This window comes from Coregonus clupeaformis, chromosome 5 (assembly GCF_020615455.1).
Source record: "Coregonus clupeaformis isolate EN_2021a chromosome 5, ASM2061545v1, whole genome shotgun sequence".
Classification (NCBI taxonomy): domain Eukaryota; kingdom Metazoa; phylum Chordata; class Actinopteri; order Salmoniformes; family Salmonidae; genus Coregonus; species Coregonus clupeaformis.
The window spans coordinates 24,204,899-24,321,752 of record NC_059196.1 but is presented as its reverse complement, the minus strand read 5'-3'; the positions used below and the strand labels follow the sequence as shown (position 1 = coordinate 24,321,752).

General features: G+C 43.4%; 4 protein-coding genes across 5 annotated transcripts; 1 reads left to right on the top strand and 3 right to left on the bottom strand.

Moving 5' to 3' along the window:
* The first annotated feature begins 1,403 nt into the window (after positions 1-1,403).
* On the top strand, positions 1,404-40,338 carry LOC121564213 (hypoxia-inducible factor 1-alpha). The gene is made up of 15 exons (XM_041875676.2): positions 1,404-1,604; positions 12,820-13,007; positions 13,194-13,348; positions 14,767-14,851; positions 15,038-15,153; positions 19,215-19,402; positions 23,865-23,971; positions 36,470-36,617; positions 36,987-37,210; positions 37,501-37,637; positions 37,756-37,848; positions 38,043-38,173; positions 38,501-38,612; positions 38,748-38,871; positions 39,059-40,338. The coding sequence occupies exons 1-15, from the start codon at positions 1,573-1,575 to the stop codon at positions 39,118-39,120; spliced, it is 1,902 nt and encodes a 633-aa protein (XP_041731610.1). The 5' UTR covers positions 1,404-1,572; the 3' UTR covers positions 39,121-40,338.
* Positions 40,339-45,215: 4,877 nt separating this feature from the next.
* LOC121567118 (sushi domain-containing protein 6-like) lies at positions 45,216-52,090 on the bottom strand. 2 transcript variants are annotated; one of them, XM_041877060.1, is made up of 5 exons: positions 51,889-52,090; positions 49,648-49,754; positions 48,818-49,024; positions 46,944-47,085; positions 45,216-46,492 (listed from the first exon to the last, which is right to left on the bottom strand). In XM_041877060.1, the coding sequence occupies exons 2-5, from the start codon at positions 49,739-49,741 to the stop codon at positions 46,168-46,170; spliced, it is 768 nt and encodes a 255-aa protein (XP_041732994.1). In that variant the 5' UTR covers positions 49,742-49,754; positions 51,889-52,090; the 3' UTR covers positions 45,216-46,167. The 2 variants fall into 2 exon arrangements, with proteins under 2 accessions (XP_041732994.1, XP_041732995.1); XM_041877061.1 differs by having other exon boundaries at positions 45,216-46,489.
* Positions 52,091-55,798: 3,708 nt separating this feature from the next.
* LOC121564220 (serine/threonine-protein kinase PAK 4-like) lies at positions 55,799-78,854 on the bottom strand. Its single transcript, XM_041875680.2, is given in 11 exon segments — positions 55,799-57,566; positions 57,697-57,831; positions 57,923-58,048; positions 60,292-60,418; positions 61,046-61,179; positions 61,515-61,786; positions 61,789-61,963; positions 62,116-62,542; positions 62,666-62,886; positions 63,430-63,651; positions 78,720-78,854. Coding segments are annotated over 10 exon segments (1,974 nt in total). The 5' UTR covers positions 63,631-63,651; positions 78,720-78,854; the 3' UTR covers positions 55,799-57,410.
* Positions 78,855-87,753: 8,899 nt separating this feature from the next.
* Positions 87,754-105,577, bottom strand: LOC121564233 (coiled-coil domain-containing protein 9-like). Its single transcript, XM_041875684.2, has 15 exons — positions 105,494-105,577; positions 104,897-105,035; positions 104,422-104,526; positions 103,856-104,017; positions 102,256-102,735; positions 101,856-101,939; positions 101,567-101,734; positions 101,190-101,374; positions 100,380-100,441; positions 100,041-100,161; positions 99,849-99,966; positions 99,045-99,555; positions 98,698-98,865; positions 93,041-93,157; positions 87,754-88,512 (listed from the first exon to the last, which is right to left on the bottom strand). The coding sequence occupies exons 2-15, from the start codon at positions 104,897-104,899 to the stop codon at positions 88,508-88,510; spliced, it is 2,289 nt and encodes a 762-aa protein (XP_041731618.1). The 5' UTR covers positions 104,900-105,035; positions 105,494-105,577; the 3' UTR covers positions 87,754-88,507.
* Positions 105,578-116,854: the final 11,277 nt, after the last annotated feature.

The window sequence follows — 116,854 nt, the reverse complement described above, 5'->3', positions numbered from 1 at the left end:
AACATCATATTTACCATTGAAGGTTTTTGCATTAATTAAAATAACTAGTATATCTTAGAAGTCGTGTTGACCTCTTTTGTTCCTAATACCAGATTTGAATTGACGCAACTTTGACAATATATTATATGTGTGTACATTGTACTATCAATTAGTGAGACTGAGAGCCTCGAAATATCACATTAAATTGTACCTATCCACTGTATAGCCTACATATGAGTCATGGCAAAGGTGGTTCCTGTTTCAGTCATGTCTTTGGTGCCATCAAACACAAACCCCATAATGACTGGTTGACAAATAGTGCCTCCCACTAGCCAGGCTAACTGCATGGTGCAGCCAGTGATAAGCAACTGCAGCGACTTGAAGGTGACTGCCTAAAAAACAGCATGACCTTTGATCACATGGGTTTTGCAAAGTTCATGCAGTCCACGTGTAGATGCAAATCAGAATTGTTTCTCCTCTAACGCACCACACTTTGAAAGGCGTGACCACCGACTTAGCGAAATTGATCCACTCCAACGCATCCATAGGAAGGATAATGGGCTCGTTCAAGTTTATCACTTTTGTCATGTCAGTCACCGGCTTTCAAAGTGTGTTGCATTATGGGGACAAAAATTGTCTGACTTGCAACTACATGTCAACTGCATGAACTTTACATAAATCATGTGATCACATTTCATGACGTTTTGACTGCAGTCAACTGTTCGTTTCTGCAGTTGTTCTTTACCAACTTCATCCTGCAGCCATGTCAACCAATCATTAGGGTGTTTTTGTTTGACCTACACGAACGTGACCAAAGACGTTACTGACACAGGAACCAACTTTCCTGCCATTCATTTATACAGTTGATATATACAAATTAATGTGATATTTGAGACTGTCACTAATTGATTGTACAATGTGCACACATTTTATTTCAGTTTGTGAGTGTGTTGGAGGCATGTTTATTTCGACATTATAAAGAAAAACATTGATTAACAATGACCCTACCATGTTGATCTGAGCCTTGCTGTTGGAAAACCATATTAGTGTCCGACTTTCGGCTGTCGCAAATGCACCTCACCCGACTTCACTCGTCGAATTTATTCTACAGTCTGTTGCTTCAGCCTTACCACTCAAACGAGCCCAATTGATCAAAGTCCGTTCAGTTCGATTGAACGTTTGCTACGTTGCGTGACGGTTTGTACTGAATGACACGTTTCCTCAAAACGTTCATCAACGTTCTTGAACAGACTTTGAGGTGCGTTTTCTCCGTTTGGTGGGCGTGGCTTGAAGCAATAAGTTACGTTTTTAAAGGAAAGGGGAGCGTTCCCCAACCCCCAACCCCTTTCCGTTTTTCAACTCGTCGTTCAGAACAGCAACATTTCCCTTTAATTTAACGTTGCAGTACTGTTTTTTCGTACTGAACGCAGCCCTGTTGTTCACATGCGAATATCCCCTTCATTGGCTAGAATGTCTGCAAAGGCGGAAGGCAGGCGGGATGAGGCGTTGTTGTTAGAGCTTTTTCGAGTCGAACAGTCTCAGTATAGAATAAAACAAATCCGAAGTCTTAGCCTTTAAGATTACGATCTGAATATGGATACGAAAGAAGAGCCTGTTGGAAAACGGTAAGACATTTATAAATGAGTTATACATGTGCGTTTTCCTTTTCAGTTAGACATCGTCGACGTATTCCAAGTGTTCTCGTAGCCTATTGTCTGCCGACTCCAAAATAACTTGGACATGCGCACCAATGTACACATCCGAAATATCAAAATGTCTAACAAAGTAAAATCTACTTTTTCCATTTTTCAAGTCTTGTCTCCCAGGGGCGTCATTCACCCCCAAAATCTGAGGGGGCACAAAGTACATGAGGATGGCTGGGGGGCGTCGGAAGGGGGTTAACCCATAAAATGGGGGATTTTTGCATTTTTCAAACACCTGAAACTGCTTTTTCCTGCTATGTAGGGCCAAAAATCTGGGTAAAGGAATATATCCTGAATGCTCCCGAGTGGCGCAGCCATCTAAGGCACTGCATCTCAGTGCTAGAGGCGTCACTACAGACCATGGTTAGATTCCAGGCTGTATCACAATCTGGCTGTGATTGGGAGTCCCATAGCGCAGCGCACAATTGGCCCAGTGTCGTCGGGGTTTGGCCAGGGAAGGCCGTCATTGTAAATAAGAATTTGTTCTTAACTCACTTGCCTAGTTAAATAAAGGTTAATAAAACAAAACAAATTGAAAAAATTATAAAAAATATATACAAATAATAAGAAAACAAATCTTATTCAGTACATGTAGTTAATGCTTGCATTTCTGAAGTCTACCAACCTTGCCACACAGGCATGTGTAGCCGATGGGGATGTGGGAAACTTACTCCTCAGCCTGAAGTGTCCCCACTTCAGCTATCTTTTCATGTGGCGTTGACTGGTAAGACGCTTCAGAAGGGTGGTCACTTATGCTAGCAAGGCAGAGGATCTGAGTTCGCGCCAGGTATAGTCCAAATCGGGAGGAAGTGGTACTCGCTAAGCAAGCAGCGTGACGTCCTTTACACATGCTAGCTAAGATAGTTAGACAAGCTAGCTACTCTAACTTGATTGATAGCCTGAAAAGGCATATTGGTAGCTAGTTATGAGGTTGGGAACCTATCTGGGCTAGCTAAACCCAACTTTATAAAATTGTGCCTAGTAGTATTACAGACAAATATTATTATACTTTAATTAGGTATTTTTTTACAGGACAACTCTGAGGGTGCATGTGCCCCTGTGCTCCCTATGGGCATGACGCCTATGTGCCACTGCATTTAGATCTTGGCTTTGTAAATTGTCCAACAACTATTAGACAACCGTATTTTATCTGTTATAGCACATATTGAGCATATTTAAGTATTTATTTTGAAATATAGTTTTGGTTGAGAGATTAACTATAGTTCAGGATAGGATTGAGGCTACCCAATTCACACATCTTAATATCATCAAATCATTTTGAGGCATGATTAAATGAAGAGCCTAATAAATCTGTAACAGAGTTGATGCCATCATTGACTTTATTCCAGGGTGGTAGAGAGGACATGTTCCATTGGAATTCATTCATGTTTCCCAGGTCAAATTGACACTTTGCCTACAGTCAGTCTTGCCCTTATCATGAATCCAATTGCAGTGCATTGCATTGGGTCATTCCATGTAGGCTACTTATATGCCAGGCGTGGGAAATGGTCTGACGCTGCTCAAATGCTCTATCTAAATGTTGATATGCCTCGCTTGTGATCTACGGTTTTGGAACCCTTTGGAAGCTAACTTTTATATCGAAGATAAATAATTTTTAAAAAATCAAAAGGTTAAAGAGCGAGGCTTAGTTCAGTCAAAATCTATATTTGAGTCAATTTACCATGAGTGGTCTGAACTGAATCCACAATAATATTTTTTGGGGGGGAAGTTTCAGCTTGCAGTGCAGTATTGCTAACATTGGTTTGGCTGTTTACATTCATGAAATTTGACGATGCTGGCTGTGGCAGGAGTAATAAATAGATTATTGTGGATACTGTCACCATGGACCTTCAGACACAACTCAAGGTCAGGGTAATTAGACCCAAATATAGATTTTGAATGAACTATACCTGAACGACACACCTTTATAGGACTCTATCCTGTTTCTGCAGAGGGCTAAAACAGGGTCACACAGTGTTTATTTGGTAGTCTTAAACAAACTTCACCTTTTCAAAAGTATACATCTCACACGGTTTTGGGCTTCAATTGAAGACACATATATCATGTCAAATACACATTTAAATGTATTGAAGTTTGAGTTTACATCCCAATATTACACTGAAATATAACAAAATGCCTTGTTTATTTATTGAGCTGTACATGAAGAGACTATTCAGAGATACTCAGTGGTTGCCTGGCTACCCAAACTCATTGCTCCAGCCAAACGCTACGCCACGCTCACGGACATTAGTTTCTTCTCCGCAATGAGTCTGGATCTGAGTACCTCCCCGGCGATTTCTAGAACACGAACACATTCTAACCGTTCTGATTAGTCCCAGAAACCGATGGGTTGGGCCAGAGCCAGAACACACGTGGATAAAATTAGTCATTGGCTTTGATACTCTGATTGGTTGGAGATGATCCAATTGCTGATGACTTTGTACAATACCCCTCATTTTGACGTTACCACAAACGACTTCAACGATGGTAGTCTCGGATTGAAGTATGTAGCGAACATAGAGCAGTGGAAGAATTCAGTTTGAGTCGTCAAGCAAGCTCAGTGGGTCAATATTCCACTTCAGTGATTCCCCAACATCTTGTCAACATTTGCACAAAACATTGAGCAGATATCTCATACCAATCTGTCTGTATAAATGTTTACCCATAACAAGGCCCAGGTGTTCTTATAGTTGTCAAAAATCTCTCAAATATCAAATTGTGTAAAATCTTTCCGTTCATTCCTGTAACTTATGACATTCCTTGATATAGACAATAATTTGTTCATGTTTTTATGAGTGTTTGAGTTAAGGTCAATATATGGCCAAAAACCTCTACAAACCTCTTTTATCATGTCAGAAGCTGATGAACAGGCTGGCAGAGAGGCTCCACCTCACTGAAATACCCCTCCCCCACTCCAGCATACCAGCCACTGAGCTATAAAGATCCCAGGAGTTAAAAGGATCTGGCTCCAATGAACTGACCAGTCAGGAGGCCTGGCAGGCAGTGCACTCTGACACCTTCAACACAACAACTGTTACTTCAACAGCAACAAGTGCAATATGGGACAGTATAAGTAGGCTGTATTATTGCTGTGAGATAGGAGTGTGACATCGGAGCCTCTACCAAGACCTAAGATAGAAACACAATCATCTATTGACAAACAAAATATTATTTTGCATGGTGTAGCATTTACTTTTAAATTGTTTGAATAATTGAATAACAATGAATCATGCAAAATGCGCGGCCAGTGTGTTTGAAAAAGGTCACTGCAAAATATAAAACATGTCTGCCCACACGTCTACAGAAATGTGATCTATTGGGCTTTATTTTAGAAACGAACATGGCCCCGTTCCAACATTTCCAAATCATACAGCAAATGAGGGCATTTTCGTTACCATAAAAGGTGAATGGAGGTCGTTTTCCAGGCGGGGTTGTAATGCTCGTTCACGAGCGCACAAATATAATATGGTTCTGATTTATCAATTAAAACATGCGTATATGTTGCGTGCAACAGTTTGATAAATCCCAATAATTTGTGGCGCATGAAAATCCTAGAATCTTCACATACGTCAGAATCTAGTAAGAAAGTTACGCAAGGTTGATATGAGGGGCCCTGGACCGGCTTTAATTTGGACCGGACCAAATCTGAACCAATCATAGATGTATATGTTTGGACAGCACAGTATAGTACGGTACATTAAAGAAAAGTAGAGTAATAATAATAATAATAATAATATGCCATTTAGCAGACGCTTTTATCCAAAGCGACTTACAGTCATGCGTGCATACATTTTTTTGTGTATGGGTGGTCCCGGGGATCGAACCCACTACCTTGGCGTTACAAGCGCCGTGCTCTACCAGCTGAGCTACAGAGTATAGTTTAGTCCTGTACTGTAAAGTAGAATGGTGGAGTAGAATTCAGTACAGTACACAGGAGAGTACACTAGAGTTGAGTACACTATAATGTACTGTACTGAACTTTAACGAGTCGGACGCGAAGGAATTTCTTCAGATACCGGACAACGTCCAAATCCCTGTCATTCGCATGAGAAAGAGACAGAGATATCGGGGACGTAGGTCGGGGTGCCTTGTAAGGATCCGACGGCAAGTGCGTAATCTGCCTCTACCATCAGTCCTATTAGCCAACATACAATCATTGGATAACAAAATAGACTAACTAAGATCACGGATATCCTACCAACGTGACATTAAATACTGTAATATCTTATGTTTCATACAGCTGGTGGGATATACGCTGGATCGGCAAGATAGAACAGCTGCCTCCGGTAAGACAGGGGTGGCGGTCTGTGTATATTTGTAAACAACAGCTGGTGCACAAAATCAATTATTAAGGAAGTCTCAAGGTTTTGCTTGCCTGAGGTAGAGTATATCATGATAAGCTGTAGACCACACTATTTATCAAGAGAGTTTTCATCTGTATTTTTTCGTAGCTGTCTATTTACCACCACAAACCGATGCTGGCACTAAGACCAAACTCAATGAGCTCTATAAGGCCATAAGCAAACAGGAAAACGCTCATCCAGAGGTGGCGCTCCTAGTGGCCGGGGACTTTAATGCAGGGAAACTTAAATCTGTTTTACTTAATTAAATGTGCAACCAGAGGGAAAAAAAACTCTAGACCACCTTTACTCCACACACAGAGATGCATACAAAGCTCTCCCTCGCCCTCCATTTGGCAAATCTGACCATAACTCTATCCTCCTGATTCCTGCTTATAAGCAAAAACTAAAGCAGGAAGCACCAGTGACTCGGTTAATAAAAAAGTGGTCAGATGACACAGATGCTAAGCTACAGGACTGTTTTGCTAGCACAGACTGGAATATGTTCCGGGATTCGTCCGATGGCATTGAGGAGTATTATCCCAGAAACCCTAGAAACCCCCTGTATATAGCCTCGCTACTGTTATTTTACTGCTGCTCTTTAATTCTTTTTCCTAAAACTAAAGAATGTCATTTGATGTACTTTACTGAACTATACTCTACTTGACTGTACTGTACTGTACTCTACTGTACTGTTCTGTGCTCTACTGTACTGTAGCGAGCAGCATTCTCGCATTGCATTCCGCTGGACCTGTGGGTCGCTACAGAGAGCATTGTGATGCGGTAGCATTTTTTCATGCTGGGAGCGGGCGGTCAGACGGACAACCTCAGGAAGAAAATATTTTTTTGTCCTGCAGATTCTTTTGAACGGTTGTCTTTCCGTTTTTTAAAATGTGTTATCTATTGTATTAAAGCACCTCTGTCGCACTATTCACAAACTCTCATAGGATAATTATTCTTCAAGTTCAGTAGCCTACCCCACCTCTTTTGTGTTGGGCGTGCAAGATCAAATGTGCCTATGCGTGGTCTCAATTCAATAACTGTAGGCCAGGGCTCTCCAACCCCTACCCTCCTCAATCCAACCCCAGTTGTAACTAACCTGATTCAGTTTATCAACCAGCTAATTATTAGAATCAGATACGCTAGATTAGGTTGGAGCTAAAACCTACAGGACGGTAGGTCTCCAGGAACAGGGTTGGAAAGCCTTGCTGTAGGCTATATGCATGGGCGGAGAATCACATGCAGTTGTCTTTCCATGGAAATTAACTTCCTAAATATGATAGGCCGGTGGTTCCCAACCGGTTGTCCGCAGCACACTGGCGTGCCTTGAGGAACTCTTAGGTGTGCCATGAAACCTTTCCTAATCTGGATAGTTTACTTTTTTAAACTTTTTTAAAAACTCATTTATAAACGTGACCTGTGGAATGCACATAGAATTTTGACTTGGGACTTGGAACTTGTCGGTCAGATAATACATTAAATGTCACATGGTTACATCTGTATCCTTGTTTCATGTCCAGTGCGCTCAGGCTGTTGTTACATTTGTATCATTTGAGGGGCATTGTCTTTTGAAAACCATTAGCACAGGCAAGTCTGATTAGGCTTAGCCAAAGTAATTTCTTTATGTACAGTGGGGAGAAAAAGTATTTGATACACTGCCGATTTTGCAGGTTTTCCTACTTACAAAGCATGTAGAGGTCTGTCATTTATATCATAGGTACACTTCAACTGTGAGAGACGGAATCTAAAACAAAAATCCAGAAAATCACATTGTATGATTTTTAAGTAATTAATTTGCATTGTATTGCATGACATAAGTATTTGATCACCTACCAACCAGTAAGAATTCCGGCTCTCACAGACCTGTTAGTTTTTCTTTAAGAAGCCCTCCTGTTCTCCACTCATTACCTGTATTAACTGCACCTGTTTGAACACGTTACCTGTATAACAGACACCTGTCCACACACTCAATCAAACAGACTCCAACCTCTCCACAATGGCCAAGACCAGAGAGCTGTGTAAGGACATCAGGGATAAAATTGTAGACCTGCACAAGGCTGGGATGGGCTACAGGACAATAGGCAAGCAGCTTGGTGACAAGGCAACAACTGTTGGCGCAATTATTAAAAAATGGAAGAAGTTCAGATGACGGTCAATCACCCTCGGTCTGGGGCTCCATGCAAGATCTCACCTCGTGGGGCATCAATGATCATGAGGAAGGTGAGGGATCAGCCAAGAACTACACGGCAGGACCTGGTCAATGACCTGAAGAGAGCTGGGACCACAGTCTCAAAGAAAAACATTAGTAACACACTACGCCATCATGGATTAAAATCCTGCAGCGCACGCAAGGTCCCCCTGCTCAAGCCAGCGCATGTCCAGGCCCGTCTGAAGTTTGCCAATGACCATCTGGATGATCCAGAGGAGGAATGGGAGAAGGTCATGTGGTCTGATGAGACAAAAATAGAGCTTTTTGGTCTAAACTCTACTCGCCGTGTTTGGAGGAAGAAGAAGGATGAGTACAACCCCAAGAACACCATCCCAACCGTGAAGCATGGAGGTGGAAACATCATTCTTTGGGGATGCTTTTCTGCAAAGGGGACAGGACGACTGCACCGTATTGAGGGGAGGATGGATGGGGCCATGTATCGCGAGATCTTGGCCAACAACCTCCTTCCCTCAGTAAGAGCATTGAAGATGGGTCGTGGCTGGGTCTTCCAGCATGACAACGACCGAAACACACAGCCAGGGCAACTAAGGAGTGGCTCCGTAAGAAGCATCTCAAGGTCCTGGAGTGGCCTAGCCAGTCTCCAGACCTGAACCCAATAGAAAATCTTTGGAGGGAGCTGAAAGTCCGTATTGCCCAGCGACAGCCCCGAAACCTGAAGGATCTGGAGAAGGTCTGTATGGAGGAGTGGGCCAAAATCCCTGCTGCAGTGTGTGCAAACCTGGTCAAGACCTACAGGAAACGTATGATCTCTGTAATTGCAAACAAAGGTTTCTGTACCAAATATTAAGTTCTGCTTTTCTGATGTATCAAATACTTATGTCATGCAATAAAATGCAAATTAATTACTTAAAAATCATACAATGTGATTTTCTGGATTTTTGTTTTAGATTCCGTCTCTCACAGTTGAAGTGTACCTATGATAAAAATTACAGACCTCTACATGCTTTGTAAGTAGGAAAACCTGCAAAATCGGCAGTGTATCAAATACTTGTTCTCCCCACTGTATGTAGCTATACCTCTGCCATAGAAACAAACAGAGCATGGCTTTGTGTCCCTGGTTGCACTTTAACAATGCAGAAAACCGCTCATCTGTAGCCCAAACCGTTCAAAACTGAAGACCAGGGCTACAAATCAAGCTGCTTTACATACACATAAAATAACTTTGTGGGACTGTGGTCGGATTCAGGACCAGTTCTTGCGGGAGCAGGTGGGAGTCGGACAAGACATCAGCGGGAGCGGGCGGGCGCAGTATGAAAAGCAGCGGGAGCGGGATGAAGAAATCAGTCCCTCACTGTACTATATTCTACTGTATTCTACTGTACTCTACTGTGCTGTACTTTGATGTCCAAACTTGTGAAACATAGACTTCTATGATGGTTCAGACTTTGTCCGGTCTGGACCAACCAAATGTGGTCTTGTTTTGGTAGTGGAGCGCATTAAAATAATAGCCAGTGTGTAGAATAATACCCAACTATGCAAAGGAGGATATTACATATTTCTACCTTTTTATGTACATATTTAGGATGCATCAACATGAAGAGAATGGCATATCTATAAATATGTATTTCTGTTACCAGGTGTAAATCCACTTTACTTACTGTAGTTCTGCACCTTTTGAATCTTAATTCGGAGCAGAATTTTGAAAAATGTGGTCACATAAAAAACTGAGGGAGATTTTACTGAAATTCTGTTACCAAACTTTGCATCTGCACAGTTCTTCCAGTAATGTTTATTTTTTTGGTAAAATGTTAATTGTAAATTGTTAAAAGTAGTACTTATATACAGTGGGGAGAACAAGTATTTGATACACTGTCGATTTTGCAGGTTTTCCTACTTACAAAGCATGTAGAGGTCTGTAATTTTTATCATAGGTACACTTCAACTGTGAGAGACGGAATCTAAAACAAAAATCCAGAAAATCACATTGTATGATTTTTAAATAATTAATTTGCATTTTATTGCATGACATAAGTATTTGATCACCTACCAACCAGTAAGAATTCCGGCTCTCACAGACCTGTTAGTTTTTCTTTGAGAAGCCCTCCTGTTCTCCACTCATTACCTGTATTAACTGCACCTGTTTGAACTCGTTACCTGTATAAAAGACACCTGTCCACACACTCAATCAAACAGACTCCAACCTCTCCACAATGGCCAAGACCAGAGAGCTGTGTAAGGACATCAGGGATAAAATTGTAGACCTGCACAAGGCTGGGATGGGCTACAGGATAATAGGCAAGCAGCTTGGTGAGAAGGCAACAACTGTTGGCGCAATTACTAGAAAATGGAAGAAGTTCAAGATGACGGTCAGGGTGAGGGATCAGCCCAGAACTACACGGCAGGACCTGGTCAATGACCTGAAGAGAGCTGGGACCACAGTCTCAAAGAAAACCATTAGTAACACACTACGCCGTCATGGATTAAAATCCTGCAGCGCACGCAAGGTCCCCCTGCTCAAGCCAGCGCATGTCCAGGCCCGTCTGAAGTTTGCCAATGACCATCTGGATGATCCAGAGGAGGAATGGGAGAAGGTCATGTGGTCTGATGAGACAAAAATAGAGCTTTTGGTCTAAACTCCACTCGCCGTGTTTGGAGGAAGAAGAAGGATGAGTACAACCCCAAGAACACCATCCCAACCGGGGAAGCATGGAGGTGGAAACATCATTCTTTGGGGATGCTTTTCTGCAAAGGGGACAGGACGACTGCACCGTATTGAGGGGAGGATGGATGGGGCCATGTATCGCGAGATCTTGGCCAACAACCTCCTTCCCTCAGTAAGAGCATTGAAGATGGGTCGTGGCTGGGTCTTCCAGCATGACAACGACCCAAAACACACAGCCAGGGCAACTAAGGAGTGGCTCCGTAAGAAGCATCTCAAGGTCCTGGAGTGGTCTAGCCAGTCTCCAGACCTGAACCCAATAGAACATCTTTGGAGGGAGCTGAAAGTCCGTATTGCCCAGCGACAGCCCCGAAACCTGAAGGATCTGGAGGAGTGGGCCAAAATCCCTGCTGCAGTGTGTGCAAACCTGGTCAAGACCTACAGGAAACGTATGATCTCTGTAATTGCAAACAAAGGTTTCTGTACCAAATATTAAGTTCTGCTTTTCTGATGTATCAAATACTTATGTCATGCAATAAAATGCAAATTAATTACTTAAAAATCATACAATGTGATTTTCTGGATTTTTGTTTTAGATTCCGTCTCTCACAGTTGAAGTGTACCTATGATAAAAAATTACAGACCTCTACATGCTTTGTAAGTAGGAAAACCTGCAAAATCGGCAGTGTATCAAATACTTGTTCTCCCCACTGTAAGTGTTCTCAAAGAATTAGCCAATCTGACCATATTAAAATCAAACCGAGCACATTCTGTCACACCCTGGCCAATGACGAAACTCATTACTCTCACTTCATATTACCTCAGCTGGTAAGGATCAGTTACAGTTATTAAATAATCAATTACATTTTATTTTGATAAACACAGATTGTGAGATGCTAAGGGACGGGGAGAACTTCTGAACCATTTCACCCAGCCTGGAGTCATACATGGAGATACACATCTGTTTAAACTTCCTGTGAAAAGCCCGGGGGGAAAGAAGAGCGGGCACAATCTCAGAAGCTCTCTGAGGCTATAGAGGACAGGGGGACAATGGAGGGCGAAGCGGAAGTGGGGGCCCGACTGTTGATTGCGGTCAGATGCCATAAACAGGTTAACAGAGCCTGCCTTTGTCCCCGTGGGGCGAGGGAGGAAGATGAGGGAAGGGAGGTAAGAGGAGATTAAGGGCTGTGGTTCAGGTAGGATTGTTTCCCTTCTCCCTCCCAGACACAGAGTGTGACTCAGTGAGCACTTAAACTACACGCTGCGGCTCCTACATGCTGAATCAAAGAGAAAACAATTTAGGAAATACATTTTGTTCCCTCTGTTTGTATGTGTGAGTTTGAATATTTAGATATTTGCTTGTTTGGTTATGGAGGTGTGATAGAGTAAAAAGAGGGTCAGAGAAGTTTGATAATGAAGTGAAATGTTTTAAATTAGAATTTTGTTTGTCTGAGAAGGAAGTGGATATTACACTGTAGATAGCAAGTGGATGTTAAATATCTGGTTGGCTTTGTGTACCCAATTATTATTTAACTAGGCAAGTCAGTTAAGAACAAATTCTTATTTACAATGACGGCCTACACCGGCCAAATCCGTACGACGCTGTGCCAATTGTGCGCCGCCCTATGGGACTCCCAATCACGGCCGGTTGTGATACAGCCTGGAATCGAACCAGGGGGTCTGTAGTGACGCCTCAAGCACTGAGATGCAGTGACTGACTTCACAGAAAAAATATATTGAAATGTGTGTTGAAAGGGTTTTAGGCGTTTGTGATTGGTTAGAATTTCACACATCGGAAAATTAGATTACATTTGTGAACGCAGGGATGTCAAGAAATCTCAAAGGATTTATCTTCCTGAATGAACACCTCCTCAGCCTTTCTCCTCCACTGCCTTGGTCTGTTCTTCTTCCTCTTCCTACCTTCTTCCTCACCACTCTTTTTTTTCTCTCCCTCTTCCCTCTGTCCAGGTCGAGTACGGATCAACGGAAGGTGCGTTCCCGGGATGCGGCGCGCTGCAGGCGGAGTCAGGAGACTGAGCTGTTCTACGAGCTGGCCCACACCCTGCCCCTCCCCCGCAGAGTCTCCGCCGACCTGGACAAGGCCGCCATCATGAGGGTGACGCTCAGCTTCCTTCGCATGCACCACCTCCGCTCAGGTGGGCTCCCATTGGCCAGATATGTCCATGTCCTGTACTGTGAATGGTTGAGAGAGCCAGGCCTACTTTCTTTATTACTTTCCAAGTAGTAACCAACTCCCAAGATGGTGTTAGTCTAGACCAAAAAGGTTCTGATATGACATTGGATGTGTGTTTTATAATGACGTGTGTTTTATGTCATTGCAGGGGATACGAGTGAGGAGCACGTCACAGATGGGGCTGAGGACACAATGGATGCGTTCTACCCCCAGGCGTTGGCAGGCTTCATCATGGTGATGACCGAGGAGGGGGATATGATCTACCTGGGTGACAGCGTCAGCAAACACCTGGGCATCCCACAGGTATGTACAGCCACACATGTTCCTGGCAACGTCAGGGTCATGTGTTCGATTCCCACTTGGGCGATCCATATGAAAATGTATGCACTCACTGTTGTCTCTTTGGATAAAAAGCATCTGCTTAATGGCATATAGTAGTACTATAGTAGTATACAATTCCACTGCCATTTGTTTACAGTCAGTCTGTGTCCACAAAGCTCTATTGCACTATTGAGTATAGTCAGGTAGAATGAATCCGTTATAGACTTACTAGAATGTCAACTGCAGACTAGTGGATACTCCCACTTAACGAATGGCAAAGAGTAATGTTAACAAAATTCAGTTTTTACTGCATGTTTTACAAAGTTTTTATTCATGGCCTTTGATGAACAGTTTGGTTGTCCAATTGCGTAGTTCTATGTTTCATTATGGATTTAACATTTTGAAATCATGAGGCTTTTTGGATATTTACACCGATCTCAACAAACCATTTCTGTATGGTCCTCGCTTTGTGCACGGGGGGCATTGTCATGCTGAAACAGGAAAGGGCCTTCTCCAAACTGTTGCCACAAAATTGGAAGTACAGGATCGTCTAGAATGCCATTTCTATGCTGTAGCAATAAGATTTCCTTTCACTCGAACTAAGGGGCCTAGCTCAAACCATGAAAAACAGCCCCAGATCATTAATTCTCCTCCACCAAACTTTACAGTTGGCACTATGCATTCGGGCAGGTAGCGTTCTCCAGGCATCCGCCAAATCCAGATTCGTCCGTCGGACTGCCAGATGGTGAAGCGTGATTTATCACTCCAGGGAACGCGTTTTCACTGCTCGAGAGTCCAATGGCGGCGAGCTTTAAACCACTCCAGGCGACGCTTGGCATTGCGCATGGTGATCTTAGGCTTGTGTGCGGCTGCTTGGCCATGGACACCCATTTCATTAATCTCCCGACGAACAGTTCTTGTGCTGACGTTGCTTCCAGAAGCAGTTTGGAACTCGGTAGTGAGTGTTGCAACCAAGGACAGACGATTTTCACACTTTACGACCTTCAGCACTCGGTGGTCCCGTTCTGTGAGCTTGTGTGGCCTACCACTTCGCGGCTGAGCCGTTGTTGCTCCTAGACGTTTCCACGTAGGCATGTAATACAATCAACAGCCATTACAAATAATCATCCCACAATAGTGAAGTGGGAGCTAAAAGTTCATGGTCCCATAGATGACCCTGCAGAACAAATGTAACAGTCTGGTTGGATTACCAAGAAAATGCAGACATCATCATGTTTGTAGAAGTTAGCAAATACAAGCTACAAGGCACCTGGTGTAATATTCTCGGACTTAGTATTTTGAGAGAACCTGCAGTGCAGTTTTTCTTAATCTGCAATTCATGGGAAAGGGGCCTGTGTGGCATTGTGTTGACATGGTTTTATTATTTTTGTGTTGTCTAGCTGGAGTTGCTGGGCCAGAGTGTGTATGACTTTGTCCACCCATGTGACCAAGAGGAGCTACGGGATCTCCTGGCGCCTAGGCCAGGTGAGACAAACCACACTGTTGTATGTTTGTGTGTGTGTTTGTGCATACGTACGTGTGTGAGCAACTGCATGCGTGTGTGTGTGTGTGTGTGTGTGTGTGTGTCGATGCACGTGTCTGTGTTCATCATGCATGCTCACACAGGTTCCAGGCTTTAGGCCTACAGCTCTATCTTTCTCTCCAACCCAGGTGTGTCCAAGAAGAAACCAGCGCAGCAACACACAGAGATTAACATCTTCCTTAGGATGAAGACCACTCTGACTAGTAGAGGGCGCACTGTCAACATAAAGTCTGCCACCTGGAAGGTACGTTTGCCCCCCACACAGCACTAATGAGCTACCAACACCCCAAGCCCCATACACCTGCGAATGCCACACCTGCATAGGGCGTTAGGCTTGGGCTGTATACCGTTCATACCGTATACAGGGGGTATTTTGAAATATTCAATACTATCAATACCGTTGAAACTATTTGTAGCTTGTTTTTTCATAAGTGTGAATATTTGTTATTTTTAAATAAATACAATGCATTCGGAATGTATTCAGACCCCTTGATTTATTTACACATTTTGTTACATTACAGCCTTATTCTAAAATTGATTAAATTGTTTTTTTTTACCCTCATCAATCTACACACAATACCCCATAATGACAAAGCAAAAACTGGTGTATACATTTTTGCAAATTTTTTAATAATAAAAAACGGAAATATCACATTTACGTAAGTAAGTATTCAGACCTTTTACTCAGTACCTTGTTGAAGCACCTTTGGCAGCGAGTACAGCCTGAAGTCTTCTTGGGTATGACGCTACAAGCTTGGAACACCTGTATTTGGGGAGTTTCTCCCATTCTTCTCTGCAGATCCTCTCAAGCTCTGTCAGGTTGGATAGGGAGCGTCGCTGCACAGCTATTATCAGGTCTTTTCAGAGATGTTCGATTGGGTTCAAGTCTGGGCTCAAGGACATTCAGAGACTTGTCCCGAAGCCACTCCTGCGTTGTCTTGGCTGTGTGCTTAGGGTCGTTGTCCTGTTGGAAGATTAACCTTCGCCCCAGTCTGAGGTCCTGAGCAGGTTTTCATTAAAGATCTCTCTGTACTTTGCTCCGTTCAGCATTCCCTTGATCCTGACTACATTTACATTTACATTTTAGTCATTTAGCAGACGCTCTTATCCAGAGCGACTTACAGTTAATGAGTGCATACATTATTTTTTGTATTTTTCATACTGGCCCCCCGTGGGAATCAAACCCACAACCCTGGCGTTGCAAACGCCATGCTCTACCAACTGAGCTACATCCCTTGAGTCTCCCAGTCCCTGCCACTGACTAGTCTCCCAGTCCCTGCCACTGAAAAACATCCCCACAGCATGATGCTGCCACCACAATGCTTCACCGTAGGGATGGTGCCAGGTTTCCTCCAGACGTGGCGCTTGAAATTCAGGCCAAAGAGTTCAATCTTGGTTTCATCAGACCAGAGAATCTTGTTTCTCATGGTCTGAGAGTCCTTTAGGTGCCTTTTGGCAAACTCCAAGCGGGCTGTCATGTGCCTTTTACTGAAGAGTGGCTTCCGTCTGGCCACTCTACCATGAAGGCCTGATTGGTGGAGTGCTGCAGAGATGGTTGTCCTTCTGCAAGGTTCTCCCATCTCCACAGAGGAACTCTGGAGCTCTGTCAGAGTGACCATCAGGTTCTTAGTCACCTCCCTGACCAAGGCCCTTCTCCCCCGATTGCTCAGTTTGGTCGGGCGGCCAGCTCTAGGCAGAGTCTTGGTGGGTCCAAACTTCTTCCATTTAAGAATGATGGAGGTCACTGTGTTCTTGGGGACCTTCAATGCTGCAAAACATTTTTGGTACCCTTCCTCAGATCTGTGCCTCGACACAATCCTGTCTCGGAGATCTACGGACAATTCCTTCAACCTCATGGCTTGGGTTTTGCTCTGACAGGCACTGTCAACTGTGGGACCTTATATAGACAGGTGTGTGCCTTTCCAAATCATGTCCAATCAATTGAATTTACCACCAGTGGACTCCAATCAAGTAGTAGAAACATCTCAAGGATGATCAATGGAAACAGGATGCACCTGAGCTCAATTTCGAGTCTCATAGCGAAGGGTCTGAATATTTATATAAATAAGGTATTTGTTTTTAATAAATGTGCAAAATGTTATATTATTGTGTGTAGATTGATGAGGAAAAAATTAATGTAATCAATTTTAGAATAAGGCTGTGAAAAAAGTAAAGGGGTCTAAATACTTTCCGAATGCACTGTACCTGCAGTCAACTTGTGCACTAGGTTAATAGATAATCTGATCGCATTCTTCATTTCGCGCGTTTCATTATGAAGTCGTTCCCCAAAACAGCTGATTGAGCCAGTCACATGGTATGTTGGTTTACAAATAGCACACAGAGCAAATGGAAGCTTCGTGACGTGCCAATCGATCCACAGAGAGGTGATCAAGTTACACTTGAAATTCACAACTGTTTGCTAGCTATATATCTTATAACTATACATTTTACTATCTAGGATGTGCCAAATAAATTCTCTCCAGCTCAAGGCGCCAGCTATGCATTTGGTTAGCTAACTTGCTCACTAGCTAAGTTGCTAGCTTGCAAGATTTACAGCAGAGACAATCAATCTCCTCCTTGATCAAGATCCCTGCTGTTAGGCTGGACAATGGAACGGGTCAAAATTCACCCAAGGCTGAAAAACGGCCAAAGAACGTTGGTTGAGCTGGAACACTAGCGCGAGGCCATAGCAAATGAATTGAAACAGCTTGCAAGATTTACAGCACAGACAACCAATCCCCTCCTTGATCAAGATCCCTGCTGTCTAATATTTGTTTTGTGTATGCAGAAAACTGTGAGTAGCCTTAACTTTATGAGCTGGGTTGTCTGTTCTTGTGATTAGTTTATGTCCGCTTGCGCTTGTTAGCATTTAGCTTGTGTCCGCTATGGCGAGAAATAGCGCCCCCTTGTGTGCGCTAACGGTAATAATGTATACCCCTGTATGGATACTGCCCAACCCTATTAGGGCCGTCTTTCATCATTCAGTGAGATTCATATGTAGCCCAAGTTGCTGTTACCAGTGACGTTGCTAGGACATTAGACAAACATCGGAGCAATAAGATGTTTTGATTCAGAAGGCCAGGACACTTGATCCAGCTGAAAGGTTAAGTATCTCTGGTAGGACAGGCTGGCTGGCCTAGATATCAGGGGGTTGTCTGTACCCTCTCCAACCCCCATTCTAATGATGAGACTTGGGGGAGTAACCATATCTCTCTGGTTTATGAGTCTGGTTCTCTACCAACTTAATCCAGCCTGCCACCCTGCCTTACTTTCTTTCCTATTGGTGCGACTATGGCTTGCCTAAATCATTGGTAACATAGATGGTGTCCCCCTCACCTTCATTTCGCTTCGCTCATTTCTGCTTGGCTCAGTGTACAGCATCGAGAGGTAGATCCAGGGGAATACACACACACACAGCTTTATTTTAGTAAAATGTCTGGACTTTTTTGGGAGTAAAAATGTTTTACCATTAAAAATCCGATTTTTCCTAACCCCTAACATTAACCCCTAAACCTAACCTTAACCCCCAAACTCTAAACCTAACCCTTAAGCTTAAAATAGCATTTGAAAAATTCAGGGCATGAAAAAAGTCCTGACTTTTCTAAAAAGTTATTGTTTTCCTACCTTGTCAGGACATTTGGGTGAATTGTTAGGATATTAGGGTCCTGATAAGGTAGGAAAATAAGTACACACACAAATGCGCACACACACACACATGGCAGGGGTCCATCAGTGACCATGACTGTCAGAAAGCCTTGACCCAGTTATGCTCTGGACTCCAGGAGAGGTGTGTGTAAACAGCATTTGTGTTATTGGGGAGTCTATGTTCTCACTCTTGGCCATGTTACAAGGGTGCCACATCCCATTTGGATACTGCCATTCCAGTACCTCTCCATCTCTACAGTTATTTGGTCTGCGCCAGAGCTCTGGTCTAAAGTAGTGCACTATATAGGGAATAGGGTGCCATTTGGGATGGGAGCCTTACTCTTGTATAGAAGAACCCTTTTCACTTTCTTCTAACACACCATGCTTCAAGTCCCACTGTGAATGTTCCTTAACATGGTCCGTCTGCCCTGAGTTGACTCTACAACAGAGATGGGTAACTGGCGGCAGCCTGCGGCCCCCCTTTTAAAGGCCCTCGTCTCAATTTCTACACAAAATAAAGCGAGCAACTGTGGCCCCCACCCCCATCAAAGTTGCCCATCCCTGCTCTACAACATTCACATGGGTCCTGTTGCCCATGCATGTGCCCTGTAAGTATATATGGATAGCAATTGTTATCTTACTGCACTCTGTGGCCCCCAGGTGCTGCACTGTACAGGCCAGATGCGTGTGTGCTGCAGTGATGAGGATTCATCACCCCCTGCAGGCAGCTTCATGACTGTGCTGTGTGAGCCCATCCCCCACCCGTCTAGTGTGGAGTTCCCCCTGGACCGGAGCACCTTCCTCACCCGACACAGCATGGACCTGCGCTTCACACACTGCGAGGGCAGGTGAGGCTGAGCACACACACACACACATGGGGTGTATTATTTTATGCCGGTTCTGTTGCAAAATGTTTCTTCAACGTGATGTAAAAGCTGTTGGGTTCTTAAACGGAAGTTGTAGTTTATTTAAATGTTATGGCTTTAAATGATCAATTCTTCCATGCTCTAAAGCAGGGTTTCCCAAACTCGGTCCTGCCGATAAATAAAATTGCCGCCGGCCAATTGTTCGGGAGAAGAAGAAGAAATCCCATTGCGAAATAATGCTTTTTTGCCTATTAATTGATGGAAATACCAGTCCATGGAAATACATTTGACTGGTCATGCTTATCGGTCTATAGGTTAATTTGCATAATTTAGTGGAATTGAATTGACTCTGGGGCCTTTCAAAACAGGTGTATATATACTGAGATCATGTGACAGATCATGTGACACTTAGATTGCACACAGGTGGACTTTATTTAACTAATTCGGTGACTTCTGAAGGGTAATTGGTTGCACCAGATCTTATTTAGGGGCTTCATAGGAAAGGGGGTGAATACATACAGTGGGGAGAACAACTATTTGATACACTGCCGATTTTGCAGGTTTTCCTACTTACAAAGCATATATAGGTCTGTACTTTTTATCATAGGTACACTTCAACTGTGAGAGACGGAATCTAAAACAAAAATCCAGAAAATCACATTGTATGATTTCTAAGTAATTAATGTGCATTTTATTGCATGACATAAGTATTTGATACATCAGAAAAGCAGAACTTAATATTTGGTACAGAAACCTTTGTTTGCAATTACAGAGATCATACGTTTCCTGTAGGTCTTGACCAGGTTTGCACACACTGCAGCAGGGATTTTGGCCCACTCCTCCATACGGTTTGCACACACTGCAGCAGGGATTTTGGCCCACTCCTCCATACAGACCTTCTCCAGATCCTTCAGGTTTCAGGGCTGTCGCTGGGCAATACGGACTTTCAGCTCCCTCCAAAGATTTTCTATTGGGTTCAGGTCTGGAGACTGACTAGGCCACTCCAGGACCTTGAGATGCTTCTTACGGAGCCACTCCTTAGTTGCCCTGGCTGTGTGTTTCGGGTCGTTGTCATGCTGGAAGACCCAGCCACGACCCATCTTCAATGCTCTTACTGAGGGAAGGAGGTTGTTGGCCAAGATCTCGCGATACATGGCCCCATCCATCCTCCCCTCAATACGGTGCAGTCATCCTGTCCCCTTTGCAGAAAAGCATCCCCAAAGAATGATGTTTCCGCCTCCATGCTTCACGGTTGGGATGGTGTTCTTGGGGTTGTACTCATCCTTCTTCTTCCTCCAAACACGGCGAGTGGAGTTTAGACCAAAAAGCTCTATTTTTGTCTCATCAGACCACATGACCTTCTCCCATTCCTCCTCTGGATCATCCAGATGGTCATTGGCAAACTTCAGACGGGCCTGGACATGCGCTGGCTTGAGCAGGGGGACCTTGCGTGCGCTGCAGGATTTTAATCCATGACTGCGTAGTGTGTTACTAATGGTTTTCTTTGAGACTGTGGTCCCAGCTCTCTTCAGGTCATTGACCAGGTCCTGCCATGTAGTTCTGGGCTGATCCCTCACCTTCCTCATGATCATTGATGCCCCACGAGGTGAGATCTTGCATGGAGCCCCAGACCGAGGGTGATTGACCGTCATCTTGAACTTCTTCCATTTTCTAGTAATTGCGCCAACAGTTGTTGCCTTCTCACCAAGCTGCTTGCCTATTGTCCTGTAGCCCATCCCAGCCTTGTGCAGGTCTACAATTTTATCCCTGATGTCCTTACACAGCTCTCTGGTCTTGGCCATTGTGGAGAGGTTGGAGTCTGTTTGATTGAGTGTGTGGACAGGTGTCTTTTACACAGGTAATGAGTTCAAACAGGTGCAGTTAATACAGGTAATGAGTGGAGAACAGGAGGGCTTCTTAAAGAAAAACTAACAGGTCTGTGAGAGCCGGAATTCTTACTGGTTGGTAGGTGATCAAATACTTATGTCATGCAATAAAATGCAAATTAATTACTTAAAAATCATACAATGTGATTTTCTGGATTTTTGTTTTAGATTCCTTCTCTCACAGTTGAAGTGTACCTATGATTAAAAAGTACAGACCTCTACATGCTTTGTAAGTAGGAAAACCTGCAAAATCGGCAGTGTATCAAATACTTGTTCTCCCCACTGTATGCACGCACCACTTTTCCGTAAATAATTTTTTTGCATTTTTTGAAACAAGTTATTTTTTGCATTTCACTTCACCAATTTGGACTATTTTGTGTATGTCCATTACATGAAATCCACATAAAAAATTAATTTAAATTACAGGTTGTAATGCAACAAAATAGGAAAGACGCCAAGGGGGATGAATACTTTTGCAAGGCATTGTAGCCTAAACTTTTCTACTATAGTAGATTAACATAGGCTAGGGATTTTGCTGTTCGTTACTCGTCTTGTTGACTGAGGAAAAGTAAATGTGGACAGTTATTCTAACATGTTGGAAGACCCATGGGGCGGCGCACAATTGGCCCAGCGTCGTCCAGGGTAGGGGAGGGAATGGCCGGCAGGGATGTAGCTTAGTTGGTAGAGCATGGTGTTTGCAACGCCAGGGTTGTGGGTTCGATTCCCACGGGGGGGGGCAGTATGAAAAATATAAAAATAATGTATGCACTCACTAACTGTAAGTCGCTCTGGATAAGAGCGTCTGCTAAATGACTAAAAATGTAAATGTTCAGAATTCAGTAAGAAGGACTGCACATCGTTGCATCCTCAACTTGCATGTTCTGTTAATATGAATTACCATATTCTAAAGGTGGTTTCTGTCATTCTGAGCACCGTGGGTGGACGCCCTAATCAGGTTACGCACCCAATGCATATGGGTCCGGTACATTTCTCAAATGTCTGGTAAATTAAAATGTTGCCGTTCAAATGTCCGGCGCCACATTTTCCTAACAGAAACCCTGATCACCCACACACACACACACACACACACACACACACACACACACACACACACACACACACACACACACACACACACACACTCTCTGTAAAGGGGTTTGTCAAGTGAATAAAAGCAGGGGTTGGAACCGGTTCAGGGAACAGCACTGAAAACCGGAAAAGAGTAACATTTTTCGAGGAACTGAAACAGAACCGTGATCTATTTCTAGTGATCCGGAACAGAACCGTTATTTTCAAATCTTGAGAACTGGTTAATAATGTTATTTTTTGTTTAAAAAATATGCATAATATCTAGTATATAATTCTGTAATTCAGTGAAGTTCTGATGCTAGTAATAGTCTAAACACATTCCAAGTCATGCCATGATGTTCAGGACTTCAAGCCCCCTACAAGTTCACCCCTTTCTCGCTCTCTCCCCACTCATGAAATTTCAGTCGTATCTCGCACCTGCATTTATATGACCAATCAAACATGTAAACAACTAGCTCACCCATTCCGTAGCAAGCTTCTCTATCCGCGCTAATTGGTGGAGTAAATTAATGAGATAAATGTAAAAACGATGTTGATTTCACGATTACATTTCTTACGAAATAAACTGTAACTTTTTTGGGGGGTTGACCCGGTTCAGAACTTTATTATACTGGTCAGAACACTGGAACGGAGCAAAACAAATAGGAGATCTGTTCAGAACAGAATGATTGGAAAATTATTTTGGTTGCAATCCCTGAAATAAAAGAGAAGAGCAGTTGCGGATATAGTCAATTATAAATAAATTAGGTTTAATACAAGTTGCAACAGGGAGACAACCTCCAGTAGAGAAAAAGTCTGCCTGGCCTCCTCGGAGAAGGCCCTTATATCCCCTATCAGCAGATAAATGTTAATAATAATAATAATAATAATAATAATACATGTTCTGTCAACAAGGTCACTGAATCTCCTCAGACTGCAACTAAGGCCACTGTCTGCACAGATTACAAGAAAGTATACCATCAGCACTTAAACAGGTCAAAGGTCTGTTTAAGAAGTAAAAGGATATCAGTAGTCAGTTACAACAAATAATTATAGACTAACAGAAGAAAACTACTTAACCAAACATGTTATTAACATGGGGATACATGGTTAATTCCAGTTTCACCTCCCAGGGGTATGCCTCCCTCCGCGGTTTTCCGCTTATACAACAATATTTATAACATATCATTAACAAATCAAATACAGGAAATCATTAATGAAATCATGTCCCACTACACACAAACAAACAAACAGACAGCTGGAGATGGCCATCCCCATACCTTGGGACTGTTTATAACCATTGTTTGTTGTCCACTCTCAGCAGAGCTCATAGAATTACAATAACTCATAACTAATTTACTCCAGCAGATTAAGATACCATTTTATACCATTCCGTCTTGCAAAACTACCATACTGCATCATCTCTGGTTGTTGACTCCAAGCTGACCTCTCACCCCTGACCTCTCCTTCTGTCTCCACTGTGTTGCCAGGGTGGCAGAGCTAGTGGGATACGAGCCAGAAGATCTGATTGGCAAATCTGCCTACGGATTCCATCATGCCCTGGACTCGGATCATGTGACCAAGAGCCTGCACATCCGTGAGTGTCTGAGAGCAGGGTGTGTGTGGATTGTAGGTGGAAGGGCCCATGCAAAAACATAGTTTTCACTGAACTAGGCTGCAGTCCAAAGTAGACAGCCCTCGGCCCTAAACCCTCAGCACTTGAAAGACATTTTACATCGTCACATCCGAGTGTACCTTAAATGTCCCTTGCCCAAGCGAGGGAGAGTGATGATCGGAGAGGCAATGTCCTTGGTGGAAATCTTGAACTTGAGTTTAAAAACAAGCTATTAATGTACCTAGCAAGCTAACGTAGCAAGCTAGCTAGCACTCCTGTCAGGTAGCTAGCTAGCTACAGCTGGCTAGCTAGTTTTATAGTTTGGTCATTTATCCCAATACATTTCAGAATTCCCCAAAATATGTTTATGAAGCTAGCTACGTTTTATAGGGTACTCATTATGAGACTAAGCCAATTTACCAACGCTGAAATCAGTGTCATCTACAGCACCAGTCAAAAGTTTGGACACCTACTCATTCAAGGGTTTTTCTTTATTTTTACTATTTTCTACATTGTAGGATAATAGTGAAGACATCAAAACTATGAAATAACACACACGGAATCATGTAGTAACCGAAAAAGTTTTAAACAAATCAAAATATATTTTATATTTGAGATTCTTCAAATAGCCACCCTTTGCCTTGATGACAGCTTTGCACACGCTTGGCATTCTCTCAACCATCTTAACCTGGAATGCTTTTCCAACAGTCTTGAAGGAGTTCCCACATATGCTGAGCACTTGTTGGCTGCTTTTCCTTCACTCTGCGGTCCAACTCATCCTAAACCATCTCAATTGGGTTGAGGTAGGGGAATGTGGAGGCCAGGTCATCTGATGCAGCACTCCATCACTCTCCTTCTTGGTAAAATAGCCCTTACACAGCCTGGAGGTGTGTTGGGTCATTGTCCTGTTGAAAAACAAATGATAGTCCCACTAAGCCCAAACCAGATGGGATGGCGTATAGCTGCAGAATGCTGTGGTAGCCATGCTGGTTAAGTGTGCCTTGAATTCTAAATAAACCACAGACCGTGTCACCAGCAAAGCACCCCCACACCATAACACCTCCTCATCCATGCTTTACGATGGGAACTACACATGCAGAGATCATCCGTTCACCCACACCGCGTCTCACAAAGACACAGCGGTTGGAACCAAAAATCTACAATTTGGACTCCAGACCAAAGGACACATTTCCACTGGTCTAATGTCCATTGCTCGTGTTTCTTGGCCCAAGCAGGTCTCTTCTTATTATTGGTGTCCTTTTGATTTCTTTGCAACAATTTGACCATGAAGGCCTGATTCACACAGTCCCCTCCGAACAGTTGATGTTGAGGTGTCTGTGACTTGAACTCTGTGAAGCATTTATTTGGGCTGCAATTTCTAAGGCTGGTAACTGTAATGAACTTATCCTCTGCAGCAGAGGTAACTCTGGGTCATCCATTCCTGTGGCGGTCCTAATGAGAGCCTGTTTCATCATAGCGCTTGATGGTTTTTGCGACTGTACTTGAAGAAACGTTCAAAGTTCTTGCATTTTTCCTTATTGTCTTAAAGTAATGATGGACTGTCGTTTCTCTTTGCTTATTTGAGCTGTTCTTGCCATAATATGGAATTGTTCTTTTACCAAATAGGGCTATCTTCTGTACAGTGGCTTGCGAAAGTATTCACCTACCTTGGCATTTTTCCTATTTTGTTGCCCTACAACCTGGAATTAAAATGGATTTTGGGGGGTTTTGTATCATTTGATTTACACAACATGCCTACCACTTTGAAGATGCAAAATATTTTTTGGGGTGAAACAAACAAGAAATAAGACAAAAAAAACGAACTTGAGCATGCATAAATATTCACCCCTCCCCCCAAAGTCAATACTTTGTAGAGACACCTTTTGTAGCAATTACAGCTGCAATTCTCTTGGGGTATGTCTCTATAAGCTTGGCACATCTAGCCACTGGGATTTTTGCCCATTCTTCAAGGCAAAACTGCTCCAGCTCCTTCAAGTTGGATGGGTTCCGCTGGTGTACAGCAATCTTTAAGCCATACCACAGATTCTCAATTGGATTGAGGTCTGGGCTTTGACTAGGCCATTCCACGACATTTAAATGTTTCCCCTTAAACCACTCAAGTGTTGCTTTAGCAGTATGCTTAGGGTCATTGTCCTGCTGGAAGGTGAACCGCCGTCCCAGTCTCAAATCTCTGGAAGACTGAAAATAGGTTTCCCTCAAGAATTTCGCTATATTTAGTGCCATCCATCATTCCTTCAATTCTGACCAGTTTCCCAGTCCCTGCCGATGAAAAACATCAAATCACATTTTATTTGTCACATACACGTGTTTAGCAGATGTTATAGCAGGTGTAGCGAAATGCTTGTGCTTCTAGCTCCGACAGTGCAGTAATTTCTAACAATTTCACAACATATACCCAATACACACAAAACTAGTAAGGAATGGGATTTAAGAATATATAGATATATGGACAAGCAATGACAGAGCGGCATGGACTAAGATACAGAATAATATTATAGAATAGAATGCAGTATATACATATGAGATGAGTAGTGCAAATATGTAAACATTATTAAAGTGACTAGTGTTCCATTTCTTAAAGTGGCCGGTGATTTCAATAGGCAGCAGCAGCCTCTAATGTGCTAGTGATGGCTATTTAACAGTCGTCTGGCATTGAGATGGAAGCTGTTTTTCATTCTCTCGGTCCCAGCTTTGATGCACCTGTACTGACCTTGCCTTCTGGATGATAGCGGGGTGAACAGGCAGTGGCTCGGGTGGTTGATGTCCTTGATGATGTTTTTGGCCTTCCTGTGACATCGGATGCTGTATGTGTCTTGGAGGGCGGGTAGTTTGCCCCCTGTAATGAGTTCGGCAGACCGCACCACCCTCTGGAGAGCCCTGTGGTTGTGAGCGGTGCAGTTGCTGTACCAGGCGGTGATACAGCCCGACAGGATGCTCTCAATTGTGCATCTGTAAAAGTTTGTGAGGGTTTTAGGTGATAAGCCACATTTCTTCAGCCTCCTGAGGTTGAAGAGGCTCTGTTGCGCCTTCTTCACCACACTGTCTGTGTGGGTGGACCATTTCTGTTTGTCGGTGATGTGTACGCCAAGGAACTTGAAGCTTCTCACCTTCTCCACTGCGGTCCCATCGATGTGTATTGGGGGGTGCACCCTCTGCTGTTTCCTGAAGTCCACGATCATCTCCTTTGTTTTGTTGATGTTGAGTGAGAGGTTATTTTCCTGGCACCACACTCCCAGAGCCCTCACCTCCTCCCTGTAGGCGGTCTCGTCATTGTTGGTAATCAAGCTTACTACTGTTGTGTCGTCTGCAAACTTGATGATTGAGTTGGAGGCGTGCTTGGCCACGCAGTCATGGGTGAACAGGGAGTACAGGAGGGGGCTGAGCACCCACCCTTGTGGGGCCCCAGTGTTGAGGATCAGCGAAGTGGAGATGTTGTTTCCTACCTTCACCACCTGGGGGCGGCCCATCAGGAAGTCCAGGACCCAGTTGCACAGGGCGGGGTTCAGACCCAGGGCCTCGAGCTTAATGATGAGCTTGGAGGGTACTATGGTGTTGAATGCTGAGCTATAGTCAATGAACAGCATTCTTACATAGGTATTCCTCTTGTCCAGATGGGATAGGGCACTGTGCAGTGTGATGGCAATTGCATCGTCTGTGGATCTATTGGGGCGGTAAGCAAATTGAAGTGGGTCTAGGGTGACAGGTAAGGTAGAGGTGATATGATCCTTGACTAGTCTCTCAAAGCACTTCATGATGACAGAGGTGAGTGCTACAGGGCGATACTCATTTAGTTCAGTTACCTTTGCTTTCTTGGGTACAGGAACTATGGTGGCCATCTTGAAGCATGTGGGAACAGTAGACTGGGAAAGTGAGAGATTGAATATGTCTATGAACACACCAGCCAGCTGGTCTGTGCATGCTCTGAGGACGCGGCTAGGGATGCCTTCTGTGCCGGCAGCCTTGTGGGGGTTAACATGCTTAAATGTCTTAATCACGTCGGCCATGGAGAAGGAGAGGCCACAGTCCTTGGTAGTGGGCCTCGTCAGTGGCACTGTGTTATCCTCAAAGCGGGCAAAGAAGGTGTTTAGCTTGTCTGGAAGCGAGACGTCGGTGTCGGCGACGTGGCTGGTTTTCTTTTTGTAGTCCGTGATTGTCTGTAGACCCTGCCACATACGTCTCGTGTCTGAGCCGTTGAATTGCGACTCCACTTTGTCTCTATACTGATGTTTTGCCAGTTTAATTGCCTTGCGGAGTGAGTAGCTACACTGTTTGTATTCTGCCATATTCCAAGTCACCTTGCCATGGTTGAATACGGTGGTTCGCGCTTTCAGATTTGCGCGAATGCTGCCGTCTATCCACGGTTTCTGGTTAGGGTAGGTTTTAATAGTCACAGTGGGCAGAATATGCATGATGCTGCCACCACCATGCTTCACTGTTGGGATAGTGTTCTTGGGGTGATGAGAGGTGTTGGGTTTGCGCCAGACATAGTGTTTTCCTTGATGGCCAGAAAGCTCAATTTTAGTCTCATCTGACCAGAGTACCTTCTTCCATATGTTTGGGGAGTCTCCCACATGCCTTTTGGTGAACACCAAACGTATTTGCTTTTTTTTTTTCTTTAAGCAATGGCTTTTGTCTGGCCACTCTTCGATAAAGCCCAGCTCTGGAGTGTACGGCGTAAAGTGGTCCTATGGACAGATACTCCAATCTCCGCTGTGGAGCTTTGCAGCTCCTTCAGGGTTATCTTTGGTATCTTTGTTGCCTCTCTGATTAATGCCCTCCTTGCCTGGTCCGTGAGTTTTTGTGGGTGGCCCACTCTTGGCAGGTTTGTTGTGGTGCCATATTCTTTCCATTTTTAATAATGGATTTAATGGTGCTCCGTGGGATGTTCAAAGTGTCTTATATTTTTTTATAACCCAACCTTGATCTGTACTTCTCCACAACTTTGTTCCTGACCTGTTTGGAGAGCTCCTTGGTCTTCATGGTGCCGTTTGCTTAGTGGTGCCCCTTGCTTAGTGGTGTTGCAGACTCTGGGGCCTTTCAAAACAGGTGTATATGTGTGTATATGTATATGTGTATATATATATATATATATATATATATATATATATATATATATATATATATATACTGAGATCATGTGACACTTAGATTGCACACAGGTGGACTTTATTTAACTAATTATGTGTCTTCTGAAGGTAATTGCTTGCACCAGATCTTATTTAAGGGCTTCATAGCAAAGGGGGTGAATACCACTTTTCCGTGATTAATATTTTAGACTTTTTTTAAACAAGTTATTTTTTTCATTTCACTTCACCAATTTGGACTATTTTGTGTATGTCCATTACATGAAATCCAAATTAAAATCAATTAAAATTACAGGTTGTAATGCAACAAAATAGGAAAAACGCCAAGGTGGATGAATACTTTTGCAAGGTACTGTATACCCCCCTACCTTGTCACAACACAACTGATTGGCTAAAACGCATTTAGAAGGAAAGAAATTCCACAAATTAACTTTTAAGAAGGCACACCTGTTAATTGAAATGCATTCCAGGTGACTACCTCATGAAGCTGGTTGAGAGAATGCCAAGAGTGTGCAAAGCTGTCATCAAGGCAAAGGGTGGCTATTTGAAGAATTTGTTTAACATATGTGTTATTTCATAGTTTTAATGTCTTCACTTTTATTCTACAATGTAGAAAATAGTAAAAATAAAGAAAAACCCTTGAATGAGTAGGTGTGTCCAAACTTTTGACTGGTAGTGTGTATATATATTTTTTAACAAGCTAGCTTCATAATTTTGTCTGACATGCCGAAAATGCAGCAGTGTTGATTAAATTTTACACTTCGCGGCCACCGGAGTATGACACTTGACTACAAGTTTGCATTGTGGGTCATATCAACCCCACAAGTGATCAAAGTTATTCACTTGCTCCCTTTAGCTAAATCAAGGGCCGAGGGGGCAACATTATGCCTTGATCACACCGATAGTGTTATTGCGCAAAATAGTACTCTGCATTATCTGGATATGTGTGCAACAAAAGTTCAACATTCACCTTCTGCTACCATTTCTGTCAAGCCGTCTACGCATACAGTTCGACGCATACGTTCGATAAATCCAACGTATGCACCACACAGAACACACTGCAACTTCTTCTGCAACGCAATGCTGCAAGGCAAACGCAGCATTCCATTGGAAATGAATGTACTTCTGGTGTACCAAAATGCAATGACGCTGGCAATCAAACAACATCCGGTTTCGACAGGGATTCCAAGGGAAAGTGGCTAGCGCAAGGGCTGAGGGGTAAAAATAACGTACCGTGAGAGTCAGTGTAACATGTTATGCCAGTGAGTTATACATAAGTAACATGACACTGTGTGAGTACTGGGGACGACGTGTTGTTGTGACAGCTGTTGTCGGGCAGACTTGATATGCTACTGCTCAGCCTTTCCACCTGGGTGTCTGTGGGAAGCAGACTGATCAGTGTGGACAGAGCCATGGACAAAGACATCAGAGCTACTGCTAGGCTCTGCTCGAATACATAGGGTGTTTCTCAATATGCATACTACCGTGCTCCACACTCATGCTCCGAGTGCATTTTCCGAGGACGTTTTCTTGAGTATGTTCTTGGGAGGACGAGAGTGTGGAGAATGCATAAAACATTACATTTGAGAAGCACTCCCCCTACTGTATTACCTCACGCTGCACCTCCCATTCACTGAACTTTCTTCCAGCCAGGACAAAGGCAACAAAAGAGATTAAACAAGATGTACACAAAGCAAACATTTTACTTCATAATTATCAGCTAAGCTATATGTGAATCGTAATAATCTAGCTAGCCAGCTAGTTAAACAGGCAAGGCATGACCTAAAACTAATGTTATGCAAGGTAGATGTCAATTCTTTGTGGGTAGCTAGCTAGCTAACAATTCTTCTTGGCTATCTGGCTAGCTAACCGTAGTAGCTAGCCAGTTAGACCTATTGACTTACGCCTTGATCACACCAATAGTGTTATTGCGCAAAATAGTACGCAGCATTATCTGGAGATGTGTGCAACAAAAGTTCAACATTGACCTTCCGCTACCATTTCTGTCAACCCGTCTACGCATACACATACAGTTTGACACATACGTTCGATAAATCCAACTTATGCACCACACAGAACACACTGCCTCTGCAACGCAATGCTGCAAGGCAAACGCAGCAAGGCAAACGCAGCGTTCCATTGGAAATGAATGTACTTCTGGTGTACCATAATGCAATGACACTGTCAGTGTGATCGAGGCGTTACTCTGGGCTTGCGATCTACGCACACTACACTGGGTATTGTAGGCAGGGTAACATCCCAAAATTAACAGAGCATGTATTTATTAATGTATCAAGATAAAATATTGTATTCTGGCAACATATGGGATGTGAATGGGCAACATTTCATTCAGAAGTCTGAATTTATTTTCTCTCGCTTCAGCTCAAATAATTTCAAGAAATGTGTGTAATTATTTTACGTGGTTGTGTCATTTCTGTGCATACTTTCCGTTGAAGCTTGTATCGATGCATGCTTCAAAATATGTACAAACGGAGGAAGCATTCGAGAAGTGCCATCCGTGCTCCGTTTCACATAAATTATGTAAATGTAAAAACTTTGATTTGGACTGACACGGTAGTATGCATTTTGAGAAACACCCATAGTCTATCATCAGACCACTGAGGCTTTGAGTAGCAACAATCATCAAAAGGTATAAAGGTCAAAAATAGAGTTTTGATAAATGTAACAGCTGCATAATGGAGCGAGATACTCAATGCTTTTTAAATAAAAAAATCCATCAAAAATTGACTGAATTATAGCAGAAACAATTGTATAATAAGAGAAAAAAGTCTGTAATCCACCAGTTTTTTGTGGGAATTCAGGTTTCAACTTTGTCATATCAAAAATGTTCTTTTGAGAAACAACCCATAGCTTTCACCATGGATTCCACTCATATTCATGGTTGTTTTTGTCAAATCCTCTTGCATATTCAACATAAAATCAAATCCATTTTTATTTGTCACATGCGCCGAATACAACAAGTGTAGATCTTATAGTGAAATGCTTACTTACACGCCCTTAACTAACAATGCAATTTTAAGAAAGAATACCCAAAAAAAATAAGAAATAAAAGTAACAAATAATTAAAGAGCAGCAGTAAAATAACAATAGTAAAATAACAATAGCAAATATGTACATGTAGGTAGAGTTATTAAAGTGACTATGTATAGATAATTAACAGAGAGTAGCAGCAGTGTAAAAGAGGGAGAAGCCATTTGATTAAATGTTCAGGAGTCTGATGGCTTGGGGGTAGAAGCTGTTTAGAAGCCTCTTGGACCTAGACTTGGCGCTCCGATACCGCTTTTCAATGCGGTTGCAAAGAGAACAGTCTATGACTAGGGTGGCTGGAGTCTTTGACAATTTTTAGGGCCTTCCTCTGACACCGCCTTTTATAGAGGTCCTGGATGGCAGGAAGCTTGGCCCCAGTGATGTACTGGGCCGTACACACTACCCTCTGTAGTGCCTTGCGGTCGGAGGCCGAGCAGTTGCCATACCAGGCAGTGATGCAACCAGTCAGGATGCTCTCGATGGTGCAGCTGTAGAGCCTTTTGAGGGTCTGAGGATCCATGGCAAATCTTTTCAGTCTCCTGAGGGGGAATAGGTTTTGTCGTGCCCTCTTCACGACTGTCTTGGTGTGCTTAGACCATGTTAGTTTGTTGGTGATGTGATAACCAAGGAACTTGAAGCTCTTAACCTGCTCCACCACAGCCCCGTCGATGAGAATGGGGGCGTGCTCGGTCCTCTTCTTTTTCCTGTAGTCCACAATCATCTCCTTTGTCTTGATCACGTTGAGGGAGAGGTTGTTGTCCTGGCACCACACGGCCAGGTCTCTGACCTCCTCCCTATAGGCTGTCTCGTCGGTGCATCAAAGCTGGGACCGAGAGAATGAAAAACAGCTTCTATCTCAAGGCCATCAGACTGTTAAATAGCCATCACTAGCACATTAGAGGCTGCTGCTGCCTATTGAAATCACTGGCCACTTTAAGAAATGGAACACTAGTCACTTTAATAATGTTTACATATCTTGCACTACTCATCTCATATGTATATACTGCATTATATTCTATAATATTCTACTGTATCTTAGTCCATGCCGCTCTGTCATTGCTTGTCCATATATGTACAGTGGGGGGAACAAGTATTTGATGCACTGCCGATTTTGCAGGTTTTCCTACTTACAAAGCATGTAGAGGTCTGTAATTTTTATCATAGGTACACTTCAACTGTGAGAGACGGAATCTAAAACAAAAATCCAGAAAATCACATTGTATGATTTCTAAGTAATTAATGTGCATTTTATTGCATGACATAGGTATATGATCACCTACCAACCATTAAGAATTCCGGCTCTCACAGACCTGTTAGTTTTTCTTTAAGAAGCCCTCCTGTTCTCCACTCATTACCTGTATTAACTGCACCTGTTTGAACTCGTTACCTGTATAAAAGACACCTGTCCACACACTCAATCAAACAGACTCCAACCTCTCCACAATGGCCAAGACCAGAGAGCTGTGTAAGGACATCAGGGATAAAATTGTACACCTGCACAAGGCTGGGATGGGCTACAGGACAATAGGCAAGCAGCTTGGTGAGAAGGCAACAACTGTTGGCGCAATTATTAGAAAATGGAAGAAGTTCAAGATGACGGTCAATCACCCTCGGTCTGGGGCGCCATGCAAGATCTCACCTCGTGGGGCATCAATGATCATGAGGAAGGTGAGGGATCAGCCCAGAACTACACAGCAGGACCTGGTCAATGACCTGAAGAGAGCTGGGACCACAGTCTTCAAAGAAAACCATTAGTAACACACTACGCCGTCATGGATTAAAATCCTGCAGCGCACGCAAGGTCCCTCTGCTCAAGCCAGTGCATGTCCAGGCCCATCTGAAGTTTGCCAATGACCATCTGGATGATCCAGAGGAGGAATGGGAGAAGGTCATGTGGTCTGATGAGACAAAAATAGAGCTTTTTGGTCTAAACTCCACTCGCCTTATTTGGAGGAAGAAGAAGGATGAGTACAACCCCAAGAACACCATCCCAACCGTGAAGCATGGAGGTGGAAACATCATTCTTTGGGGATGCTTTAATGCAAAGGGGACAGGACGACTGCACCGTATTGAGGGGAGGATGGATGGGGCCATGTATCGCGAGATCTTGGCCAACAACCTCCTTCCCTCAGTAAGAGCATTGAAGATGGGTCGTGGCTGGTCTTCCAGCATGACAACGACCCGAAACACACAGCCAGGGCAACTAATGAGTGGCTCTGTAAGAGGCATCTCAAGGTCCTGGAGTGGCCTAGCCAGTCTCCAGACCTGAACCCAATAGAAAATCTTTGGAGGGAGCTGAAAGTCCGTATTGCCCAGCGACAGCCCCGAAAACTGAAGGATCTGGAGAAGGTCTGTATGGAGGAGTGGGCCAAAATCCCTACTGCAGTGTGTGCAAACCTGGTCAAAACCTACAGGAAATGTATTATCTCTGTAATTGCAAACAAAGGTTTCTGTACCAAATATTAAGTTCTGCTTTTCTGATGTATCAAATACTTATGTCATGCAATAAAATGCAAATTAATTACTTAAAAATCATACAATGTGATTTTCTGGATTTTTGTTTTAGATTCCGTCCCTCACAGTTGAAGTGTACCTATGATAAATATTACAGACCTCTACATGCTTTGTAAGTAGGAAAACCTGCAAAATCGGCGGTGTATCAAATACTTGTTCTCCCCACTGTATATATTCTTAAATCCCATTCCTTACTAGTTTTGTGTGTATTGGGTATATGTTGTGAAATTGTTAGATATTACTGCACTGTCGGAGCTAGAAGCACGAGCATTTCGCTACACCTGCTATAACATCTGCTAAACATGTGTATGTGACAAATAACATTTGATTTGATTTAGTCTGTAATAGTTTGCAAGCCCTGCCACATCCGACGAGCGTCGGAGCCTGTGTAGTACGATTCGATCTTAGTCCTGTATTGACGCTTTGCCTGTTTGATGGTTCGTCGGAGGGCATAGCGGGATTTCTAATAAGCTTCCAGGTTAGAGTCCCGCTCCTTGAAAGCGGCAGATCTACCCTTTAGCTCAGTGCGGATGTTGCCTGTAATCCATGGCTTCTGGTTGGGGTATGTACATACGGTCACTGTGGGGACGACGTCATCGATGCACTTATTGATGAAGCCAGTGACTGATGTGGTGTACTCCTCAATGCCATCGGAAGAATCCCGGAACATATTCCAGTCTGTGCTAGCAAAACAGTCCTGTAGCTTAGCATCTGCTTCATCTGACCACTTTTTTATTGACCGAGTCACTGGTACTTCCTGCTTTAGTTTTTGCTTGTAAGCAGGAATCAGGAGGATAGAATTATGGTCAGATTTGCCAAATGGAGGGTGAGTGTTTTTCCCTCTGGTTGCACATTTAACATGCTGGTAGTAATTAGGTAAAACAGATTTAAGTTTCCCTGCATTAAAGTCCCCGGCCACTAGGAGCCCCGGCTCTGGATGAGCGTTTTCCTGTTTGCTTATGGCCGAATACAACTCATTGAGTGCGGTCTTAGTGCCAGCATCGGTTTGTGGTGGTAAATAGACAGCTACGAAGAATATTGATGAAAACTATATTGGTAGATAGTGTGGTCTACAGCTTATCATGAGATAATCTAACATTAGGTGGTGACTATGTTTAAGAAAATTATAACGCCCCGTTTTATGATCTAAATGCACTGCTCTAGAATTTACCAATACACAAATAGTTTACATTGTGTGGAAGATCAAAACCCATATTAATGATATTTGGCTGTTCCTTTTCGGGAGCGGCTTCCATTTCAAATGATTTAATCCTAACTTTTTTTTATTGGCCAAAAAAGGAACACTCACCTATGCAAAGATCGCTTTCTCCTCTGTCTTGTGGTATAAATATTGTCTTTGTGCGTTTAATCCCCGTCCAACCGTCGGCGTTGTAAAAGATGCAGATCAAAATCCACATGTGCCATTGTTGACATTTTGAAGGGGACCAGCATGTGTTTGAGCGGTCATAACAGACATTTGCGCGAACGTAAAATCTACGGGAAAATGTGCTTTGGACAAGCAAGGAATGGGAATTGATTTTCTTTTTAAATAAATCGACCCAGCTACAATTATGTGACATACATTTTACACCCCACAAAAACAGTGAAGTAATGGCTGGAAAGGGGAATCATGAGGTGGGCGGGGCATGCACTTTACTACTTTGAGCCCTGTTCAGCCTTTTAAGAGTGCTACAGTGAAGTGGTCAACTTGAAGTGTGCGTTTGTGCCTGTGGGTGTGTGCGCATGTTTGTCTGTGTACATTATGTGTAAAAAAATTTATTGTCATCCACTGACCTTTCCTCCCCCATCCCAGTTATGTCCAAAGGCCAGGTGTGCACCAGCCAATACCGTTTCCTGACTAAGAGTGGGGGCTTCGTGTGGGCAGAGACCCAGGCTACAGTCATCTACAACAACAAGACCTCCCAACCAGAGGCTGTGGTCTGTCTTAACTTTATCCTCAGGTAATGCCCCACCTCCTCTCTACTCTCAAAGGGGACATACGTTCACCCCTTTCCATTCTCCCTACCCTACATCTTCTCCATACTTATTTATCATGTCACTATCTGTCTGTCTTTCTGTGTCTCTCTTTCTGTCTCACGATCTATCTATTTCTCTCTCTCTCTCTCTCTCTCTCTCTCTCTCTCTCTCTCTCTCTCTCTCTCTCTCTCTCTCTCTCTCTCTCTCTCTCTCTCTCTCTCTCTCTCTCTCTCTCTCTCTCTCTCTCTCTCTCTCTCTCTCTCTCTCTCTCTCTCTCTCTCTCTCTCTCTCTCTCTCTCTCTCTCTCTCTCTCTCTCTCTCTCTCTCTCTCTCTCTCTCTCTCTCTCTCTCAGTGTGGTGGAGCAGGCAGATGTGGTGTTCTCAGTAGATCAGACTGGCTGTGGGCTGAAGAGTGATCCTGTCTCTGAGGCCTCAGAGGAGACCTTGTGTGACAGTGACAACAGGAAGAACAGTGACGACAGCAGCTGTGTTGAGCTCTTCCTCCAGCTGAAGGAGAACCCTGAGGACCTCCTCCAACTGGCCCCTGTCTCAGGAGACCCCATCGTACCCCTCACAGGTCATCCTCACACTTTAATTCACACCTTAGTACTATACCAACTTGTGGTTAGTCTCCCCTGAGATTGAAAGGTTGGGAGTTTGATCCCCGGTCGAATACCAAAAGATTCTGGGGCCTGAGGCCCTGCGACACACTAGTGTACTAGTAGATCAAGCTGCCTCATGCTACAGAAGCTATGGGCCATTCTGGCTCAGACAAGGCTTACTTACTACACATTAATTCACTGTCATAAGTGCTCACAAGGCTGTTTTATGTTTTGTGTCTTGACATGTGTGTCTGTGTTTCTGCAGACATTGCGGAGCTGTCGTTCAGCCTTCCATCAAGCCCTGACTCCGTACCAGATTTCCCTCAAGAGCTGTGCACCCCTGAGTTATGGACGCTCCTCTCACCCATATTCGGCAAGCTCACCTCATCATCACCAGCACTGGTAAGAACTTTGGTTGATTCTTAAATGTCAGTAAAGATACATCTCTCTAGAGTCTATAATATATGGACCCAATGTGTTCTCACTGATGAGGAATCCACTATATATCTGTCCTCGTCAGATCCCCATCGAGGAGCTGCCAATAGAGGATGAGGTGGAGAAGTTCTTTGCCGTTTGTCCAGATGAGAGCGTGCAGAAGGAAGACCAGCCTGAGGTACATATAGTATACAGCTGAACACTTAATAAGGTGCACAGTCACAACACAATGACCTAGCTAGACCACACACAACAGTGCTGGATTTCTAGTACTTTCTTATTTCTTCAATACCTCAAACTATTTTGAGAGAGGCAAATTAGTAAGAGGGAGGCCATACCTGTGATTGAGCACTCTGTCTCCTGTGCTGGTAGGACGTGGAAGTGATTGATCTGGACATGCTGGCGCCGTATATCTCCATGGATGATGATTTCCAGCTCAGCGTCCAGCTCCCTGAGACCTCTGAGAGCCCCTCCCCAGAGCCCCCCACTGCTACCAGGAAACGGTAACAATCTACTCTACTCTACTGACCCACTGCTGTCTGGGTCACACCAGTGAGAGAGACAAGATTGAGCGACAGTGGTGTTGGATGTTTTGGAGTGACATTGGTATGGGTTGTTTTGGAGTGACAGTGGTGTTGGATGTTTTGGAGTGACATTGGTATGGGTTGTTTTGGAGTGACAGTGGTGTTGGATGTTTTGGAGTGACATTGGTATGGGTTGTTTTGGAGTGACAGTGGTGTTGGATGTTTTGAAGTGACAGACAGTGGTGTTGGGTGTGTTGGAGTGACAGTGTTGCTGAATGTTAATGTTCCTCACTGTAACTTCCACAGGAGTCATGAGCAGGATGAAGACATGCCCTCCCAGCTGATGAGTCAGGACAAGAGACAGAGACACTCGGTGTCCCCCATCAAGCAGGAACTGCTTCTCCGCTACACCCTGCTGGTGAAAAGGGGGTTTAGGGTTGGGGGAGGAGGGGTTTTAGGGTTGGGGATAGTGTATAGAATCTGTTCAAGGCATCATTAAAATGACTTAATGCACAATGATGTGTTATTAAAGTTGAAACGGTGTGTGTTTCAGGACTGCCTGGAGGATGCAGACAGCCCAGAGATGGAGCTGGGGCCACGCCCCTGCAGGCGGAGCCAACTGCTGACGGACAGGGACCCCATCCTCGGGGAAGCCCAGGGACAATGTGACACTGCAGGTACAAACACACGTCATGGTACTACTGTATCTTGGGCAAATATTTAGGCTTCATGTTTGGTATTTGCATACTATGTCATATTGTACCTACCAAATTCACTCTTGCTAATATCTACCAAAATAGGTGATGATGACCAATCTACCTCAGATCTCCTCCTCTTCCCCTTCTCTCTCATGTTCTCCCACAGCCTTGATGAGGGACCTCTTCTTGTCCCGCCCACCTGACCCCCTGACCTCCTCTCTGACTTGAGGAAGCAGCTGCCAATCTTCCCCTGCCAGCTGGGGCGTGCTGAGATAACGGAGCCTCAACAGGATTCACACACTCCCCAACCAGACGCGTCATTCTCTCTGCCAGCACCTCCAACTCAGAGACTTCCTCACGCTTGCCAGCCATGTCAACAACAACAGCCTGCTATGGTTTTCCTCCTTTTCTCTCTGAACCACTCTTGCATGTCTCATGGAGTAGGTGGCAGTACTAGGTTCAGCCCCCCCCTCTTTTCTCATTCAGGGTTGATTTAAAGTGTTCTCCTCAGTTCTTGTGAATACTTGTAGACTTTAGTCTAAACACTACACTTGACCCAATGGTGCTTCCGAGGTCAGAACAGACTCAAAAAAACACACACACAAATCAAGCCTAAGACACATACGTCCAGTATGTCTGACAAAGTGGTGTTTTAGAAACAGTGATGGCCCTTCAGTTGGTCTACTGTTCTTTAGTACGTTATGTGGACCTGGCAGTCTGGACAGGACATTTACCTTTATTATTATGATATTATTATTTTGTAACAAACGCACAACGGTTATAGTATATTCCAATAATACCTCAGAATGATCGCCAGTGGCATATATGGGTCATTTTTATAAGAAAGGATCAAATTAATTACTAACAACACAAGCCTTTGCTATTAAGCAGTTGGACGCAGGACTCAGGCAGTTGTGTTACCTCAAAAGATAATCTGTATGTCACATACTCCTCGACTGTCATACAAGGGCTCTTTGACTGCCATCTTTTTACCTAGTCTTTTTATATACTTTACATGCTAGACTTTAGAAAAATATGATGTATTAAATGAATGTTTTGTATGCTCGCTTATGGAATACTATTCTATAAGCCGCAATGTTTTTGTTGCTTTTATCATGTATTTCTAGGTGGTGCAAGATGATCATCTTGTCATATTCAATCAGTAATTATTTCTTTTCGGTTTATGGTTGCTATTTTGCAAATCCAGTGGACACATAAGACTTATTTTAGTTGCATGATTATAAGATTATTGCATTTGCAATAATTGAATGATCCTATGGTGGCTTTTGTGGCATTAGATTAATCTCCATAGATTCATCGGAATGTATTAGTTCCATTTATAAATTTGCCTTTTATCATATAACTTTAATTTTCAAGGACTAGTGTTTGTCTGTACTGTTTTGCATTGTATGTATTATTGACTGAATAAACTGATATAGACATAAATGCACTTTTTATTCAAGAGGATTTAATGTAAAGAAATACTGCCATCTTGTGGTGTTTATGGTAGATTCATTTTTTCGTAGTGCAGGTTGCTGCCTGACTTCCGATTGCATCTTGTTGCTTTACTTGATATTCAATAATGCTCCTTTGTTTCCCAAAAATCCCCCTTTCTCTCTCTAAAGGGCAAGCTAATCTCGGAAACCCAGAACTAAAATCTCAGTTATGTTACATGTCTGTCCACGGGAGATTAGGGCACTTCTGACCTCGTTTTATTCAGTTAATGTCAAGTTTATGCAGGGGAAGTAGAACATTTTTTTGAGTAAAAAAAAAATATATATATATATATAGTACCAGTCAAAAGTTTGGACATACCTACTCATTCAAGGGTTTTTCTTTATGTTGACTATTTTTTACATTGGAGAATAATAGTGAAGACAAAACTATGAAATAACACATATGGAATCATGTAGTAACCAAAAAAGTGATAAACAAATCAAAATATATTGGAGATTCTTCAAATAGCCACCCATTGCCTTGATGATAGCTTTGCACACGCTTGGCATTCTCTCAACCAGCTTCATGAGGTAGTCACCTGGAATGCATTTCAATTAACAGGTGTGCCTTGTTAATTTGTGGAATTGCTTTCCTTCTTAATGTGTTTGAGCCAATCAGTTGTGTTGTGACAAGGTAGGGGGAGTATACAGAAGATAGCCCTATTTGTTAAAAGACCAAATCCATATTATGACAAGAACAGCTCAAATAAGCAAAGAGTCCATCTTTACTTTAAAACATGAAGGTCCGTCACTACGGAAAATTTCAAGAACTTTGAAAGTTTCTTCAAATGCAGTCGCAAAAACCAAAACCATCAATGATGAAACTGGCTCTCATGAGGACCGCCACAGGAATGGAAGACCCAGAATTACCTCTGCTGCAGAGGATAAGTTATTTAGAGTTACCAGCCTCAGAAATTGCAGCCCAAATAAATGCTTCACAGAGTTCAAGTCACAGACACATCTCAACATCAACTGTTCAGAGGGGACTGTGTGAATCAGGCCTTCATGGTCAAATTGTTGCAAAGAAATCACTACTAAAGGACACCAAAAAAGAAGAAGAGATCTGCTTGAGCCAAGAAACACAAGCAATGGACCGGTGGAAATGTGTCCTTTGGTCTGGAGTCCAAATTAGAGATTTTTGGTTCCAACCGCCGTGTCTTTGTGAGACCCAGTGTGGGTGAACAGATGATCTCCGCATGTGTAGTTAATATACCATTTAGCAGACGCTTTTATCCGAAGTGACTTACAGTCATGTGTGCAAAACATTTTACGTATGGGTGGTCCCGGGGATCGAACCCACTACCCTGGCGTTACAAGCGCCATGCTCTACCAATTGAGCTACAGAGGACCACACCGTAAAGCATGGAGGAGGAGGTGTTATGGTGTGGGGGTGCTTTGCTGGTGACACTGTCTGTGATTTATTTAGAATTAAAGGCACACTTAACCAGCATGGCTACCATAGCATTCTGCAGCTATACGCCATCCCATCTGGTTTGGGCTTAGTGGGACTATCATTTGTTTTTCAACAGGACAATGACCCAACACACCTCCAGGCGGTGTAAGGGCTATTTTACCAAGAAGGAGAGTGATGGAGTGCTGCATCAGATGACCTGGCCTCCACAATCCCCCGACCTCAACCCAATTGAGATGGTTTGGGATGAATCGGACGACAGAGTGAAGGAAAAGCAGCCAACAAGTGCTCAGCATATGTGGGAACTCCTTCAAGACTGTTGGAAAAGCATTCCAGGTGAAGCTGGTTGAGAGAATGCCAAGAGTGTGCAAAGCTGTCATCAAGGCAAAGGGTGGCTATTTGAAGAATCTCAAATATAAAATATATTTTGATTTGTTTAACACTTTTTTGGTTACTACATGATTCCGTATGTGTTATTTCATCGTTTTGATTTCACTATTATTCTACAATGTAGAAAATAGTAAAAAATAAAGAAAAACCATTGATGACCCTTGAATGAGTAGGTGTGTCTGGACACTTCTACTCATTCAAGGGTTTTTCTTTATTTTTACTATTTTCTACATGTTCTACTAAAACCTCAATCAGGGCTAAACACACAATCATTACTCAACTGATTCCAGTAAATAGGTCAGTATTTCTGCATTCCTCATAAGCGGTTTATGTACTTTCCATTTGAACACAGTCAGCAGGCTTGACAAATTAAAGTGAGTTTATATTTATTTTTTAAAGTCTACTCCACTTCCCTCACACTGCCATGCCCTGGCCATCCTGCTTGTCCAATGTTGTTAGAACTTTAGCTCAGGCAGGTTAAAGGGGCAATCAGCAGTTGCTACATCCATTGTTGGACTCATAAATAAATGATATGTACCTGTTGGTTCTTGAAGAATATAACTTATGAGTTTAGTTCAACTGTCATACCCCATCAGAACCCAAAATATAAGGGTCTCTATTCAATCTGTAAATTGAAACGTTACAGATTCCGCAATAGAAATATTAAGGTAATTTGCGATTGAGCCGACATATGCAGCATTTACCGTGAATGCAGTCTCTTCTTTTGCGGAATCTATAATGCTTCAGCTTTACAGATTGAATACAGCCCTAAACTTGTTTGGCTAAAACTATTCATCATTACCAAAAGTATGTGGACACCTGCTCGTCGAACATCTCATTCCAAAATCATGGGCATTAATATGGAGTTGGTCCCCCCTTTGCTGCTATAACAGCCTCCACTCTTCTGGGAAGGCTTTCCACAAGATGCTGGAACATTGCTGCAGGGACTTGCTTCCATTCAGCCACAAGAGCATTAGTGAGGTTGGGCACTGATGTTGGGCAATTGGGCCTGGCTCGCAGTTGGTGTTCCAATTCATCCCAAAGGTGTTCGATGGGGTTGAGGTCAGGGCTCTGTGCAGGCCAGTTAAGTTCTTCCACACCGATCTCTACAAACTATTTCTGTATGGACCTCGCTTTGTGCACAGGGGGCATTGTCATGCTGAAACAGGAAAGGGCCTTCCCCAAACTGTTGCCACAAAGTTGGAAGCACAGAATCGTCTAGAATGTCACTGTATACTGTAGCCTTAATATTTCCCTTCACTGGAACTAAGGGGCCTAGCCCGAACCATGAAAAACAGCCCCAGACCATTATTGCTCCTCCACCAAACTTTACAGTTCTTTACAGTCGTTACAGTCCCGTTATGTGAGCTTGTGTGGCCTACCACTTCGCGGCTGAGCCGTTGTTGCTCCTATACGTTTCCACTTCACAATAACAGCATTTACAGTTGATCGGGGCAGCTCTAGAAGGGCAGACATTTTACGAACTGACTTGTTGTAACGTTGGCATCCTACGACGGTGCCACGTTGAAAGTCACTGAGCTCTTCAGTAAGGCCATTCTACTGCCAATGTCTTTGTTTATGGAGATTGCATGGCTGTGTACTCGATTTTGTACACCTGTCAGCAACGGGTGTGGCTGAAATAGCCGAATTGACTAATCCACATACTTTTGTATATACAGTCGGACGTTTACATACACCTTAGCCAAATACATTTAAACTCAGTTTTTCACAATTCCTGACATTTAATCCTAGTAAAAATTCCCTGTCTTAGGTCAGTTAGGATCACCACTTTATTTTAAGAATGTGAAATGTCAGAATAATAGTAGAGAGAATGATTTATTTCAGCTTTTATTTCTTTCATCACATTCCCAGTGGGTGAGAAGTTTACATACACTCAATTAGTATTTTGTAGCATTGCCTTTAAATTGTTTAACTTGGGTTAAACGTTTCAGGTAGCCTTCCACAAGCTTCCCACAATAAGTTGGGTGAATTTTGGCCCATTCCTCCTGACAGAGCTGGTGTAACTGAGTCAGGTTTGTAGGCCTCCTTGCTCGCACACGCTTTTTCAGTTCTGCCCACAAATGTTCTATAGGATTGAGGTCAGGGCTTTGTGATGGCCACTCTAATACCTTGACTTTGTTGTCCTTAAGCCATTTTGCCACAACTTTGGAAGTATGCTTGGGGTCATTGTCCATTTGGAAGACCCATTTGCGACCAAGCTTTAACTTCCTGACTGATGTCTTGAGATGTTGGTTCAATATATCCACATAATTTTCCTTCCTCATGATGCCATCTATTTTGTGAAGTGCACCAGTCCCTCCTGCAGCAAAGCACCCCCACAGTATGATGCTGCCACCCCAGTGCTTCACAGTTGGGATGGTGTTCTTCGGCTTGCAAGCTGCCCCCCTTTTTCCTCCAAACATAACGATGGTCATTATGGCCAAACAGTTCTATTTTTGTTTCATCAGACCAGAGGACATTTCTCCAAAAAGTACGATCTTTGTCCGCATGTGCAGTTGCAAACCGTAGTCTGGCTTTTTTAAGGCGGTTTTGGAGCAGTGGCTTCTTCCTTGCTGAGTGGCCTTTCAGGTTATGTCGATTTACTGTGGATATAGATACTTTTGTACCTGTTTCCTCCAGCAACGTAAGTGTATGTAAACTTCCGACTTTAACTGTATAATGTATAATTTTTATATCATGGATGGTCAGTCCTTGCATCCATAGCTCTGTCTATGAATTTGAGAGTGGTTACATTTCTCCAGCCCCATCCCTCAGCTTTTTACCGAAATGGGGGTGGACTTTGTTATTGTTTCAACTGCTGATTGCCCCATAGAACTTTAACTTAATTATTCAACATGGAACAACAAGATCTGGTTATTAGACTAGCTCTGTCTGTACTGTGTCCCAAATGCCACCCTATTCCCTATATAGTACACTACTTTTGACTAGGGCCAATAGGGCTCTGGTCAAAAGTAGTGCACTTTATAGGCAATAGAGTGCCATTGGGGTGCAGACTCTGTCTCAGATCCACCATGTGATCTACTTTCCTTTGACAAATTAGTCCCATAACCGAGTAAGGCCAAGAGGTTTAACTGTTAGAAACAATGTTGACTTTTAATCTTCTGTGCAATACAATAATTGCAATATTATGTAAATCTTACATTACATACATCCATTTCATTTTTTCTATTGGAAAGAAAAAGAGAAACAACTACATTCAATGTCTATAACAAATAAGTACATCCCGGGGGTTTCTGCCCCCCACCCTCCCCATACTCTCGTCAATCATTCAAAGCAGATAGAGGAGAGGGGAAAGGTGGGAACATGGCGGTGGAGGAGAGAGGGGTTGGTGCATACTCGGCGTGGGGTACGCTTGGCATGGTGGACGGTGTCAAGTGCGTACGTGGTGGGTGTAGAAAGTGAAACTCTTCCATGTGGTCAGTCACCACTCCCAAAAATGGACTGGGTTGTAACTAGAGCTCAAAATATGTTTCAGGGTGAACACAGATTTTACTCCTAAACTGACCAGCACATGTGATCTCTGTGTACACTGTTCAGTCGCCTGCTGGTTTCCATAATCGACGCTACAACTCTGCCATCATCGCAAATCATAAACCAACAAGAAGGAAAGTAACCTCCATTTCCACTCTCTCCAGCTGGGTTTACCCACAGTGCACAATCAATCAGTCACAATAGAGACGCGCAGGTCCCTGTGATGTAACAGTAATGGCACTACCAAAGTCACCTCAACAAACGAGGCTCTGGTCCCATCACTGATGGGATATAAACCATGTCTCCATGGCAGGATACATCTCATAACATTACAAACAGCCAATCAGAACTGGTGTGCTATGTATAAGGTTGAAACCTGATAAGAAAGTGGATTCATGCTGGTAGGCTTGAATCTATATAAGTGCCTGAGCACATGATTTTACTAATCAGTACATCATTGGTAGGTGACACAAATACGCCAGTCACTCAAATGTCCTTGTCATCGGAAAGTGCAACTTGTAAGGCCCGCACGTCCCCCTCACTCTGAACCTCTCTGGGATGGGATTCGATCTCCTCGTAAGGGGGCGGAAGGATATCGGGGCTTTGATTGGATTGATGGATACGGTGACTGGAATCTGATTGGTTGTGAGCTAATGATGGACCTGGAGCCTCCTGGGCCAATAAGAGCTGGGTGGGCCCTCTGCAGGGGGGCAGGTGTTGCCCCCAGCTCCCATAGACAGCCTCCTCATAGGTGGGCAGAGACACAGGCAGGCCATCCACCACCAGATCCATCTGGTCAGAGGAGCGCCTGCTGAACAACAGTAGAGAGATAATCAGATGACTTCAGGGACACAGCACTCACACAGTGGGTGGAGTTATCTACAATCTAACAGACACTACAGCTATGAAACACCCACCATTGATGATAACAACATGACTATAAAATTCTTCCTCCTCCTCTTTCAGCTTTCACTCATCAGATTATAAAGGTGCTTTCATTACAGGATGTGATGCCTTTCCAAGCCTCTACTGTTCAAAGCCACTACAGCGCTGTAACCATCCCTACAGAGCAACACACCTGGTTCAACCAAACATCAAGACCTTGATTAGCTGAATCAGGTGCGTTAGTCCTGGAACAAAACCTACATACACTGTAACGCTCAAGGACCAGGGTTAGAAGTGACCACACTGCTATAGAGGATCCAGTCATATGAATATAGCTGTGTGAGTGACAGGGATAAGAGCCAGTCATATCCACTTACCCGTGTGAGTGACAGGGGAAAAGGCGGGACTTAATCACCAAGCAGGCCGTGGTGGTGAGGAGGAATATGGACACGCCCACCGCCGTCGTGGCAACATTGGGGAGTGAGTGGGCCACCTGTTCCTCATAGTTAACATTTCTGTCTGAGAGAAAATACAACACAAACAATCAACACACACACCCATCAACTACCTACAACACACTTAGCTCTGGTCCAGGGCGTTAGCACGCACTAACGCCCCCGAACGCGCACTAACGCCCTGGACCAGAGCTATAACACACTCAGCAAACACATTCAGTAAGTACACACATCATTTTGATGAAACACACTACTGACACTCATATTGACAGTATAATACAGGGTTTTGCATTTGTTGGTGTGGTTTCTTATATCCATGACGCAGTACATTTCCGTGAGGTTTATTACGGCAGAGGAAAGAGACTGGTTAGTTGGTGACTTTGTTCACTTCCCGTTTCTTGATGCTGGTTTCCTGCCTCGATGCAGCACAGGCCGAAAGAGGAAGCAAGAGGCTCGGCTCTATGACTCTAAAGTAGGATGTTAAGAATCTGCTGTCGGCTTTTGCATCTCACATACACCAAGTAGGTCATTGTTACCACAAAGTCACGACCGTCAAATGTTAGTAATTGTTAGGTGTCTGAGTTCATGCATTTACAAAGTCGGTGAGTCATTTAGTACAGGGCCTACCTTAAATCACACTGCAACCTTAAATACCTAACACTTATCTCATATCAGTCACTCATGGACATACTCCACACACACATGCTCTAGTCCAGGGATGGGCAACTGGCGACCCGCGCCTCCTTTTGTAGGACTGCGGATCCATTTCCCAAAATACAAATAAACACAAGGTCCAATTTCGTGCATCAGCAGTTTTTCTCTTGTTATGTCAGTCACTGATAGTCACTCAATTACCCCATGTCAGCTAAAATGTTTTAGAATGGTAAGTTAGTCTAGCAGCCAGCTATCTAAACTTCTAGTAATCATGGTAGAATTTCCAACCGGTGGGCCCCCATTGATTTTGTTAGTCACTCTCACTCAGATATCATTTTAAAAAATTCTAAATCTTCTCTCCGCCCCATGGCAAAACATGTAGAATTGCAGCAAACTTGCTTTAAAACTGCAACATTTTATCTGCGCCCCATGGCAAAATGTGTAGAATTGCAGGAAATGAACTCTAAAACTTCAATGTTTTCTCTCTGCTGTCAAGAGGGGGGCCACGAAAATGTTTTGCTGTCAAGGTGGGGGCTAGGTCCGGCTCTGACTGCATTTGTGGGTACCGGTACCCCCTAGATAATAGATACAGGATGACTCTGTACTGCTACCCCCTAAATAATAGATACAGGATGACTCTGTACCTGTACCCCCAAGATAATAGATACAGGATGACTCTGTATTGGTACCCCATAGATAATAGATACAGGATGACTCTGTATCGGTACCCCATAGATAATAGATACAGGATGACTCGGTACCGGTACCCCCTGTATATAGCTTCGTTATTGTTATTTTATTGTGTTACTTTTTATTTAGTTTTTTACTTTAGTTTATTTAGTAAATATTTTCTTAACTCTATTTCTTGAACTGCATTGTTGGTTAAGGGCTCGTCAGTAAGCATTTCACGGTAAGGTCTACACCTGTTGTATTCCGCGCATGTGACTAATTACATTTGATTTGATTTGATTTGGTATGCAGACCCGCGAGCCACTGCAGCTCTCATGATGAGTTCAGATGTTATTGTGGCCCCCACCCCCATCAAAGTTGCCCATCTCTGCTCTAGTCCATTACACTAGGGGCAAAGGTTTCCCCCTCCTCCCCCTTGGCCGTGGTGACTCAGTACAGTCCACTACACTCACCTCGCGTGGAGAGACAGGTGGGCATGCTGGGGATCCATTTGCCGTGGTGGCAGTGTAAGCTGCGCACCGTCTCTTTTGGGATGGCATAGCCGGGCTCACAGAAGTAGTAGATCAAGCTCTTCTGGGGGAAGCCTCGGCAGGGGGAGGGGTTGCAGCGGAAGCCCCCATGTTCTGGCACCAGAGGGTGGGTGCAGTTCCCTTGCCTGCCTGCGGATGAGGCATACAGTTCAGTTGTTAGACTTTATTGTTGAATCTAACCTGCAGTTAATGCATCTCAATGCTCTGTGATTCAGGTTTGGTATTTGCTATTTTATTAGGATCCCCATTAGTTGTTGCGAAAGCAGCAGCTACTCTTCCTGGGGTCCACACAAAACATGAAACATGAACATTAATAGACAAGAACAGCTCAAGGACAGAACTACATCAATTTTAAAATGGCACACGTAGCCTACATAGCAATACATACAAACTATCTAGGTCAAATAGGGGAGAGACGTTGTGCCGTGAGGTGTTGCTTTGAAGAGGGAAAAAGCTTTTGTTAGAGACTTTATTAATAGATACAGTAGTTTGGATGGAGTAAGGCAGGTGGAGTCTGGGAGGAGGAGTCTTACAGGTCAGGGGAGAGGGCTCAGTGTCAATGCAGCATGATGCAGGTTGTATGTCCAGATAGTTAACTAATTAGCTCTTACAGATATATTACAGCTTTGGGTGCAGTTGTGACTGTTTCAACAAGTGCATGATGGTGCAACTTGGATGCCTAGCAGAGGTGATGACCATGGGTGGGCAGTTGTGGGTGGTTGGGGTGGGTGGTTGGGGAGGGAGATGGGTACCTGTGGTGAGTTCTAGAAGGGTGACCAGGAGAAAGAGCCCGTAGCCCAGAGTGATGTGTCCACACAGCCATGGAGACACCCGCCGCACAGACATCAAAACAGTCTTCCTGCAGGCGCAAATAAACAGAGGACTCAGTGCCCTGCAGATAGTCATGCACACATATATGCACACACAAATATCTAATCATGCACATGGAAAGCATCCCCTTTTGCCGTAACAAAGGCAGGGGACAGCAGTTCACAACTGCAGCTACCATAAACACCCACAGCCTGACCCTGAATGAGTGAATCAATGCCTAACCCTGTAACCTTTCATTTCCCAAAACTGAAACTAAACTTGGGTTATTGTTTAACACCTGACATTTACCAACATTACTTAAATGACTGGTAGTGGCACGAACACAAATGCCATGGTGTGGTGAGTTTCAGAGTGCTTTCATATTGGGGGTAGTGCCAGTCATCTCTGCAGCAGGGGAGGTCCCTGCCAACACCATGTGTGCCTTTCTCACATAGCCTACATGTGTAGGATCTTAATTTGAGGCAGTTTGCTACAGCAGGAAGATAATCCTGCAGCAACATGGAATGTAAATTATTATGTGTATTATAATTTATGGACATTTTTGTAGGGGTTGATAGCATTTTCGAAAGGGAAAATCAAGTCCGAATGTTTTTTCCATGAATTACCAACTTCCAAAGCCTTTTTAAACCTCAAATACACTACGAATGTTACATTTCCTGTATTGCTGGAAGGTTCTCCTGCTACAGGGTGATCAAATTAAAATCCTACACCTGTATCTGCTGGCTCCCCTTCCTCTGCGGAAGCATAGTTCCCGCTCAGCCCAGTCAAAACTGTTCGCTGCTCTGGCACCCCAATGGTGGAACAAGCTCCCTCACGATGCCAGGACAGCGGAGTCACTCACCACCTTCCGGAGACATTTGAAACCCCACCTCTTTAAGGAATACCTGGGATAGGATAAAGTAATCCTTCTACCCCCCCCCCCCCCAAAAAAAAAAAATATTGTAAAGTGGTTATCCCACTGGCTATAGGGTGAATGCACCAATTTGTAAGTCGCTCTGGATAAGAGCATCTGCTAAATGACGTAAATGTAAATGTAAAATGTATCAGGCAGTGAGCTGTGACCACAATGGGTGGCATCTTACTCACCATCATATTAAAAGATAACTTCTGTTTTGCACAAGCTGTGAAGTATGCCATTATACATTTCTCCAGCTCCATTATAAAGCATTACCTTAAAATGCAACACTATAAAATGAAATGTAATAAGTATGTATCAATAAATTCACTAATTTGGACACAATAAATTGTCAACAAATCTAGTAAAAAATAATCGTATTTTTCCACTGTATGGATTTGGTAACAGTTTTATCTTCTGTGTGCCTGTAATGATTCCCATGTTTGATATGTTAGTTAGTCAGTAATAACCCGTGGGTTAAATGACTTCTGCTATGTGGTACTTTGCACTTTCTGCTCTGATTGTCAAACTACTCAGCTGCATCCCTTTGAGATGTTACTGTAAGTGTCATTCATGGTGGAGGACTGTGACACACAGTGACACTTTTCATGCCATCCCACTGATCCAAGAGGAATAGGCATGCCTTCTGTGGCTATACCCACATCACATCCCAGAACTGATATATGATATGACTCACACTACTTATGTCTTTGTGTTGTCATGGAAATTATGACATATAATCAATGGGGATGTTATGCGTCCTATCAAAACACATCCAATCACAAATTATAAGGAAGGACCTTGTAGCCTACGGCAGAATATAGTAAGCAAAAGCTATTGTGTTCATCAAAACCAGGTAGGTTCATAGAAATGAGGCTAGTGTTTGTGGAACGTTCATGAGAAACCAACTAAATAGCCTACTAGCACTCGCTGAACATAAATGCGCAACGGAGCTGAATGCACAGGTGCATACCCAGAAATCACCAGATCCCCCCAAATAAATAGAAATGCCAAAACTGACGCATGTATAACATATCCTGAATGCTATATCAAACCAGTCTAATTGAAAATCACAATTTTCTCTAGCCGACTAAACTCAAATCCCAATAATTCAACAAATATTCTTATAGCCTACATCAACACTCTGTCCTACAGGCTAGCCATATCCTACATCTCATATGTACTATTATTGGGGTTAAACTGTTTAAATCATGTTGGGGAAAAAAGACTTGCCTAAAGATAACATCTCACCAATAAAGCTACTCACCTGTATAATCTAGATATAGGAATATTCCGTCCAAGGATTAGTCCAAGATGGAATAAAGAAATACTTCCCCGTCTGTTTGATGTACGATCCGCTCGAGATTAATACCTACTTTTTTTTATTCGGCAAATGTCCTCTAGATGAATGGGGCATATAGCAACAAGTGGATCTATTTCACAGCCGCTGACAATTGAATCATCGCTCAGCTGTGTTTTTGACAGGAACTGAGAGACTTATCATAGGCTGCGTCCCAGACTACGCGCGCTGGTGACATTGGTCGAGTTAGTTTTGCATGGCCTGGTGCCCGGGGTAGGCGGAGTTGCTCATTTTAGACCATTCCATTGGTCCTTAAACGAAATCTCCAGCCCCCCGGGGCACCGGGCCATGCAAAACGGACACCACCACTGTAACCATTGCGTCTTCACACAAAATCCCCGCCCTGGAGCACGCGTCCGCTGGACCTTCATATTCTGGAAATTCAAGCTCCATTTCGCAAAGCTGTGAATATTGAACTTTCAGTTCACCGCAGTATAATGAGCGGTCATCATTTTGGACCACGCTTTTCAAAAATCCTCTGTTTACAACAAGACTGTCCCCACAATGGTCGCCTACTAAGATGAGTGAAGTGAACAAACACAAAAAGTATACAGTGCAAGGCCAGATGATACAGAATCACATCAGATAGAATGACTTGACGGAAGTGCTAAAGATATAGTGCCGAGTGTGCCAATGCAACATCATTTAGTTCCTTACGGAGATACATTAATATTGTATTATGCAATATTTGACCTTATCATATTTCTTAAATGTATCAGGTTGATAAACTATAAACGTCTGGCCGTACCTAAGACACAATATAACTTACTTATTAGCAGTCAACCACCTATAGTCCCAGCCCATACCTTCAAGTAGATGACGATTTAAAACCACATTCATAGCCAAATGATATCATTCATCAACATCATCATAATGATTCTCACACAGCCAAAGGCCAAGTCTAACATCATTCATCATGATATGTGCTACACTGAAAATAACTGGGATGCAACTATTAATGTGTCACTAAGACCATTAATAACCAACTGTAATGTCATGAAGTTACCCTGTCTTTCATTTCTTGTAAGGCAGCACAACTTCAAAACAAGTTAATTTCTGGTACCTCTCTGGCAGTGGCATGTACAAGCCATAGTCCAAACTCTACACAGTATCTGATGATAGTCATTGATATATCCCTCATTATATCCTTCCTCACCACCTGTTAGGGCTATGCCTGTATTGTTGTAACCCTATCTGTAGGATGTATTCCTTGTTGTCACCACACTGATGAAGCCATGTCGGGCAAAACTATCCTCATTAAAGATGGAATATGTTCTCATTTTTTCACTGCGAATACTGTGTGCGGACCTCATAAGGGGTTGGGTTAAACGCAGAAGACACATTTCGGTTGAATGCATTCAGTTGTGCAACTGACTAGGTATCCCCTTTCCCTTCCTTATGTTCCTTTTTGCAGTCACTGATAAAGCCACACCACTCTATTTACTATTATAGCATTTTTTTTTTTTTTAGCAATGAGCAAATGAGTACCATCTGAGGAGACAAAGGCTATTGCTGTAACAACTGTTGAAATGGTTGACATCATCAATCGTCACACAATACACAAATGATAAGGCATGACAAAAGTTACATTTTAGAAAAACTGTATTTGCAAAAGATATTGAAAATCTGCAAAGAATAGTTTTTTTTTTTTTTTGTTTTTTACAATAACCAGTGGAAATTCAAAAATCCAGGGGGGTTGGAACTCTTCAGAAAAACTGTAAACTATCACAAACTCAACAATACTGATGCATAAATGATTTAGCGTACAAGAAAGTGTGAAACATTATCATACAGACAAGTTGGAGAAATTCACACAAACATATTTCCAAGTAGGCCAGTCAGTAGTCATCACAGCTCCTAATTGGAATTTGAGCATTCTCTCAACAAACACAAACCAGCGAGAACAATGATGTGTTTACGCTGAGGCACTAGACTCCTGGAGATGAGTAAAATCATTATATACATTTGCAAATAACCGTAATTGTAAAGAAAGGGAATCATATTAATATTGTAATTTTTCTGAACGTTAAGGCATTAACACACAAAAAACGATAAAACTATGTTAAGCCGTTCTAACCTTGAAAGCCATTCATTTAAGTAGAAGCTACAGGAATGTCAAATACCAACTGAGAAATGTACGTGATTGGTTTCATTCCAGCCACTGCAAACTGTAGTAGACATGAGTGAAACCAATGGCGATTGAAATCTTATCTAACATGTGGGGGTTAATGAGATGCTTCAATTCTATAGTTTGAGGAATGAGAAGTCTATAGATTTATTTTGCATTCATCGTTATACAGTATTTGATAAAAAACACAAAATACCAAGTGTGTGCCATCACTTCATGGTACTTATTAGTTAAGTGATTTAGAAATATACATATGCAAATATGGATTTAATGAGTATCAAAATAGGATTTGTTTAGAAAATTAGTTTGTTGTCGTCAAAATGCTACACAATTATAGTTACAAAACTTTGTGAGCAATGAAAAGTGATCAGTTTAGAATATTGTTGCAAAAGCATTACTCCTACTAACTTTGATTGTCATTCTTTCAGCCCATCTTTTCACTCAGTTTTGCAAAACTAAACTGGAAGAAAAAAAATGTTTTACACAGGAAACAAAGATGGATCACAACTTATTCAGGCTTGCCAACCATCATGTCACTTTTAACAGACTTCCACTTGTCTTTTGGAAATATGGAGTAGTCTCACATTTAAATTCAACCAGACTACCCTTTGAGCATTAGTAAAAATAATTGAAATGGTTTAAGTGAGTGATGAATAAAATATGATTGTAAAACAATTAGTTAAATCTATATTAAAAATACTCAAATTTACTCCAAGCAAGTACATTTGAGACAATGTTAAAACAGTACACTAGCCTCTGCGCTGACACTTCAACTCTGCATCTAAATACAATACTTCACAATGCAGTGTTAGTGTCTACTTATGGAGAAGTCTATTCTGATTTCCCAACTGAAAATCCGAACAGACACATTGGCTACTCTTTGCTGTGCACTAAGGCCTCATGGTCTTTGGATGCTCTCTCTGGTGCACGGACATGTGCGACTTCATCTTGCTACTCTAGAATTGGAGGGGGAAGCTCAGAGTAAAATGGGAAGAAAATATGAATAGGGCCCTATAATATCTGTTAAGATTGTTTTTCCCAAAGGATCACACTTTTAAAATAGAAAAACAACAAAATGCTTAAACCACTTCAGGAGACCACTTTTGAGGTCTGGGAAAAATCTAAGACATTTCTATTTTTGGGTATAGATACCCTTTAATTCAAGTGTGCACCAGCCAAGAGACTTGTTTGGTTATATGTGTTTCTGTGGTGCACTTGATTGCAGAGTCTGCTAAACAATTATTTTTTAGAAAGCCTTTCCATCTACCAGATGACAGTTTTCATTAGCATCATTGCTAACAGCTACACAAAGTGGTAGACAAAAGTGCACACAGACAGGGACATTTCCATGCCTTTGCTTCTGAAAGTTGAAGGAAAATATGAATCATTGATGCAATTTGTTCATGTCTTATGATAATCTTGGCAAAATAATACATTTAGTTGATTTCCTAGTAAAGTTCAATACATTTTTGAATATTGTTGAATTTTGTTTTAATGTCTGGATTCGTGATTCCACCCGCATCGCAGACTTTTGTAGGACCCTGCATGAAGTGTGTGTGGGTAATTGTGGTGAGTGTTTACTACTTACATTTTAGTCATTTAGCAGAAGCTCTTATCCAGAGGGACTTACAGTTAGTGAGTGCATACATTTTCATACTGGCCCCCCGTGGGAAAACGAACCCACAACCCTGGCGTTGCAAGCACCATGCTCTACCAACTGAGCTACAGGGGACTTGTGTTCGCATCTGTGTGTCTGTGTTTTCTGCCATACAGTTCCTGTCATTGCTACATTGTGGACACAAGAGTTCAGTTCTAGCAGCTGTTGCACATTTAACTTTGCGAAGCAGGGATTTTCACCTTGTGTGTTTCCTGTTCTAATAACCCCTTAAAGCTGGAACCCTTAATGGTGAAACAGCCAAATCCATTTGCGAATATACCTTCAATATTACCATCAACAAAGTAACTGCAAACAACGAACAGTTTTTTCCCCCTCGGACATCTTTGCATGCGCGATAGAAGAGCACAATATGTACTGCATTTGTTTTTACCATGCTGCGTGACGCTCCTCAGCTCTGCAACAAAAACAACGGTGGTGGGGTGGTCAGTGGGGCCGTTTCCCCCTGCTGCAGATTCCATCTTTAAATGCCTGGTTGTGGCTCAGCACTACATTCACATAGTCCAGACCCATTGTCCAGACCAGCCAGGTCAGGCGATAAAGAAATGCATTATTAGGGAAAATGAAAGAAAAAAAACAGAAGGAGAAAGCTACTTATTTAGCCAATCTGGAGAATTCCTGTATATACACGTGTATATAGTGGTGGTGGGGGGGGGTGCTTTCATAAGGGTTGTCCTTACATTGACCTAGTGGTCACTACAATAGACTAACAGTTGAGGTCTACAGTAGCGGATCGAGGGGTTACAGGGAGCACAATCTACATGGCTAAATCCCTCAAGTAAAAATAAGCCTTTAGAAAAAAAACTGCTAAAACTACCTTGATGTTCACTTCACCATCATATTCTATTAAACACAGGTAAATTAAAAATAAACAAAATGATTCATCTTGTAATAAAAAATAATTAAACAACTATACGATATATTGGAATCAACCAGGTGTGCAGTTTCTATCTGAGAACAGTGCTTCAAATCATCTCACTGTAACCAAAAAAACAAAATAGAGAAAACAAAGCAGTATATATCTATGTTCATCATACATAAAGAAAATTATCTAAAAACCACACAACTCCAGTGTTGACCTTTTCTTAGTGTTTGTAACAGGAACCAAGTGTTTATTTTCAGACTTGTATGCATCATATCGTTAGAGAAAAGTATGGTCTTCCTCCAGTAGTAGTTTATGATGTCCTGTCTATTGCAGTAGCGTTGCGACTGGGCCATGTAGTGAGTAAGTCCTATAGTGTGGAAGCATAGTTTTCAGACCATTCAGCTAGGATGCTAACAGTGCTTTTTGTGAGTCTCCGCAGCAGGTAGCTTAAGGTCTAATGATCCAACAGCACTTTCCAAGCCTCATTCTTCACCAAACCGCTCAAGCTATAAATCCTTGTAGTGTCCAAATGTTTTTCCCCACAGGAAAAAAGGGACAGACAGAGTTCCTTTTCGTTTCTTTAGTTTCAAAAGGTGCGTTAAAAATATGCTTGACCAGTAAAAATGCTAATATGAGCTGGGCAGTGTTTCTCCGCTGCCCCGCCCCCTTGCTCCAGATCAGTGTGAGTCCGAGGTGTGAGCTTGGGGTTGAGGGTCCATGTGACTACTACCACTTAGTGGGGAAGAGGCCTCCGCTCGCTCTCATCTCATGCGGTTCTGCCTCATGAGAGGCACAATGCAGGAGGGCGGGCCAGCCTTGTTCAGGAAGGGGTGCTTGAGCAGCTCGTTGGCTGTGGCCCTCTGGGTGGGGTCTCGCACCAGCAATTTGTCCAGGAAGCCCTTGAGGAGAGGAGAAACCTGGGAACGGAGAGAAGGAAAAATAACGTCAAAGGATGAGTATCAACTTCAAAATGTTGAATAACAGGGACATAGTTAACCATGTTGGGGCCTTTTGTGAGAGATGGGCTCTTTCTAGTGTGCCAAGTACCTTGTGTAAGTTCTTGAGTTTGGGTGGTAGGTTGTCACGGATCATCTTCATAGCTTTGAGTGGGGGCTCATTGAAATAGGGGGGTTCTCCGTCCACCATCTCGATCACCATCACCCCCAAGGACCAGATGTCCACCTATGGGGTAGAATATTGTATATACACACAGTGATCAGCGATTGTTTAGAATGATAATGCACACACACAGACACAACTAACGGGACCTTACCTCAGGCCCATAGGGCAGTCGTGAGATGAGCTCCGGGGCCATCCAGTAGGGTGTGCCCACCAGGGACTTGCGCCGCTGGACCTCTTTAGACACCTGGGCGCAGAAGCCAAAGTCTGACAGCTTCACCTGTGGTGGTGGGGGGGGGGAGACACACACACACACACAGAGGAGAGGGTCAGAGCTACACTACAATTCACACATACAGGGCATTTTCGAAATAATGTCACCGCTGAGATTAAGACGACCTGAGTAACTGTTGATCAAATGCTTAGAAAATTAACATAATTATTTATGGGGGAAGAACATGCATTCTAAAAATACTGCTCTCTCTGCAAATTACTAAATTACAGACTTTTCAGCTGACATGGACGTTGTGTGTTATAGATTGACAGCCTCAACCCTTTGTGTACAAAGAACAATCCTCTATCGAGCAATGTCCTACTTTATAGTACTACAAATCAAATAGAACAACTCCCACACAGTTTTCTGAGAAAACCTTTGCAATGCCTGGGTGGATAAATATCCTGTCTGCCAATGGTGACCTCTGACAAACAGGGCTCAGTGACTGAAGCATGCTTTGAATTGGTAAGCGGAAATGAAACACGCCAGTGAATACACAAATAAATACACACATGCCGAGAAACAGATGAGGGCGACTGACTACACTTCCCCTTTGGTCAACCACAATAAGAGCTAAGCGCAGCCCTTAGCATGCTAACCATGACAGCTACAAGTGACTTCAGGGGGCTTGATGTTGGCACCTAGGCTCAATGAAAGATCTGCAAACTGTTGACGGGTAAAGTAAGAACTAAATTAACAGCGTGAGCTTCAAGCCCTCCATCACCTCTCATATATTACAATACCCTTGGGAACAAACATGACATTAACGTTCCTCTTTTCCCATATCTTCATTTTGACAGATGGTTTTAAAGCAGACTTCCGTTTTGATATGAAAATGAGAAAGCATGTTGTGACTAGGTGGTATGGGGAAGGCGATGTAGAGTTGGGCAGGGGTTAAAGGAGAAAACTAAATCCCATGACTGAAATTTAAGTCGATCTCAGATCAATTGTCTGGGGCCAAGTTAACCTCCCTTTCATGTAAGAAAGTCATGACCATCATGTTTGACCAATTCCTGTCCCCTTGCTTAGGGGGTCCTGGGTCCTGCCCGGGATCATTTTTATGTAGAAGGACTGAGAAGCTCAGTTCTGGTGACTTTTTGAAAGGACATTCTACTCCAAAATTAATGGAAATAACATGATGACACCATCTAAAATATAATTTCTACCTCCAGAAATGGGCCCAATAACATATTGGTATAAATTATGTTAATTATTTTAACATATTGGACCATGTGCATATAACCAATGCATGGTCTATATTATCAGATGTGCTATTATCAATAACCATTATCACCTGTAGCCCAAATGATGAAGCATAGTGGTTATAAAATGTACATAGGCTAAATCACGGGGTTTGTCCATCTGCATCTACCCCATTGGACACAACATCCTGATTGTTATTATTAATAATTATAATTATTACAAATATTAATATATACTTTATTATTCACTCGGGGAAAAAATCATTTTTTTGTTTCTATTACAAAGTATGTAATTGCCCTTTTAAGACGACAACACCCCTTTAAGTGCTGTTGTGGAGCTGCCCCTAAACCATGCTTGAAACGCCAATTGTAAAACTGCATTTGTAAAACGATGCCACGCACAATTGAAAGAGTACAGAAATAAACGTGGCAGCAACGTCAAAAACTGGGATCCCCTCTTAACAAAGGCCAAAACTGCTTTCAAAAGTGTTTTCCCGCGATTACATTAAGAATTGTTGTGCATTGACTGCTTGTCAGAATACGTTTCCCTCCTATGGCTCTCGCAACTTGAATGCGCCTTGAGAGGAATATTTATCTCACATAGAACACGCAACAAGCCGACTAGGTAACTAGGTAAACTATTCTACTATGAGCTTATCTGATTTTGTTTTAATAACAAAAATAGTAGCACTGGAAAGTTCCATCCTGAGTAATAAAGTAGAGGCTTTGAATGACTTTACCAGCAGCTACAGTAGGCTACACACCACTGTCTGAGTGGAGCTCTGTTATGGTGCACATTATGGACCATTTCATTCCCTTCATCTGAATATCGGAGTGTCATCAACAATCATACAGTACATGTCAGTTCAGTGCACAAAGCGTAACAGAGAAAATAAAATATTTGAGAATACATTTATTTGGGAATATATTTCGTAGAACAGACATGCTTCTGTCTGTATTAGGCTATGTCATTTCCAAACTCCCCAATATTACGGAAATCCATCGCAGTGATGGAGAACTTTAACCCCTGGAGTTAGGTGTACGTACTCTGCCATCGTGGGTGAGCAGGATGGAGTCACTCTTGATGTCTCTGTGGATGACACCCTGGGTGTGCAGCACTGACAGAGCCTTCAGCACAGACAGACACACTGTGGCTATCTGCTCCTCATTCATCCTGGACACACACACTCAGAGTTAACAGAGAAATAACATCTCACACAGTACAGGTTGCATTGCAGTGACATGAGGGTGTAGCCATGCGACACTACCACCTAGTGGTAAACAAATAACAAAAAAAAACGTTTTGGGTGGTTACCATTGCTTGTTTTGTAAAAACAGCTACGATATGAGCAGTTGAATACTATGTGACTAGTATGAAACACAGACAATCTTAAATCTTATCACCATAGCTCACGGCTGCCCAATCCTTCTTCCTGGAGATCTACCGTCCTGTAGGCTCACTCCAAATCTATTTAACACACCTGATTCTACTTATTAGCTGCTCACCAAGACCTTAACTAGCTGAATCAGGTATGTTAGGTTAGGGTTGGACTGAAAACCTACAGGATGGTATATCTCCAGGGTTGGGCAGCCCTACCATAGTCTATAGTCCTGCTGGTCAGTTGTCAGAGAAGCAGATCAATGGTCATTACTATCTGGGATCCTTAGTACGTCCAACTCTGACATCACCCCATTGAAGTTGAAATTTAAAAAGGTAAGGGTTAGGGTTTAGGGTAGGAACATCGCAAGGATTCCCAATAGCACTAACCACAGATTAACAGACCGATCAACAGACACCCACCTGGTGTGTGTGACGATGTCAGTCAAAGCCCCTCCCTCCAGGAATTCCATGACGACCCAGAGTTCATCTCCCACCAGGTAGCTGTTGTACATCTCCACCACGTTGTCATGGTGATAGTCCCGCATGATCACCACCTGGAGAGCATAGGAACCAGCGTTACTAAGGAGACCGTGGGAGATTACACGGCACATGACATCACTCATTACACCCATGCAAAGATATGCATGAACCGCTCCCTCCATGAAGGACAAATCTTTCAAACGTTAGCAAATCAGCTCTGTAATAGCCAATTCCACTATTAAAAGGTTATGGATCACACAACTAATAGCTTATAAATGAATGGCCTGTATTCCCTGAATATCCACAATCTTAAAGAACTGTATCATCTCTATTACATTCTGTTTAAGTCAATGACATGGTCAAAAACAAGACCCCCATCCAAGTCTATTACAGTGACCATAGTCCCCACCTCATTGAATAGCAGCTCCCGGCGCTGCTGCTTGCGCAGGTCCATCTTCTTGACGGCCACCAGTTTGCCGGTGCTCTTGACGGTGGCAATGCACACAATGCCGGTGGAGCCCTCTCCGATCTTGATGTAGTGGTCCAGGTAGGTGCGCGGGTCGCCTGGGTCCACCACCATCTGCAGCGCGGCGCGGAACTGCTCATGGGACACCCGCTGGGGCTCCCTCTGGGGCGAGAGGGCCTGCTGTGGTGGTAGTGCAGGGGCCGGGGGCGGGGAACAGGAGCCTTCTGCTGCTGGTGGCCATGGGGGGGCTCAGGGCCCAGGACAGGGTGGGAGGTGTGGTGGGGGTCCCCTCGTAGCTGGCCCTGCTGTGGTGCTTTGCCCCCGCCTCGGCTGGGGGCACGAGAGGGACCGTTGTGTGGCGGAGCGTCGTGTGGTCGGGCTGGCTTCAGCTCCTAGAAAATAGAGAAAATGATGACACTGTATGAACAACACTTTTATGTCTGAGATGTCTGTCAAAGACATACGATAGAACACTAGGTACACTGGTTTCCACTTTCTCCATATCTCCCAATGTCCTGGTGTTCTCCTAGCAGCCTGTCAGTACCTGGCTGGTGGGGCTCCTTCCTCCTTCACTGTCAGCGCGAGGGTAGGTGTTGAACGGCCTGCTGCTCTGCTGTGCCGTCTTGATCACCCCCTCTGTGACAGGCAGGTTAGGCATACGGATGTTGGGCCCAGAGAGAGGCCTCTTATCCCGGGGCGACTGGGGGCTGCCGTCCCTGCCCGTGTAGCTGGACTTGGGCCTCTTGTCGCTGGGCCCTTCCCTGCGGACTACCTGGTCATGGTGGTCCCGTGGGTCTATGTCTCTGGGCTTTGGCGGGGGCGGGTGTGGGCGCTCCCTCTCTCGGTGCCTGCTGCCTGGCTCCTGGCCCCGGGGCTGCTGCTGTGGCCGTCCGTCCTCTCTCTGAGAGCGGGGTACCTGCTGGGGCAGCCGGGGGTCTCCACCAGCTAACTGGTCCGGCCTGGGTCGCTCCCTAGTGCATCAGAGACACGGTAAACAGGTTATTTCGCTCTGGAGTGGTGGAAACATTTCCTCAGAGAGCCATTTTACAGCTGATATCTGAATACCCCTTGGCCCCCTTCTGCCAACACTGTACCTATCTCTGTCTCCATAGTGATCTGGGTGGGGGTGTGGCCGGTGGGCCAGGTCCCCGTTCTCATGGCCTCCTCCCCCCGAGGATCCTGAATCTCTGCGCGGCTGGATGGGGGAGCTGCCTCGCCTCAGGGAGTTGGAGCGGGTCACCGACATGGTGTCAAACTCATCCAGCAGCCATGTCAGTGAGCCATCCACAGCGATCTTACTACCCCGCACTATGGTCTACAGGAGGGAGAGACAGAGACACCAAGTAAGGAGGGGTGGAGATCAGATGAGTGAGGACAAGAGAGACTTCCTGGACTGTCACGGCTTCATTCTAAAAAGAGATATGATGACCGGCAGATTCTATTTTCAGTGATGTCTTTTGCATTCGCTGTGTTTATTGTTTAGGAAAGAAGACAATCATGTTTACTGTTTAGGTTCTGTGCATTCAGACTGTGATCCAAATCTGACGTACAGTAATCTGAGACAGTCATAGTTCGGTGCCCTTTCCCATGACCTACACACTGAAGAAGGCTGCAAAGGCGAAACGTCTGTGTACACTATCCCTGATGCAGTGAAAATAATTTTAAAAAGTGGAAAATGAAGTAAGCTTTGAGCAACATCTTTTTGAGTGCATGACCCATCACACCTTTTTGCCATGGCATTCTCTCAAATTACAACTTATCAGAATTTGTAAACAGAGAATGCCCCTACAATGAAAACATCACTTCCTGTTTGTGACACGCCCCTTTCCTCCCACATCCCTTTGTGACGACCCCTGACCTTGCGGGGCTCCACCGTGGTGATGACGGTGACGTCGATGAAGGGCTTGGGCCTCTTGGCCGTGTCCTCGATCAGAGACTGCCATTGCCGCGGCAGCCCCACAAACTTCTGTTCCTGCTCGTCAAAGTCTGTGTGCACGCGGTGCTCGAAGTTGGAGGGCGCCGAGATCTGGACGCGGGACTTCTTCTTCTTAGTGAACATGGCGGCAGCCGGGCATCAGACCTGGAGAGGAGAACGGGTGTATTCATTAGTGCACAGCATGGTAAACGGAAGGAAAAACTAGGAAAAACTATTTGCAACAAAAAAACGATGTTTCTTATTTGACAATTTCAGGTTGCTCCCTCCCCGTTTCGGTCTGTTTGCTTCTGTTTTTGTTTCCTAGTGAATACACCCCAGGAATGACTTTGGAGGCTGCAGTGGAACAGTGTTAAACACATCAGCAGTTCATGGTGATAAGTGATAATATCAAGGATGTCCTGTTTCTTTCAATAGCGCTGAGAGGCTAACGAATGAAAACTTGATCTGCCATGCGGCCATTGACACACTTCACAGACTACTGAGCATCTCTGAAAACCTTTTCATGTAGACTGACACAAAATCACACTGAGTGAATGTCCTTTGGCAAATACACAGAGAGAGATACAATCAGAGCACACAACTGTGTATGTAACCTAGACAAGTTGACATTAGCATAACTTGTAGGGAGACCTCCAATAAAGACAAATAGCTTATACAAATAGCAGCAATTTTCTTCAGAGACAAAAAATGTATTAGTCAGGTAAGCATTAATCTGAGGTGAGCCCAAGGCCCCCAGCTGCAGAGAAAAATGATGGCTACTGACAGTACTGCTAGATGAGTTATCGCTTTACAAAAACTGATTGAATGGGAAACATACTGAGCAGCAACCACAGAGCCCCACATAAATTAATCTTGCTGACAGGCTTGTAAAGTGGTTTACTGAAGTATTCGGTTGCTCCTCTGGAACCCTGCCTTAGTGGAGCCAAGCAATGATGGGGGAAATAGTTTTAATGCAGCCAAGGAAAAAATATTATTCAATGTCAGAAGGCCAAAAACCATCAGAAACTACATTAGAGATGGCGAAAACATGTCCAAACTTATATTCAATAACTCTCAGAGTCAGAGAGACTGACAGAGTTGAGTTGCATTATGATCTACATGAGAGGTTTGTCATGAAAACAGCAATAATATGGCGCATGCCTAGGATAAGTGACTGAATGAAAGCGGAGAGCAGCACATGGTGGAGCTCAGGCAGCAGTCTGTAGGCAGTGCACCGGTGAGACAGGTTTGAACAGGTGAGGCCCAGCTGAGAGTGACAGCAGGTGTAGCACCTCCCCCAGAAGGCCCCAAGACACAGACCTCTCTCTTCCGTGTTCTACACTTCCCCCTACGGAGCAGGTAGCAGGGGGAGAGAGAGACAGGTGTCCATGCACTCAGACTAGACAAAAAATGTATTAGTCAGGTAAGCATTAATCTGAGGTGAGCCCAAGGCCCCCAGCTGCAGAGAAAAATGATGGCTACTGACAGTACTGCTAGATGAGTTATCGCTTTACAAAAACTGATTGAATGGGAAACATACTGAGCAGCAACCACAGAGCCCCACATAAATTAATCTTGCTGACAGGCTTGTAAAGTGGTTTACTGAAGTACAGACAGAAAATAACAGGCCCCCGGGAAACCAACGGATGCACACATTTTCAATGTATTATCTCCATTTCCTTCTTCCTGTATGTCAGTAAAGCAGTCATAAAGCCTAGCTTATATCACTACCATTCATTAATAATTTCCTGCTGTGTTTGAAGAGAGTAGAGCTGCAACCGCCCACAAAGTGAACAAAAAACTGAAGTTCACAACACGCTATCCCGGTTATGAAGTCCCTCACATTACATTAGCATACCATTATGCACCGGTGAGCAGCAAGAAAGACACTTCTATGGCAGATGGGTCATGGCCAGAGAGCTACTGTCTGTCCAAGTACAAGGGGTGGTCCACCAGACTCCAGGCACAGCCATGTGTGTCAACTCTATTGTAGCAACGCAAAACACCTAATTTGAGCTCTGTGATCAGTTAATGTGGGCCTCTCGGTCAAACTAGTTAACATCAAAACAATTGTGCTCACAGCAGGTCCACTCTAGAGGAGGATAAACAGTCAGGCATGACTGACGCAGCGGCCATTAACAGGAAAACGCCTCATCATTCAGACTACACTGTCACCACACAGACCCGGACAGCGGCACGTCTAGTCGTCAACTGCCTTATTCTGCTAACTCAAATGGTTTTCCTCTGTCCCATTTAGGCATACCTCACATACAATTTTAGGAGGACTACACTTGGTGGTTAAAGGACATGTAAACACATTTCAAAAACAAAGATTTAGGTGACGACTCATTTCCAAGAAGGCTTCTTAAGAGATTGTATGAAACTGTATGAGAAAGTCATAGCTAATCACTATTCCAAAAGCACATGTTTATGTCAGATAGTCTAATAAGAGTACACACCTGGCTTAATTGTCTCACCATTGTTCAACGTTGCAAAAACGTGTGTTCATACAGAAATACACCTATATTGTATAGTACAACACACACATGCCTTTGACATGATAATGAATCATGTCATGCCAACTATATTCATTGCATTTCTATCTGCAATGTTCAGTGTGTTGCACTCCCTCCTGAATGCAAAAGAAGTAAGCTATGTCATCTCAGACACTATGCAGCTGAGGCACCTGGGTTCAGAGGTGATGAGGATCACACAAAATGAGGTCACACATCTTCAGTGAATTGTCTCACCTTGCTCTGCATCACTCTGCCTGTAGCATCAATCATTCTGTCAATTTATCATGATGTAGCCTAGTCTAGATGTTTGTGGGCATGCTCCACTGTTGCACCCTTTCATTTTAGGTTTAGCTTACTGCCCAGTGATGAGTCAGAAGTGCTAACTAACAGAATTCTCCCTCTGATTGAGATTCCCAGATTTACAAAGTGCAGTGCAAACACAGTGCGACCTTGGAGCCGACCCCCAATTCCAGCCAGAGTGCTTCTCATCAGTCTTGCCTATCTGTTGTTGTTTACCAAGCCTGGTGTTGGGCTGCAATTTGCAGCAAAACAAACGAGGAGTAGGTCTGCGAGCAATTACAGTAAATGTAGGAATTAAGATAAGAGTACCAGCTTCCCATACACAAGCACTTGGGCTACATGCAGTGACTATACTGACAGTGTCAGATCCAAATAAAAAAAATACTACTACATCATTGTTTTCATTACTTTGAGAGAGAAAAAAGAAGCATAACAAACATGTGCTTTAGGCTATAGCTTGCAAACACTACCAAAGAGATGAAAGCTAGGGTCTGACAAATATCGTAACTTCAGGGTGTAGCCTACCTCCCTCAATTTCATGAGTGCAATCCCGTTGTTTCTGATGACTTTGACAGTTGTTTACATGTGAAGAAACACTAGAGAAGTAGTGTTTCATGATTGTATAGCAAAATACATATACACTCATTTTAAAATAACAGACATGAGCAGGTTTACGAAGCAAACGTCTGATGGGAGGAGAGAATAGATACCAGATGTCACGCCTGGAATACCACATGCTGGTGGTAAAGAATGTGTGTAGCGAAATGTGTAGTGAGAAATCACTGCAATTATTACTAATGTAAAGGCTGTACATAGCTAATTTGTTGGATTTGTCCGCTATAATAACGTGTTGGCTAATTTTATGAGGTTAGACCTCAGAAGTATAAAGATACATTTTGTACCTGAGATTAAACTTCTCACGGTCGAGAAGCATATTAGGTTAGCTTCTATTCGCTATTTTGACGTAAGAATAGCAATGAAAACAATGAATAACGACAGTAAAACACATTGGCCTTCGAGCTACTCACCAGAATGTCTATCCAACGCGATACAATCCACTTGATATCATTTCACGATCACCCATGAAAACAAACGAGGTAAAAATAATCCAGGCAGCCTCGCTCTGTGAGAAAAGACTCCCCAAAGTGAGATAAATTATTTCCGCAGCGTTTCAAATCGATAAAGATCTGCTGTAAGTGCACACGCCGTATTTGCCAAAAGGTACGTTCATGACAGAACGAGTTATGAATAACTTCTTCCGAAACAGAACAGTAAACCTCTCAGATCAAATGTGTCGCATTCCGATGGTTTCACAAACGCGGGCCAGTATCATGACGTCACCGGGAAAAGGGGGTAAAATGAGAGTCACGTCGACTCTTTCAAATCCCGGAACGCCCACTGCCTTCTAGCTGTGCGGTGTCTGTTCAATGATGAATGATCATAACTCTTCTTACTAGTCATTGTGGTTGAAAAGCAAGACAAATCATTCTCGAGATTATTATGTAATCTATTATATGACACGACCAAACTGAAAGCTTGGCTTACTTTGGCAAAGCAGGAGGAAACAGGAATGTTCAACTACTGGTAAATACTAATGTACTCATTTATTATAGCACTGTCTTATCAAGACTTTAATGGCATCTTGTGAAATACCCAGAGTGACTGCTAATTTGAACAGGCTTGTCAACGGATGAACACAAGCAAACAGTGAAGAGAAAGGCCTCTCTGGGAACAAAAACATGCTTAGTAGCTTCCTCCATCAAAACTGTTCATAGTGTAAGCAAGCGTTCTCAAATAATGCTGATGAAGCAAATGTCATCAATAAGATTTGTAATGATCCCCTTTGACTTCCATCATAATGAGTTGCTGCTAATGTGCAGGGGAATACTTACAGTATGTTATAACCAAGGGTTGGAACCGAAATTATTTTCCAATCGTTTCGTTCTGTACAGAACCCTTATTTCTTTCGTTCCGTTCCACTGTACTTTAATAAAAGATTTGTTTGATTTGATTATTATTTAATTCCAAGTCATCATCTTATCTCTATAGAGCTGCTGCCTATGCGGTCTGACAAAAATCACTATTTTAGTAGTTCTTCAAAGTAAATAAGGCATACTTTTATGACTGCTGAATACTGACTATCAATCGCTTAGGTCATGTATTTTCAGGCTCACGAAGCAACTGCTTTCTATCCCTCTCCATCGTGTGCGTTCTCTTAGTCTCCGTGTCTGCTCCACACAGACCCGACAAGTTTAAGCGGGCGCGCAATGGATTATGGTCATTGTAATTAATTACCAAGTATTCTGCACTAAACTATGTAGAATATTGGCCTGTTGGAAACTACAACTCCCTACTAAATCGCACAGTTCAGGCTTCATCCGATTTATCTCTACAGAAACTGCACATCAAACTCACAGAAAATAAACTAAATGTAATCCCAAATAATTGAACCAATGTTGATCAAAAAACGAAAAATAACTGCAATTTTGGTTAATCGCTCAGCACTATTGTTTACATGCGCGATGGTTAGACAAGTGTAGGGCGCAAGATGTGACTGAAATTTTGCAGGTCAAGAGAGGGTGGAGGAGGCTTGGCTTGAAGCGCTGGCATCTTCCTTTGACATGCATTAGCGATCTGAATTAGGCCCACATAATTAAACCTACGGAGGAGCGGATTCTATGGCGGAACTTTGAATGTCTTTGAACTTCCGAGAGTTGGCTTAACGTTGGACCAGTGCTAGCTAGCTAACACGCTTGTTTGTGTGCATAGGCCACCAGAATTAAAAACGTCTTACCTTTTTGTAGTTAACAAATCCAATGTGAAACGTGATAACTACAGTATCCGTAACCAGCATTGAAAAAGTTAATATATTCTTCTCTAATAAAAAATCTGTCCTAATTTCTGAATCACGCTTGTAACGTCAGTAGGTTACAGTAGTCTAAACTCCGGAGGGGGAGGGGCTGGTTGCCTACACACAAACACAGGCAAAGATTTTCAGCTGGCAGGCAGACACTGGAATAAGTTTCTGAGTGACAGAGTGAGGGCTTTGCATATGCGCCTTGTTGCGTTTCTTGTGAGACTGAAAATGCCCGTAAAAAACCGGCTTCCATCCTTATTATGTTCTGGAACAGTATAGGTCACTTTTTGTTCTCAGCTCTGATTCTGTTCCTCTAAAAAGTTTTTGGTTCTGTTCCCTGAACCGGTTCCAACCCCTGATTATAACATAGTAACACCAGGAGTGTAAGGATGTTCACACTTGGTCCCTTTCCGCCAATTTTTGTGAACTCAGTGCAGTTTGCTTAATTTTTTTTGCAGGGTGAACACTCTAAAGGAACCCCGACCCCTCAAAAGAGACCCGTAGCAAACCGAACTGAGACCATCTCGAGAGGCGGTCTGAGTTCGGTTTGCTTGAATTCTGCGATCCGGTTCCCTTTTTTAGGCCAACGTGCACCACACACTAGACTACTGCAACACCGTTTCCCCTGCCGTAAATCCTCACATTGGTGCCACAAAAGAGAGAGAAGATGATGTGCAGGTTTGCGGAAAAACCTTATGCTGTTTTGGGATATTGATTAGCGATTTTCAAGGATGCACAGAAATTCCAAAATATGTGGAATTTTTTGTTGATTATTTGTTTGCAAAATATGCTCTACAGGCTAAGAGAACTTCATAACCTGTTTATTCGATTGTGGGGTTTGAAGTGTGAGAAGACAACATATTTGGTGAGAATCACAACATAGGGCACAAATTCTATTCTAGCTCTTAAAGGTAGGGTGTTAGGTGACGCAACAAACAATTTTACATTTACGTCATTTAGCAGACGCTCTTATCCAGAGCGACTTACAAATAGGACGCTATGCGATAATTCTACAAAAAGCAGCAGTAAACAAATCAATTTTCACTAAATGTCAATAATATGGTCGTCAAAATATATAATAAATCATTTGAAAACATGAATATGGCAGTTGTTACCCATGTCTAAAAATCCCAATACTGTAAATTATTAAATTTATGCGACATGAGCCCAAATGTAAAGCAACTGCCATGCTAAGAACGTTCAACTCTGTGGGACAGCCCTTTTTGTGAAAACCGCGAAATCGGTGTTCATATTTTCTCTTGGCAGAAGGTATTCCCCAACCTACCAGAGTAAGATCGATGTGACATTGTATTGCAAAGTCCTGAGGGTGTTTCACGGTCGTTAGAGGTCCTTGGACTGAAATGCGAGGTAAAACATTTATCTTTCGGCTCAGTCATTACATTTTTTTAGAGACAAAAAGAAAACAGGTTACAAAGTAGAGCTTCGCAGCTATGTTTTGATGTATGGGTTGTCAGGGATTGGTCCAAATTCACGTTCCGCCACCCCCATTTCGATGATGAGTGCTAGCTTGCTAGCTGTGTAGGAGTGGTTGACGCCGTTCGTTGTGGCAACTGTGGTGCGAGGCAGCGCTGAGCGGAATTGGCTGTATTGTGGCAGTGGCGAATTTTGTGATTGATGGTTTTATCCTTTAAGTGAAAACTACCAGAATTCTGTGGCTACAGCCCTACAAATCGACTAAAACACCAGTGAATTGAAAATGTGTCTCATCTTGCTGTGCAGCTGGCTAGCAGGCAGCTCATTGACCGTCTCTTCTGAGCCTAGGCTAATTATTTGCTGGAACCGGTGCTGTTTATCCTCCCATCACTAGAGTAACTCATCGACACCAAAAATAACATTACAATGTAACCCAACTCAGGTGTAGGCCTACCTAAGTACAGTGCCTTGAGAAAGTGTTCACACCCCTTTACTTTTTCCACATTTTGTTGGGTTACAGCCTGAATTTAAAATTAATTACACACACAATAACCCATAATGTCAATGTGGAATTATGTTTTTACAAATGAAAAGCTGAAATGTCTAGAGTCAATATGTATTCAACCCCTTTGTTATGGCAAGCCTAAATAAGTTCAGGAGTAAAAATGTGCTTAACAAGTCACAAGTTGCATGGACTCACTCTATGCAATATTAGTGTTTAAGATTATTTTTGAATGACTACCTCATCTCTGTACCCTACACATCAATTATCTGTAAGGTCCCTCAGTCGAGCAGTGAATTTCAAATGCAGATTCAACCACAAAGATCAGGGAGATTTTCCAATGCCTCGCAAAGAAGGGCACCTATTGGTAGATGGGTAAAAATAAATAAGAGCAGACACTTAATATCCCTTTGAGCATGGTGAAGTTAAGAAATTAACTTTATGTCCTGAATACAAAGCGTTATGCTTGGGGCAAATCCAACACAACACATCTCTGAGTACCACTCCTCATATTTTCAAGCATAGTGGTGGCTGCATCATGTTATGGGAGATTTTTATAAAAATAAATTGAATAGGTCTAAGCACAAGCAAAATCCTAGAGGAAAACCTGGATTAGTCTGCTTTCCAACACACTGGCCAAATAAACACTGTAGTTGCTTACCAAGACGACACTGAATGTTCCTGAGTGGCCTAGTTACAGTTTTGTCTTAAAATCTGCTTGAAAATCTATGGCAACACTTGAAAATGGCTGTCTAGCAATGATCAACTTGACAGCGCTTGAAGAATTAAAAAAATATATAAATGTGCAAATATTGTCCGATCCAGGTGTGCAAAGCTCTTAGAATTACCCATAAATGCTCACAGCTGTAATCGCTGCCAAAGGTGATTCTGACATGCATTGACTCAGGGGTGTGAATACTTATGTAAATGAGATATCTATATTTAATTTAATACATTTGCAAACATTTCTAAAAACATATTTTCACTGTCACTATGGGGTATTGTGTGTAGATGAATGAGAAGAAAAAAAATCAATTTTATCCATTTTGAAGTCAGGCTGCAACAACAAAATGTGGAATAAGTCAAGGGGTATACTGTTTTATTTGCATATTAAGTGCCTCATTTGCATAATAGTGCACATTAATTTTCATACATATTTTATTTGAATCACCCCTGTGTTCTACAATCAACCCTGAAAATGTCATAATAATATTATGACCACTCCATCTTAAGATATTGGACTAAACGTGTTGAAATTAAGAATTCAGACAAGTGATTTGGTGCCTTTTTGTCACTGACCTGTCCGTGACCTTTTCTGAAAAAAAGGTCTCAGCAATGGTAAATCCTAACCTCATAAACTAAAGTGTTCTGTGTTCCTGATACTCTGCTCTATAACATGGAATACAAAGTATAACACCAGAAACAAAGTTTCATTTTGACCCCTAACACCCTATTAAATGGGCAGTAGCCTACATTGGGTGTATAATTTTCAATTACAGCATTATTTAATTTGCAGTTATTCTTCTGCTATTTATTCTGTTACCAATAACATTTACATGTTAATAGTATCTTCTGATTACAATTATTATGTCTCATCTTTTAAATAAATGCAATCTATTAGATTCCAAAATGTAAGTACGTATATCTAGTTGTCCGATAACACATTCTGATGGAACGGCTTGTCCTGCACTTTGTAAAAACCCAGAATGCATTGAGTGAATGTTGAAAAAAGATCTTGGTTCCTAAACATAGCAATGTGAATGCAAAGAGGACTCGGACCACAAAATATGTGAAGTGAAGTGTCAAAAGAGTTCAGTCCTCATTCAAAGGCAAGGGTAATGTAGATACAAAGAACAGTTTTCTATATGTGAAAACACCCTAACAATACAGTGTGAATGTGAATGGGGCTTGACATGTCAGATACTAACCAATCCAGAAGCTGAGTTCAAACAAAGCCCTTGCTGCCTTAGCCAATCCATGCAGACTTCCAGGTCTGACTGAGGAATGTGGAAAGGTCAATGATAAAGGAGGGAATGTGAGCTTTCACTGGGATACAGGAGTCAGTCAGTTCAAAGTGCTTTGATAGCCAACACTACATCTGAAATAATCCGTCTGTCTGGACTTCGTTGACAGTCAGAGAAGGGCCTCCCTAAAATTCTCATAATAAATAAAACAAGCCGTCACATAGGCCAAGAAAAAGAGCGATAACTATATGAGATTCATTTCCTAAGCTTCCAGCTTGCAACTCAATAGTGGTAATAATGGTTCTCTTTAGTTGTGCCTGCAGGGGTTTACAAGTCAGGGCTTTCATTGCATAACGACTCGGGGGCTAGTCAAACCTCAAACTAAGCTAACAAGCATGTTTGAGATATCAAGCTATGCTGATTCAGTTGAGAAACAAAGCAATTACATTTCAAATTAGAAGAGTTCATGTTAACTTGATTGACCGATTCAGTTAAAGGTAGAGTCAGCGATTCACGAAGTAAACAGCCATATCGGGCTAACCTTCGCAACAACTAAGAGCAACAAGAGTGAGGCTAAACTTCTCTGCTGTTTTTGTCCGGCTGCTATCATGTTGTAGCTTAGTGAAGCGTACCCATGCACAGGTACTCTGTGTTCATTTGCAATATCTGCAATTCATCCTGCCGCTTGTGGCAACATCATATTACTGAGTCTCAGTTTAAACGTGATTTTAACAAAACTGTCCATTCCACCCACAGTCTGTCTGCAGTTGATGCCGAGCCAACCTTAAACAAACCCAACAAGTTTACTCATATAATGTGATGACAAACTTGGCAGGTGCCAGGGAGAGGAAGTAATGCCTTATGCAACTGCTAGAAGAGTTGTGTTGCGAGAGATATGTCACAGTATGCTATTGTGCTGCTGGGCCCAGGAACTAGTGGGCTTGCTCAGCCTCTAGACTGGAAACTCCAGTCCTCGGGGGCCTGATTTGTCACTTTTGCCCCAGCCCCAGCTAACACACCTGACTCCAATAATCAACTAATCATGATCTTCAGTTTAGAATGCAATTACATTAATGGGGAAAAAGTGTGACACCACTCTGGCCCCTGAGGACTGGAGTTGCCCATTCCTGCTCTAGAGCGCTCTCCATCTCTCCAGTGCAAACAGCAAACCACATAAAGCCTAGAGGGCTGCACCTCAACGTAACAGGTCCACACATCACAAAGGACCTGGGAGAAATCACAGCAAACAGTAAAGATGAAGGAAAAAATAAACCAATCTTCAACCCACAGTCTCCAATTTCAAAGAAGCTCCGTTCTGGGGAGAACATGGATGTATGAATCACATAGCTACTTCTTACACACTGTAATTGGCAAGGTAATGTTGCCGTGCTTAGCCCTGTAATTGGCCTATGGTATGTTACCATCATCAAAACAAAAATGAAGTCATACTATCAAGCACTTGTATGACCACATATCGCTGAGCTTGTAAACATTGAGGTAAAAGTGGGCCCCCTGGGATAGTATCTATCTTGTGCAGAGCAGCTTAGAAAGGTTGGTGTGAAATAGAACAATTAATGGATGATATTAGTATCAAAATGGCAGTCAAAGCTAAGTCTTTGCTCAGTCTGCACATTCAGGGTTCTTCTTTTCATGCATACAGTGGCAGGGCCTATTCACCGGCAGCAACAAAAGCACTGCCTCATTCACTTAGAATATTCCAGGGTTATGCCTACATAATGCAACAGCACCTTTATTCTTGTTTTGCACACACAATTCATTATTCTATTCTCTCATTGTGCAACAGTTAAAGCAGAGGTGAAATGTGGCCAGCACATTACCCACAATCCCCTGCCAAGCTGTGTACACAAGGCCTTTCTATTGCCAGGGAAGCAGGTCCTAGCTTGATTGTGGACTACTTCGATTGAAACATTGCAAAGATGGAAAACAATTCACTGCACTGTGTGTAGCCTACAGTCTACTACACTGAGTCTACAGTGAGGCTGACCTATACAGATAGGGCTTTGTTTAAGAGACATAGATGACAAGAGATTCACGATGTTATCACAGTTACCCACAGAGTGACATATCAGCCTTGTCTGAAACCAATGCCAGCCAGCTGCAATCGCTGGTTAAAGGCAATATGAAACTGAAATGCAGAGTATGAGAATGTGAAGCCAGGGCTGAAGAGATGACCAGTCCACTCATTCAGGACTATAGCACAATATCCTCTGGTCACTCTCCACTCAGTGAGACTAAGTTGCTCCGAAGAGAGTGCGGTAGGACCGAGTGAAAGAGAAAGCAAGACAGGAATGTGCGAGCGAGCGAGAGAAGTGCTACTGATGAGAAAGTGAGTCCATTAGATTGTGTTTTAGAAAATTATATAAGAGAGAGAAAATGAGTTAAAGACTGAACAAGGGATAGACTCTGTCTTGTTGATAGTTGGAAAGTGAGGCGCCTCTCTGGGTCAAGGTCAGATGAAAGCATTTTAATAGCCAAATAGTGAGGCATGCTGTGAAAACAGCAGTAGCTGTGATAAAGCCCTCCAAATGAAAAGCTGACTCCACCTTTCGCCAGGGGGGAGAGAGAGAGAGGACTCCTAAAAAAACATGAAATAAGTAGTACTACAGGGTGTGGAATAGCTTGTAGGGGAAAAATAATACAAAATGCTAAGCACCACATCATTATAGGCTAGCCTGCATTACTTTGGTAGCTGAAATGGCCATTAACATCTGTACATACGCTGGAAGTCTGGTTTTAGGCCTAGTCTAGGTCCTACATGTTCAGGTTTAACTCATCCACACAACATGTTCATAAGTGGTCAACGAACATGACCAATGAAAGCACGTAGGTCTAAATCAGCACTAGAGGCAACTGATGCCTCCCTATTTTTCTGTCTACTGGAAGCGATTTATACAGCTGTGTTTTTCTCCCCTATGGAAGAAACCTTAGGGCTCAGATCAAAAGAACGACAACATGGCGTCCGTGATCATGTGAACCCAGTGTGGCTGCGGCCTCTGATCTAGGGTGTCTCCACTACAACCTCACGCTGCTGCCCCACTCCTCTCTCTACTAAACTGTGATTTATGCAGGCAAAAAAAAAGGGAAATGAGGGATGGCGCTAATTGAAGCCTCCTGTTAGAAACAGAGTTACAATTGTAAGCCTAACTATCGGTGAACTGAATGGTTTTGACATGGAGTTCTTCGAATAACCACCACCAAAAAAATACATTTGAGAGCACAGAGCAGTAATAAAATGGCTTTTCTACTGACCACCAGCGAAAGCATAGGCCAGGCGTCCTTTGGTCTCAATGTGATTTAAAGAATTTGCTTTCTATTTTATTAGCTTCCATGCCAAAACTCTCAGAATTCATGGGGCAAAATTAGCCTATGCCACACAAAAATGCTTATCAGATAGCCACATATCACAGTGGTTGTCAGTAAACAAACTAAAACACCCAGTCTGTTTCTGGGCAGCGTGTAGATACCCTGTCATAATCTCCTAACAGCACAAAACTGAAGAGCTTAATAACTTGACACATAGCCTAGGTGGGGGAGCACACTAGTCATGAGTATTCCAAAACCCCTTACAGCTTATCACTGCGTCTGTTGATCTCTAACACCCATCCCTAACAAACAGAGATGGCGTGGTGGTACAGTTTTGAGTTCTTGGGGGTGATTGGGTGTACTGTAGGTCTTTGTTTGGGTAGAGTGCAGGGGTTCCGTCTGTGTGACCATCAGCGGCACACAGACATGCCAGGAATGTGTGGAGTGCCTGGCACTGATCGCACAACCCTGCTTACTTGCACCCTGTGACAGCAGCACTAAACATTTATCATCTGCTAAGTGTCCAAAAGTAAGGATGGAAAAAGAGAGAGAGAGAGATCGTGTCTACACTTACATACAACTTCTGCTATCAGAATACGAAGATCGCATTGAAAAGACGGGTCTAGATGCACAAAAGTCGCTTTGTGGTCTGATTGTGTTCAGATTCGTCTGATCATTTCAGGAGGTGGTCAGGGATGCATTGTGTGTATCCTCTACTCAGTCTAGACGCAATCAGGCTACCGAAAGCGCATACGGTGGGCGACGTCATCAGCACTCCTCCCACAAGTCTCCAGAAAACCTGTGTTTTGGGACCGAGGCACCTTTTCATTATAACGTTAGAGGAAATGCATTCCTAGCGTGTGAGGAACGTGTTTGCTGGCCTCATAAATGCTAGCCAGCTATCTAATATTTAGAAGGGGGAAAAATGTGGTTGGCTAGAGTTATGCTAACCCGTTTGCCATCCCTTTAGCGTTGCTTGCTAGCTTGCTGGCTAGCTACAGAGGTTAGCTGGCTAGTTAGCTACAGTAGTTAGCTAATGCCATCAGTTGTTGTTGTGTTATCATATTTTGCCTATTCCACCGTTTGTAGAATGCATTCTGGCATTTGAATATAGAGCAGGAATAGGTCATCAGGACACACTGTGGAAACATTTAAGATGTAGACGCATTATGCATTCAGAATTCCATGATCAGAACGCTATGATCAGAATACAAAAGCTTCATGAACTGTCAAGTCTAGACACTGCCAGAGAGCACAGTGGTGCTCTCAGGGCAAAAGATAGTAGGTTGAGAGCAAAGGCACAGTGGCTTCTACCCTGTCTTCTGTACAGGGCTAGAGTTCAGGATTTCACAGATCAGATAAATAATAATAATTAGGTGGGTGCTTACATTTGTCCTATTTCACACATGTAGAAATGTGTATTGTGTGTGAATTAGACATTTGTTTTTGCATATCCCACTGAGACACAGTCGGGAGAGTGGGGTCATGGCCAGGGATCTGCCATTATTGATGGCGACCCTGGAGCAATTAGGGTTAAGTGCCATGCTCAAGGGTACAGATAGATTTTTCACCTAGTCGGCTCAGGGATTCGAACCAGCGACCGGTTACTGGCCCAACGCTCTTAACCCCTGTTCTTCTTACAATAAATATTAAATAAGGCCATAATACAAGGCCTGAATTCTCCAGTAGAGCAGATAGCTAGATTAGACTGCAGCTAACATCAAAGGTTAGAACCTCAAATCTTGACTTTCCAAACAAAGTAATTGCTCCTCCTAGTCCTACTACATTAAAGCACAGACTACACACATCACTTAGCTACCCTAAACTTTAGGGCGTGTTTGAATATTTAGAGCTAGTTAGCTAAATTGTTTCTCAGAATAACAGCTACATTGAGGTACAATGTTTCCACTATAGCAGTGGATTACTAACAGACTTTAACCAAGGTAATGTTTGTTAGTTTACCAGTTGGAGTTGTCAGCTCACTAAGCTAGTTTTGAGGTTCTTATTGGCCGCTAGCTAGTTAGCTGCTAACGTTGTATATTTACAATAAAATAGTAGCCTAACGTTAGCTCTTGTGACTAATTTTACTGGGTTAGCTGGATTTCACGACCCATCATGAATGACTTTAAGTTGCATGAAGTGACTATTTTCTAGAAAAGTTCGTTTTGGTTCACTAGCCAAACAAATTCACTTTAGCTAGCCACTTGCTAGCTAGTATTAATGGTAGCAACCAGCTCGCTAGCTAAAAACTTAGTTTGGGCTGGCTAGCTAAGATAGATAGCTAACAGTAGGCGCAGCTGAATGAATGAAATACAAATTATTCGTGTCATAATTACCTTAAATGTCCTTCGTGCACCGCTTAAATTGCACCAAATTCGATAAATAGTTTATTGATTCGCTTAATTAAAAAAAAAGCTGCCCAAAATTCAGTAACATAAGCTGAAGTCTCACTTTCTTGTCGCCATGTTGAGGCTGGCGGTGGTAATACTACATCCGGGGAACTGCTACGACTACAAGCTCGAGCTCCGTAGCAACCAATACAATCATGCGGATTGACTGAATGATTTATATATTTGATTTGATTGATATGATATGATATTTGATTTGATTGATATGACATAAGGAACAATTCACTATTAACCTTGCCAAAATCACAGTTGGTTTAACACTAAAAGGAGGGTAATGTCTAGGGAGTTCAGCATGGTTGCCCCAGAGCCATATATTTATGTATCTAAATATACAGCTCTGGGTAACCCCATAAATAAAACTCTATGGGCAAACCATGTTCAATCGAGAATTACCACTGAACATGCTTTTTAGTCCAGGGTATGCTACAAACCTCAATATAATGCCCTGGGTATGTTACACCTCAAAACCAGTCAGGTTTCAAGACTGGTCATTCAACTGAGACTGCTCTTCTCTGTGTCACGGAGGCTCTCCGCACTGCTAAAGCTAACTCTCTCTCCTCTGCTCTTATCCTTCTAGACCTATCTGCTGCCTTTGATACTGTGAACCATCAGATCCTCCTCTCCACCCTCTCCGAGTTGGGCATCTCCGGCGCTGCTCACTCTTGGATTGCGTCCTACCTGACAGGTCTCTCCTATCATTGCTACGCAGACGACACACAATTAATTTTCTCCTTTCCCCCTTCTGATAACCAGGTGGCGAATTGCATCTCTGCATGTCTGGCGGACATATCAGTGTGGATGTCGGATCACCACCTCAAACTGAACCTCGGCAAGACGGAGCTGCTCTTCCTCCCGGGGAAGGACTGCCCTCTCCATGATCTCGCCATCACGGTTGACAACTCCATTTTGTCCTCCTCCCAGAGTGCAAGGAACCTTGGCGTGACCCTGGACAACACCCTGTCGTTCTCCGCTAACATCAAAGCGGTGACCCAATCCTGCAGGTTCATGCTCTACAACATTCACAGAGTACGACCCTACTTTACACAGAAAGCGGCACAGGTCCTAATCCAGGCACTTGTCATCTCCCGTCTGGATTACTGCAACTCGCTGTTGGCTGGGCTCCCTGCCTGTGTCATTAAACCCCTACAATTTATCCAGAACGCTGCAGCCCCTCTGGTGTTCAACCTTCCCAAGTTCTCTCATGTCACCCCGCTCCTCCGCACACTCCACTGGCTTCCACTTGAAACTTGCATCTACTACAAAACCATGGTGCTTGCCTACGGAGCTGTGAGGGGAACGGCACCTCCTTCCCTTCAGGCTCTGATCAGACCCTACACCCAAACGAGGGCACTACGTTCATCCACCTCTGGCCTGCTAGCCCCCCTACCTCTACGGAGCCCAGTCAAAACTATTCGCTGCTCTGGCACCCAATGGTGGAACAAGCTCCCTCAAGACGCCAGGACAGCGGAGTCACTGACCACCTCCCGGAGACACTTGAAATCCTACCTCTTTAAGGAATACCTGGAATAGTATAAAAGTAATCCTTCTACCCCCCTCCTCCCCCGCTAGTGGTTGTCCCACTAGCTATCATAAATTGAATGCACCAATTTGTAGGTCGCTCTGGATAAGAGCGTCTGCTAAATGACTCAAATGTAAAAATGTAAATATAATGGCAGGTGAGTCCTTTAACTCCCCCTCATGGTCCCCTCAGTGTTGCCAACTAATTTTCAGGGGAAGTTGCTAGAGGCAGGTCGATTTGTTGCTAAAAATTGCTACATGACGTTGTGCGGTGACGTCATTACGTAATAACGTGAAACTGCGTCATTACATAGAATACACAATAACGTTACTCAAATTGAATGGCCATCTCGGCGACAAATATGATTTGACATTTGTTAGTTTAGATTTGTTTGTTTGTTATCACATATTTTTATTTGTTAAAGTAATATAAACAACACATTTTATATGATCAGATATTTTTATTTTTACACATTGAATTATTGACAATTACACATTATTGAACAATTACATTTTCTTTATTTTCTTAACGAGTAAACCTACACATTCTGAACAATTATAGTTTTAAGCAGTGTATTGGTAGTTAGTTAACATGCTACCGAACTGATCAACAATTATAGGTACAAGCTAATAACAAGGTATATATGCTATCTTATTGAACAAGCAACTTAATTCAAATAATGATGTGTGCGCTAGGCATCTCTCACCAGCTCTCTCCAGGTTGTTTTGCTGCTTGGCTGGCCTGCTGCTGCCTGTGCACGAGCTGAGCGCCTGCTGCTGACGTCACCAACAATGAACTTTTGCAGCCAGGCACGTGTGTTGTGACTGAGTGTGTGACAGAGAAAATCGTTTTTGTGTCATTTAGAGGGAAAATGTGTGCATTTTAGCGTTTCAGCCACCTTTCAAAAGTTGCTAAAAGTGCCAAATACATGTTTAAAAGTAGCTACATTTGTTGCTAGTTGCTGTTTGAAAAAAAAGTTGCCAGGATAGTCTGAAAAGTTGCTAAATCTAGCAACAAAATTGCTAAATTGGCATCACTGGGTCCCCTTACCAAAATACAAAGAGCCTACCTGTCATGTGCTTTTAGTGTCACCATAGCAACACACCACCTCCAATAAACTGAAAGAGCATCAGCACCACAAAAGGATGGTATTAGAATATATCTACATTGGTTAAAAAAAAGGTTAAAGGCTAATTGGCATCAGATATTTGAGAGAACAAAGGAAGGGAGGGCGAGAGGAAGGGAAAGGAGGGAGGGAGGGAGAGAGGGAGGGACAGTAATGGAGAGTGCTGACAGCCTGGGGGGCTTTCCATCTAATCGATGTGTTATTGGGCACATTGCAATACAGACTGACACTGCACCCTCATACCACATTCTGGGATGTTATAGTGAGTGTTGATGGATAGAGAGCGAATGTGTCGAGCTCTTCTTCACACCTTGGCACACTTGCTGACATGATGCCCATGGATGCACCAGGCGGTCTGATCAAGCAGCGATCTGGCGTGGGAATCTTCCTCCAGGCAATGGAGGAAGGGAAGGTCCAGCTGGCCCACTTCATCCTAGCTGCACTGGGTGAGGCTGCGGTAAATGCCACCATAGAGGAGCGGCAGGGACTGGTGACAGGCCGCACCCCACTGATGTGTGCCGCAAAACTCCCACGGACTGTAGATCGCACCCATTTCCTGAGGCTGCTCCTGGCTAGGGGGGCAGAGGTGGACCGGAGAGACAGCGAAGGTCGCACCGCCCTCAGCCTGGCCAGCGAATGCGGTCATTTGGATGCTGTCCGCCTCCTGGTCCAGCATGGGGCACACCCAGGCAGCTCAGACAGCCAGGGGAGGACGCCTCTCGCCTATGCCGCCCGCTGTCGCCACAGTGCCATGGTCAAGTTCCTAGTGAAGGATCTGAAGAGCAGGGGGGAGGAGGGGATGGGGGAGGAGGCTGTGGGGGAAGAGACATGGCTGCTGCGAGAGGAAGAGGAACATGATGGTCACTCACTGGAGGATCTCCATGGAGGGGTAGAGGGGGTCAAGAAGAGCCAAGAGAACCCCTCAGAGGATGGACCCTCAGCGGTTGGAGCACAGGGTGGGCAGAGAAAGTTTATGGAGACTTCAGATGTTGAAGGGTCAGGTAGTGGCTCTTTCCAGTCCAGACTGAGCGCTCCACCAAAGGATATGGGCTACTTTCTATGTGAGAACACCGTGGGTGACCTGCTCCTGGTTGACCATGTGATTTGCAACCCCTATGCCCTGGACGAGGAGCCTGGGGGTGGGTGTGTTAGTGGAATGAGCCGTGGCCACTGCTCCACTTGTTCAGCTATGTCCCCACTCCTCCTCCAGCCACTGACTGACCAAGTCATCCAGAACCCTCTGCTCTGCCAGTCTGGAGCCAGAGAGGAGTATGTCTGCCACTCCCAACCCTACCAATCACCACAGGGCTCAGGGGAAATGCCCAGGAGTAGGTTCATCTCTAGCTGGCTGAAAAGAGGACACTCCTATAGTATTGACCAGCCTCCCACAGAGGTCAACTCCACCAAACCCCCTGGTAGCTTCTGGAAATGGATGACACCCAGACGAGTGCTGCTGAGCACTGCTGAGCCTGGACCTCTCATCCGTCTAACTGACACCTCTCCAGAGCCACACTCAGAAAACTACAATCCCCTACAAGATGAGTCTTCCTCCACCACCTCAGCATTGGAGTCCCACTACACATCTGCAGCCACCGTGCTCCAAAACTGGTCCTTTCTGGAGGAAGGCTATATTGGGAGTAGGATGACAGATGGTTCTCTACAAACAGGGTATGGGAGACTTCACAGGGTCAAACGATGCAGCCTGCCTAATGAGATGTGTGGCGTGAGCAGAGATAGAGACAGCAGACCCCCTCAGCAGGTCAAGCTTCGCCCCTACTGTCACTCAGGATCTAGGTCTGGGTCCAGGTGTAACGTGTTCCGAGCACTCCGCCGCCACACATCCCCCGAGTTGAACTTCCAAAGGGAAGGGTCTGACACTGATCTGGAGGAGCTGGTTCCTGAGGACTACACTGAGACCGAGAGAGTCTCAGACTGAAGACTGGCTGACAACAATTCACTCTTAAGAGATTTTGGAATGCCAACATGATAATGTGAATTGTCCATGTGAATTGTTGAGTTGTTTTACTATAATGTCTATTTTTGCACTTTACAGAATGTTAGAAAGGCAGCTTTTAATTATGAAAACTATCAAGCAAATATTGATTGCTGAGAATGAGCAAATATACAACGTTAATTGTGTGCTCCGTTACATTGCAAACACTAATATTGTATTCAACATATTTTGTAGTCAAAATACAATATTAATGTCCAATTGCAACTGGATGTATTAGTATATAATTATTTTTGGAAGGTCACCAAGGACAGCAGATACAGCTGTTACAGAGGAATAGAAGACTGGCATGATATGATAGTCCACATACTTTTTTATTTATATAACAATGACCCCTAGTGGTGAAACAGTTATCTTCTCCATTATTTGTACTGGTGTTGAAAGGGTATTGGTCGGAAATGTTGACTTAACACATTTTACACATTTCCGAAACTGTAATTAGAGATTCTTATTACTTATATATAAATAATCACTTACTGTGTTCTATTAGAGCACAACAAATGAAATTCTGTGTATTATTATTTTTATGCTATTCTTCTATTAATTGATAATAACAAAATGATAGATAATAAAGACAATCTACTTTACTAATGACTTGAACTTAATGCATTTTTATTGGTCCAACGGTCTTGAACCCGGAGTGGATATTGTTATCAAGAGAATTCCCCAAAACCAAACTAAGAACATTGAGGAAATGACACCATTTCTTGTGGAAATTAAACTATAGCAGTTAGGGAGACCATTAGGGAAAATGTCCTATCTTGTTTCCAGTGGATGTAATGAGAGAACATTAGGACACAGTGCTTCCATGGCAGGCTCCCATGGCCTCGAAGAGCACCAGTGTAATTTTCAAATCAGTGATGTACAGTGTACTGTTTACTATCAAGTACAGCAGTGTGGTTAACACTTCTTTCCCTACACAGAAGGCAGAACTCCAATAGAGCTGATCCTGACAGCAGGAAGCTGAGGGGGCATGTCTGGTGGCAGCCTTGTAGGAGTCAGAGCCAGCTCAGATAGGTCCCTCAGTTCCCTTCTTATCGACACTTACCTTTCAGTCATCTTCTGTCAGGATTGTCCACCTTCATCCACCTTCCCAGTTCCCACCTTTCTTAGTCAAAAGTTTGGTAAAAAAGTTGTCAACTAATCACGTCACAGCTGTTGAAAAAGTGTGACCTACTTGGGGCCTTTGTTCCATCGTGCAGAGTCATACATGGGTCTTGCCTCGGAGAGAGGAGATGAAGGCAAAGGCAGCCAGGGAGAAGGAATGGGTCCTGACAACTTTCAGTGCAATTTAATTATTGAATGAAGGGAGTGTTGCAGCTCTCTCCCGCTTTACCCATATCCCCCGAGACATAGGGAGAGAGTATAGTGGGGTACAGTCTGTTCAATGGTAACAATAATTGTCCATCATAGCTACTGTCTTGATGTTTGATAGCCTACTATTAGCCTACTTCTATGTGTGTACTTCTCTTAGCAATATACCAACTGAGGTTTGAATAAACAAAGGAAGATACACACAATGACCAAAATTGACAAAAAATAAGTGGAAATTGGACATCAAAATGAGTTTACATAAACACCTGGGGGCCTTAAGAGGACAAACTGCAGTCTTTCATCACTATTGTGAACCATGAAGCATGTAGGATCATAGGAGACACTTACCTCATTAAAATACAAAGGCAGATGTAGTGTGCCCAATTCCTGTGCCTGTTCTCCATGGAACAGTAGCAAAGGATGCATCTGCTTGATTCTAAATTACTGTCGTTTGAGAATATCATATTACACACAGAGAATAATGAAATTCAAACATACATTGTGAATGTTTATTATATACTTAGAAACTAAATGTTGTCTATAATGAAAAAGTAAAAACGTCACGTTGTTATACCACTTATTTAAATAGTACATGGGGGGTACAGTGCAACATAATAGATAACAGATAGTTCACAGGGGTTCGTCACAGGTGACAACAGTTTCACTGAAGGTGAACTATTTGTCTATGCTCTTGAGTTACGTGCTAAACTGTCTTTACATTTCTATTGTAACAGAGATAATCTGAGTGGATGGGTTAATTGATTAAATATCCCTCTGCATCCGAAAAGCTACAGGCAATAACACGTTTTTAGGCTGTCAAACTCTATAATTTGATTCCTCGGTAGGTTACCCTGCATAGTTCAGCAGACTGCTGCAAAAATCCCAATATCCTTCTTCAAATAATGTCTTGCAGTCCCCTCTGTCGCGGTACACCACTGCTGCGTGTGCCTGTGTTCTCTCCAGGTGTCTGTCCTAAAGCGGATCTAAAAAGTCTCAACCATTGCTCGGGCTATCACCGCGGAGGATAGCCTACCGATCTAACGCAGTCATAACCTTGGCTGGCACGTTGTGTTGTTCGTTCCTGCCGGGATGGTGACATTGTCCGATGCCGGGCTATTGACAGGATCCGGACTCCAAAAGAAAACATAGTAGATTGCCAGAATAAAGGCAGCTATTGACACGCATAGGAAATAAGCAATCGCCATCGCCACTTTCACCCAAATCTTTGTGGTTATGTTGGCATGTTTCACCCGCTGGTCGCCCGGATAGCTCTGCCTCCTGTTCATGTCCCCGTCCCCGTTGTGATTCACCGTGGTAACTTGTTTGTTGGCTTTCATCCTGCAATTGTTATATCCTTGTTCTGGCGTTGGATGTAGTCTGTTCCTTGTCAGTGTCCAAAGCCTCCAAATTCTCTCTTTCCCATTCAAGTCAGGTGGGCATTGTGGAAACCGCTGTCACTGCATTACTGCTCCTCGTGGGACGATGCTTTAATTAACCCTCTCTATGAACTGGACAGGGCGTCTGGAGTGCACCAGCTATGCAGAACAGTTTACCATTTAATGGGATCAAATGCTATAAAAGCACATCGATTGGATTATAGTTTCAGTTATCAGTTTGCCTACGTCCCAGAAATATGATGGGTGCATTTGCCTAAGATTATCGCACAGACGTCTATCAAAATGTTGTCCATGAGGGTTGTAGATCTAAAAATCAAGTTAGATTTATTTACCAAAGGATGAACATAATCTGCAGGTGGGGGATTCATTTTCTTTTAATATTTCTTGTCTCGTGGATGGTTAAACAGCTTTAAAAGAATCACAAAAAAATATTCTCCCTGGAGCGTTCACGATCGAAACCATGAGAAATCTATAATTGAGACCACCATACATTTATTTGATATGAAAACTAAGAAGCAAAATACAAAACAAAATACATTTCATGTTGTACATTTGTCAGTTGCGCATGAACCAATGAGTTTCCTGCCAAATCATAATTTAATACTTAAAGAAAATGCTATCAAATGTAATCTCCTGCTTGATTGATTAAAGTGTCAATATCTTAGAATAAAAACGAATTTATGGTAATCAACGGATGAACAGAAAAAAATGTATTCGATTTCGGATCATGCTAGTTTAGATAGGCCGGTTACACTCCACTCCAAAAACAAACCCAAATAACGCAGTTTTATACTCAATCGAATAAATTATAGAAGTGCTGGTAAATTCGATGCTTATAATACAATCACTAAACCATCAGAAACTATGAGGATATACGAATGCAAATGACAAAAATAGATGCCTTTTTCTCCACACAAAACTTTGGAATGTTTAGTTGCTTTCAAAATACTATAGACTACATATTGCATTTCATCGGGTTCTTGACTTGATCCATTCATTTCATCTCACCTCTTCATTCCTTTTTGAGAAATAAAATGAAAGCATACTTTAATATCTGTGCTCCTGTTCATTATGGGTGAGCAAGAGTTTGACTTCATGACGAAGCCAACAAGACTTAAGCCAACAAGACTTAAAAAGCTAACCAAAATCTTGGTCTGTTGAGGTAAATGTTCTGATGCCCCTTGATTAAAACTAGAAAGGCCACTAAAAATCTATCCAAATGAGAAATTAAAGCTTTGGATGGTCATCAAACATCGTTGTCAGGATCACGATGCCTGTACTTCAGTACAGTGTACCCCACTTAAAAATAAACTAACAACATTTAACTATACTCCTCTTGGGGTCCCAAATGTAAAGCAACTTTGTTACATGATTATCAGGAGACAGAATGTACATTTTTCAATGCCATGGCTTACATTTGTTCACATGATCAGTTTCATGACAAAATAAGACTGAAAAGTCTTGCATTTTAAGGCCAAAGGGGGCCAATCCATATCCATGCACACTTCACAAAGAGGGTTTGCGTCACAAATGGCACCCTATTGCCTTTATAGTGCACTACTTTTGACCATGGCCCATAGGACTCAAAAGTTGTGCACTATATAGAGATAGTGACATTTGGGACACTAACAGTGTCCAATAACATTAAATCAATCAATCAATCAATCATTCAGCTTTTACAGGCTAATAGGGGAGGACAGTTTTGGGTGAGGGGGGTCTTGGGAATCTTTAAAGTAAGGGCTATTAAAACAAGTGTGGATAAGCTGTTGTCAATGAGCGGTCTACATTCAGGGAGGAGAATGCTCTTTCAACTGTTAGCATGCCAAATATGGCATTTTTAGCCATGTTGAAGGGGCATAAGTCTCTTTGACCTTCCGAAAGAGAGGTGGAGTTTAAAAAAATGCTAATGTTGAAAAATTGAGGTGAGAGAATGTAATATTTGTGAGTCTTCGCAAAATGTAATAGTTTGATTTGTTAATCACACACAAACCAATAACACAAAAGAAAAGGTAAAAACAAGTCAGGGCTTTGTTCACTTGACATCACAGTTCCATCCTAATTGGCTGCTATAAAACCCAAGCCATTTACCATAGCGGCTCAGATGAACGGCAGTATCACTATTCTATGCAAGGTGCAGCTCCTAGTCAAACTGTACAGCACATACATGGTCTGATTGTTGAGGAGAGGGAGCGGTTTGGAGGCCAGGTGCCCGGCCACATCCCTCCAGGTTGTCTGTGATGGCTGCTCCAGTCATGGTGCGCAAGGCCCGGTTATCTTTCTTCTCCTCATTATTTTCTCCCATCATCTGTGAACCACTAGCACTGAAAAGTCAGTTTCCTAGAGCAGCTCTCAGCCTGTCGATAGAGAACAGAGGATGTGGGGGGGGGTCACTATGCTGCAAACTGGATTAATCTGTTGTCTGTCTACAACACTGCACCACATGCATGGGACAGCATGGCATGGTCTCAGTCTGGTATTAGCTCTCAGCACAAAAATAAGCACCAATGGTTGTCCAAAAATGTATATAAAGCTCATACAGTGAGGGAAAAAAGTATTTGATCCCCTGCTGATTTTGTACGTTTGCCCACTGACAAAGAAATGATCAGTCTATAATTTTAATGGTAGGTTTATTTGAACAGTGAGACAGAATAACAACAGAAAAATCCAGAAAAACGCATGTCAAAAATGTTATAAATTGATTTGCATTTTAATGAGGGAAATAAGTATTTGACCCCCCTCTCAATCAGAAAGATTTCTGGCTCCCAGGTGTCTTTTATACAGGTAACGAGCTGAGATTAGGAGCACACTCTTAAAGGGAGTGCTCCTAATCTCAGCTTGTTACCTGTATAAAAGACACCTGTTCACAGAAGCAATCAATCAAATCAGATTCCAAACTCTCCACCATGCCCAAGACCAAAGAGCTCTCCAAGGATGTCAGGGACAAGATTGTAGACCTACAAAAGGTTGGAATGGGCTACAAGACCATCGCCAAGCATCTTGGTGAGAAGGTGACAACAGCTGGTGCGATTATTCGCAAATGGAAGAAACCCAAAATAACTGTCAATCGCCCTCGGCCTGGGGCTCCATGCAAGATCTCACCTTGTGGAGTTGCAATGATCATGAGAACGGTGAGGAATCAGCCCAGAACTACATGGGAGGATCTTGTCAATGATCTCAAGGCAGCTGGGACCATAGTCACCAAGAAAACAATTGGTAACACACTACGCCGTGAAGGAACTGAAATCCTGCAGCGCCCGCAAGGTCCCCCTGCTCAAGAAAGCACATATACAGGCCCGTCTGAAGTTTGCCAATGAACATCTGAATGATTCAGAGGAGAACTGGGTGAAAGTGTTGTGGTCAGATGAGACCAAAATGGAGCTCTTTGGCATCAACTCAACTCGCCGTGTTTGGAGGAGGAGGAATGCTGCCTAGGACCCCAAGAACACCATCCCCACCGTCAAACATGGAGGTGGAAACATTATGCTTTGGGGGTGTTTTTCTGCTAAGGGGACAGGACAACTTCACCGCATCAAAGGGACGATGGACGGGGCCATGTACCGTCAAATCTTGGGTGAGAACCTCCTTCCCTCAACCAGGGCATTGAAAATGGGTCGTGGATGGGTATTCCAGCATGACAATGACCCAAAACACACGGCCAAGGCAACAAAGGAGTGGCTCAAGAAGGAGCACATTAAGGTCCTGGAGTGGCCTAGCAAGTCTCCAGACCTTAATCCCATAGAAAATCTGTGGAGCGAGCTGAAGGTTCGAGTTGCCAAACGTCAGGCTCGAAACCTTGATGACTTGGAGACGATCTGCAAAGAGGAGTGGGACAAAATCCCTCCTGAGATGTGTGCAAACCTGGTGGCCAACTACAAGAAACGTCTGACCTCTGATTGCCAACAAGGGTTTTGCCACCAAGTACTAAGTCATGTTTTGCAGAGGGGTCAAATACTTATTTCCCTCATTAAAATGCAAATCAATTTATAACATTTTTGACATGTGTTTTTCTGGATTTTTTGTTGTTATTCTGTCTCTCACTGTTCAAATAAACCTACCATTAAAATTATAGACTGAACATGTCTTTGTCAGTGGGCAAACATACAAAATCAGCAGGGGATCAAATACGTTTTTCCCTCACTGTACATTATATTATAGTACTACGATATATGGAATATGCATAGATTAACGTAACCCAAGCTACTCACCATTGACAGTATGTGTCCATCAGCCAAACAGGCCTTTTCTGAAATGCTCATTTGATTGCATACTCAATGCGGGATTGGGTAACAGTCCTCTCATGGACCAATTTTAGTCTCTCTAGCCTCAAAAACATCAAAGAACTCAGAGAGGCGGTTTTATTCAATCAGGCTCGGAGTTCAAAAGGGTTTCCATTACATCCACAACATAATTTGTCGGTCCGGCTGCGGCTAATTTCCTCATAAAAGCCGTTCAACGTTAATTGTGCCTCTTCTTCCTGCACTTCACTGATCTCCACCCTCACTAGACTAAATCGGATTTGGCGCAGTGAGCGTCTTCATTCAGCCAAAGCATAGACACCCAGGTTGAGTCCCAAATGGCACCCTATTCCCTTTATAGTGCACTAATTTTGACCAGAGCCCTACAAAAGTATTACACTATCAAGGGAATCGGATGCCATTTGGGATGCAATGCAGCCCCAGCCATTAGCTGTGGTGATTACCACCAGAGAAACACACTTACAAGGTTGTAAGGAGAAGCCTAATAATGATGACAAGGACCAGACAACAAGGAAACATTATCTACTCAGATGAGCCTTTTACAGACTATGGGACTTTTCACTGCCAGGGCTTCAATAAGAAAAACAGTCATAACGGTGCAATAACCTACAAAAACCAAAACTAAGGGAAAAAAACATCAATCCCTGTTGAAGCTATCGGTCTACAACATAACACTCATAAGGGTTGGGGGATGGATTCTACATTCTAGTGCTCACGACTAAACATCTACAAAAATCTAGTTATACAATCCCACCTTCATAATGGCTATTTTCTGGGGCATTTAAGCTGCCTTGTCAAAGTGCAGTGCATTGTAGCTCCACAGAGAAATGCTCAATTCATTTGTTCTGTGTATCACTAAATATACCATCTGGGCTGTTACAGACTATCTCTACTGATGTATTAAAGAGTATAAAAAGCTTGAGTCATATATAAATGACCACTTCTAAAAAAGGCATGTCATTGCTAATTCTTAGCACTCTGCCCTCAGAGACAAAGGGAATGCACATTATCCTACACATTGTTATAAAATGATTTATAGAGTGCATTTTATACTGTGCTAATGGGCCACATTTTATAATGTAACTATTAAGTAAAAAATTTATAAACATAAGCTCATGAGAAAGCAATAAATGCTTTCTGAAACCATTAAAGCTAGAATCCTTAATTGAAACAATAAAGTGGTCACCCTGTTTCTGTTTTGGTGAAACGCTGAGGGATGGGCCTGGAGAAATGTAACCACTCAAATTAATAGACAGAGCTATGGATGCAAAGACTGACCAACCATGGTATCAAGATGATAGTTTTAACCATGTTTTGAGGCTATAGTGTTTGTTTACATTGTTTACAAACATTGAAGTAAAACAAGCTTATATTTGGGGTTCTTTCAGAGTACGACAGTTGAACTAAGCTCATGAGGCATTTATATAATAATATAATAATATAATATGCCATTTAGCAGACGCTTTTATCCAAAGCGACTTAAAGTCATGCGTGCATACATTTGTGTGTATGGGTGGTCCCGGGGATCGAACCCACTACCCTGGCGTTACAAGCGCCGTGCTCTACCAGCTGAGCTACAGAGGACCACATTTCTGAGTTATATTCTTCAAGAATCAAGTGGGAATACATCATTAAAATGGATGTACCAACAAAGTATTCTAGCTGTAAGTGAGAAACCCAGGAATCGTTTGTCATTGAAGGGCTTTACAGAGGTGCTTTTCAACCTTCCTAGGGATGTCAAAGTGAAGACTATGGGAAAGGCTAAATTATGCATTTTGATGACATTGAGACAAAATACATAGTACAAAAAACATTTTAACACACATTTGTTTGTTTGGTGGTTTCAATTGAGTAATGGACTGTTTAAACATGTTCCGTTATCATCCAATGAGTGTCTGGTTCTGGTTAGCATCATTTGCATCATTCCATTTCAGGCCTAGTGATAAGTCTTGGCCAAACAGACATCAATTTAAGAAGCAGACAGCATGACGAGGAGAAATGAATGGAAGAGCTAATTTGATTCTCATCCTTCTCAAGCCACTCTTCATCCATATGTCAGTCATGCGATTAACAAACCCATGAAAAACAGAAAATATGTGATTTTGCTAATTTGAGGTTGGGGACAGGGTTGGCAGCATGCATAGTAAATGCATTAACCCACAAAACAAGGAAATGAGAAGGCAAACCCAAAGGAAAGTGTTCAAGGGGTAAAACGGCAGGAGTTCACACAGTGAGGTGTGGTAGCCATCGTGAAGGGGGCGGAGGTTAGTACATTCAGTTCCCCAGGAGGAAATGGCAAGGCAGAGGAGTTTCACAGAGGATTTGGAGGAAAGAGAGGGCTCCCATTGGCCAGAGAATGCAGAGTGATGCAGTGAGCGACAGACAAGCCTTGCCCATGCCCAGTAGACGTTTTTTGTGGGGTCATGCCAGCCAGCCAACTTCAGACATTAGACAGATGGAGAGGACACACAGGAGAGCGGTAAGTGGCGAATGAAGAAAAATCAATAAAAGGAGGGAAAGAGAGGGAAGGAGGGAGGTTGGTTTGTGTTTTGTGGTTAGTGCTCGGCTCGAGTCAGAGACCTCTTACAGAAAGCCACAGTCTCAAAGTCATTGATGTGAACTGCACCTGAAGATGGCTGCTCTGAGGTGTCTTGGGCCGTCTCTGGGGCAGTGGCCGGCTCAGACAGGCTCTGGTCAGCCTCCAGGAGAAGAGCAGGGGCGGCGGCAGGGTCCTCCTCCTCATCTGGGTCAGATGGTTCAGAGAAGGAAGAACGAGTCAGACCTCATTAGATTTTTACCACAGCCTGCAGGTGGTCATAAAAATAAAACATCAGATGACCATAAGCAACAATAATGCTTTGCCTGCATTTTTATTCTGTGTGTAATTCAGCCCTATGGAATCTTCTAGTCTTCACTTTAGCATGAAAGGCACAGTGCAGTCAAAAACGTGAAATGTGTTTTATATATATTTCCACACTATGAGGTCAGAATAATCCTGTGAAATTCTGAAAATGATGATAATGCCCTTTTCGTGTAAGAGCTGTTTGAAAAGACTGCCTGAAATGTCAGCCTGTTTTGGTGGGATGGAGTTTTTGCATTCCTGATGACATCACCAGAAAGGCAAATTAGCTAGAAAGATGTGTCGGCATCGAGTAATTGTCTCTGGCACCCTCCCAGTTAGGGCAAGTGATGAGCTCTACAGCAGAGTCTCACAACTCAATCGCTGGTTGAAAACTGTTTTCTGCCCCTCCCAAAATATAGAATTTGTAGATAATTGGCCCTCTTTCTGGGACTCGCCCACAAACAGGACCAAGCCTGGCCTGCTGAGGAGTGACGGACTCCATCCTAGCTGGAGGGTTGCTCTCATCTTATCTACCAACATAGACAGGGCTCTAACTCCTCTAGCTCCACAATGAGACAGGGTGCAGGCCAGGCAGCAGGCTGTTAGCCAGCCTACCATCTTAGTGGAGTCTGCCACTAGCAGTCAGTGTAGTCAGCTCAGCTATCCCCATTGAGACCGTGTCTGTGCCTCGATCTAGGTTGAGCAAAACTAAACATGGCGGTGTTTGCCTTAGCAATCTCACTGGAATAAAATACCTCCTCCATTCCGGTCATTACTGAAAGAGATTGTGATATCTCACATCTCAAAATAGGGCTACTTAATGTTAGATCCCTCACTTCCAAGGCAGTTATGGTCAATGAACTAATCACTGATCATAATCTTGATGTGATTGGCCTGACAAACATGGCTTAAGCCTGATGAATTTACTGTGTTAAAATGAGGCCTCTCCTCCTGGTTACACTAGTGACCATATCCCCCGCGCATCCCGCAAATGCGGAGGTGTTGCTAACATTTAAGATAGCAAATGTAAATTTACCCCACCCAAAAATGACTGTGTTTTCGTCTTTTGAGCTTCTAGTCATGAAATCTATGCTGCCTACTCAATCACTTTTTATAGCTACTGTTACAGGCCTCCTGGGCCGTATACGGAGTTCCTCACTGAGTTACCTGAATTTCTATCGGACCATGGCAGATATTATTCAAATTTTTGGTGACTTTAATATTCACATGGAAAAGTGCACAGACCCACTCCAAAAGGCTTTCGGAGCCATCATCGACTCAGTGGGTTTTGTCCAACATGTCTCCGGACCTACTCATATCCACAGTCATAGCCTGGATCTAGTTTTGTCCCATGGAATAAATATTGTGGATCTAAATGTTTTTCCTCATAACCCTGGACTATCGGACCACAATCTTATTACGTTTGCAATCGCAACAAATAATCTGCTCAGACCCCAACCAAGGACCACCAAAAGCCGTGCTATAAATTCTCAGACAACCCAAAGATTCCTAGAGGCCCTTCCAGACTCCCTCCACCTACTCAAGGACGTCAGAGTACAGAAATCAGTTAACGACCTAACTGAGAATCTAAATGTAACCTTGCGTAATACCCTAGATGCAGTCGCATCCCTAAAAACAAAAAACATTTGTCACAAGAAACTAGCTCCCTGGTATACAGAAAATACCTGAGCCCTGAAGCAAGCCTCCAGAAAATTGGAACGGAAATGGTGCCCCACCAAACTGGAAGTCTTCCTACTAGCTTGGAAAGAGAGTACAGAGCAATATCGAAGAGCCCTCACTGCTGCTCGATCATCCTTTTTTCCCCATCCTAATTGAGGAGAACAAGAACAATCCAACATTTATATTTGATACTGTCGCAAAGCTAACTAAAAAGCAGCATTTCCCAAGAGAGGATGCCTTTCACTTCAGCAGTGTTGAATTCATGAACTTCTTTGACGAAAAGATCATGATCATTAGAAAGCAAATTACAGACTCCTCTTTGAATGTGCGTATTTCTCCAAAGCTCAGCTGTCCTGAGTCTACACAAAACTGCCAGGACCTGGGATCAATGGAGACACTAAAGTTTTTTAAATCCTATATCTCTTGACACATTCATGAAAATCAGTCATGGCCTCTAAACCTTCAAGATGCATACTGGACCCTATTCCAACTAAACTACTGAAAGAGCTACTTTCTGTGCTTGGCCATCCTATGTTGAACATAATAAATGGCTCCCTATCCACTGGATGTGTACCAAACTCACTAAAAGTGGCAGTAATAAAGCCACCTTGACCCAGAAAATGTAAAAAACTATCTGCCTATATCGAATCTCCCATTCCTCTCAGCATTTTTGAAAAAGCTGTTGTGCAGCAACTCACTGCATTCCTGAAGACAAAAAATGTATTCGAAACGCTTCAGTCTGGTTTTAGACCCCATCATAGCACTGAGACCGCACTCGTGAAGATGGAAAATGAACTTTTGAAGGCGTCAGACCAAGGCTCTGCATCTGTCCTCGTGCTCCTATACCTTAGTGCTACTTTTGACACCATCGATCACCACATTCTTTTGGAGAGATTGGAAACCTTAATTGGTCTACACGGACAAGTTCTTGCCTGGTTTAGATCTTATCTGTCGGAAAGATATCAGTTCGTCTCTGTGGATGGTTTGTCCTCTGACAAATCAATTGTAAGTTTCGGTGTTCCTCAAGGTTCGGTTTTAGGACCACTATTGTTTTCACTATATATTTTACCTCTTGGTGATGTCATTCGGAAACACAATGTTAACTTTCATTGCTATGCGGACGACACACAGCTCTACATTTTGATGAAACATGGTGAAGCCCCAAAATTGCCTACCCTGGAAGCCTGTGTTTCAGACATAAGGAAGTGGATGGCGGCACATTTTTTACTTTTAAACTCGAACAAAACAGAGATGCTAGTTCTAGGTCCCAAGAAACAAAGAGATCTTCTGTTGGATCTGACAATTAATCTTGATGGTTGTACAGTCGTCTCAAAAAAAAAACTGAAGGACTTCAGCATTACTCTGGACCCTGATCTCTCTTTTGACTAACATATCAAGAATATTTGAAGGACAGATTTTTCCCCATCTTCGTAACATTGCAAAAATCAGAAACTTTTGGTCCAAACATTATGCAGAAAAACTAATCCATGCTTTTGTCACTTCTAGATTAGACTACTGCAATGCTCTACTCTCCGGCTACCCGGATAAAGCACTAAGTAAACTTCAGTTAGTGCTAAACACGGCTGCTAAAATCTTGACTAGAACCAACAAATTTGATCATATTACTCCAGTGCTAGCCTCTCTACACTGGCTTCCTGTTAAGGTTAGGGCTGATTTCAAGGTTTTATTGCTAACCTACAAAGCATTACATGGGCTTGCTCCTACCTATCTCTCCGATTTGGTCCTGCCGTACATACCTACACGTACGCTACGGTCACAAGACACAGGCCTCCTTATTGTCCCTAGAATTAAGCAACTAAACAAACAGCTGGAGGCAGGGCTTTCTCCGATAGAGCTACATTTTTATGGAATGGTCTGCCTATCCATGTGAGAGACGCAGACTCTGTCTCGACCTCTAAGTCTTTACTGAAGACTCATCTCTTCAGTAGGTCCTATGATTGAGTGTAGTCTGGCCCAGGGGTGCGAAGGTGAACGGAAAGGCACTTGCTGTCTCTGCCTGGCCAATTCCTGTCTCTCCATTGGGATTCTCTGCCTCTGACCCTATTACGGGGGCTGAGTCACTGGCTTACTGGTGCTTTCCTTGCTGTCCCTAGGAGGGGTGCAACACTTGAGTGGGTTGAGTCACTGACGTGATCTTCCTGTCCGGTTTGTCGCTCCCTCTGCCTCATGCAGTGGAGGAGATCTTCGTGGGCTATACTCAGCCTTGTCTCAGGGTAGTAGGTTGGTGGTCTGTTGATATACACCTCTGGTGGTGTGGGGGTTGTGCTTTGGCAAAGTGGGTGGGGTTATATCCTGCCTGGTTGGCCCTGTCCGGGGGTATCGTCGGACGAGGCCACAGTGTCTCCCGATCCCCCCTGTCTCAGCCTCCAGTATCTATGCTTCAGTCTATGTGCCGGGGGGCTAGGGTCAGTCTGTTATATCTGGTGTTATTCTCCTGTCTTATCTGGTGTCCTGTGTGAATTTAAGTATGCTCCCTCTAATTCTCTCTCTCCCCTCCCGGAGGACCTGAGCCCTAGGACCATGCCTCAGGACTACCTGCCCTGATGACCCCTGGCTGTCCCCAGTCCACCTGGTCGTGCTGCTGCTCCAGTTTCCACTCTTCTGCCTGCGGCTATGGAACCCTGACCTGTTCACCGGACGTGCTACCTTGTCCCAGACCTGCTTTTTTCAACTCGCTCTCTCTACCGCACCTGCTATTTCAACCTCTAAATGCCCGGCTATGAAAAGCCAAGTGACATTTACTCCTGATGTTGAGTTGAGTTGAGTTTGAGTTTATTTTTTTACAGGGACAGTGCACATTAATCAACGTTTCAGTAAAAGTGCCGGTTTTAGCCAGCCGGCTAATTTTCAACCGCAGTCCCTGGGCAGGTTATTAAAAACAATTACAATATAGACAATAACAACATAGAACAAGACATAGCATGCAGACATAGCAACATAGGACAAGCAAGACGTAGCATACAGACAGAGCAACATAGAACAAAAAGCAGCAAGACAAAATTCATAAAAGCAACAAAGTGTTTCCACACCTCACAAGTTACAGACAACAGACATGGAAAGCGGCAACACACAGCTAGGGACCATGTTCACAAATCTGATTGACCTTTAGCCATGTCTTCAAGCATTTTGTGAAAGTGTGATATGTACTGACCTGTTGCAACCTCTACAACCACTGTGATTATTATTTGACCCTGCTGGTCATCTATGAACGTTTGAACATCTTGGGAGAAAAATCTGGCCTTAATGGCCATGTACTGTTATAATCTCCACCCGGCACAGCCAGAAGAGGACTGGCCACCCCTCAGAGCCTGGTTCCTCTCTAGGTTTCTTCCTAGGTTCCTGCCTTCCTAGGGAGCTTTTCCTAGCCACCGTGCTTCTACATCTGCATTACTTGCTGTTTGGGGTTTTAGGCTGGGTTCCTGTATAGCACTTTGTGACATCTGCTGATGTAAAAAGGGCTTTACAAATACATTTGATTGATTGAACACCAGGCGGTAAATTAGTTAATAAACCAATAAGAAAGTTCCAAACCTTTCTACTAATAACAGCTCGTTTTCGGTTTCCCCCTCCCCACTCTGACCACTCCCAGACAGTCCTAGCTAAATTCTTGATTGAGAAATTGCTCTTTGCTAAGAAGCTATTTTTATTTCTTTTTGACCACAGTAAGGTACTTACTTGTTACCCAGAAATGATTTGAAATATTAAGATAAAAAACGGCTGCTTTGCAGTGGGATAGTTACCCTCTGTGGGGGTAGCAGGTGTCTCCTGGGCTGGTGGAGTGGTGGTGGTCTCCTCTTTCTCTGGGGGGTCAGTGGGGGTAGAGACAGGCTCTAATGATGATGATGATGATGATACAGAAGTTTCTTCCTGGATCAGGGTCTCCTCTGGTGGAGGAGCAGTGACCACAACTGAGAGTTATAGAGAGAACGATAGAGGGGGGAGATATGCGTGTGAATGAAGAAAACCTATGATCAACTTTGCTGGTTTATCCTGAATTAAAATGGTAGCACATTCAACAGTATGCCAAATGTATGGTATGATCTTGCAATATAATACAACCGTCAAACCAGTATATAAATATCTGTACCTGTCCGTGTGTCCCTCTCCTTCTCTGGCTCTGCTGGCTTGCTGGGACTGGGGGTTGGGCTGGGGCTGGAGTTACGGCTGGCTTCTTTCACCTTAACCTGGGCAGGGCTCTCCTCAGCGCTGGGGGGTTTCGGGGGGCTTTCCCCCATACTGCTCCGGGGGGACTGCATCTCCATCTCCTCCCCCCAGTCTCTGACCGGCTGGTGGCCGTCCAAGGACGAGAAGGGGCTGAGGGGCTTGAGGCCATCGGGGGAGTCCTGAGCCTCCTGTGGGGAGGGGATGTAGACTTTGGACCTCAGGGTGCACTGCTCTTTGGGACTGGCTGCGGACGGGGGAGTGGAGGGAGGGGGTGAGGTGGCGGCGGACTTCCCTGCTGTGGTTTCTGGGCGAGGTGCCTTCTTCGGGGACTGTCCGTCTTTCCCTTTCTCCTCCCCCTCTGAGTCGTCATCCCCGTCCGTATCCTCATCCTCCCACTCATCCTCATCCTCCTCTGCATCACCACTCTTCTCCATCTAAGAAGGAAAGAAGCAGGCAAGTCACCTCTTAATGTGGATCATGGAATGAGATCATGTTCAAAAACAACACTGGCATACATGGCCCTGTATGGCTCAGTTGGTAGAGCATGGTGCTTGCACCGCCAAGGTGGTGGGTTCGTTTGCCGGGGCCAACCATACATAAAATGTATGCAAGCATGACTGTAAGTCGCTTTGGATAAAAGCGTCTGCTAAATGACATATTATATACAGTATTATATATTATGTGCTGAAACACAGATCCCCGTGTATGGTGGTGGAAGACGACATACCTTTTGTGATGAGGGAGCTTTGGGCTTCCGTTCCTCCTTCTGACTCTTCTCCTCCTTCTTGGGTTTGTCTTCCTTCTCTTTCTCCTCCTCCTCCGCCTCCCAGCGGTTATCGTGCATGCTGTCAAAGAGAACCGGTCATTGGAATGGTGAGGAATGAAAACAACAGATCTAGTCAAAGAGGAGGGGCTGTACCTGTAGCTCTGTCTCTGTCCTCGTCCCCTCCCCCGCTCTCCACGGACCCCCGCCCTGGGTCCTCTACCCTGCCCCAGGAAGTCTCCGAACGTGGGTGCCTTGGGAGGTCCCTTCACATTGTCTGTGGAAGTGAAGGATGAGGAGTTCAAATTAGAGGGGTTGGGGTGGAAGAACAGGATTCGAGACCTTGAAAACGAATGAATGACAGCCCCAGTACTGACACAGCAGCGCTGCTCTGAAATGGCATCATATTCCCTTTATAGTGAATTACTTTTGACCAGGACACACACTTGAGACACACGGAACACACACAAACTCAGTCCCATGCCATTGGCTAACCTGAGGCCCCGCCGTGGTCTGGCAGCATGCCCTCTGCAGCCACAGCTGGGTCCTCCTTGAACCTGTGAAAGCACCGCAGGGTCAGACCTCCTCACCTTCACACCCTGTCACACTGCATTACCATTGGACATGTCAATCCCTCCCTGCCACCACCCCCACAAGAAACAAAGACATGGCTAAAGGACAATCAGACTTGTGAACATACCGTAATCCCTAGCTGTGTATTGGCGCTTTCCATGTTATCTGTCTGTAGCTTGTGAGGTGTGGAAACACTGTTTGTTGCTTTTATGTATTTTGTTTTGTTGCTTTTTGGCCTATTGCTCAGTCTGTCTGCTACGTGTTGCTTGTCCTATGTTTCTCTGTCTGCGTGCTACGTGTTGCTTGTCCTATGTTGCTCAGACTGCGTACTACGTGTTGCTTGTACTATGTTGCTCTGCATGTGCTCACTGCTCATTGTTTATCTGTATTGTTATTGGAATTGTTTTTAATAACCTGCCCAGGGACTGCAGTTGAAAATTAGCCGGCTGGCAAAAACCGGGACTTTTACTGAAACGTTGATTAAAATGTGCACTGTCCCTGTAAAAATCAAAATAAACTAAAATGCAAACCCTGCCCACAGCCATTTCATATTTTGGAGCGGTGTTGTCATCTTGGGGATTCGGTATGCACTGCCTGGTTTGGTTCACTGAATGCCTGCTGTTGTGGTGTTTTTGTGAATAAAGCCCTGGCTGTCTCCAAGGGTATTTGTGAGCGAGGTGTGATCAGAGTGTGTCAGTGGTGTTAGCAGTCCTCCTCCAGTCAGTCACTCACAAGCCGTCAGTCTTCTGGGCGTCCCATTCCCGTCTCCACTGGCCTGTGGCGTTCCTGTGCCTGGCCAGACGCAACTCATCAATCTCCTCACGCTCCTTCTTCCAGCGGAGGTACTCTGCACGCTCCAGGCCAGTCATAGACATGGTCATATCCATGGAGCCCTTAGGGACTCCTGGTCTCCGACTCTGTTGGAAAGAGAGGGGGGAGGGAAAGGGAATGTAAAGTAGCAGGATTGATAGCAGGATGTAAGAGAGAAGGGAATTAATAACACGATGCAGAGGAGAGAAAGGAAATACATTTTCAATAAAGGAATCGTTTTAACAAAAAGAAGACAAACCACACAGAACATCACGTCTTCTACAAAACAGAGCACTCACTGTCCACTCCTTCTCCAGCTCAGATCCAGTCTTCACGTTGTCAAAGTCTACTCCGCCCCAGTTTCGGACGTGTCGGCGGCTGCCCTCCTTGCGGTCCATGTCCTGGACTGGGCCGGAGCGCCGCGGGTCATCCAAGAAGTTACGGATGGGCTTGTCTCCCTCGGCAGGCTGCAGAGGGATTCCAAAGACAGCATCCTTACACTCCATCTATTTCAGGTCTTCAATGCTAAACTGTCATCAAATAATCCGATTGTAATCAGATTTTCACAAAATGGCTTCCTGTACATACCCTTTGTCCTCTTTCATACTCTGCAATCATCTCCATCTCCTCATTCATCTTCTCAATGTTCTGCCTCCTTTTCTCCTCCCACTCCTACAGAGAGGCACAACATTTTAGAAAGAAGAGACTACAGTGTGCCATTCCAATTCGCTTCATTTCACACCAATACGTTGTAGCTAAATCTAGTCTTTTTCTCCAATTACTATAGTATGTACTCATTTTCCCATTACTCATGTCACTGCAAAGTAACCAACATCATCATCACTAAGCTATACCGTACAACCTAACCATTATTACGGAGACTATACCACTGGTAAACCTCAGTGAGGCTATTGAAACTATACAACCTGGCACATCTACAGCAACATTGCCTCGCTAGTTATTAGCTGATATGGTTTTGCTCACAGACCTTTGACTTCCTGTCACCACCCTGTGGTCCTCCTCCTTCTTCCCTTCCTCTCCTTCCTCCGCGTGGGGCACGTTCACTGCGGCCGGGGCCCTCTCCTGGCCCCTCCATGCCTGGACCCCTCTCCTCTCTTGGACGCCTGTCCTCTCTCGGTGGTCTCTCCTCTCGTGGTGGTCTGTCCTCTCGTGGTGGTCTGTCCTCTCGTGGTGGTCTCTCCTCTCGTGGTGGTCTCTCCTCTCGTGGTGGTCTCTCCTCTCGTGGTGGTCTGTCATGGGCCTGGTGTGGGTCTGCTAGGTGTCTGTCAGGGCGTTGCTCTCTCCTATCCTGCCGTGGTCCTCCCCCTCTCTGTCCACCCCTGCTGAGCCGCCTGGACCCAGCCCTCCGCGGGGGGCTTTCACCTTGGGGTCTGGGGCTGTCTCCCTCCTCAGAGTCCCGCCTGTCTCGCGGTGGCCCTTGTTTCCAGTCATTGATCACCCTTTTCTCCTGCAGGGAGAACAAACTTTTTGATTAGGTCCGCTTTGAACCACTGAAAGACCGGAAAAACACTGGCATACATACGTACATTTAGGGCAATACCACAACAACCTCAACAAGTCCCTTCTTGTCTGAATGAGTGACCTTTACTGTGTGAAGAGTGGAGTGGATCACAGATGTAGGGGCCATCTGGGACCTGACAAGAGCTCAACAGGCTTTGATTAAAATGCACTCCAGCCTGTCTCTCCACGGGAGGCAGATTAAAAAACATGCTGTCTGAAAGGAGGTGGCACGTACTGTAATCACCTTCAAGAGCAGCAATGGCTTGAGAGCATCCCCTTCAGGTAGAAATACAGGGCACTACCCAAATGGCACCCTATTCCCCCAAAGGCTCCGGTCAACAGTAGTGCATTATGTAGGGAATAGGGTGCCATTTGGGACACAACCATAGCCAGGGATTTGCATTCAACTCCATCTATGTAGAATGTAATTATATAACTTTTACCCATCTGAATATAGATGTATAATCATCAAGCTGAAGCAGGGGTATAAAGTTGGAACCAGACACACGATTTCCATGAGTGGTTTCCTAATATGGGCAGACACATGACGCATGTACAAAACATCTCTGTTCATGGTGTACGTCATCACTTTCCTGTTCTGTGTCAGGTGTAACTCAGCTAGAATAATTTCACCCAGCTGCTGTAAGATATATGGCCCTCTCAGGTCCACATCCTCCATTAGGCATCCCTAATCTCATCCAGCTGCCAGAGCAGGGGAATATGAATGATGACTATGAAATAGATGGGCGCCTGCAAAAGTCTATGAGACTTGTTCTGGTAGAGGCCATCTTTCAGAGCTCAGGAGGTTATCTCGAGGCCAAGTGTTTGAGAGTGCACATTGTCATGTTTTTGGTCTTCTTAAATCATGTTTGTTCAGTTGGCACAAACTGAATAAATTGTTTTCAATTGGAAAATGTGTGTTCTTATTGGACAAGTTCAGGTAGTAACTAGTCTATATCTCATTTTTGTGCCTAATGAACATGACTGATTTGGTCATTAGTTAGCTTGGTCTGATATAGCCTGGTACTACAGTATGTGCTGATACAGAGCCCTCATCCTGGTCTCACCCCTGCAGGTTTGGAGAGGTCTACGGTGACAGTGAAGTTCTCTTTCTCTGTCCTCCATCGGTCTCCCTCTGGCGGGCCATCGTGAGGGCGACCCTTCCTGGGTGGGTGCGTCTTCACGGCAATCCCCTCCTGCTCCGCCTTCTTTTTGTCCTCTTCTATTTCCTGTAGAAAGATAACAAAACAAAGGTTGGCTGATGATAGGCTGACAAAGGCTCATCAGTGTCTCACCCTAACCTGATAAATCATGCATAAATTCTGGGAGATTCAATAGAAAAGTGACCGATGACCATCATTTGAATATTCGGACAGTCAGAAAGCTATTTTGCGACGTGGCTATGCAATTTAGCTGTGTGATATAAGCTTAGAATATAATACAATAGGGTATACTATTTAGCAGACACTTTTATCCTAAGCAACTTATAGTGCATGCATACATTTTCGTATGGGTGGCCCCAATAGGAATTGAACCCACGATCCTGACATTGTAAGTGCCATGCTCTACCAACTGAGCCACACAGATGCTACTGCTACAACAGAACTATAAATCTGATCCTGTGGGAGCTCACCTGGTACCTCCGGACCAGAGCTTCATTCTTCTTGCGCAGCGCCTCGATCCGTCTGTCAAGCTCTGCATCCTTCTCCTCCTTTGTCTTGAGATCCCCCACTGTAGACTGAGAAATTGAAGGTGTACATGCATTTAGAATAAGATTCTACAACAGGTTGGTCAAAACATGTGACCAAAACTTGTCATTGGTGCTGATCTACGGGACTTGGCTCCGCCTCGTACCTATGACTACAGCACAGCAGTGCTAAAAAAGTCATTTGCTTTAGTATTGCATGTCATAGTTAATCAACTGTGATACTAGTATCAGCACATTTGAGTCCCATTATGGTTTGGTTTGCATTATCACATTCTCAGAGAAGCTAGTATGTATGATTCTGGCAATGTCTGAATTAAGACTAAAGTAATATATCAGCCAAAACTACAGTCAATCTGCAAAATTACAACACATAATATATAATTGCATTTCAAAAGCTCACCATGGCCTCTAGCCCGTCCTTATGCGCAGGTGGTGGACTGAAATCCTGCCTCTTCCAGCTGATGTGGGTTTTTTTTTTTTATGTGAGAAATGCAGCCTGGAGGGTTGTTCACACATTTCACAATAACCACTGCAGTACACTGGAGAAATAGAGATCCACAAATTTGCAGCATGAACGGAATACCAGAATGGAATTGGCCAGGCTATGGATAGCCAATTAATTAGCCTACATAAAGCGAAGGTGTTGTAGCCTAAGTTAATTCATAAATCCTTCACGAGTCCAGCTGCGTTCTGTGAGAAAGCCTTCTTAAGCGTATTAGTGAGTGCACATAACCTAGAAAGGAGTTTAGAATGACACGTAAATCACATGTTGTAGCAAATAACTTACACATTAGCCTACCTTTACAAATTAAACAAGTAAATAACATTAGTTTTAATAGTTTTCTTTAGACACTTGAAGCGCACCACACCGGACCATGTTCTTTGCTATCGGTAAGGAGTCGTAGCGCCCTGTTGGTGACTGCATTAAAATATGCAACATTGTTTACGAAGTTGGCGTAAAGTTACAAAGTATCACAATATATTCGAACTAGATTACCTTTATCAAAGTGAGTTGTGGTTACAGACAATGTGCTCAATTCCAGCTCCACGAAAATTTGTCCCGATATTCTTTTTATTTTTCTTCTTCTTTAGTGGGGTTTATCGGCGGTTGGCATCCAACGTTATGGTGCAATCCCGCCACCTACTGTACTGGAGTGTGGGCCAGAGACAGGGAGAAACTAAATCCTACCTGCCAGCCCCGTTGCTCTTAAAAAATATAAAATATTAGAGACTATATCTAATGACGTTCTACTCAAGAAACTGTTTAAACTAATTTCCTGTATCCCCTTCTCCCTCATACTAGATCTCAGCCTCTCTCTTTCCATCTGATACTGCCCATACTGTAGCAATACATGCTCCACGGTCTCTGTTTCCTGGCAATAATCACACTTTCCTGTTGGATGCTCATTCAACCGGCTGTATCCCACCCTTAATCTTGTAAAAAATATCCTCCTCTCTTCAGTCCCTTCCTGCCGTCCTCCCCGACTTTCCTCTGTACTTGAAATAAATGCCTGCCCTTAGAATCTCTATTCCAATGCTCCTGCCATCTCTGCACCATCACTGTCCATATCAGGCTTTTACCTCTGCCTTGCTCATTGAAACTACAACATCCCCAATACTAAGTGCTTGTTTAGCCAGTACATCAACTGCCTCGTTCCCCTCCACCCCCACATGGGCTGGGACCCAAGTAAATCTGATCTGTATACCCATTTGTCTAATCCTGCCATGGGTTTGTAGTACATCATAAAGCAGGCCTTGTCTGCTACGTGAGCTAAAGGACTAGAGACTCATCAACACTGCACATGAATCAGAGCAAATAACTACTCTGTCTGGCTTGACTTCCTCCACCCACTGCAAAGCCAACAGTATGGCCATCAGCGCAGCCGTATACTGTATACAGCCAGATGATCTTTAATACATTTCCTGACCCACACCCCACATTCCTGCACTACAAATGCTGACCCAGTACGTCCTGTCCTTGGATCTTTTGAACCATCTGTGTAAATGGCCACAAATCCTGATACACAGTATCCAGACGTCTCTTAAACAAATCAGATGGATCAACACCCTCCCTATTTTTCTGTAGTCTCTTCAACACTTCTAGATCAACTACTGGAGACGGGAGTAGCCATGGTGGATTTACAGGAATAACTACCGTTGGACTAAACTCCCTTCCATACAGTCCCATCTCCTTCGCCTGGGTATTACCCACCCACCCAAAGCTTGTGTTCTGTCTTCGCTCATGTTCCCAGCATGCCTGTAAAATCCCTTTTGAAGGATGAGACACCCCATGTCCTTGTAGGTTGACCCAATAATTCATTGCCAGCTGCTGTCTCCTAATCTTTAATGGCATATCCCACCTCTCCACCTGTAATGCAGCCACTGGGGATGTCCGAAACGCCCCACTACATATTCTGAGTCCTTGCCCCTGTATGACACCTAGCCTTTCCAGTGAGGTCCGGGCTGCTGAACTATATGCTATACCGCCATAGTCTATTACAGATCGGATCAATGCAACATACATGGTCTTCAATGAGGAACGCCCAGACCCCCACTCCTTCCCTGTCAGACAGCGCATCACATTTAGCACTGTTAGAAATTGCGTAATTCAAATCTGGTATTGGAATAAGAGAAAACATAATCAAGAGATGTTCAATCCAAGCTAAATTTATTATATGCAAAATGTATGTATGATAAGTATGTTGGTTCGTATACGGGCTCACTGAAATACCACGCAGGGCAGACAGAGAACTAATCCATTGTTACAGGTTCTTCTTCAAATACTCTGACAGTTTTTAGTTCCCGCTCTCTGCTGGCCAATCAGAGTAGAGACTGAGCGTGGTTTAGACTTACTCAGCCTATCCGTTGGCGCACCGGCTGGTCCCAGCCTCTTGGCGCACCCCTGTTGCCAGGCATAAGTTTTTATCATAACAACCTGTAGAGTCATCACTTTTTGCAGTACCCATGTCCTTGGACGGTTCACAGATCACAAAGAAGCAGTGTAGTCTCTGTGAGAAATACAAGTCTTATCTATAAGAAATACAAGTTTTATCTCATCCTAGCCCCTAACGTTCCTCACATTAATCACAGCCTGTTATGTGAAACAATTCATATCAGTACAGTATAAACCTTTTATGCTTTAATCATTAATGCATTCTTTGTAAGTTAGTCATCCCATCCAGTTATGAGAAAATAGAACCCCACAGCACCTTCTTACACTTTCCCACCACTCTCTCAATGTGTTCTGCCCAGGTCAGTCTAGTGTCAAAGTATACCCCAAGGAACCTGAAGGCCCCTACCCTCTACAAGTTTCTCCCATATAACCATCTCCCACCTTCCTCCTGGTAAAGAACACTGTCTGAGTTCTCTACAGAGAACCTGAATCCCCACATTAATGCCCACCGCTCTACCTCATCAATTGCTTCCTGTATCTTCCTGACTATCTATGGCACATTTCTTCCCCTCTTCCATAAGGCCCCATCATCTGCAAATAACGACCACCCAATATCCTGCCGTACCTGAGAGTAAACATAATTGAGAACAACAGAGGACTAATCATGCTCCCCTGCAGTGTACAGTTATCGACCAGGTAGCTGCCTGATAAAGACTTCCCCATCCTCACCTGGATAGACCTTCCAAACAGGAAATTCTTTATCCAGTTGTACATTCTTCCTCCTACCCCCATAATATCAAGCTTGATTAACAACCCCTCCTTCCACATCATATCATATGCCTTCTCCACTTCAAAAAATACATCTACAACAGTCTCATCTATAGACCTGAAATGTAGGCTATCTTAACGGATAGAAATTGCCTATATTTCTTGGAAATAAATGAACGAATAGCAGTTTATGTTTGATAATGACTTAAATTAGTGAAAATGCAGATAGTTTGCCTGCATCTGCTAAATCCACAAGGAGGCGACAATGTCTACCAAATAAAAAATACATATTATTTTGTCTGGTAGTCTACATCAGTTATTATGGTTATTATAAGGGTTCGGTTATTAGAGTCAGTGGCCTTATAATTAAACTACTTAACTGGGTCAGGGACAGGGCAACGTAACACCCCCTTCACATTTCAGTGCATTCAAATAGATCCTATGAACATATGAGATGTGCATGATCATGTTGCCAAATATTAATTATGGAAACAAAATGTGTAATTGTGGTGAAAGGGGAACATAACATTTTAAAATAACAATAATGTGTGGGTCTATAACAACTGAAACAATTTGGACAATTAAAACACTTGGTCCTTATACAATTTAAAAATAGGTGCATGTGTCACTATCCCCTGAATAGGCGGGCAGACAAATGGAAAACCTTGATGTCGGTTGATGTTAAAACCGAGTTGCTGACGTCAGCTCAACGGCTTCCATGGCAAGGGATGCGGGGACTGCCGCCGCGCGCAGTTCCAACCAATCGCTCATGCCTTGCTACTGCTGCCCATACCCTGTTTCTGGGCAGAAGAGTTTTATCAAAGGAAAACAATCCGTGGTGAGATATGGTACCTCCCTCTCTCACGCGCTTGCTGTTGTGGGGGGCGCATAATTCGAGATTACCAATCATTATGCGGTGCATTCAGCAGATTCATTCAGCAGAGATCTTTTCCAGGGGTGTCATGCACCCCAAACATCTGAGGGGGCACAAAGTACATGAGGGTGGCTGGTGGCTGGTCTGGAGGGGTGCTATGCCAAGTCCATAAATTGAAGCCTATTGCATTTTTCAAACACCTGAAACAGCTTTTTCCTGCAATCTAGAGCCATAATCATGACGCTTAATTCTATGTAAAAAAATATGTGTATATATTTTTGCACATCTAAGCATACCTCTTGAGCTGTATGTATCCTCCTGACTGGTGGTACATTTTTTCAAGTAACAAAATATGCTTCTCCGCATATCTGCTAAAATCTGTGTAAAAGATTGAAAGGAGTCTTATTCAGTACATTTAGTTATTGCTTGCTTTTCTAAAGTCTACCTTGCCAGCAGGCATGCCAGCTAAGATATTTAGGCAAGCTAGCTACTCTAATTTGATAGCCTGAAATGGTTTCTTGGTAGCTAGTTATGAGGTTGGGAGATTGGGAACCTATCTGGGCTAGCTAAAGCCAACTACATAAAATTGATGCTGTCGTATATGATGAATGGTGGCAATTATCGCTGTCAACAAAAGAGTCCGCTATGCTGCATCGTGTTAGAGGCTTTTATTCATACCACGAGGTTACAGCATAAATTACAGACACGCGTTGTCCGGAGAACGGCTCCTCAAGATTGCTATAGCCGTTCTAACGTCTCATCGTTTAACCCCTATTTATAAACACTGATGCCCCCTCTTCTGGCCAATCACCAGTCTCCCCTGTCTACAACCCACCTCCTGTCTGTGGTATGTGGTATTACACCTAAAACATTCCCTCTTGATACTACCATAAACAACATTCTATTTCTTCATGAAAAACATTTAACAAAGGCATAATCTTCAGATACTATAATGCCTCTGGTCTTTTCTATGGCAGAAACTATGACTCAGGTGCAATATGTTAGAGAGTTGTTTGTCAAGAAAGTGTAGCCTACAAAGAAGCCAATAACAATATATCAACCATTTTACCCTCCATGCACTGATGCACTGAACACCAGGATGTGGGCCTATATTATATTTACATTGTAGTCATTTAGCACAGGGGTTCCCAAACTTTTTCACTCAGGCCCCCCTTCCAGCATTGGGGAACATCCCGAGCCCCCCCTTAGCGCGCACGCGCCACATCTATTTCTATGGGCACAAGAATTGTTCATGACACAAACTGTTCACACCCCTGGTGTTGGAGGAGAGAAATGTTGCAGGTTTAAAGCTTATTTCCTACAATTATACACATTTGTCATGGGGTGCAGTAAACATTTTGCCATTTTAAAGCTCATTTTCTTGCAATTCTATACATTTTGCCATGTCTAATGTGTATTCATGTGATATTTGAGTGACTCAAACCTTACAACAAAATCTGTGGGCTAAAAAACCTAGCTAAAAAAAGTTAGCGGACATGGGCTAGTTGATCTGGACATTTCTGAAAAGTTATAAATAACTCTCTAAGGTATGCAATGACTGACATGACAAGAGGAAAACTGATGATGCACTACCCAATTTCGAAATTGCACCTTGTGCATTCTACTATTATAACTTTCAAGAGTACATTGAAAGACGGACTGAGTTCCTTAAAAAAAAAAAAAGGACATTTGGGAACCACTGATTTAGCAGACGGTCTTATCCAGAGCTACAGTAATTATAGTTAGTGCGTTCATCTTAAGATAGCTAGGTGGGACAACCACATATCTCAGTTATAGTAAATACATTTTTCCTCAATAAGGTAGCTATTAGCAAAGTCAGTGCTAAAAAAAAAATAGTTGATCAGTTAATCTACTGTGAATTGAAGTTGTGTGAGCCCTGTGTGGCACACACACACAATCCCATTGTTAAGCAAAAAAAACACTGCATGCAAGATTTGTGTATCAATCATTTTATAAGGCCACCATGCAACTTGATCCTGGTATCTCTGCGTCAACACTTCAAGAGAGTGAGGAGGAGAGGAATCAGGAGAGGAATCAGTTACAGGTTTGTATTGACCGATCTGTTGACACAGACAATGACGTGTGGTCGAATTCTGTTACAGACCGTAGTATTGTCTGTCCAACCACGGTCCAAGACCATGGACCTGTCACTGAGCGAAAGGGTGTCCTATTACTGCTGTGCAATGGCTACCACCTCTCTGAGATCTGTAAACAGAGCAACCCAACAGAGACCTGGTGATGACCTAATTGTTGTGATAGGCAAACAACGGGCCCTTGAGAGCCCATATGGGAACCCATGAGTCTACGGAGGAAGGAAAAAGTGCAGTGGTTTGCATTGCTGGGCTGTTGATGATGAGTATCCAAGAAATAGGGTAATCTTATTCTACACTAAGCAAAAGTCCTATACAGATGTAGGATCTTAATTTGATCACTCTTTTGTGGCTGAGAATCTTCCTGCACTGCAGGAAATGCAAACTTGTAGTGTATTCAAGGTTTAAAAAGGCTTCTGAAGTTTGTAATTTCCACTTTAAGATGTCAGACATGATTTGCCCTAAGAAAAATGTATCAACCCCTACAAAAAATGTCCATTAATTAATTATAATATCCACATAATAATTCACATTTCCTGTTGCTGCAGGATTATGTTCCTGTTGTATCAAACTGGCTCAAATTGAGATCCTACATCTGTATTGTCTAACACATTTTAGGATACATTCAAATAGCACACTCATATTTACTATGAGAGAACGCATTGATTGATCAACTTGTGGCATAAAATCCAACATTTCTGATTAACAAAATGACTAATCCTGGCTTTCAGACTCGCTAGTGCATGGGAAAGCAGTGTGTGAATCTCATGTGGATTGCTGAAGATGCACATTCCTTCACATTGTGTTCCACAGCCTTAAGATAACAAGGTATTGTAGGACTAAAGGAGTCAGATGATGGTACGATGGGAACAGCTGACCCCCCTCAGCCATGAGCCATCTGTCCAGCCAGCCCTGGGTGATGATAATGAGGTAATGGTTGTTGCTGAAGCATCACACCTCTTTATCACTAAAGGCCTGTTCAAACAGGAGCATCACTTCACATATTTCATGAATTATCATACAATGCAACAGGCCCTGTGACCTCAACATAAAGTCATGTCTGGTTTAGCCTACATGAACAGTCCTAAAAGAGTCACTGCTTTTTGTGACATGCATGAGATGTATTCAGAGATACAGTATAGAGCACCTGGTAATTTTGCCAGGGTATATCAAATATTTAATGAAGCTGCCTGTGAAGCATCTGTTTCTCAAACTAGACACTCTAATGTATTTGTCCTCTTGCTCAGTTATGCACCGGGGGCCTCCCACTCCTCTTTCTATTCTGGTTAGAGACAGTTTGCGCTGTCCTGTGAAGGGAGTAGTACACAGCGTTGTACGAGATCTTCAGTTTCTTGGCAATTTCTCGCATGGAATAGCCTTAATTTCTCAGAACAAGAATAGACTGATGAGTTTCAGAAGAAAGTTCTTTGTTTCTGGCCATTTTCAGCCTGTAATCGAACCCACAAATGCTGATGATCCAGATACTCAACTAGTCTCAAGAAGGCCTGTTTTATTGCTTCTTTAATCAGCACAAAAGTTTTCAGATGTGCTAACATAATTGCAAAATGGTTTTCTAATGATCAATTAGCCTTTTAAAATGATAAACTTGGATTAGCAAACACAACGTGCCATTGGAACACAGGACTGATGGTTGCTGATAATGGGCCTCTGTACGCCTATGTAGATATTCCATTAAAAATCAGCCGTTTCCAGCTACAATAGCCATTTACAACATTACCAATGTCTACATTGTATTTCTGATCAATTTGATGTTCTTTTAATGGACAAAAAAATTGATTTTCTTTCGAAAAGGAAATTTCTAAGTGACCCCAAACTTTTGAACGGTAGTCTTTATACAGCATTTCGCTACACCCGCTATAACATCTGCTAAACACATGTACAGTGGGGAGAACAAGTATTTGATACACTGCCGATTTTGCAGGTTTTCCTATTTACAAAGCATGTAGAGGTCTGTAATTTTTATCATTGGTACACTTCAACTGTGAGAGACGGAATCTAAAACAAAAATCTAGAAAATCACATTGTATGATTTTTAAGTAATTAATTTGCATTTTATTGCATGACATAAGTATTTGATCACATACCAACCAGCAAGAATTCCGGCTCTCACAGACCTGTTAGTTTTTCTTTAAGAAGCCCTCCTGTTCTCCACTCATTACCTGTATTAACTCCACCTGTTTGAACTCATTACCTGTATAAAAGACACCTGTCCACACACTCAATCAAACAGACTCCAACCTCTCCACAATGGCCAAGACCAGAGAGCTGTGTAAGGACATCAGGGATAAAATTGTAGACCTGCACAAGGCTGGGATGGGCTACAGGACAATAGGCAAGCAGTTTGGTGAGAAGGCAACAACTGTTGGCGCAATTATTAGAAAATGGAAGAAGTTCAAGATGACGGTCAATCACCCTCGGTCTGGGGCTCCATGCAAGATCTCACCTCGTGGGGCATCAATGATCATGAGGAAGGTGAGGGATCAGCCCAGAACTACACGGCAGGACCTGGTCAATGACCTGAAGAGAGCTGGGACCACAGTCTCAAAGAAAACCATTAGTAACACACTACGCCGTCATGGATTAAAATCCTGCAGCTCACGCAAGGTCCCCCTGCTCAAGTCAGCGCATGTCCAGGCCTGTCTGAAGTTTGCCAATGACCATCTGGATGAGCCAGAGGAGGAATGGGAGAAGGTGATGTGGTCTGATGAGACAAAAATATAGCTTTTTGGTCTAAACTCCACTCGCTGTGTTTGGAGGAAGAAGAAGGATGAGTACAACCCAAAGAACACCATCCCAACCGGGAAGCATGGAGGTGGAAACATCATTCTTTGGGGATGCTTTTCTGCAAAAGGGACAGGACGACTGCACCGTATTGAGGGGAGGATGGATGGGGCCATGTATCGCGAGATCTTGGCCAACAACCTACTTCCCTCAGTAAGAGCATTGAAGATGGGTCGTGGCTGGGTCTTCCAGCATGACAACGACCCGAAACACACAGCCAGGGCAACTAAGGAGTGGCTCCGTAAGAAGCATCTCAAGGTCCTGGAGTGGCCTAGCTAGTCTCCAGACCTGATCCCAATAGAAAATCTTTGGAGGGAGCTGAAAGTCCGTATTGCCCAGCGACAGCCCCGAAACCTGAAGGATCTGGAGAAGGTCTGTATGGAGGAGTGGGCCAAAATCCCTGCTGCAGTGTGTGCAAACCTGGTCAAGACCTACAGGAAACGTATGATCTCTGTAATTAAAAACAAAGGTTTCTATACCAAATATTAAGTTATGCTTTTCTGATGTATCAAATACTTATGTCATGCAATAAAATACAAATTAATTACTTAAAAATCATATAATGTGATTTTCTGGATTTTTGTCTCTCACAGTTGAAGTGTACCTATGATAAAAATTACAGACCTCTACATGCTTTGTAAGTAGGAAAACCTGCAAAATCGGCAGTGTATCAAATACTTGTTCTCCCCACTGTATGTGACAAATAAAATTTGATTTGATTTGATATCTTCAATATACAGTTTCTATCATTTATGTTCAAATGACACTCTGTGCTAAAGATTGCCTATAAAGAGTGACTGTGGTACATAAGTAACCTATTGTTAATTACCTTGTTATAACATTGTTTGATTGATGGAACACTAACTTAAATAGTTATCTGTGTCGTATATACAGTAATAACTACAGCCATATATTGTTTATATATGTTTGTCATGTATAGTTTCAGACTCTGCTATACATATATGTATAGTCTTAGCATCCACTCTTTGGAGACCAATGACTGTAGACAGAACTCATGGGCAAGCCTGTTTATCATGCGCTGTCTCCTACACAATAGTGTAGTCCACCGTTGCTACAGTGACCCCATGGTAGGGGTGCTACCTGCTGATGGTTTGCTCAGGTCTCAGGTTTGTCTCTCAGCACCCTGCCATTATCTTGTGTGTGGAGGCAGCTGTTTACCCCATGGCACCTCATCGGCCCCAACTACGCCTGTTTAGCAGCCAATTAAGGCAGCAGCAATGAAAAGTAATTTGTGAAATGGAGGGAGAGGGAGGGGGGTGGATGGTTCTGCTGTCTCCCACCTGAGTTTGAAAAAAAGGGGAGGGGGTGTGTGGAGGGGGGGTGTTGGATAATGGATGATGTCATTGTGGCAACCCAAACATTGGCTCGGCTTACAATGTGTGGGGAGACGTGCTGGGGCCTTCTGTTTTGGTTACTACTACCAGACTGATACAGATACACACAAATCACACACACACACACTCCTCACAGGACTGGCAGACTTGATTAGGTTGCTGTAACATTCAAGCAGGCTGCCCCCCAACACCCTCCCACCCACCGGAGAAAGCTTATGACCTCTTCTCAGCACCTGTAACACCTATAATAATAATACATAGTGATTTTTCAGAGACCCAAAGACACCTGTTACCTCTGGCCCTCCTACAGAGTTTTGACTAGATTGTTTACAGTTTATGTCAGAATGGACTTTTCGTAGCAGTTTAGAATAATTTACGCAGCAGGTTAGGATAATTAAAGTTGCAGGTTAGGAGTATTAGGTTAAGGTTAGGAAAATGGTTAGGATTAGGGTTAGTTCAAATTAAAAAAAGTACAACTTTTGATGTCAATTTGACATAAACTGTATCTCATCTAGACATGGGGGTCAAGATGACCTAATGATGAAACACAGAACAGAGCGGGCCTGGGGAAAACAACAGGGAGATGACTCAGTACAAAGCAAATTATCTCATTTGCATGCTTGTCACTATCACAGAGGTGTAAATTACCTATTAGGGGGTGTGTATGTGCAGGTAAACAGACAAGGCAGATAAATGAGTGCATGTGGTTGTCGAGCTATCATACCCTCATTTGAGTTGCATGGCCTCACTCCAGTTACTTGCCCTCGCTTAACGCATGATGCAGCCTATAATAGAAGCCAATCACATGACCAAGGGCGTAACTTCATCAACTTCATCATCCACCAGTATGGGCGTCTTCAGTGTGGCACCACACAGCATACAGCAGCATTATATAGGCCTACAATTACATTGTTGACAGCTTGTTGTCACATTTGATTATGACGTCTCAGTTCCCGAAAAGCATTCCCTGTGCATCACAGTCAAAATGTTCACATTGTGTTCTGTATCAGAGCAATATAGCCCTAGAGCAGGATTAACTTATGTGTGAATACATTAATGATTATGACTGACCAAGTGAGTGGCAAAATTAATAAATCATTCAGCATGAAATTAAAATGCGAGGCCAATCTAAATAGCCCTCCAACAACGTTTAATTACAAGAGATGACCTAAGATCTGTCTGTATTTCATTCCTAGATATGCATACAGATAATGTCTCAATTAATTTAACGAGCAGTATGGCAAGGTGGGGAGAGTTGGGCAACAATCACGTCTATTGTCTTATGTTCTGGTGGTATCTCTCGTGTGTCGTGCAAACTGCCAAGATGCCAAGCAAATTTGCCCATGATGGGATGTTTTCCTGGACATGTACCTGTGAGGGGATTCCCCTTTTGGTGGGAGGGTCATTTCCAATCTGCTATGGGGGGTCTCAAGACAATCTGTCATTTCCATCCGATTAGGCGCCACAACTAAACCCGCACTGCGAGCGCCCCGCAGCTGAGCGTTGGGGACAATGGTTGCACAGTCACATGCCTCACATCTGGGGTTAAAGGACA

What these genes read in the sequence shown, in the direction of transcription:
- LOC121564233 (XM_041875684.2), bottom strand. An exon ending in ACCTCTCCAAACCTGCAGGG is followed by an intron (nt 102,736 to 103,855) that starts GTGAGACCAGGA and finishes TTCTCCCTGCAG; the next exon opens with GAGAAAAGGGTGATCAATGA. An exon ending in AGTATGAAAGAGGACAAAGG is followed by an intron (nt 101,735 to 101,855) that starts GTATGTACAGGA and finishes ATCCCTCTGCAG; the next exon opens with CCTGCCGAGGGAGACAAGCC.
- LOC121567118 (XM_041877060.1), bottom strand. Translation starts at nt 49,741, where the DNA reads ATGTCTGTGCGGCGGGTGTCTCCATGGCTGTGTGGACACATCACTCTG. An exon ending in CCTTCTAGAACTCACCACAG is followed by an intron (nt 49,025 to 49,647) that starts GTACCCATCTCC and finishes CCTCATCCGCAG; the next exon opens with GCAGGCAAGGGAACTGCACC. An exon ending in TTCCCCTGTCACTCACACGG is followed by an intron (nt 46,493 to 46,943) that starts GTAAGTGGATAT and finishes ACTGTTGTTCAG; the next exon opens with CAGGCGCTCCTCTGACCAGA.
- LOC121564213 (XM_041875676.2), top strand. Translation starts at nt 1,573, where the DNA reads ATGGATACGAAAGAAGAGCCTGTTGGAAAACG. An exon ending in TAAAGTCTGCCACCTGGAAG is followed by an intron (nt 15,154 to 19,214) that starts GTACGTTTGCCC and finishes TGTGGCCCCCAG; the next exon opens with GTGCTGCACTGTACAGGCCA. An exon ending in TGTCTTAACTTTATCCTCAG is followed by an intron (nt 36,618 to 36,986) that starts GTAATGCCCCAC and finishes TCTCTCTCTCAG; the next exon opens with TGTGGTGGAGCAGGCAGATG.